Source organism: Salmo trutta, chromosome 19, assembly GCF_901001165.1.
Source record: "Salmo trutta chromosome 19, fSalTru1.1, whole genome shotgun sequence".
Taxonomy (NCBI): Eukaryota; Metazoa; Chordata; class Actinopteri; order Salmoniformes; family Salmonidae; genus Salmo; species Salmo trutta.
In genome coordinates, this window is record NC_042975.1 from 43,769,561 (window position 1) to 43,885,176 (window position 115,616).

The 115,616-nt window shown below is 42.0% G+C and overlaps 6 protein-coding genes and 1 pseudogene across 12 annotated transcripts in view; 3 read left to right on the forward strand and 4 right to left on the reverse strand.

Annotated features, from left to right (window-relative positions):
* The window catches only part of LOC115154661 (pyruvate carboxylase, mitochondrial), a 103,286-nt gene extending 93,965 nt beyond the window's left edge, over positions 1-9,321 (forward strand). The window contains exons 19-21 of one of the 2 annotated variants that reach the window (XM_029701111.1): positions 6,859-7,107; positions 7,242-7,382; positions 7,555-7,806. In XM_029701111.1, the coding sequence (XP_029556971.1) occupies positions 6,859-7,107; positions 7,242-7,382; positions 7,555-7,806 (642 nt within the window). Of the gene's footprint in view, positions 1-6,858; positions 7,108-7,241; positions 7,383-7,554 lie in introns of both variants that reach the window. The other variant, XM_029701112.1, reaches the window with a different exon arrangement.
* A 6,884-nt stretch (positions 9,322-16,205) lies between these two features.
* On the forward strand, positions 16,206-21,039 carry fkbp2 (FKBP prolyl isomerase 2). The gene is made up of 6 exons (XM_029701115.1): positions 16,206-16,329; positions 19,306-19,463; positions 19,636-19,748; positions 19,960-20,006; positions 20,216-20,251; positions 20,376-21,039. The coding sequence occupies exons 2-6, from the start codon at positions 19,308-19,310 to the stop codon at positions 20,435-20,437; spliced, it is 414 nt and encodes a 137-aa protein (XP_029556975.1). The 5' UTR covers positions 16,206-16,329; positions 19,306-19,307; the 3' UTR covers positions 20,438-21,039.
* Positions 21,040-21,284: 245 nt separating this feature from the next.
* LOC115154665 (protein phosphatase 1 regulatory subunit 14B-like) lies at positions 21,285-25,434 on the reverse strand. The gene is made up of 4 exons (XM_029701116.1): positions 24,857-25,434; positions 23,386-23,469; positions 23,148-23,180; positions 21,285-22,925 (listed from the first exon to the last, which is right to left on the reverse strand). Exons 1-4 carry the CDS (start codon positions 25,049-25,051, stop codon positions 22,839-22,841), a joined length of 399 nt encoding a protein of 132 aa, XP_029556976.1. The 5' UTR covers positions 25,052-25,434; the 3' UTR covers positions 21,285-22,838.
* Positions 25,435-36,626: 11,192 nt separating this feature from the next.
* On the reverse strand, positions 36,627-87,584 carry slc8a4a (solute carrier family 8 member 4a). Of its 2 annotated transcripts, XM_029701117.1 has the most exons (9): positions 87,024-87,584; positions 86,611-86,716; positions 63,437-64,849; positions 62,699-63,216; positions 41,182-41,288; positions 40,503-40,624; positions 39,654-39,753; positions 39,136-39,408; positions 36,627-38,990 (listed from the first exon to the last, which is right to left on the reverse strand). In XM_029701117.1, exons 3-9 carry the CDS (start codon positions 64,772-64,774, stop codon positions 38,611-38,613), a joined length of 2,838 nt encoding a protein of 945 aa, XP_029556977.1. In that variant the 5' UTR covers positions 64,775-64,849; positions 86,611-86,716; positions 87,024-87,584; the 3' UTR covers positions 36,627-38,610. The 2 variants fall into 2 exon arrangements, with proteins under 2 accessions (XP_029556977.1, XP_029556979.1); XM_029701119.1 differs by lacking the exons at positions 62,699-63,216; positions 63,437-64,849 and having other exon boundaries at positions 87,024-87,577.
* A 4,765-nt stretch (positions 87,585-92,349) lies between these two features.
* LOC115154667 (bcl2-associated agonist of cell death) lies at positions 92,350-98,082 on the forward strand. Of its 3 annotated transcripts, none has more exons than XM_029701121.1 (4): positions 92,350-92,940; positions 93,311-93,461; positions 93,637-93,863; positions 96,868-98,082. In XM_029701121.1, the coding sequence occupies exons 2-4, from the start codon at positions 93,320-93,322 to the stop codon at positions 96,967-96,969; spliced, it is 471 nt and encodes a 156-aa protein (XP_029556981.1). In that variant the 5' UTR covers positions 92,350-92,940; positions 93,311-93,319; the 3' UTR covers positions 96,970-98,082. The 3 variants fall into 3 exon arrangements, with proteins under 3 accessions (XP_029556981.1, XP_029556982.1, XP_029556980.1); XM_029701122.1 differs by having other exon boundaries at positions 92,351-92,940; positions 93,357-93,461; XM_029701120.1 differs by lacking the exon at positions 92,350-92,940 and having other exon boundaries at positions 92,947-93,461.
* A 1,503-nt stretch (positions 98,083-99,585) lies between these two features.
* On the reverse strand, positions 99,586-105,532 carry LOC115153713 (glyoxal reductase-like; annotated as a pseudogene).
* A 3,374-nt stretch (positions 105,533-108,906) lies between these two features.
* zgc:77262 (RRM1_2_CoAA_like domain-containing protein) lies at positions 108,907-112,007 on the reverse strand. Of its 3 annotated transcripts, none has more exons than XM_029701126.1 (2): positions 111,847-112,007; positions 108,907-111,316 (listed from the first exon to the last, which is right to left on the reverse strand). In XM_029701126.1, exon 2 carries the CDS (start codon positions 111,181-111,183, stop codon positions 110,227-110,229), a length of 957 nt encoding a protein of 318 aa, XP_029556986.1. In that variant the 5' UTR covers positions 111,184-111,316; positions 111,847-112,007; the 3' UTR covers positions 108,907-110,226. The 3 variants fall into 3 exon arrangements, with proteins under 3 accessions (XP_029556986.1, XP_029556984.1, XP_029556985.1); XM_029701124.1 differs by having other exon boundaries at positions 111,808-112,004; XM_029701125.1 differs by lacking the exon at positions 111,847-112,007 and adding an exon at positions 111,545-111,791.
* Between the last annotated feature and the right edge of the window lie 3,609 nt (positions 112,008-115,616).

Genomic DNA, 115,616 nt, shown 5'->3' on the forward strand with positions numbered 1-115,616 from the left:
GCCATGCTGGTTAAGTGTGCCTTGAATTCCAAATAAATCACAGTGTCACCAGCAAAGCACCATCACACCTCTTCCATGCTTCACAGTGGGAACCACACATGCGGAGATCATCCGTTCAACTACTCTGCGTCTCACAAAGACACAGAGGTTGGATACCAAAACTCTCCAATTTGGACTCATCAGACCAAAGGACAGATTTCCACCGGTCTAATGTCCATTGCTTGTGTTTCTTGGCCCAAGCAAGTCTCTTCTTATTGGTGTCCTTTTAATAGTTGTTTCTTTGCAGAAATTTGACCATGAAGGTCTGATTCACGCTGTCTCCTCTGAATAGTTGATGTTAAGATGTGTCTGTTACTTGAACTATGTGAAGCATTTATTTGGGCTGCAATTTCGTCAACTCTAATGAACTTATCCTCTGCAGCAGAGGTAACTCTGGGTCTTCCTTTCCTGTGGCAGTCCTCATGAGAGCCAGTTGCATCATTGCGCTTGATGGTTTTTGCAACTGTACTTGAAGAAACTTTCAAAGTTCTTGGTATGTTCTGAATTGACTGACCTTCATATCTTAAAGTAATGATGGACTGTTGTTTCTCTTTGCTTATTTGAGCTGTTCTTGCCGTAATATGGACTTCGTCTTTTACCAAATAGGGCTATCTTCTGTATACCACCCCTACCTTGTCACAACACAACTGATTGGCTCAAACGCATTAAGAAGGAAAGAAATTCCACAAATTCACTTTTAACAAGGCACAGCTGTTTTAATTGGAATGCATTCCAGGTGACTACCCCATGAAGCTGGTTGAGAGAATGCCAAGAGTATGCAAAGCTGTCATCAAGGCAAAGGGTGGCTACTTTAAATAATCTCAATATAAACTTGATTTATTTAAAACTTTTTTGCTTACTACATGATTCCATATGTGTTATTTCATAGTTTTGATGTCTTCACTATTATTCTACAATGTAAAAACAAAGAAAAACACTGGAATGAGTAGGTGTCCAAACTTTTGACTGGTACTGTATGTCGCAAGGATCTGTACAGAAATCCTGGAAGCTGAACATTTTCCATTTCCTCCATGACCTGCATACTCACCAGACATATCACCCGTTGAGCATGTTGGGAATGCTCTGGATCGACGTGTACGACGTGTTCCATTACCGCCAATATCCAGCACCTTCACACAGCCATTGAAGAGGAGTGGGACAACCTTCCACAGTGCTCAATCAACAGCCTGATCAACTCTATTCGAAGGAGATGCATGAGACAAATGGTGGTCACACCAGATACTGACTGGTTTTCTGATCCATGCCCCTACATTTTTTTTATTGAAGCCATCTGTATTCCCAGTCATGTGAAATCCATAGATTAGGGCCTATTTTATTTACTGATTTCCTTATGAACTGTAACTCAATACATTTTTGATTGTTGCATGTTGCGTTTATATTTTTGTTCAGTGTATATCTGCCTTTTCACAGCCAACCATAATGGCAGGATTTGTATTCCCACAGACCGTATTAAAGGATTATTAGGTTTGGTACTCTATGGATTTAACATTTAAGAGTACATTTATTATGTTCCACTTACATTACAGTAGGTATTTTTATAGAGCTCAGAAAATGTTGGTTTTATAACCCACAACGACAGGATCCCGTTAAGTCATAGAAATTCTTTGTTTGAAACGTTTGCCTGTTTTTGTCCCTCTACTGTCCTTGGGGATCTCGCACCATTTTTATCTGTTTGAAATTTGAATAAATATGATTTATTTCCCATCTCTAAGAATCTCCACAATTACCCAGAAACATTTCCCCTGAAGCTCAGTTGTTTTCTACGAACAAATTTGTCCCTCACATCATCAGTGTACAATGCAGTTCCCCCTCTTGTTTTTTTTTCCCCCAATCGAATGCATGGTTGCTCTTGTGTAATTCATTTTGCAGATCAGTTCAAACTTAAAAAGGCCACCTGCTTAGCATACATCATGTATAACAAAGGAATGGAACAGCCATTATGGTGCAGCTATTTCTAATTTCCGACAGATGCCTAGCATTATCTATGTTAATTATTACAAATCAAAAGTATTTTGTCACATGCTCCGAATACACTCAGTTTGTGTGTTTGACATTTCTATTGATTTTACCGTGAAATGCTTACTTACGAGCCCTTAACAATAATGCAGTTCAAGAAGAGGAGTTCAGAAAATATTAACTAAAGTGAAAAGATGAACACAAAAAAATTACATAACAATAACGAGGCTCGATACAGGGGGTACCAAGTCAATGTGTGGGGGTACAGGTTAGTCGAGGTCATTTGTACATGTAGGTAGGGGTAAAGTGACTATGCATAGATAATAAACAGCGAGTAACAGCAGTGTAAATAGTCCGGGTGGCCATTTTATTAATTGTTCAGCAGTCTTAGGGCTTGGGGGTTGAAGCTGTTAAGGAGCCTTTTGGTCCTAGATGCTACGGTACCGCTTGCCGTGTGGTAGCAGAGAGAACATTCTATGACTTGGGTGACTGAAGTCTTTGACAATAGTTTGGGGCCTTCCTCTGACACCGCCTAGTATATACAGTTGAAGTCGGAAGTTTACATACACTTAGGTAGGAGTCATTAAAACTAGTTTTTCAACTACTCCACAAATTTCTTGCTAACAAACTATAGTTTTGGCAAGTCGGTTAGGACATCTACTTTGTGCAAGACACAAGTAATTTTTCCAACAATTGTTTACAGACAGATTTTTTCACTTATAATTCACTGTATCACAATTCCAGTGGGCCAGAAGTTTACGTACACTAAGTTGACTGTGCCTTTAAACAGCTTGGAGAATTCCAGAAAATGATGTCATGACTTTAGAAGCTTCTGATAGGCTAATTTACATAATTTGAGTCAATTGGAGGTGTACCTGTGGATGTATTTCAAGGCCTACCTTCAAACTCAGTGCCTCTTTGCTTGACATCGTGGGAAAATCAAAAGGAATCAAGACCTCAGAAAATAAATTGAAGTCTGGTTCATCCTTGGGAGCAATTTCCAAATGCCTGAAGGTACCACATTCATCTGTACAAACAATAGTACGCAAGTATAAACACCATGGGACCACGCAGCCGTCATACCGCTCAGGAAGGAGATGTGTTTTGTCTCCTAGAGATGAATATACTTTGGTGCGAAAAGTGCAAATCAATCCCAGAACAACAGCAAAGGACCTTGTGAAGATGCTGGAGGAAACAGGTACAAAGTATTTATATCCACAGTAAAACGAGTCCTATATCGACATAACCTGAAAGGCTGCTCAGCAAGGAAGAAGCCACTGCTCCATAACCGCCATAAAAAAGCCAGACTACAGTTTGCAGCTGCACATGGGGACAAAGATCATACTTTTTGGAGAAATGTCCTCTGGTCTGATGAAACAAAAATAGAACCGTTTGGCCATAATGACCATCGTTATGTTAGGAGGAAAAAGGGGGAGGAAGCCAAAGAACACCATCCCAAATGTGAAACACGGGAGTGGCAGCATCATGTTGTGGGGGTGCTTTGCTGCAGGAGGCCTACAAACCTGACTGTTACACCAGCTCTGTCAGGAGGAATGGGCCAAAATTCACCCAACTTACTGTGGGAAGTATGTGGAAGACTACCCAAAACGTTTGACCCAAGTTAAACAATTTAAAAGCAATGCTACCAAATACTAATTGAGTGTATGTAAACTTCTTACCCACTGAGAATGTGATGAAAGAAATAAAAGCTGAAATAAATCTTTCTCTCTACTATTATTCTGACATTTCACATTCTTAAAATAAAGTGGTGATCCTAACTGACCTAAGACAGGGAATTTTTACTGGGATTAAATGTCAGGAATTGTGAAAAACTGAGTTTAAATGTATTTGGCTAAGGTGTATGTAAACTTCCGACTTCAACTGTAGGTCCTGGATGGCAGGAAGCTTGGCCCCAGTGATGTACTGGGCCGTACGCACTACCCTCTGTAGCGCCTTACGGTCAGATGCCGAGCAGTTTCCATACCAGGTGGTGATGCAACCGGTCAGGATGCTCTCGATGGTGCAGCTGTAGAACTTTTTGAGGATCTGGGGACCCATGCCAAATCTGAGGGGGAAAAGGTGTTGTTCACAACTGCCTTGGTGTGTTTGGACCATAATAGTTTGTTGGTGATGTGGACACAAAGGAACTTAACTCTCGACCCGCTCCACTTCAGCCCTGTCGATGTTAATTCGGGGCCTGTTCGGCCCTCCTTTAACTATAGTCCACGATCAGCTCCTTTCTCTTGCTCACACTGAGAGGTTGTTGTCCTGGCACCACACTGCCAGGTCTCTTACCTCTATATAGGCTGTCTCGTCGTTGTCGGTGATCAGGCCTTCCAATGTTGTGTCGTCAGCAAACTTAATGATGGTGTTGGAGTTGTTTGACCACACAGTCGTGGGTGAACGGAGTACTGAAAGGAACTAAGTACACACCCCTGAGGGGCCCCAGTGTTGAGGATCAGCGTGGCAGACGTGTTGTTGCCTACCCTTACCACCTGGGGGCGGCCCGTCTGTAAGTTCAGGATCCAGTTGCCGAGGGAGGTGTTTAGTCTCAGGGTCCTTAGCTTAGTGATGAGCTTTGTGGGCACTATGGTGTTGAACTCTGAGCTGTAGTCAATGAACAGCATAATCACATATGTGTTCCTTTTGTCCAAGTGGGAAAGGGCAGTGTGGAGTGCAGTAGAGATTGCATCATCTGTGGATCTGTTGGGGCGTCTAGGGTTTACGGCATGATGGTTTCGATGTGAGCCTTTCACTGCACTTCATGGCTACAGACATGAGTGCTACGGAGCGGTAATCATTTAAGCACAGGAAAAAAAAAAAAAATGTATGAAATTGTATGAAATGTATGCATTCACTACTGTAAGTCGCTCTGGATAAGAGCGTCTGCTAAATGACTAAATGTAAATGTAATGTAAATGTAAGCAGGTTACCTTCGCTTTCTTGGGCACAGGGACTATGGTGGTCTGTTTGAAACATGTAGGTATTACAGACTCGGTCAGGGAGAGGTTGAAAATGTCAGTGAAGACACAACTGTTGGTCCATGGATGCTTTGAGTACACATCCTGGTAATCCGTCTGGGCCCACGGCTTTGTGAATGTTGACCTGTTTAAAGGTCTTGTTCACATTGGCTACGGAGAGCGTGACCACACAGTCGTCTGGAACAGCTGGTGCTCTCATGCATGCTTCAGTGTTGCTTGCCTCTCAGCGAGCGTAAAAGTCATTTAGCTCATCTGATAGACTCGCATAACTGGGCAGCTCACATCTGGGTTTCCCTTTTGTAGTCTGTAATATTTTTCAAGCTCTGCCACATCGGGCGTGCGTCAGAGCTGGTGTAGAAGGATTCAATCTTCGTCCTGTTTTTATGCTTTACCTGTTTGATGGTTCATCTGAGGACATATAAGAAATTACGCTAAGCGTCCTGATTTAGTGTCCCGCTCCTTGAAAGCGGCAGCTCTAGCCTATAGCGGTTGCCTGTAATTCATGGCTTCTGGTTGGGATATGTACGTATGGTCACTGTGGGTACGACGTCGTCCGTGCACTTTTTGAGTAAGCCGGTGACTGCTGGTGGATGAATCCCATTGGATGAATCCCGGAACATATTCCATATGTGCTAGCAAAACAGTCATGTAGCATCCGCGTCATCTGACCACTTCTGTGTTGAGCGAGTCACTGGTACTTCATGCTTTAGTTTTTGCTTGTAAGCAGGAATCAGGAGGATAGAATTATGGTCCAATTTGCCAAATGGAGGGTGAGGGAGAGCTTTTTTCGCCTCTGTGTGGAGTAAAGGATGTCTCGAGTTTATTTTCCTCTGGTTGCACATGTGACATGCTGGTAGAAATGAGGTAAAACAGATTTAAGTTTCCCTGCATTAAAGTCCACGACCACTAGGAGCGCTGCTTCTGGATGAGCATTTTCTTGTTTGCTCACGGCCTTATTGAGCTCGTTGAGTGCGGTCTTAGTGCCAGCATCGGTTTGTGGTGGCAAATAGACGGCTTCGAATAATATAGATGAGACCTCTCTTGGTAGATAGTGTGGTATACAGCTTATCATGAGGTATTCTACCTCAGGCGAGCAATACATTGAGACTTCTTTAATATTAGACATGGCGCACCAGGAGTTATTGACAAATAGACACACACCTCGCCCCTCGTCAGACGTAGCTGCTCTGTCCTGCCGATGCACGGAGAAGCCAGCCAGCTCTGTTATCCGTGTCGTCGTTCAGCCACATCTCTGTGAAACATAAGATATTTGTTTTTAATGTCCCGTTGGTAGGATAGTCTTAATCGTAGATTGTCCATTTTGTTTTTCAATGATTGCACGTTGGCTAATAATACACAGGGAAGTGGTGGTTTACCTACGCGTCTGCGAATTCTTACAAGGCACCCCACCCTCCTCCCCCTTTTCCTCCACGCTGATGACTGGGATTTGGGCCTTGTCTTGACAAAGCAGTATTCTATATCCTTCGTGTCAGACTCATTAAAGAAAACATCTTCATCCAGTTTGAGGTGAGGATGTCTGTTCTGATGTCCAGAAGCTCTTTTTGGTTATAAGAGACTGTAGCAGCAACATTATGTACAAAATGAGTTACAAACAAAATAACACAGTTGGTTAGGAGCCCGTGAAACGTCAATCCTCCCCTCCGGCGCCATTATATCCACTCATGTTTGCTTGTAATGTTCAAACACTGCTTGTAGCCTGTGTTATATTTTCAAGGGCTTGCTTTGATCTGAAAAAGCTAAACCGGTCTAAACTGTTTCTCATAATTATAATAACTCTGACATCCTGTCATTGTAGCTCCCTTTGGCCTGTTAGTGGCTGACTTCTAACCTCTGCCCCCAGGTGCTGAAGAATATGCCACGGGTGGAGGGCCGCCCTGGTGCCTCTCTGCCCGCCATGGACTTCGAGGCCCTAGAGAAACAGTTGCGAGAGACACACGGAGATGACATTACTCCTGAGGATGTGATGTCAGCAGCCATGTACCCCAAGGTGTTCCAGGAATTCAAGGAGTTCACCCATCAGTTTGGCCCCGTGGACTGCCTCAACACACGCCTGTTCCTCGATGGACCCAAGATTGCTGAGGAGTTCGAGGTCAGTCTCACCATTTGTTTTCATTCATATTCTTCAAGTGTGATTCATTTTAAATGAACTTACTGATTGCAATATATTTGCCACTGTTCTGTTTTCCTCTGATCACACTTTCTGTTTGTCCCTGTGTCTGTCAGGTGGAGTTGGAGCGAGGGAAGACCCTCCACATCAAAGCCCTGGCCCTGGGAGATCTCAACAAGGCTGGCCAGAGGGAGGTGTTCTTTGAGCTGAATGGAGCTCTCAGATCTGTCCTGGTCAAGGATACAGTGGCCATGAAGGTGCAGTACACACATTAGCTTTCAACACAATGTTCCATTCAATTCTTAAGATGCGTAACAAGTTCAAGCTATTCCCGCAAAATAGTTGCATATCATATCCACACCAATACTTATCTCAATAGACACGTGGTGCTCCTGCAAACTCACCAAGTGTACTCTCCCACCCACCCAGGAGATGCACTTCCACCCCAAGGCGCTGAAGGACGTGCGTGGCCAGGTGGGGGCGCCCATGCCCGGGAAGGTGGTGGAGGTGAAGGTGAAGCAGGGCCAGACGGTGGAGAAGGGCCAGCCTCTGTGTGTGCTCAGCGCCATGAAGATGGAGACAGTGGTCAACTCTCCCCTCTCCGGCACCGTGGTCAAGATTTATGTCAATGCCGACAGCAGCCTGGAGGGAGACGACCTCATCCTGGAGATCACCGAGTAGGACAGGAAAGGCCACCAGCAGGAACCATTAACCATAGCACAACCTTAGCACAACCTTTGCGCTTCAAGTCACACATGCTAAAGTACAAGTCCAACTGTAGAAAAGACAGATATATTTTTGAAATTCTGGAAAATATATATAGTATGATTGTATTCAATTAACATTTAGTTTTTCTTGTTGGAGAGCTTCCTATGATGTTTGCACTTGTGTGATATATGCGGTAATCCACTGTCACTTTAGAAACGGAAAAGTACAATCATTAACCATTAATCGTGACTAATCTGTAAGACTTCGTATTAACATATGACTGTTCGTCTATGTACGTCATTCTCGAACGCGTTCCCGAAGAGTGAAATTGCTGAGGCCAGGCCAATGAAAAAAGGATTTCATTAATAAGTAGAAAGCAATTGACAAGCAGTTGACATTCAGGTATTTAGTAGGTATTTAATGTAATGTAAAATCTTGGCCTATCATGTTTTAAATTCCACAGAACACTTTGGACAATCCCTGTACGTGCGTCACCCGCCTTGATTTTGATCATTTGATATGTTGAAATATAAAAATGAAAGTAAATGTAATAATATAGATGTTCAAGCATAATAAGTGTTCTGTTCCTTCCAGCCTCCATCTCACTACATTGACTGAGAAAAGATGTTTTAAGCATCTACTCTCAATACATGTGTAAATTTTTCCCAACCCGTTTTAAAATGAAACAAGCTTTTACAGTAAATGTCCTTATATTCAAAGGTCTTATTGAAGCATAAGTGACTCAGTTGACCAAAACTGTTCCTTTAGATATGGAACCTAGAAGAACATTCTTTTTTTTTGACCGACTGCTTTGCTTTGTAAATGAATGCAAATATTCTTGATATTGAGTTTTTGGCAACTCGCTGTGAATTCTAAACATAGAAATGAATCATACTGAATTGGACATATTTAGTTCTGGTACTCATTGGGACAGACTGGACTCTGGTTAGATTTACAGATTGTAGGGGGTAGTTTAATGTACTCTATCTGTGATAGTAGATTACTAAGGGGTTTGTTTTTTTCCCGTCCATCCGTCCGCCCTCCCCCAATTGTAAACCTGAATAACCTATGACAAAATTATTGGGTCCAATTTTTTTGTAGTTTTTATTTTTGTGTGGAGAGTAAATAAATGGTAGGCTATATTTTAATGTTACTGCTGCGTATGGCATGACCTTACAGTACATGCTGGGTAATGCCTGAGTGCTCTTGACGGATGTTAAACGTTTACAGATTCTCATTCTGTCACAACTGTCATGGTAATCACTTAGTGTGACCGTTTACATCTGTGGTGAGTGTGTTGATGATCATGAGCATTGCTTATGTAATGCAGTATTTGCAGTGCAAGGGGAAATGTGAAATGTTATTGATTTTAAGATTTTTTGACACGTCAAAAAACTGCTTTGTCATGAGTAAAAACAACAACAAAATTACTCACATTTTCTTGTCTCTTAGAATTATTTAATAAAACCGGTGTTGTATCAAACCATTAATCCAATGTTTCTTAGACTCTTATAACGCCTGAATGTGAAACATAAGACTTAAGTCTACTAATACAACAATTTATCCTGGTAACTTACGAGCGACATGGGTACTGTGCATAAAATATTTTCTAAGGCAAATAGGAGCCTATATATAGGAAAAACAAATATTAGTGAGCTTTATCTGTAGATGTACAGGTAACTGACAAAATAAAGGAGACACTAACATAGTGTCTTAATAGGATGTTGGGCCACCATGAGCCAGAACAGCTTTAATGCGCCTCTTTTGGAAGAATGCGACACCATTCTTCCATGGGGAAAATTCCATCATTTGGTGTTTTGTTGATGGTGGTGGAAAACGCTGTCTCAGGCGCTTCTGCAGAATCTCCCATAAGTGTTCAATTGGGTTGAGATCTGGTGACCTGAGACGGCTATAGCATATGGTTTACATCGTTTTCATGCTCATCAAACCATGACCTGCACAGCATTTTTATACATGACCTTAAGCATGATGGGATGTTAATTGCTTAATTAACTCAAGAACCGCACCTCTGTGGAAGCACCTGCTTTTAATATACTTTGTATCCATCAGTTACTCAAGCGTTTTCATTATTTTGGCAGTTACCTGTATTTGGAAGCATTAACGTTGCTACCGTTTATATGGAATAGCAATGTCATTTGTATTCGAGTCTCTTTCTGGGGATGTGGATTTATGTGGCATTTGTTATCTCATCCTTCCATGGCATTTTTGTCTGTTTTGATAACATCAGTTTTAAGATATGCGAATACTAATTCCGTGTAACCATGTTCTTTTCAATGTGACAACTTTGAAAGAAATTGAAAGGGCATACATAACACAGTTGCCTCGCTCTTTGTTATTTTAATGTTTTGATAATCGAGCTTGTGTGTAATGGTGCATCTGAAACCTACAGTGAGGCTCAGTTCAAGTAACTCTATTCTTCTAAAGAAGAGTGGCGTGAAATAATCAACATGGCAGACAAATAATCACCTATGTAAACGATTTAATACTTGTTTTAATACAATTTGTGAGTCGACAGGTATAATTCATTTACAGATTCAATTATAGGGGTGAAAAGATAGTTGATAATGCCCCCACTAATGGAAACGTGCAGGAACAGCCCAAATGTTTAATTTTAACAAGGCAAGTCCGTTAAGAACACATTCTTATTTACAATGACAGCCTAGGAACAGTGGGTTAACTGCCTTGTTCAGAGGCAGAATGACAGATTTTTACCTTGTCAGCTCAGGGATTCGATCTAGCAACTTTTCAGGGTTACTGGCCCAACGCTCTAACCACTAGGCTACCTGCCACCTCAGATGGAGCACATCGATTGATTGCTAATAGAGTAATCCCTTAATGGATCCAAATTGGTGGAAATGAGGACAACTCGTGTGTTTGTCCGTTCCTTAGCATGCCGCAATGTTCCTAATGTTGACATTGAGTCAATAGTTACACCCGGTTCCACTTAATCTTTTTTAAAGCCTGAAATCCACGCGTTTACACACTCTCACAGTTTCAAAACTGAGTAGCGTACTATTATTATATGATATTACTGCAGTGATGGACGATGGGCCTGAGAGCTGCCATATGCTCCTTTGGAGAAGTGGTTGTGTCGTTTGCAGGCGTTGATTGATGGCTCTGTCTGCACCAGGGTACCTGTGGGTGATGAACATGACCATGTGATGGTTTGATGTGGAGGGACTGAGGGAGCTGAGGCGATGTAGGAGGCTGAATGACTAGACAGAAGAGACACGGAGTCCTTACTGCTCACTTAGATGTAGATTGGTTGCAAAGTGCATGATAAATGGCTGTGTTTAAAATGTTATATTTTTGAAGAGGGAGTTAACCCCAGAGATAATTATACCTCATCATGAGAGTTGGTGCTTCTTCGATATTAGAAATATGCCTTTGTTGCAGTCTGTCATAGATGTTTGATTCAGTGCCCCCCCCCCCCCCCCCACCACCTTCCTCCCATTCAGTCCTAATGTATCTGACATCTCATCTTTCAGTCTGCTTCTTCTCCCCCTGGCTCCTCTCTGTTAGCTTGGCTCACTCTGCCGTCCTCCCACAAGTAAATAGTGCAGCAGCCACTTTTGCAGAACATTTCAGCGACAGAATTCGTTTATACGGCTCAGGCTCTCTGTCCTAGTAACAAAGCTACTATGATATAGGTGGTCCTCTCTCCTCTGTTTTGTTTGGTCATTACCTCCTTAGTTTGTGCTGATTAGTAGCGTGTGAGCTTGCTGTGACAAGGGGGTTAACCGTGGGCTAGTGTACACTACCAGTGTGACAGGACTGGTAGTGTCACACTGGGAAGGACACAGTGAAGGGTTGTCTTCCCACAGAATGAGTTCAAGTACTTAACTGGTATCAGTATTTTTCTTTTTTTTATAAATCAATTCATTAGCCTTATACCACCTCAAAGTGTTTAGTCTGTTGTTGTTAATGAAATGAAGCCCAGGTTTCATTAGAGAAGTAAAATGGTACCTTGGTGCTGAGATTTGTCCAGAAGTGGGAGTGTTAGAAGTGTTTATCAAAACAAAGTTTATTAGTCGTGTACACAAATTAGCAGATGTTATAGAAGGGGCAGCGAAATGCATGTTTTTCTAGCTCCAACAGTGCTGTAAATGTCTAACAATACAATACTAATACACACATTTTCCCCCAAAAAATATACACATATATATATATATATATATATATATATATATATATATATATATATATATATATATATATATATATATATATATATATATATATATATATATATATATATATACGTATAAGTCAAACATTTGGACACACCTACTCATTCAAGGGTTTTTATTTTTACTATTTTCTACATTGTAGAAAAGCTATGAAATAACACACGTAATCATGTAGTAACCAAAAAAGTGTTAAACAAATCAATATATTTTAGATTCTTCAAAATAGCCACTACTTTTCCTTCACTTTGCGGTCCAACATGCAACAATTTCAATGATTTTACTAAGTTACAGTTCATATAAGGAAATTAGTCAAATTCAATGTATTAATTAGGCCCTAATCTATGGATTTCACATGACTGGGCAGGGCTTGGCTCCCAAGTGGGTGGGCCTATTCCCTCCCAGGCCCACGACTTGGGAGCTAGGCCCACCCACTGGGGAGCCAGGTCCAGCCAATCAGAATGATTCCTCAGTTTCATCAGCTGTCTGGGTGGCTGGTGTCAGACCATCCCGCAGGTGAAAAAGATGGATGTGGAGGGCTTGGGCTGGTGTGGTTACACGTGGTCTGCGGTTGTGAGGCCGGTTGGACATACTGCCAAATTCTCTAAATGTTAGAGAAATGAACATTAAATTCTCTGGTAATAGCTCTGGATCACATTCCTGCAGTCAGCATGCCAATTGCACGCTCCCTCAAAACTTGAGACATCTATGGTATTGTGTTGTGACAACTGCTCATTTTACAGTGGGCTTGTATTGTCCCCAGCATAAGGTGCACCTGTGTAATGATTATGCTGTTTAATCAGCTTCTTGATATGCCACACCTGTCAGGTGGATGGATTATCTTGGCAAAGGAGAAATGCTCACTAACAGGCATGTAAAAAAATTTGTTCACAAGATTTGAGAAAAATGTGATTTTGTGGATGGAACATTTATTTCAGTTGATGAAACATGGGACCAACACTTCACATGTTGCGTTTGTATTTTTGTTCACTATAAATACGTGGTGTGTATAGACAGTATGTACAATATACAAGTAGGACAAATATATGTACAGCAGTAGTTATATAGGATGAGCTATGTTGAGAATACAGTATGTACATATAAAGTGAGAAATCAATTTGCATAATATCCGAGATCAAATTACATTTCAACAGAATGATGTTGCAGGAATGCTAATTGTACCTGTTTCTAACTACATCAACTATTTCAGAACAATAAACATGATGTAAAAAAAATGTAAGTGACCAGTGTTCAATGTACATAGGGTAGCAGTCTTTAAAGTGCAGGGTAGAGTACCGGATGGAAGCCGGCTTGTGACGGTGACTATGGTGCAAGGCAGAGTACCAGGCAGAGGCCGGCTAGTGATGACTGTTTAACAGTCTGATGACCTGGAGATAGAAGCTGTTTTTCAGTCTCTCGGTCCAAGCTTTGATGCACTTTCACCATCTCTGCCTGCTAAATGGTAGCAGGGTGAACAGGCCTTGGCTCGGGGGACTGAGGTCCTCGATCTTCTTGGGCTTCCTGTGACACCGACATGCTGTAGACGTCCTGTGCTCATGGAATGGCATGCTTTGAGCTATTTACATGTGAGAAATTAATGCCATATGCTGCATTTGCCTTTGGCCTATTGTTTACCTTTTTGTTGGTGACACTTTGATATCTTGATAATATGCAGCTGTTTAAAGGGTACTCCACAGATTAAACAATAACAAACGGGTGCCCTGCCTCTGTTTTGGTAAAAAGCTGAGGGATGGGCCTGGAGAAATGTAACCACTCTCAGATTAATAGACAGAGCTATGGATGCAAGGACCGACCATCCACGATATCAAAAGTATTGTTTTGACCATGTTATGAGGCTATACAGTGTTTGTTTATATTTATAATGTTTACAAACATTGGAGAAAAACAAGCTTATATTTTGGGTTCTCATAGATTGTGACAGTTGGACTAAGCTCATGAGGTATTTATAAATTATATTCTTCAAGAATCAATGGATACATATATATATATATACAACCGTTGAAAAGTTTGGGGTCACTTATAAATGTCCTTGTTTTTTAAAGAAAAGCAAAAATATTTTGTCCATTAAAATAACATCAAATTGATCAGAAATACAGTGTAGACATTGTTAATGTTGTAAATGACTATTGTAGCTGGAAACGGCAGATTTCTTTAATGGAATATCTACATAGGCGTACAGAGGTACATTATCAGCAACCATCACTCCTGTGTTCCAGTGGCATGTTGTGTTGGCTAATCCAAGTTTATAATTTTAAAAGGCTAATTGATCATTAGAAAACCCTTTTGCAATTATGTTAGCACAGCTGAAAACTGTTGTGCTGATTAAAGAAGCAATAAAACTGGCCTTCTTTAGACTAGTTGAGTATCTGGAGCAGAAACAAAGTACTTTCTTCTGAAACTCGTCAGTTTATTCTTGTGTTGAGAAATTAAGGCTATTCCATGCAAGAAATTGCCAATGTAACCGTGTAGGTTTCGTCCCTCTCTTCGCCCCAACCCGGGCTCGAACCAGGGACCCTTGCACACATCAACAACTGACACCCACCGAAGCATCGTTACCCATCGCACCACAAGAGCCACGGCCCTTGCGACGCAAGGGGAAACCCTACTTCAAGTCTCAGAGCGAGTGACGTCACTGATTGAAATGCTATTAGCGCGCACCACCACTAACTAACTAGCCATTTCACATCGGTTACACCAAGAAACTGAAGATCTCGTACAACGTTGTGTACTACTCCCTTCACAGAACAGCGCAAACTGGCTCTAACCAGAATAGAAAGAGGAGTGGGAGGCCCCGGTGCACAACTGAGCAAGAGGACAAGTACATTAGAGTGTCTAGTTTGAGAAACAGATGCCTCACAAGTCCTCAACTGGCAGCTTCATTAAATAGTCGCCACAAAACACCAGTCTCAACATCAATAGTGAAGAGGCGACTCCGGGATGCTAAGTCAAGGGGTCTGAATACTTTACAAGTGCACTGTAATCCGTGGTCTGTGGGATACTTGCAGCTGTCATATTGACCTGTTTTGATGGGATTTGTCTTGCCACTGTGCCGTACAATTCTCTGTGACAGCATTAAACATAGTTCAATAAGTCTGGGTTTACAACAGAGGTAAGTCTGTTTCCTGGATATTACCCCTTTCATCCCTCTGATTTAAAAATTAAGACATTACTTAATGGATTCCCACGGGGGAAGCCTGAAGACAAGTCTATTAAATGCTCATCTCTCATGTCAGTTCTCTGCTCTCATGCAAAAAAGGAGGCCACATACACAACAATATGAATAATGCTAATAGCCCAACAGTCAAACATGGATTTTCTGATTATATCTTAGGCTTGAGGAGGACTGTATTTGTTTTGGTGGTGGAGAGGGCTCATTTTATTTAAAGTATCGGTGAGGCTATCCACAAACTGTCTTTTCTTAATGAAAGCAATCTGCTGCACATTAAGAATGGCAGTGTGGACATGCATATACAGTATATCAAATATGTTTAATCAGTCAGTTCTTTTTCAGTGTTCATTTAGGAAGCCTAATGTTTTTATTTACTAATAAGTAATCATAGACATAAGAAATCATTGAGAAGCGAGAGGGGGAGACCAATGCAAAGACAGTACATTGGTAACAAGAGGAGGAATGGAGTCAGAATGTAGAAAGAGAGAATGAGGCAGGCTGTATATCTTTGGTATGCATGGCAACGACAACCTTTTATAATGGTTTCTTCACCTCTCTGTCCCTTTCATCTCTCGCTCTCTTCAGTCTCTCGTTCTCTCACGCACATCTGAGTCATACGAACCCTAATGGAAAACCTTATTGGAAACGAATACAGTAATTACAGTGTAACTGAGGGCTCGTCTCTAAGGGGAAAAGTGTGCAGGAGGACTTTCAATCAATATGCTGCTTTAGATCATAAACATTCCTGCATAGCTACATAGCCTGTGTTTGTGTTTGCGTGTGCGTGTGTGAGAGAAGTGTGTGTGTGAAATGATAATTACAAAGTTTGGGTTCCTGTTTTTATTAATACACTGTAGATACAATATACGTAGCAGTCTGCTTTCCATTCCAACTTTAACGCCACTTTGGCACCACCTGGGGGAACGTTCAAAATCGACTATTTTCTCTGCCAGCAGGCTCTATGAGAACGAACCAATAGCAGGAGAGAAAATCAATGCTTAGACATATCGCGACATTCCATTCAATGGTTCCATTTCCTCTTCCGAAAATTTTGAAGCACATCGACTATCTTCTGTGTGTAATTCAGTTAAAACGCTGGTAAGCTTCTTGGAGACATTACTGATACGTAACTAGCTTTTTGATCTGAAATTGGTTACGAATATTTATGAGCGAAACGCATGGCTAAATACATGTATTAGGGTAGTTAAAGCAATTGCCACAACCGATAACGTTAGCTTGCTAACTTATATGTTAACTAAGCTAATTCATCTATACGCTCGGCACAATTGTGGGCCATCGTTAGCTGTATTAAACATGTTTGTGTTTTGATAATGACAAGTAACACAACTTGCCCAACTTGTTGGAGCTATAGGCCTATCAAAAAGCTTCCATTTTATTATTGCTATAAGCATGTGCCCATTGATGATGAAGTGTAACAATCCTATGGTACTTTTAAGACAACAGGGGTATAGAGAGAAAAAAACTGTCAAATCATGACGCGATCTTCTCGTAAAGTTGGAGGTCTAGAAACACCTGCCAGATCTTACAACGGCTGGATATGTATGTATTAACGAACCACATATTATAGAAATCTGTCAGTCCATGACACTGTCGATTGGGTGTTAGGCACCCATTGGTCTACGCATACAACGTCTGAGCAGGGAACGTGACTATGGAACGCCGTTTGGGTCTTTGCGTGTCAAAAAAATATACATGTCAAATCACACTGTGTCGTGTCAAACCACATTACGTGTCGTGTCAAATCACACTGTGTCGTGTCAAATCACACTATGTGACGTGTTAGCACCAGAATATGACTGCATGTCACATAATAATTTAACCTGTTCATACATTTTTTACATAGTTATTACACCATCACTCGTATTTCATATGTCACAACGATTCATCGATGCGTAAGCTACGATGCTGGTGAAGTTGTCTCGCGCATCTACAATGCTGGTCATTACAAAAAAGCTAGCTAGCTCATGGATGCAAACAATGTTCTTCCCCCAAAACATAGAAAAACGACCTTAATCTGTATGCGTAGCTATAGTTAACTAGCTAACTATATAGCTAGGTGTCATGCTCGAAAATAACTCAAATTTATAAGACAGTTCTTATTTGTTTAATGGTGGTCGGACCCATCTAAAATAGCCACAAGTTTTAGCTTGGTACCTTAGCCACACTAGTGGACTTTGCGGGTAGCCTTCAAAATAAAAGTAAAAGGACATTGACAGTGATGCAAATGAATACAAATAGTAGAATTAGGCCATAATTGAATAGATCATGCTAAACGAGGTTGGAATGTTATATAAAATCAACAAAAGACAATTTGTTAATTTGACAAAAATATGCTGAAATCACACTGGATATATTATACTTTAGAATTGCATTGGGGGCATACTTATTTCACTGTCCATCCTTACCTATGGATTGTGGATCAATGACATAGGGTATCAGTCTACTCTGTGACACCCAGAGAACATTAGCATTGCAGCTCTTATTGTGGGACTCTGAAACAACCGTGAATTGAGCCACATTTATTGTCAACCTATGTGTATTGAACACTATTCCTGAGGAAAAACAATACTGCATGGATGTTTTGGAGTCTGATAACTCTGAGGAGGACGTTGGGAAAAAAATATCTTGGCTATTGAGTAGACTGATACCCCATTTTATTGATCCCCAATACTTAGGTAAAGCTGTACAGTGCAATATGAATGTCAACACACACAATAGGCTGACTGGGGAGGTGATTTCACACAGTCACGTGATAAGAGCTACAAAGCTTAGATTTGCGTAAACTCTTCACAGTTGTGTTCTCTGGGTGTCACCAAGTAGACTGATACCCCATTTCATTGCTTCACATTCCAACCTTGTTTAACATTATCTAGTCTAAATATGGCATGATTCCACCAATTGTAACCTTCTGCATCACTTTCAAAGAGGTACTTTTATTTTGAAGGCAAACCGCAAATTCCACTCTTGTGCCTAATCCATATTGCGGCTAGCTTCACAATACATAAACCGGTCCTGTAGAGCCTCACTAGCCAGATGAACCGAGCTGGCTGCTTATAACGTTAGCTTTGGGCGACAGGGTTAAGTAGCTTGCTAGCTATTTATTTTCATGAACTGAAGTTCAGTTTCAATAGGCGAACAACAAGTGGCTACCTAGTTAATACTTACAAGGATTCCTAAATCATTGCTAAGAATAATGAAAATTACTGCAGGTTTTACTGGTCATTGTTTTCATGCTGGTTGTATTGGTGCTAGCTAGGTACCAAGCTAAAACTAGCTACCCCAGAAGTTGCGGTCGAACAAATAAAGCTTTATTACCAACGCGGTATTGTAAACACATTGTTCGTGGCCGGTGTTTGCAGACGTTTTTGTACGGCTTTGACTATGCTACTAATAATAGTGGTAGCGCTTGGCTTACACGTGCAAATTCAGACCACACGTTATATAATAGAACAGTGTTTGATGTGTCAAATTAAAAGCTTATTTAACGCATCAAATAGTGTTATTTGACGTGCATATTTTTTGACAAGCAAAGACCCACACGGCGTTCCATAAGTGACCCACATGTTACGCCTCGCTCAAAATAACTAGGAAATTGGAAATCTCCGACTTCCGTGCAACTGGTAACTCGAGAAAAACGAGCTCTGACTGGGAAAAAATCGTTTTGAACTCGGAATTCCATGACGGAAACTCTGGCATCTTTATAGAGCTCTGACTTTCTGACCAGAAGATCACTGGCTCATGATTTGACCTAGTTTTATTCTTTTCTCCAAGTTCCCAGTCTTGAAAGCACCATTATAGCAGTCTGGTGTCCGAAGTCACACTCTGACGTGGCACGCAACCATTGGTTGATGCAGGGAAGATCTGAGCAGGGGAACGCTAGCCTCGTATGAACCATCCTGATATCGCAAGCTTACATTTTGTTTCGCTACACGGATACAGCGAAACAGAATGGAAGCTCACGAGATCAGGATGGTCTGAACAAGGCTAGGGGAACGCGACCTATGAGATGTGTGCATACTTTGTCGTTCATTAAGTCTTTCACGTGTTCCCCAGATATGAGGCTGTGTCTGCTGTTTGTGGTCACTCTGCTGTCCTTGACCCCGGCAGTTCGTAGTGGAGACAAAAAGAAGCTCCAAATTGGCATCAAGAAAAGAGTAGACAACTGCCCCATCAAGTCCCGTAAAGGGGATGTGCTGAACATGCACTACACTGTGAGTAATAAGGAGGATGCTTCACCTTTTGGACATTGAATGGAAAGCAATATATCTATTTCCATCTAATGCTCATTCAATGAATGTCATCCCAATATAATGGATATCCAGAAATTGACACATTTGAACAAATGACAGTGTGTTTAGTCAATAACTGTGTGTTTGTCTGCAGGGAAAGCTGGAGGATGGAACAGAGTTTGACAGCAGCATTCCCAGGAACCAGCCCTTCACCTTTACTCTGGGAACCGGACAAGTCATCAAAGGCTGGGACCAGGGCCTGCTCGGGTTGGTGCCTGTTTTTATTTAAACGTTTTCTTTGCCCCTATGGACTTGTGTGCTCATGCATGTGACTGGATGACTTGTGAAGGTATTACATTTGCAGACGGTGTAAAAACTATAGAATGATGTGATTTTGGATATAAGGTGTAAAAACAAATTGACCTTTGACTCTTGCATGTGAAGTTCTTAATCCACCAATCCCACTTTCTGTCATTAGAATGTGTGAGGGAGAGAAGAGGAAACTGGTCATCCCCTCGGAGCTTGGTGAGGTTGCACACTGATACTTCACACTGTTCCAATGGTCACTTATATCTTTCCTATGTTCTACTGATGACTACATCTAGCATGCATTATCCACATAGATTATGTAAACCCAATCAGTTATCATGCAAGATAAAAAAGTCCAATAAGCCTTGGGGTCCATTTTGCCAGCCTCTGTTCTGGCCTCTCCATTTATATTACTTCTTTTGTAGGATATGGAGACAGAGGAGCGCCTCCTAAGATCCCAGGTATTTCAGATATTTCTCTACATCTCCCACTGGCTTTCTCTACAAGTCAGTCTCTGAGGTAACCATGTCTTTATTGTGAAGCGCTTTCTACTCTGTGTTCGTAACTACCCCGTCTCTCCAACAGGTGGTGCCACTCTCATTTTTGAAGTTGAGCTGCTCAGCATCGAGAGGAGGTCTGATTTATAGTGAACATTAACTTCAAGCAAAATAAGCGGCCTGTTAGTGCTGGTTTTAAGTCAGTGTGCTCTACCATAACTCCTAGACTAACGCACAGGTTGACCGTTTCTCTTTACCATTAGTCATTGTACTGAGGACTGTATAGTGCTATAAGCCATTGAAGACCCTGCATAATATACATACTATTGAACTATAACTAAGATCATATGTAACTGTGGTACTCCCTGGTGAATTTGAACTCCCAATGCCTTAAAAACGTCATCATTTTTAGTTCAGCATTCAAAGTTGCCCCTTACCTCATTCCTGTGTTACGTTTTCCTGAACGTTATGCCATGACCGGCTCTTGCTCTTTGACTTAAATGTATCATTCTCATTTTGGAGTAATTTACCAGCCTGATAAGAGTAACTTACAGGGTACGTATCATGCTGAGACAACAGACAACACACTTACTATATGGTAGCACAAGATAAGCAATGGGGCACTATTCAGTAGGGTTTTGGGCTCTATTGAAAGGATTATTTGTAACAGATTTCCAATTTCACTACATTGGTATACAAGACTTGACCAATGGTCTTGTTTCAGTAAAAGATTAAAGATTTGGATTTTTAAAGTGTGACTTTTTTTCCCCGGAAGATATTTAGCTACAGTACTTTTACATTTAGCAGACTCTCTTATCCAGAGCGACTTACAGGAGCAATCAGGGTTAAGTGCCTTTTACGTTGACAGATTTTTCACTTAGTCGGCTCACGGATTCGAAACAACAACCTTTCGGTTACTGGCCCAACGCTCTTAACCGCTCGGCTACCTGCCGCCCCCCTCTTACAGTAATATCTGAAGTGCACGCAAAAGTCTGAGTAGGTAAAACATTGAATTTTAATAAAAATGTAACAAATTGGCCAACAGCACCAGTAAGTATTGCTACATTACATGACTACAGTCTTGCAATCACATCTTGAACACACACACCACAGATAATACAGTCCCTACCTCCAGCAGATATACTCAATGGTTTGATTCAGTCTTCAAGGTGGTACACTGAATATGGTAGTTAAAAGTCTGCCCAAAATAACATCACAATGGGTCCCAAAAGAATAAGGAATGATGTTTGTCAGGTATACAGATGGTTATGATAGGTCAATCAACCTTGTATACCATATGACTATCATGGAACCTTCTCGTATACAATGGAAACCAGAATGTTGTACATGGCTTCGCTCCAGGGCCAACTGTCATACATCTCGAAAGACATCGCTTCAGCCACAATAGTCAATACAATCATCACTTTTGTCTTCTAAGGCCTTTCCAATCCCTTTTGCAGTGGTTAATGATATAGGTATATTTGGTTTGAGAAACAAATTTAAAAGCTATGCAAAGCAAAGGCCTTTCTACACTCTCAGATCAGGTCTGAGAGAAACAGACCCCCCCCCCCCCAGTCTCAGGCACCAGGCTGGTGGATATGGAGGTGGAAACAGTTGAACCATATGTTATGGTAGAACTCAAAAGCATTTACTGTTGTGATAGTGCATGTAATGAATTTCAATGGAGCCTAACCATTATTTTCCAATGTTTTCCTGTGTTTTATAGAGTCAGTCATGCACTACTCTCTAAATGAAATAACAGTATTTGCGCCATGAAAACCCGTAGGCTACTGATGTCATTACAGGAACTAATGTGTGGCATGCTGGTGTTTGTATTTGAGTACTGTCCACACTTGCTCATGTCAAACGTATAACACAAAGTATAATGATCACTCCAATTAGTCCAGTGTAAAATGTTAAAAAGCCCTTCATGCTACCTCTCAAAAAAATGATTTGACAGATGAGTGCTCGGCTTGACATCATTACACAGACTTAACTACCGTATCCCACACAAACCATTCTCGGTAACACTTTGCTTGATCTATAAATCTCATAGTTAAAATGGCATCGTAAAAATGACATGGCTCTCGCTAATATCAACCAGTGACAGTTCACTATTTCAAGCTGTCATTATACATACAGTAATGTAAGTTGACCAATCAACAAGTTAGATTTGTTAGACTGTGTAATGTTGCCTCTTGTTATGATTCACTATAAGCTATCATTAGGTTTGTGTACTTGTCATGCTCTGCTTCTGACTTGTATAGCTCAAGTTAAACGTTAGCATGTTCTTCCTCCGTGTCAACAAATCAGTTTATCAATGCTATACTTTATTATTATGTTGTAACACTCATCACTTACTACTGTTTATGTATAACATGATTATATATCGACAAGAAGTTGTTTAAACAAAGAAAGAGACAGAAAGTGATTGGTCGATCCTCTTCCCTCTATCAATCCTGCCGACTCCGAGGGATTCTAGGTGCTGAGGGATTCTAGCTGGGTGTCCCTGTGTAGAACTGAGTTGTAATAGGTTGGAGTCATTCTGAGGCTAAGGGGGAGATTTTTCATTCTTTTTGGGCGGAGTGCTGAGTTTCTGCAGACCTTTAACCTTCTCTAGGAGAGCCGTGACAAAGGCCTGCAGTAAATGAACAATGGAACATTTTGTGAGACGCTGAACAATTGTTATTATGCATGTTACTGTATTACAATGTTTTTCTGGAAACTTGGTCAAAACAACATATGGGAAGTTGGTTTCAGACAGTTATTGCTTTGTTTCAGTGGATCAGTTGACCCAATGCTGGGCTTAAATAAAAGCTTAACAGTAGCAGAGAATAATCTGATAGAATTTCGAACTTACATCTGTAGGTTTGTAACAGTCAACCAGCAAAACCTGCAAAACAATAGGAAGTGAAAGAGGAAATGAACCTCATTCAAGGCCAGATCCTAACTTCAGATCCACATGGGTAACTTCTGCGTAAATCATGTAACGATATCAATGGGAGAATTGCGATCAGCCTGAAGTTAGGATTCAATCCCTCAATACAAAAGGACAATAAGAGATGTGTAGTCAACAATGATTAAGGTTTAATGGTCACCTTGACCCTGGAGGCCCGGTCTCCATCAGTGGGCATATCCAACAGCTCATCCACGTCAATCTCCAACTCTGGAATCTCCTCCTCCTGCGAGAGGCAAAGGAAGAGAGTGATGGTGATAGACAGAAAAGCAGAGAAAATTGAGAAAACAACAGAGAGGGAGGGGACAGGAGGAAAAAACAGTGGTGAATAGATCAGACAGGCTTAGGATCAAACTAAATATTTCTGCACCACAGTCTCTCCCCCTGAACATCCTCCACAGGTCCCCAATGTCCCTGGCTTCCCCCCTCTGCTTAACACAACAGGATGGGCTGAACCCCCCTATGTGGTATGCACTGATAACAATGCAGTGACTTCCTGACCACTGCCTTGCTGTCTACTCAATTGAACATGACAGTAGGAGAAGCCATCACTATAGAAATACAATCTGGTTTCCAGTTCATTGTATTGATGTTTAACTAACTATAGTCTACAGCCCAGGAGCCTATTCACGAGGTCATACTCTGGCACAAGCCTGAGGCCCAGAGTCTGTTGCCTAAATCAAAGGCTGATAAATTACAATATCTCCCACCATATGCCACCCTCTGCTCCTGCCAGGGTCATGATTAGTCCAATTAGCTCTTTACTTGCCCAGATGGTCTCTTTGAGGACCATTTGACATAGGTAATGGTCAATTTCATTACAAGAGCAATAATGTGTCATGTGCAGGTGCTCCATGTTACTACTCAGTCTATAATGTTGACCACTTTGTTCCCACTAACTTATCTGATGCATAGGTGCTACTGCGACCCTTTTATGTGAATAGTTCACATGTTAACCATGTCAAGACACCTATATCTCTCCAGTGGTCTGAAGGGTGTTGCCAAAAAAAACTGTTGTTTACAGGAGTCTTTAAATGAAACTGGTTACGTCATACTGGCTGAGGTTGAATACATCACAAACATGTCATGCAGGATGTGCCTCCTGCATTTCCATGGAGCAGCAGAGGGAGTGGGGTGGGATATCTATCCATAGTCATGTATATTTCCTTTGTTAGAGACAACCAGCCATTACCATTATGTAACATTAAAGTGGTCATATATCATAATCCTACAGAGCAGGGCTGTACTGTAGTTGCTTTGCAGGTGCGGTGGCCATAGTGCTCTGTGCCAAGGCCTACTTATCAATGAATGATGCACACCTTTTATTGGAACAGCACATTCTGTCCATCACTAATTGGGCAGATACCGAATTTCTTCAATTGTTTAGTACAGTATTTCAATGATGTGGCCACACCCTACATGTCTGTAATTCCTACTCATATTTGTTATATTACTGAATTATTGTATTGCCCTAGGTTTTAATATTACTGCAATTCTATAGCATACATAAACTCCAATCAAAGTAGAGATCATTGAATATTGTACAAAAAAAAAATCTGTCATGGGGAATAGTCTGTGGTACACAATGAATCATAGAATGTGTCATTGCTTACCTCACAGTCATATAAATCCGTTAACTGCTCAATTATCCACTCCTCCAAATTGAGTCGCTTCCTCAGCTCTTTTCTATCGTATTTCACGGTTACCCGCCCTTGCTTCTGGACGACTTCTGTGTCCTCGGTACCGGGAGGCGTTTGGAAATAAACCCGCGCTTGAGCGGTTGAGTCCTGGCTTGTTAATGTTGCCATAGTCCTCCTATGTCCGTCTAGATAAGACTGGTTCGATTTTAGATGGGGTTAGTTAGTCTTTCTTATCAGCAGTTTAAATACCGGGTGACGCTATTGTTCTCTCTGACCGAATTTGCATTGTATTTCACCAATTACTGAACTACTCATTAAAATAACGTAAGCTAGAATATTCACGCAAATGCTTCACACTAATTTGCAATTATCGATGACAAAAGATTACAGGCTGGTGAAAAATAAGTAAGCATTTTGAGGATACAGAGCATTCTCCCTCGTTCAGATGTACAGTCCTATACCCGTGTAGGCAAGGTAGTTGCACCGTCCAAATCCGGTATTAGGCCTTGTCACTTGGTACATTCTAACACGCCGTTACATACCAAGTTAAATACTTTGTGCATTTCATTGTACAATGTATCCTACAAAATTCGTATAGATAAAACACATGTTAATAACTGTTATATAATTCATTGTTGCAGACTCCCATACCCCATATTTCTATTTTGGACTATCCCAAGTACCAAATGTCATTGACTATGCACCTTTACCCCACCTTTTTATGGATAGTCCACGCAATATGAATGACATATAGGCCTGTAACTGAACAGTGTTTTGTAATTCCCTCCTGAAATTAAGACATAATAATTGCAACATTCAGACTGGGTGGAGTTTAAAGGGCTATAGCCGACAAATCCAAATGTAATGCATTGGATATACCTTGATACTTGCATATAAAAACAAAATACAGGATAATTAACACATTTCCAGTGTCAAATTTATAAAGAAGGCAATACATTGTAAGTGAGAACGCTAACTGTGGAAAAAGCAGATTTACCACCAGAGGGCAGACTGCAACCATTAATCCTATCTTCCTGGGAAGCAAAACCTTATCCGCATAGGCTTTGGTCAGCTGTGTAGTGTTGGATAAGATTTAAACACTTCTTTGGAAATATGGTCCCAAGCCATGTCCTCTATCATCATGCCATATCAATAAAACATGGTCGAAAGGTTACTGAGATACAGTTTGGCCAAGGCACACCTGCTGTGTTGAGCCTTAAGATTTCATCTCTTCTCTCCAGCCAGGCTCATGCTTGACAGTGGAGCCTACAGACAGTATCCTAGCTGAGAATGTGCCTGAGCAGAACCTGTAAATTCTGTCTGTTTATTGCAGTCTGGGGGGGTTCAGAGTTTGAGTGTGCCTCATCCCTTCATCCCTCCTCTTAATGCAGCATGTCATTGGCTCAGTGGCCTTTTGTATCAGTGATCCCAGAGCTGCATGGTTCTCTAGGGCTGGGTCCCCCCCACCCCCCACGTGCACCCAGTGCAGTTTGGGAAACCCTCCTCTAGGGCACAGCTTCCTCCTCCCTACCCATTTTATGTGAATATTCTTTGTAAAGTGAAGATTGCACTGTCCTATGAAAAGCCTATACAAAATACATGAGGTGTTCACAGGAGTGGCTCAGTTGTTTAAAAGTTAATCAGCAAAATGTAGCAAAGTGTAAAAATAAAAAATTTACTTCTTTGACTCTATTAACTCTTCCTTAAGTGGGTGGAAGGGGATTGAGAGTACATCTACCAGGACAGAAAGGCTTTTAGCTTTTCTCTTTTCTCTCAAGTCCCAAAAAGCCAGACAAACATTTACTCTCTAAGCAGAATATACATTTCGTTCCCAACAATCTGACAAGCGTAAGGAGCTGTGGTGACTTACTGTTCAAGGGCTGCTACTGCGACACTACATGACCTAAATATGTGGACACCTGCTCATCAAACATCTCATTCCAAAATCATGGGCATTAATATGGAGCTGGTCCCCCCTTTGCTGCTATAACAGCCTCCACTCTTATGGGAAAGGCTTTCCACTAGATGTTGCAATCTTGCTGCGGGGACTTGCTTCCAATCAGCCACAAGAGCATTAGTGAGGTTGGCCTCGCAGTTGGCGTTACAATTCATCCCAAAAGTCTTTGATGGGGTTGATTTCAGGGCTCTAAGCAGGCCAGTCAAGTTTTTCCACACCGATCTTGACAAACCATTTCTGTATGGAGCTCGCTTTGTGCACGGGGGTATTGTCATGCTGAAACAGGAAAGGGCCTTCCCCAAACTGTTGCCACAAAGTTGGAAGCACAGAATCGTCTAGAATGTCATTGTATGCTGTAGCGTTAAGATTTCCCTTCACTGGAACTAAGGGGCCTAGCCCAAATGATGAAAAACAGCCCCAGACCATTATTCCTCCTCCTCCAAACTTTACAGTTGGCACTATGTATTGGGGCAGATAGCGTTCTCCTGGCATCCGCCAAACCCAGATTCGTCCGTCGGACTGCCAGATGGTGAAGCGTGATTCATCACTCCAGAGAAGGTGTTTCCACTGCTCCAGAGTCCAATGACGGTGCCACGTTGAAAGTCACTGAGTTCTTCAGTAAGGCCATTCTACTTCCAGTGTTCTCTATGGAGATTGCATGGCTTTGTGCACAATTTTAATACACCTGTCAGCAACGGGTGTGGTTGAAATAGCCACATCCACAAATTTAAAGGGGTGTCCACATACTCTTGTATATATAGTGTTTGATGATCATAAAGTATGTGGGATCTCTAGCAGGGCGTTTCCACTTGTTTTAGGCACCAGACGTTTGGGAGAACTAGACATTGATTCTCATCTTAGCTGAATGATGTGTGCTCTATGGCAACCAACTCACCAATATTCAAATGATTACTGAAATGGAAAACATTGGCTCAAGTGGTGAAACATAGTATAGCTGTGTATCATGGTTAACTAAGTGGGATTACTTTAGCCATGTATTTGGGTTGGTTTTCTCTGTGTCTGATTCATCCTCACTCTTGGAGGTGGCACTATGATGATGACTAACAAAATTCACCATGTGACTCATTGCACAAAACAACCAAGTTAGTTCTGATAAATTCTAATATATTTATATCTATACCCTCTGAAACTCTGCCATGTTCTCTCTGTGGGATGTTAGAGAGAATAAATCACACTTTTGCTCATATGGAAATTATAATGTATTTGTCATGGTTCTGAAGATCATTCAAAAGCTCTGCATCTACTTTTGAGAAAGAATAATCTGTGTTGATGAGGAACAGACAGATATTACTGTACTCTTGATTTAGATATTACTGTATATTACTGTACTCTTGATTTTGATATTACAGTATATTACTGTACTCTTGATTTTGATATTACTGTATATTACTGTACTCTTGATTTTGATATTACTGCATATTACTCTATTCCTGATTTTGATATTACTGTATTACTGTATATTACTCTACTCTTGATTTTGATATTACTGTATTACTGTCTATTACTCTACTCTTGATTTTGATATTACTGTATATGTAGCAGGTACATGCTATTTTTACTAAACAAAACAGACACATGTCCCCACTGCAATATCCATGTTCCAATTACATAAGTAATTATATGAAATTGTTTTAATTCGTGACACTGAACAAAACGTGTGCCCTTCGTGTGTCAGATGGCTAACACCTACAGTTTAGATATATGGAACATGACAAGCGTAGTTGTACAGAATGGAATCAATTTCCAATAACCACTATGTGCAAGTGATCCGCTGACCCTTGAGTTGCTCATGAATTGCTGCCGTGGCAACTGTGATGGATGACAGTGAATTTACAGTGGATGTGGTTGTCACTGCGGTGCAGGTGAAAATACAGCTGGCAATAACAGAGCTTAGCTCAGGTCACCGTATCATAATGTTTTCATCATATTTAGCTCCCGCTGTTAGCTTCTGTTCATTTGTTGGGTATTTTATTAGGATCCCCATTAGCTGTTGCAAAAGCAGCAGCTACTCTTCCTGGGGTCCACATGAAACATGACACATAATATAGAATGACATAATACAGAACATTAATAGACAAGAACAGCTCAAGGACAGAACTACATACATTTTTTTAAAAAGGCACACGTAGCCTACATATCAATGCATACACACAAACTATCTTGGTCAAATAGGGGAGAGGCATTATGCTGTGAGGTGTTGCTATATCTGTTATTTGAAACCAGGTTTGCTGTTTATTTGAGCAATATGAGATGGTAGTAAGTTCCATGCAATAAGGGCTTTATATAAAACGGTACGCTTTCTTGAATTTGTACTGGATTTGGGGACTGTGAAAAGACCCCTGGTGGCCTGTCTGGTGGGATAAGTGTGTGTGTGTGTCAGAGCTGTGTGTAAGTTGACTATGCAAACAATTTGGGATTTTCAACAGATTCATGTTTCTTATAAAAATAAGTGATTGCAGTCAGTCTCTCCTCAACTCTTAGCCAAGAGAGACTGGCATGCATAGTGTTTATATCAGCCCTCTGATTACAATGAAGAGAAAGACGTACCGCTCTGTTCTGGGCCAGCTGCAGCTTAACTAGGTCTTTCCTTGAAACACTGGACCACACAACTGGACAATAATCAAGATTAGACAAAACTAAAGCCTGCAGGACTTGCTTTTTGGAGTGTGGTGTCAAAAAAGCAGAGCATCTCTTTATTACAGACAGACCTCTCCCCATCTTTACAACCATGGAGTCTTTGCTTTGACCATGACAGTTTACAATCTAAGGTAACACCAAGTAATGTAGTCTCCTCAACTTGTTCAACAGCCACACCATTTATTACCTGGTTCAGCTGAGGTCTAGAACTTAGGGAATGATTTGTACCAAATACAATGCTCTTAGTTTTAGAGATGTTCAGGACCAGTTTATTACTGGACACCCATTCCAAAACAGACTGCAACTCCTTGTTAAGGGTTTCAGTGACTTCATTAGCTGTGGTTGCTGATGCATGTATGGTTGAATCATCAGCATATATGGACAATGTAACTGAAGGAGCTCAACAAAGAATAAACATACTGTACATTAAACACAAGTAAAAGCAGATTTTGGTAGCTAATCCTTACAGAATCCACTCAAACTACAGGTAAAAACCAGGAAGTTTCATTTGAGGCAGAATCCTTTTCTCAGGATGAAATACTTGTTGCTGGTGTTGATGAGGGGGCTTTTCCAAACTTCTTTCAAAGGCTAAAAGAAACAGTGTTGCATAACAATACTAATCCTAAACACAAATGCTGGGAGACATGAATCCACTTGGGTGGTGAGGATCTATGTGGATTGGATACGCCAGTGTTGGGGATGGGTACACTGCACGCTCAGAGAGGGAGAGAGAGAGGGAGGGAGGGAGGATGGGGGATCTCCCATGCAAAGGCAGCCGTGAGAAGGCTCACTTGACAGTCCAAAGGCGCTTAGCCATCACTGAGAAAAAGCTGCTTTTCCTATGGGTGAAGCCGCACATTAATATGCAGAGAATTTATTAACTAGCAGCCATACGTCTGAGTTCAGCTCTTGTCCAGCTCTGGTAGTTGATGTGCCAGAGCTCTCCATCATCGCAGCAATATGAATATATCTTTGAGTCTGGGACTGACACACAAACAGTTTCCACACAAAAATAGATGAATAGACCAGAAAAGATCCAGATAGACAAGAGATGCAATACTCCCACTGAACTGGTGGTTGTGGCAGTATTGTCAGTGGGCCACAAATAGGCTGGCCACAAACAGGCAAATAACGGTGCAGCACAACAGTGGTGTGCAGAACGACATCCCGGAATGCACAACTAGTCGGTTTGTTGTCACTGATGGGCTATTGCAGCAGACGACCACACCGGGTTCCACTCCTATCAGCTAAAAACAAGAGGAAGAGGCTCCAGTGGGCACGCAATCACCACCACAGGACAACTGAGGAGTGGAAAAACATTGCCTGGTCTGACGAGTCCCAGTTCCTGTAGCGTCATGCTGATGGCAGAGTCAGGATTTAGTGTAACCAGCATGAGTCCATGGACCCATCCTGCCTGGTGTCAATGGTAGAGGCTGGTGGCAGTGGTGTACTGGTGTGGGGAATGATTTCCTGGCACACATTAGGTCTCTTGATACCAATTTAGCAACATTTCTATGCCCAGAAGAATTCAGGCTGTTCTGGAGTTAAAGGGGGGTCCTACCCGGGGGGTCCTGTACCTCAGTCACTATTAGAGTTGTTACAGTATCTCCACTAATATCATCTACAATTATTTTGCTACTATTCCCCTATCACCCTGGCCTAGTCGTATCTCTCTATAGTCATGTTTTGACAAGTTTCTGCTGCAGTGTTCTGAAGTAATTGAATTAATAGGGGTATTTACGGCCCTGGGAGGATTCCATCCTCTGTTTTCATTTCTTTCTGCAATTCAGACATTTCTCTCTTCTTCCTTTCCCTTTCCCTCCCTTTCTCTCTCTAATGACTGTTTTGCACTGCTGTGCACTTCTCCTGTCTTTGGGGGAATAAGTCTGGGTCGGAAACCATCTGTCAGACATTCTGGTAACACCGGATCTTAGAAAGCAATATCATGTCTCTCCCCATTCATGCATGCATTTTCTTTTCATTAAAACGTAGTTTCTGCTTTTTTGGACCTTTTTATATCGCATCTAGAGTCAGGACTAAATCCCTTCTTTTTTTGTATTCATTTAGCTAACCCTCCGTAAATGTGTTTTATTGGGTCCAATTAGCAGGACTGAGATAAATGTTAGTAATAAATATTCATGAATATTGGAGTTGCATAACACACACTAACTCGCTCATCACTCACTCTTTGTTGGGAAGTATATGCACCCAGAGCCCGATTCAGACTTAAGATAAGTAGACTTAACATGGACTTAAGTCAATAAAACATAGACTTAGGGCAGTATCGGGGAAGATCCACGTTATAGGCTATGTATCACTGCCTGGTACGGCAACTGCACCTCCCGCAACCGCAGGGCTCTCCAGAGGGTGTTGCGGTCTGCCCAACGCATCACCGAGGGCACACTGCCCGCCCTCCAGGACACCTACAGCACACAATGTCACAGGAAGGCCAAAAAGATAATTAAGGACATCAACCAACTGAGTCATGGCCTGTTCAGCCCGCTACCATCCAGAAGGCGAGGTCAGTACAGGCGCATCAAAGTTGGGACCGAGAGATTGAAAAACAGCTTCTATCTCAAGGCCATCAGACTGTTAAATAGCCAACAATAGCCGGCTACCACCTGGTTACTCAACTCTGCACCTTAGAGGCTGCTGCCCTATATACATAGACATGGAATTACTGGTCACTTTAATAATGGAACACTAAATCAAATCAAATCAAGATGTTTTGGTCACATACACATGATTAACAGATGTTAATGCGAGTGTAGCGAAATGCTTGTGCTTCTAGTTCCGACACTGCAGTAATATCTAACAAGTAATCTAACAATTCCACAACAACTACCTTATACACACAAATATAAAGGGATGGAATAAGAATATGTACATATAAATATTTGTCACTTTAATAATGTGCACATACTGCTTTACTAATTTCATATGTATATTCTATTGTATTTTAGTCAATGCCACGCCGACATTGCTCGTCCTAATATTTATATATTTATTAATTACATTATTTTACTTTTAGATTTGTGTGTATTGTTGTGTATCGTTAGATATTACTGCACTGTCGGAGCTAGGAACACAAGCATTTCGCTACACCCGCAATAACATCAGCTAAATATGTGTATGTGACCAATCAAATGTGATTTGATTTATAGCTCATTAGAAATGTAAAGGCAACGTTCCTGCGTTCGCGGACACGTTAAACGCTGCATATGTCGGCTCAATCGGGTTACCTTGAAATCTTTACGCGGCTCTTCCGCCATACTGATTGAATCCAGACGTTAGTTAATAGGCCCTCATAGACCAGAATACAGAATACAGCACTATGGGGGGCTGCTGGTATCAAAACACCCCCCAGGGGGAAAGGAGTTCCAATGACGGACCTTAAGGTTTTTATAGCTGGGGGTGGTGGGGAGGTGGACGGTTGTCAAAAACATTTGCTGAAAAACAGTTAGTGAGAGAACAAGGGTAAATTGACATATAAATACATCCCAAGATTTATGCCCATTGGTTGAGCGAGAGGAAGGTGATAATTGCAAGAGTGAGCCCATATGTTAAACAGCAAGCGTGCGGAATGTGCATAATTGTGCCGTGCTTATAGGCTATAGGGTAAATAGGTGAATGACATTCCGCACATGGCTAATAGGAAGGAGGAGAATAAACAAGATGATAATTTGTATGCCTTCCCACTAAGCCTGTAGAATAGGAAACAAAGTGAATTATGTTATGTTTACTGGATGATGTTAAACGAGCATTCAGACCAGCCTTCCTGATTGAACTTCCGCAAACTACATGACAATTACTGAATGTTTTAGTTGAGTCTACCACTTGGTGTTGAATAGGTATTTCTGTCAAATAGTATTTAATAAAACCAAGGCCAGATTATCGCAGCATTGCTGAAAAGACAATCTGGCCAGCCAAATACAGCAATATCAACTGAGAGAGTTCAAAGCATAGCGCCACACTAATATAATACAGAGCACAACACAAACAGTGCATCTCTCAAAAGACTCTTTACATAGGAAGTTGCACTTCATCATATAAATAAATATGCCATTATATCATACAGTTGTTGTGCTGCTAAACTTTCCTCATGGGGGCTCTATCCTAGGGCATCCGCCCCTGGGTTCAGTCTCTCCTACTCTATTCCTGAGTTCTTGCTCTCTCTCTGGGTTCAGACTCTCCAAGTCTATTCTTGAGCTCCCTCTTTCTGGGTTCAGGCTCTCCCAGTCTATCCCTGAGCTCTCTCTCTCTCATGCTCTCTCTCTCTCTCTCTCGCTCTCTCTCTGTGTTCAGGCTCTCCGAGTCTATCCCTGAGCTCTCTCTCTCTCATGCTCTCTCTCTCTCTCTCGCTCTCTCTCTGTGTTCAGGCTCTCCGAGTCTATTCCTGAGCTCTCTCTCTCGCTCCCTTGCTCTCTCTCTCTGCGTTCAGGCTCTCCGAGTCTATTCCTGAGCTTGCTCTCTCACTCGCTCTCTCGCTCTCTCGCTCTCTCTCGCTCTCTCGCTCTCTCTCGTTCTCTCTCTGTGTTCAGGCTCTCCGAGTCTATTCCTGAGCTCTCTCTCTCTCGTTCCCTCGCTCTCTCGCTGCGTTCAGGCTCTCCGAGTCTATTCCTGAGCTCTTTCTCTCTCACCCTCTCGCTCTTTCGCTCTCTCGTTCTCTCTCTGTGTTCAGGCTCTCCGAGTCTATTTCTGAGCTCTCTCTCGCTCACCCTCTCGCTCTCTCGCTCTCTCTCGCTCTCTCTCTGCGTTCAGGCTCTCCGAGTCTATTCCTGGGGTCCCTCTCTCTGCATTCCAACAATATGACATTCCTAATCAAAAATCAAGAGATAGCTATTTCGGTTTGAATACGAACTGCTTCACAATAGCTAATTTACTCTATATGCTGTGAGTCAGAGTGAGAGAGAGACGAGGAGAATGACCTTAAATGGAAATTACAACCAACACGCCCACCTCACTGCACTGACACCAGACAACGCAATGACAGAAAGACAATGACTCTTTGAGAGGTTGCCTAGCAACAAGAAGTACTAAAAATACATGCAGAGGTGCGCACTTTATATTGCCTGTATTTGCTACAAGTATATGAATAAATGTATTATACACACTCTGAAATATAAGCACATAAACTTTTGTTGTTGCCTAGTGACCAGAGAAATCCTTTTGAAGCTACAGAGCAGGAAACCTCCCTCCCAGGGGTGCCCCATACCTGAGGGAACCAACAGGCTACTGATGTCTCTGTATGACAAATGTTCCTTTCCTACAGTATTTCTGGTGATGTCCCAAAACAAATCTGACTAAGGACAATATCAACAACATAAATATGAAGGATGCACTGTGACGTTGTGTTTTTCTGTGATTTATGTGTCGTATCCAATAGACCATAATGAATAATACATGCGTTGCTGTGCTAGCTAGTAGTATTTTGAATGTTCATATTGACTATACATTCTCTTGAAATTGAATTGTGATTTTTACCCTCCTGTGCTGTGCTTGGTGTCAAACCAACTCTTGATACTGAAAACCGTCTGGAATAACAATTGAGCTGTGACATTTGACATCTGGCTGCAGCAGGCCCAGCATCTAAATGACTGAAATGCATTGCTACTCTCATAGATAAGAGAGAGATCATTAAATAGCATTCCACTGATGAGACACCATAGTAACCAGCGTCGACTGGGTAATAGGGGAAGAGACCAACTGATAAAGAGGGGATTGGAGGGAAGAGGGAATCGTGCCAGGTGCTGCAGGGTACGCAGGTGCCATGGTTTCACTCCAACAGAGTCACAGTTGCCCAAATTGAGGCGTTCTGTGGCTTAATTTGCATAACTTTGACTTTGGTCGTGGCCTCCAGGATCTTATTTGAGAGACACAGACATTCAGTCGAGGCAGATTTACTATCCCCACAGTTTTCAGTTACACGCTACCAGAGTTGGGGACTTGCGTCTCAGACTTGAGTTACACCAAAGGCGCAAAAATACAAATTTGTGACTTGAGTCGGACTATGACTTCAGAGCTGACTCAGATTTGTGCTTGATAACTCTGAGACTGAATTAAAATGTGTTCTAATACTGTTCAGTGAATTAAATCCAAAGACCAGCTAAGGTTAACTAACTACATGTAACTAATCAACTACAGGAATTCTTGTAGATTATTCCCTGCAGGATTCCTGTAAGATTTCTGTAGGATTCCTGTAAGATTTCTGTAGGATTCCTGTAGAATGCTCACTCTACTTGAAGCTGCTGTCGCAGCACAAGGATCTACATCAAAGAAAAGTGGTTAACGTCAGAGACATCCCTCCTTGTTACAGACCTGGAAAATGTCTTGTCTGTGGGGAAACGGGGACTCCACTGAGATGGTTAGAGTAAAAGGTTATCAATTCCCTGCTTGTGGTGTGTAATCCATTGGGATGCCTAACCACAACAAGCAACATGAAAACTTCCTGGAGCATATGCTCCAGGTTGATCAGAGCAGATGGAGGAGGGTGAGGAAATGAGGACGCAGAGACTATGCTTAATGATTATGTAATGTAAGAAAAGTTATTTATGGACACTCTTACGGTGAATAAAAATCGAACAGTGAGAGAGCAATGAATGGGTCAGGTGTGGCATACTCTTAGAAAAAAAGGGGCTATCTAGAACCTTAAAGGGTTCTTGGGCTGTCCCATAGGAGAACCCTTTGAAGAACCCTTTTTGGTTGCAGGTAGAACCCGTTTGGGTTCCATATGTAACCTTTTTACAGAGGGTTCGACATGGAACCTAAAGGGTTTTTTACCTGGAACCAAAAAGGGATCCACCTGGAACCAAAAAGCTTTCTCCTATGGGGACAGCCAAAGAACCCTTTTGGAATCTTTTTTTCTAAGAGTGCAGTAACTGGGTTAATGAACCTACTCAGTCATACAGTGGTACCCAGTCAAGCACATTCTTTTACACTGCCAAATGTAGTTCAAATTTACCAAAACAATGTTTACCGATGTGAATCAATAAGAACCGTAGCAGCTTACTGATTCAAACACGCTTTCTCTCTGCAGGGGACTGCATTTCTGACGTATCCTGTAAGCTCAGCCACCAGTTATGATTGAAAAGGGATCCGAGTCCCGATTAAGGAATAAACCAAACTCAATTTTGAGAAATGATAAATAAACAACTTTTATTTCCATTGATCATACATTTAGCGTGCATATTAATCCAAATAAAAGCAGCAATGATCATGTAACTATGAATACATCTAGAAATGATAAGAATGGATCGGAGGATCCTAGATTTCAAACATAAGGTCTACACACTGTCCTTATGCAAATTATAGGAAGGTTTGGCAATCATTTGTTTGTGGTCTTTTTTTTATAACAGTACAGTATTGTCATAGTTCTTCTGTTACCATTTTCAAACCTGTATATTGGAATGTATGTGCTATGTTCAGGAAATAAACGAATGCTTAGGCTTTCAAAACGTTGTTTCTACTACGATGCAGTGCTTTGACATGTAGCAGAAATATGTTCAAAGCCTGAACGTGACGGTGACTAAAAATTATTTTTTTGAGAGGATTCCTTGGAACATAACTCAGAAGTGTAGACATTTCATCATTGAAATCCATACCCCCTTGGGTAAACATTTTTTGATGGTATAAAGGCATGCCTTCCATCAAACTCTGAAGACAAGAAGTACAAATACCTTGAATTATCCACAACAATGCGCTCGCACACTCATACAAAACCTTAGGAAAAAATTAGCTTCAACATGGTCCCAAATGTATATTTCAAAGCACACTTTTCAAAAAGCAGGAAAACTCTGGCAGGTCTTGTCTCACATTGATTAGTGTCCTGTAAAAAAAAAAAAGGCTATTGGAAGAAGTCCTTACAAGACTAAGAGGTTGTCCCCAGACAGAGTCTGGGTCAGGGAACCAGGCAGTGTTATTCATATGTTGCTGTGCTTAGCTTGGAATCACATCGAGACTTTCACTCATGATGATAGCCGTATTAAAATGTTACATACAATACTTCAAAATGTTTCTATCATTCAATTCTTCACTCGATACATGCAAAACAACACACTCATGATCTCACTCTCCCACATGTACACAACTAGCAGGAGTATTAGGAGTATTATCTTTTACATGATATACAATAAATAGTTTGAGATAATAAATATGAACATTAATCTTATTAACAAACACCAACAGCTTTGTTCAACTGATCTCCATTTCCTGAATAGCATCTGACATTATTTTTTTGCTCTCAGTGGCTGCTAATTCTAATGCAGTACCATGCAAACTGTAGTTCTTCCACTTCACAACCCCCATCACTAGTTCGCTTTTCAAACCGTGTTCCAAGATAATATATGGCAATGTTTTATCTACAAACACTTAGATTTTTCAAACATCTTTACTATCTTGGCATCATTTTCCCCCAAAAAAATCCACAAGACAACCACATGACGTTGTTGAGAAATAAGAGAGAGGGTTAGGATGGGGGTGGAGGAGGAAGTAGTCAATGTTCAGGGCAGAGGCTGAGAATCTTCATGGGAATGATTGTGCTTGGTGGGCATCAGGGGTTAGAGAGTTGGTCAACCAGGAACCAACGTTAAGACATGGGGAGAGGGAAGATCTGATCCGGCTCTGATCTCTGAGTCAGTGTGCGTCATCTCCAAGACATTCAGACTGATTAACTAGGGCCGTACTCTATCTGAATGCAGAGATGCAGGAGAGAGGCAGTGGGGCTAAAATAGCTAAGGGTTCAGGATAGGCTATAAACAAAACGGGAGCATTCTCAGAAAAGTCAAGGGTCATTTTATTTCCCTCGTTTGTGCAGACAGCCTGGTTAGATAAAGCTATGCCTCAAGGCATGAGTCCTCCCAAGATATACATCAAGTCATTAGCTGGTCCCAGTATGCTTCCAACAGAATGACTAAGGCTGCCATCCACATCATTGTAAATGGGATAGAAGTCTTCAGAGTCAAGTAACCACTGTAGCAATAATAATAACAATAGAAATACTTCATAACACTCAGAAAAGTACACAGAAATGAGCGGGATAGACATGTAAACAATTGGAGACAAGCTTTCTCCTTCAACCTCTCTCTCTCTCTCTCTTTCTCTCTCTCTCTGTCTCTCAGAAGCCTGGCACGTGGCAGTAGGCCTCCAGGGAGGCCAGCATGATGTAGAGGAGCCAGAGGGAGAAGAAGAAGAGGGAGGTGAGGAGTTTCGCGGTCCGCGGGCCCCCCAGTTCACCCCCTGCCACCCCGGCCCGGCGGCGGTACATCAGCACCAGGACGCACACGAACGCCATGATGGTGAACAGGGTGACGGAGAATGCCAGCGAGCCTGGCTGCACAAGGAACTTCTTGCCCTTGGTCTTCCAGTAGACGGCCGCGATGGTCCACGCCACACCGATGCCCAGGAACACATTCACTGCATTACTGCCTGTCACATTGCCGATGGAGGCGTCAGCGTACTGGTCTTGGATGGCCGCCACTTTACTGGCAAAGGTGTCTGAGAGAACATGCAGGAAGCAGAAATAGCTGGTTAGAAAACAATTAGTGATTCTGGCCCGGTTTAAAATTGGGACAACAGAGACAGATACAGCCCAGAGAAAGACTGACAGAGAGAGACTACACAGAGATAGACAGGCGCCCACCTGGAACGGAAGTACCCAGGGCCACAAATACGACGGCAGTGACAGAGTCCTTGAGCCCCACTGTGCAGCCAAAATGAGAGGCCAGGTCCCCGGTCACAGCCGTCAGAACACCAATCAGGGAGATGGACACAAAGAAGCAGGCCCAGCCGTTCCAGTACTCTGTGGGCGGGACAAAGGCGAACAGAACCTTCCAGAACACTGTGAGGAAGTGCATGATGTAGTCGAAACAGGACGGCAGGCGCTCCTCCCCACTCTCCTCCTCATCATCATCACCTGGGAGAGAGAACGAGAGAGGTGTTTACACCGTTTCAAAATTCATGATCCTTTTGTTGCTTCAACTTGTATCTATAAATTCTCAAACAGCAACTTGCATGTCTGTGACTTCATTACCGCTCCTAAAGTAGTGTGACTTCTCTGCCCTGAACAACACACCTCTGACTCTCCGTTAATGCAAGAGCATGCAGCTTTAACGAGTCTGCCCCAGAGATGGTAGGAGTGAAGGAGAGAGAGGCACTCACCTGCACTGACAGTGACAGCATTGACAAACTGCTCTCTCCAGCTACTGCTGCCCACCACCAGAGCAAGGTTAGTCTTCTTGATCAGTTTATCCACTGTGTTCTACACACACACACATGAACAAACACACAAACACACACACACACAAACAAACACACACACACACACACACACGAACAAACACACACACACACACACACAAACAAACACACACACACACGAACAAACACACAAACACACACACACAAACAAACACACACACACACACACAAACAAACACACACACACACATGAACAAACACACAAACACACACACACACACACACGAACAAACACACAAACACACACACACACACACACACACACACAAACAAACACACAAACACACACACACGAACACACGCACAAACAAACAAAAAAGCAAGAAAATAACAACAATCTGATTTCAGCTATCGTAAAATAGAGTTATCAATTGATAGAATGGACAGAGAAGCGTTGTATGGGGTGGATGAGGTCAGGGTTGGTCTAATGTTTATGCGGTGTGCAATGTCATCTTGCCCTGTTTGTTTACTACATTTGTTTGTTTAGGAATCTTTAACAGAGGGCAAAGACACATCTGTTGGTTTCAGTGCAGATGATCTGACTGGCCTTTCTGTCCACACTGTCTCCTCTCGGGAGGTGGGAGGGGGGCTCAACAGGAGTAATGAGACAGTGATCTCTAACTGGCAGAAGACATGCTTTTAATAAATATTATGCTGCAGAGACTGGATTAGACTGGGGGGCAGATGAGGACAGAAGGGAACAGAGTAGAAAGGACTGTGCGTATGTGGGGGTTTGTTTTTGTGGGTTACCTTGAACTCGTAGGACTCCTCAATTACCACCTCCAGCTTGGTGTGTTCTCCTAGGCTGGGACAGCCCATCTTGGACACCTCCTCCTCATCAGTTCCTGCTGGCTTGTTGTCATTGGAGTCTCCTGTGAAGCAGAGGAACAATTCAATATCAACCTATCCTTACCTACTGCTATATAGCATGTACCGGTATACAAAAATGCTATGTAATTGACTTATCAAATGACTGCTCTGAGAATAAACAGTATACCAATGCATCGATACACAGAGTTCTGTGAGGGGGGGAGTAAAAATGTTTTTCTCGTGGGTATCACGTTGCAGGACAAAGGCACTGAGAATATTAAATCAGTGTGTGTATATATATCTTTTTGTGTGTTACTGAGGCTTTCATCTGTATAGAAAACGTTAAATATAATGTTTGAAAGTAAGAAAGCAACATAACTATATTTGGAATAAAATCAATTACTGGTTAAGGATGTCATGTGTTGTGATTCTATGTGCCACAACCTTATTACTTACAACATGGAACCGCTGAGGTCAAATAAAACCTACAGCACTTCCACAACTACCATTCTATCCTTTATATGCAGCCGTTGTGTTTTTCCAGTGACTGATCGTGTGAAACAGAACATTTGTGACTGACAGAGATAACGTGGGGCTGCTCCTTTTGCTCTGCACAGACCGTGTTTCCGTCCAATCTCCAGCAGCACAGGTTCCCCCAGCTTGATGATGAAGGTCTTGTTCTTCTCATACTCCTCATCATCAATGACCTTCACCTCCAACAGCTTCCTGCAGACGGGGGACAGACAGAGAAAAGCATGTTGGGTAAGAACCAGATAGCTCTTTCGAAGGAGAGAAAGATGGGGACAGAGAAGTGGGGAGGGGCAGAGGTGAGGAAGGGCAGAGAAATAGATAAGGGCTGGTGAAATGCAGCGTGGAGCGATGAGAGAAAACAGCTTGCCATCCTGTTTTTTTCCTTCCTTTGACTGGAGGAGAAAGTGAGAGTGATAGAAAGAGGAGAGCAGGGTGGGCTGCACAGATGTCCAGGATGCTAGTAATTAGGGTTCATTAATAATGAAGAAAGCCACTAAGGCAGACAGGGACAGAGACACTGCTGGGAACAAACAATTAAGCAGTTAAGCCATTCACATTATGGCCACGATGCACAAACACACACACACACACCACCCTAATTTTCCTCCAACCTTACCACTAGCTACCTTTTAAATTCATGTGTCTGAGCCTTATCACGTAAATGTAATTCACTTATCGTCCTTTCTATCTCGCCCTCTAACCCAGACTCGTTGCTTAAGCCCTCACAGAGGTCACTTTAACTACATTTAATAAGAAATCGTCTGTATTGGTTGGCACGGTATTTATCTCATGATTTCCCCCCACCCCTCACTGCTCTCTCTCCCTATCTCTCTGTTTCCTTGATTAGATTCCAGTGACCCAAAAAGCCTGTCGGTGTGGTGACTCATATCAGTGTAAATGTGTCTAATGCAGCCTTGTCGCTCACTGGACTATTCCCATGGGTGGCTGAGCTCTGAGCTCCACTCCCTCCGCATGCCAGCCAAACACTTCAGAGCCAAGCTGATAGTGGTGGATAGCTATCAGAGAGGCCTATCAGCCCATGTTAAGACTACAGGGCTGGCTCCAGCAGATGGGCCAAGCCACACAGCGTAGAGATAAGAATAGACCTGGATCCATTGTGATCCTATGCCCAGCAGAACTCTGGTACACACAGATGAGAGCAGAGGTCCCAGGTGACAACTCCCCCTGTCGACACGCTCCACACACAGACTGACGGGCCTCCCAGAAACCAGGCAGAGGTGCACACAGCCTGATGGAGACGGATGATGAAAACAGGAGGAATGAGAGCGAGCAGGAAAACTGCATTTGTGCAGTCAATGTATTAAGCACGAGGCCCTGGTCCGACACTATGGCCTTCAGGTGTTGAATGGCACTGTTATTCACTGGAGCATAAACTCTAACAAACACGTGCGCAAAGACACACACACTGTAAATAGGTAAATAAACAGGTAAATATAAATATATATAGGTAATTAACCACTCCACAGACGTGCAAATTGACTTACTCGACCTGAGTACATCGCAACAGAACGCTCGCATTGAGCAGAGCAGTGAACCAAATAGCGAGCACGAGATTTTGCATAGTGTCTAACGAACCTACTGATATTTGACACGTTTTGAATGTTGATAGATACAAAATGTTATTATGGAGTGTGAAATAACTGTTTTTGGTGAATTCTAATGTGCACGCAGATAGTAGCCTAAGGTAGACTGTGTGAAAAAGTACAGCTACAGATTGAATTCCGTTAGTTTTTTTTTCATCAGAGCCACTGTTTGTTTTTATAAAACTTAAATTACATTTGTGGTGATTTAGAGTTTGGCCTCTTTCCGGGTACGCCTGCGATAAATCAACCAATTAGAGAACAAACTCTCCCGTTGCATTTGATTGCAGCCATCACGACTGAAGTAGTTACAAGATCATGTTCTGAATAAATACAATTGCACCACTCAGAATATTAAATGGCAATTCCACGGTAACGGAATTAGGCTTTGACTCAGCGTCTTCATGTTAAAATGTATGCCAAACAAAAACCACTGACTTAAATGTTTAACAAAACATACAAATCTATGCACAAGGCATACTTTTAACAACTTCCACTGAAAAAATGTACAAAAATGAATTTAACTGAGCAGATACAAACTTTGGTAACGTAATAACGGTAAAATCTCACACGTTTTTAATGCAAAATCCCGTAAAAACTGGGGTGTCAGCTATGACATGGCACCTTGAGTTTGAATTACATCATTGGTCCCTGATCTGTACTACACAGAAATGAATAACTATGGTAATGAATGTCATTGTCCTCATGTTTCACAAGTTTGGACATCCCAGCACAGCACAGCACAGCACAGCAGAGAACAGCAGAGTAGAGAACAGTAGAGTAGAGTATACTCTACTCTATTGTACTATACTCTACCTTTCTGTACTATACTCTATTGTACTGTATTGTGTTGTACTGTGCTATCCAAATGTGAAACATACGTCTATGATAGGTTCAGATTTGGTCCAGTCCGGCCCTTCAGTGGGCCTTAACAACAAGGCCAGGGTGGACTGAGCAAATTTCAACTACTTTTCAACGTCCATGGACGTCCCGTGTTGGTCGGTGCTCAGTGGGTGAGGATGCTGGTTAAATTAAATGGAAAGAGAGGGGGCTCATGGGTAGGTGTCAGTAAGAGCTGGGAGAGGTGACATTAACTGGAAGGAGAGAGAAGAGAGAGAGGGGTTGTCCAGACTCAGACTGTTTTAACACTTGGTTTGACCTCCAGACAACAGAAAGAGAAAGAAAACACCTATGAGCTGAACATAACAGTATGTCAGTGGAAGAGAGGACAGTAACAGGAGACACTATGAGATGAACATAACAGAATGTCAGTGGAAGAGAGGACAGTAACAGGAGACACTATGAGCTGAACATAACAGTATATCAGTGGAAGAGAGGACAGTAACAGGAGACACTATGAGCTGAACATAACAGTATGACAGTGGAAGAGAGGACAGTAACAGGAGACACTATGAGCTGAACATAACAGTATGTCAGTGGAAGAGAGGACAGTAACAGGAGACACTATGAGCTGAACATAACAGTATGTCAGTGGAAGAGAGGACAGTAACAGGAGACACTATGAGCTGAACATAACAGTATGTCAGTGGAAGAGAGGACAGTAACAGGAGACACTATGAGCTGAACATAACAGTATGACAGTGGAAGAGAGGACAGTAACAGGAGACACTATGAGCTGAACATAACAGTATGTCAGTGGAAGAGAGGACAGTAACAGGAGACACTATGAGCTGAACATAACAGTATGTCAGTGGAAGAGAGGACAGTAACAGGAGACACTATGAGCTGAACATAACAGTATGTCAGTAGAAGAGAGGACAGTAACAGGAGACACTATGAGCTGAACATAACAGTATGTCAGTAGAAGAGAGGACAGTAACAGGAGACTATGAGCTGAACATAACAGTATGTCAGTGGAAGAGAGGACAGTAACAGGAGACACTATGAGCTGAACATAACAGTATGTCAGTGGAAGAGAGGACAGTAACAGGAGACACTATGAGCTGAACATAACAGTATGTCAGTAGAAGAGAGGACAGTAACAGGAGACACTATGAGCTGAACATAACAGTATGTCAGTAGAAGAGAGGACAGTAACAGGAGACACTATGAGCTGAACATAACAGTATGTCAGTGGAAGAGAGGACAGTAACAGGAGACACTATGAGCTGAACATAACAGTATGTCAGTGGAAGAGAGGACAGTAACAGGAGACACTATGAGCTGAACATAACAGTATGTCAGTGGAAGGGAGGACAGTAACAGGAGACACTATGAGCTGAACATAACAGTATGTCAGTGGAAGGGAGGACAGTAACAGGAGACACTATGAGCTGAACATAACAGTATGTCAGTGGAAGAGAGGACAGTACCAGGAGACACTATGAGCTGAACATAACAGTATGTCAGTGGAAGAGAGGACAGTAACAGGAGACACTATGAGCTGAACATAACAGTATGTCAGTGGAAGAGAGGACAGTAACAGGAGACACTATGAGCTGAACATAACAGTATGTCAGTAGAAGAGAGGACAGTAACAGGAGACACAATGAGCTGAACATAACAGCCAGTGGAAGAGAGTACAGTAACAGGAGACACTATGAGCTGAACATAACAGTATGTCAGTGGAAGAGAGGACAGTAACAGGAGACACTATGAGCTGAACATAACAGTATGTCAGTGGAAGAGAGGACAGTAACAGGAGACACTATGAGCTGAACATAACAGTATGTCAGTGGAAGGGAGGACAGTAACAGGAGACACTATGAGCTGAACATAACAGTATGTCAGTGGAAGGGAGGACAGTAACAGGAGACACTATGAGCTGAACATAACAGTATGTCAGTAGAAGAGAGGACAGTAACAGGAGACACTATGAGCTGAACATAACAGTATGTCAGTGGAAGAGAGGACAGTAACAGGAGACTATGAGCTGAACATAACAGTATGTCAGTGGAAGAGAGGACAGTAACAGGAGACACTATGAGCTGAACATAACAGTATGTCAGTGGAAGGGAGGACAGTAACAGGAGACACTATGAGCTGAACATAACAGTATGTCAGTGGAAGAGAGGACAGTAACAGGAGACACTATGAGCTGAACATAACAGTATGACAGTGGAAGAGAGGACAGTAACAGGAGACACTATGAGCTGAACATAACAGTATGTCAGTGGAAGAGAGGACAGTAACAGGAGACACTATGAGCTGAACATAACAGTATGTCAGTGGAAGAGAGGACAGTAACAGGAGACACTATGAGCTGAACATAACAGTATGTCAGTGGAAGAGAGGACAGTAACAGGAGACTATGAGCTGAACATAACAGTATGTCAGTGGAAGAGAGGACAGTAACAGGAGACACTATGAGCTGAACATAACAGTATGTCAGTGGAAGAGAGGACAGGAACAGCAGACACTATGAGCTGTCCATAACAGTATGCCAGTGGAAGAGAGGACAGTAACAGGAGACACTATGAGCTGAACATAACAGTATGTCAGTGGAAGAGAGGACAGTAACAGGAGACACTGTGAGCTGAACATAACAGTATGTCAGTGGAAGAGAGGACAGTAACAGGAGACACTATGAGCTGAACATAACAGCCAGTGGAAGAGAGGACAGTAACAGGAGACACTATGAGCTGAACATAACAGTATGTCAGTGGAAGAGAGGACAGTAACAGGAGACACTATGAGCTGAACATAACAGTATGTCAGTGGAAGAGAGGACAGTAACAGGAGACTATGAGCTGAACATAACAGTATGTCAGTGGAAGAGAGGACAGTAACAGGAGACACTATGAGCTGAACATAACAGTATGTCAGTGGAAGGGAGGACAGTAACAGGAGACACTATGAGCTGAACATAACAGTATGTCAGTGGAAGAGAGGACAGTAACAGGAGACTATGAGCTGAACATAACAGTATGTCAGTGGAAGAGAGGACAGTAACAGGAGACACTATGAGCTGAACATAACAGTATGTCAGTGGAAGGGAGGACAGTAACAGGAGACCCTATGAGCTGAACATAACAGTATGTCAGTGGAAGAGAGGACAGTAACAGGAGACCCTATGAGCTGAACATAACAGTATGTCAGTGGAAGAGAGGACAGTAACAGGAGACACTATGAGCTGAACATAACAGTATGTCAGTGGAAGAGAGGACAGTAACAGGAGACACTATGAGCTGAACATAACAGTATGTCAGTGGAAGAGAGGACAGTAACAGGAGACTATGAGCTGAACATAACAGTATGTCAGTGGAAGAGAGGACAGTAACAGGAGACACTATGAGCTGAACATAACAGCCAGTGGAAGAGAGGACAGTAACAGGAGACACTATGAGCTGAACATAACAGTATGTCAGTGGAAGAGAGGACAGTAACAGGAGACACTATGAGCTGAACATAACAGTATGTCAGTGGAAGAGAGGACAGTAACAGGAGACTATGAGCTGAACATAACAGTATGTCAGTGGAAGAGAGGACAGTAACAGGAGACACTATGAGCTGAACATAACAGTATGTCAGTGGAAGGGAGGACAGTAACAGGAGACACTATGAGCTGAACATAACAGTATGTCAGTGGAAGAGAGGACAGTAACAGGAGACTATGAGCTGAACATAACAGTATGTCAGTGGAAGAGAGGACAGTAACAGGAGACACTATGAGCTGAACATAACAGTATGTCAGTGGAAGGGAGGACAGTAACAGGAGACCCTATGAGCTGAACATAACAGTATGTCAGTGGAAGAGAGGACAGTAACAGGAGACCCTATGAGCTGAACATAACAGTATGTCAGTGGAAGAGAGGACAGTAACAGGAGACACTATGAGCTGAACATAACAGTATGTCAGTGGAAGAGAGGACAGTAACAGGAGACACTATGAGCTGAACATAACAGTATGTCAGTGGAAGAGAGGACAGTAACAGGAGACTATGAGCTGAACATAACAGTATGTCAGTGGAAGAGAGGACAGTAACAGGAGACACTATGAGCTGAACATAACAGCCAGTGGAAGAGAGGACAGTAACAGGAGACACTATGAGCTGAACATAACAGTATGTCAGTGGAAGAGAGGACAGTAACAGGAGACACTATGAGCTGAACATAACAGTATGTCAGTGGAAGAGAGGACAGTAGCAGGAGACACTATGAGCTGAACATAACAGTATGTCAGTGGAAGAGAGGACAGTAACAGGAGACACTATGAGCTGAACATAACAGTATGTAAGTGGAAGAGAGGACAGTAATAGGAGACACTATGAGCTGAACATAACAGTATGTCAGTAGAAGAGAGGACAGTACCAGGAGACACTATGAGATGAACATAACAGTATGTCAGTGGAAGAGAGGACAGTAACAGGAGACACTATGAGCTGAACATAACAGTATGTCAGTAGAAGAGAGGACAGTAACAGGAGACACTATGAGCTGAACATAACAGTATGTCAGTGGAAGAGAGGACAGTAACAGGAGACACTATGAGCTGAACATAACAGTATGTCAGTAGAAGAGAGGACAGTAACAGGAGACACTATGAGATGAACATAACAGAATGTCAGTAGAAGAGAGGACAGTAACAGGAGACACTATGAGCTGAACATAACAGTATGTCAGTGGAAGAGAGGACAGTAACAGGAGACACTATGAGCTGAACATAACAGTATGTCAGTGGAAGAGAGGACAGTAACAGGAGACACTATGAGCTGAACATAACAGTATGTCAGTGGAAGAGAGGACAGTAACAGGAGACACTATGAGCTGAACATAACAGTATGTCAGTGGAAGAGAGGACAGTAACAGGAGACACTATGAGCTGAACATAACAGTATGTCAGTGGAAGAGAGGAGAGTACCAGGAGACACTATGAGATGAACATAACAGTATGTCAGTGGAAGGGAGGACAGTAACAGGAGACACTATGAGCTGAACATAACAGTATGTCAGTGGAAGAGAGGACAGTAACAGGAGACACTATGAGCTGAACATAACAGTATGTCAGTGGAAGAGAGGACAGTAGCAGGAGACACTATGAGCTGAACATAACAGTATGTCAGTGGAAGAGAGGACAGTAACAGGAGACACTATGAGCTGAAAATAACAGTATGTCAGTGGAAGAGAGGACAGTAACAGGAGACACTATGAGCTGAACATAACAGTATGTCAGTAGAAGAGAGGACAGTACCAGGAGACACTATGAGATGAACATAACAGTATGTCAGTGGAAGAGAGGACAGTAACAGGAGACACTATGAGCTGAACATAACAGTATGTCAGTGGAAGAGAGGACAGTAACAGGAGACACTATGAGCTGAACATAACAGTATGTCAGTAGAAGAGAGGACAGTAACAGGAGACACTATGAGATGAACATAACAGAATGTCAGTAGAAGAGAGGACAGTAACAGGAGACACTATGAGATGAACATAACAGAATGTCAGTAGAAGAGAGGACAGTAACAGGAGACTATGAGCTGAACATAACAGAATGTCAGTGGAAGGGAGGACAGTAACAGGAGACACTATGAGATGAACATAACAGAATGTCAGTAGAAGAGAGGACAGTAACAGGAGACACTATGAGCTGAACATAACAGTATGTCAGTGGAAGGGAGGACAGTAACAGGAGACCCTATGAGCTGAACATAACAGTATGTCAGTGGAAGAGAGGACAGTAACAGGAGACACTATGAGCTGAACATAACAGTATGTCAGTGGAAGAGAGGACAGTAACAGGAGACACTATGAGCTGAACATAACAGTATATCAGTGGAAGAGAGGACAGTAACAGGAGACACTATGAGCTGAACATAACAGTATGTCAGTGGAAGAGAGGACAGTAACAGGAGACTATGAGCTGAACATAACAGTATGTCAGTGGAAGAGAGGACAGTAACAGGAGACACTATGAGCTGAACATAACAGCCAGTGGAAGAGAGGACAGTAACAGGAGACACTATGAGCTGAACATAACAGTATGTCAGTGGAAGAGAGGACAGTAACAGGAGACACTATGAGCTGAACATAACAGTATGTCAGTGGAAGAGAGGACAGTAGCAGGAGACACTATGAGCTGAACATAACAGTATGTCAGTGGAAGAGAGGACAGTAACAGGAGACACTATGAGCTGAACATAACAGTATGTAAGTGGAAGAGAGGACAGTAACAGGAGACACTATGGGCTGAACATAACAGTATGTCAGTGGAAGGGAGGACAGTAACAGGAGACACTATGAGCTGAACATAACAGTATGTCAGTGGAAGAGAGGACAGTAACAGGAGACACTATGAGCTGAACATAACAGTATGTCAGTAGAAGAGAGGACAGTACCAGGAGACACTATGAGATGAACATAACAGTATGTCAGTGGAAGGGAGGACAGTAACAGGAGACACTATGAGCTGAACATAACAGTATGTCAGTGGAAGAGAGGACAGTAACAGGAGACACTATGAGCTGAACATAACAGTATGTCAGTGGAAGAGAGGACAGTAACAGGAGACACTATGAGCTGAACATAACAGTATGTCAGTGGAAGAGAGGACAGTAACAGGAGACACTATGAGCTGAACATAACAGTATGTCAGTAGAAGAGAGGACAGTAACAGGAGACACTATGAGATGAACATAACAGAATGTCAGTAGAAGAGAGGACAGTAACAGGAGACACTATGAGCTGAACATAACAGTATGTCAGTGGAAGAGAGGACAGTAACAGGAGACACTATGAGCTGAACATAACAGTATGTCAGTAGAAGAGAGGACAGTAACAGGAGACACTATGAGCTGAACATAACAGTATGTCAGTGGAAGAGAGGACAGTAACAGGAGACACTATGAGCTGAACATAACAGTATGTCAGTGGAAGAGAGGACAGTAACAGGAGACACTATGAGCTGAACATAACAGTATGTCAGTGGAAGAGAGGACAGTACCAGGAGACACTATGAGATGAACATAACAGTATGTCAGTGGAAGGGAGGACAGTAACAGGAGACACTATGAGCTGAACATAACAGTATGTCAGTGGAAGAGAGGACAGTAACAGGAGACACTATGAGCTGAACATAACAGTCTGTCAGTAGAAGAGAGGACAGTAACAGGAGACTATGAGCTGAACATAACAGTATGTCAGTAGAAGAGAGGACAGTAACAGGAGACTATGAGCTGAACATAACAGTCTGTCAGTAGAAGAGAGGACAGTAACAGGAGACTATGAGCTGAACATAACAGAATGTCAAACTGTGGTTTGTCACTATCATGATTTCCCATTGTAGCCAATTCAGTTGCAGTAATTCTGTTACAGATGTTTTGAATAATGCCATTACCAAATAGGTAACGAAAGTATGAGTTTTGATCACGTAAGACTTCATAAACCAAATTGAAATCAGTAAAATCACTATGCCATTATGTCTTACTTCTGTGAACTGTCATTATCCTCCTCCTCATGAGTGAAAGAAATTAGATTTTTTTTTAAAGATATGTGGGTTTTTGGTAACGGAATTACAAGGCACACGGCAATATGTCTTAAAGTTACAGAAGGTAAACAATTTCTCCAAAACTAAATATAAAAGTGTTGATGTGTTTTTTATCCCTTTTACGACTTTTTCTGGTAGATGTTTTCTCTGACCCCTTTTCAATCTGTTTATCCAGAAATCAAAGCCTTTAATTATTCCTCATTTTTAAGATGGAACATATAGACCCTTAGCTTTCATCTGACACCCAATTTGATATGCTCCTACTTACTTCACGTTATCTATAGAAATGCCCCAAAACACCAGAGCAAGGATTGGGCGGGATCACAACATTTGTTGAATAGACATTTCCAAATGTTCAATACATTATAGTTGAGTGTGTGAGTGGGGGGGCCTAAATAACTTGGGGCCCTCCAGCTTCGCGGGGGTTGCAGGTGGCCTCCAGTACGTCAGTCATTGGGAGGGGAATTCCCCGAAAATGATTTATAAACTGACCAGTATGCCTTTCTCTCTGGTGGGAGAACATGGAGAGATAAAATATCAGGCAAACATAAATGTGTTAAGTAAAATTGCCTGCAGTGCCAAAGGTGAGCCTGTACAAGCACCGTCAAATTATGGTGTTTCATGCGCTACTGTGAGTGAAGTGTATGAAACACAAATTAATGGGGTTGGCATGGCAACAGGTAGCAATAATGTATGTTCTGTTAAAAAGTCATGGCCTTTGGTAAGCTAGCTCTAGTCTGAGCGTGGAAGAGGTAGAGGCTCTTCATGTTTCTGTTGTAACCCATCTCATATCTATTAATGGTATTGAAATTATATGAGTGCTTTGAAAGACACCATGCCAAAGACTGATGACAAACAACAAGCATTTTGGTGCGAGACCGATCAAAACTGAGCTTGTTTTTTCCACCTTCACATTTATGTTGGATGAATCCTTGTCTCATTGTGTCTGTGGATTTGTTTCCCTGAGGGGTTGCTAGTGACGAGCTGCAGTATGGGTTCACCTGCAGCTCTGGTTCATCGTTCTACCACGGCATTTATGTTCCTGACTCAACGTGCTTCTGGATGACTGATGAAAAGGAGCTGGCGAATCCCTGAGGACTGACGATTAGAGAGAATGAAAGAAAAGCTGGCCCTCTTTATGTCTACTGTCTTGTTCCCCCTCTTCTTCTTTACCTCATTCTTCTGCAATACCCTGCATGTCTATTAACAATTGTTCTTTGTTCCCCACTCATCAACTATTGATTCCAGCTGCTTCCCTCTTCCCAGATTAGAGCCTTTTCTCTGGCTCATGCTGCTTGCGCTTGTTGTTGTTGCACAAGCACTGGATGGCTTCTCTAAAGAAGCCCAACGGACTTGTGATGCGTCTCTGTGAAATATTCCTCTTTGTTATTTTTCTTCTATTGCATTAAAGTAGAGTTAGTGACGCCTCACATCTGGGTTTATACGGGAGCAATGCGGCTTGAGACAGTGGTGAGGTCATTCTACTGCTCTGTGGGCCTGAGGCTAATGCATTGTAGGGGCAGGGCTGAAAAACGTTATACCTCTCCCAGGAGGAGGCTGCTCTGGCACTGGGAGGGAGACTCGGGAGAAAGTGTATATTAGGCAATATATTACTTTTTTTTATCTCTGTACTTCTCCATTACTCAAATTAATTTAGTATTCTTGCATAGCCCAGTACGAACGGCGCTTGTTCCCAATAGGCCGGCAATTTTGTCTGTGTCAGCCATTCTCAATGGCCAATGTAACGTGTGTGCTGGGAGTCGGGAAGCAAGTTCAGGGAGTGCATATTTTAATAAACAAATGAACAAAACAAGAAAAACGAACAACGCACAGAAAGGAAACTGAAACAGAAACAATGACACCTAGGGAAGGAACCAAAGGGAGTGACATACAGTTGAAGTCGGAAGTTTACATACACCTTAGCCAAATACATTTAAACTCAGTTTTTCACAATTCCTGACATTTAATCAAAGTAAAAATTCCCTGTCTTAGGTCAGTTAGGATCACCACTTTATTTTAAGAATGTGAAATGTCAGAATAATAGCAGAGAGAATTATTTATTTCAGCTTTTATTTCTTTCATCACATTCCCAGTGGGTCAGAAGTTTACATACACTCAATTAGTATGTAGTAGCATTGCCTTTAAATTGTTTAACTTGGGTCAAACGTTTCAGGTAGCCTTCCACAAGCTTCCCACAATAAGTTGGGTGAATTTTGGCCCATTCCTCCTGACAGAGCTAGTGTAACTGAGTCAGGTTTGTAGGCCTCCTTGCTAGCTCATGCTTTTTCAATTCTGACCACAAATGTTCTATAGGATGGAGGTCAGGGCTTTGTGATGGCCACTCCAATACCTTGACTTTGTTGTCCTTAACCTCTACGGGCCACGGGGGCAGTATTGAGAATTTTGAAAGAAATATGTGCCCATTTTTAACTGCCTCCTACACCAACTCAGAAGCTAGGATATGCATATTATTAACACATTCGGATAGAAAACACTCTGAATTTTCTAAAACAGTTTGAATGGTGTCTGTAAGTATAACAAAACTCATATTGCAGGCAAAAACCTGTGAAAAATAGATTAAAAAAAAGAGAATTTTGTGACTGTACTATTTAGTGTCATTGTTTTAAAGATACCACAGTGAGAAAGGATTCAGTTCGCAACTCCTACTGCTTCCACTAGATGTCAACGATCTTTAGAAAGTTGTTTGAAGCATCTGTGATAAATACACACCGAATTAGAAAGCTTACAAGTTGACACGTCATCACTTCATTTTTTGCGCCTGCGCATGAATCTGAGAAGAGTGCCTTTGTCATTATCGTTTATTCTAGACACTTGATAGGTTGTGTGAAAATATTACTGATGTTTACTGATGTTTCACGTTAAAAATGGAACAAAAGATTAGTGCTAAACAACGTTTGACATGTTTAAACAAACGTAAATAGATTATTTACTAGGTTTTCTTTAGTTTTTCGACGTGACTTTACACTGCCCACCTCATTTTGTGGGAGCCTACTGAACGCTAACTATTTGGACATAAATTATGAACTTTGTCAAAAGAAACCACATTTGTTCTGGACCTGGGATCTCTGGCAGCGCCTTCTGATGGAGATAATCAAAGGTAAGGGGATATTTAGAATGTTATTATCGATATTAGATGATGCTAATGCTAACGGTATAGCTTAGCTTAGCTTAGCATATAGCTTATTGTTGTTAGCATAGTACCCAGTTTATACAAAATGTGATTTCCCAGTAAAGTTATTTTGAGATCTGGCCCTTCGGTAGCAATTACGAGATGATAATATATTATTCTTTGAATGACAATATTATAATTTACCAATGTTTTCGAATAGTAATTCCGTGATTTGTAATGCTGGATTCACTGGGTGCATTAGAGCTGAAAAAAATTCTGAATTTCACCGCGACTGTAAATGCTGTTTTTGGATATAAATATGAACTTGATGGAACTAAAAATGCATGTATTGTATAACATAATGTCCTATGAGTGTCATCTGATGCAGATTGTCAAAGGTAAGTGCATAATTCTAGCTAGTTTTCTGTCTGTTGATGCCCTTCTTTGAATTGGCTAAACATTACACGCAGCTATTGTCAATGTACTCTCCTCACATAACCTAACTTTATGCATTCTCCGTAATGCCTCTGAAAATCGGACAGCGTGGTTAGATTTAGGAGATATATCTTTCAAATGGAGGAAAATAGTTGATTATTTGATTTTTTGAAATGATTACTCTTGCAGTTTTGAATTCCCCGCCATGGTCACATGACAATGAATCCCAATACCGGGATAAGATCGGGATAAGATCCTCAACAGGTTGCCATTTTGCCACAACTTTGGAAGTATGCTTGGGGTCATTGTCCATTTGGAAGACCCATTTGCGACCAAGCTTTAACTTCCTGACTGATGTCTTGAGATGTTGCTTCAATATATCCACATAATGTTCCTTTCTCATGATGCCATCTATTTTGTGAAGTGCACCAGTCCCTCCTGCAGCAAAGCACCCCCACAACATGATGCTGCCACCCCCGTGCTTCACGGTTGGGATGTTGTTCTTCAGCTTGCAAGCCTCCCCCTTTTTCCTCCAAACATAACGATGGTCATTAATGCCAAACAGTTCTATTTTTTGTTTCATCAGACCAGAGGACATTTCTCCAAAAAGTATGATCTTTGTCCCCATGTGCAGTTGCAAACCGTAGTCTGGCTTTTTTATGGCGGTTTTGGAGCAGTGGCTTCTTCCTTGCTGAGCGGCCTTTCAGGTTATGTTGATATAGGACTCGTTTTACTGTGGATATAGACACTTTTGTACCGGTTTCCTCCAGCATCTTCACAAGGTCCTTGGCTGTTGTTCTGGGATTGATTTGCACTTTTCGCACCAATGTACGTTCGTCTCTAGGAGACAGAACGTGTCTCCTTCCTGAGCGGTATGACGGCTGTGTGGTCCCATGGTGTTTAAACTTGCGTACTATTGTTTGTACAGATGAACGTAGTACCTTCAGGCATTTGGAAATTGCGCCCAAGGATGAAGCCGACTTGTGGAGGTCTACAACTTTTGGCTGATTTCTGGAGGTCTTGGCTGATTTCTTTTGATTTTCCCATGATGTCAAGCAAAGAGGCACTGAGTTTGAAAGTAGGCTTCAAATACATCTACAGGTACACCTCCAATTGACTCAGATGATGTCAATTAGCCTATCAGAAGCTTCTAGAGCCATGACATCATTTTCTGGAATTTTCCAAGCTGTTTAAAGGCACAGTCAACAGTGTATGTAAACTTCTGACCCACTGGAATTGTGATACAGTGAATTATAAGTGAAATAATCTGTCTGTAAACAATTGTTGGAAAAATGACTTGTGTTATGCACAAAGTAGATGTCCTAACCAACTTGCCAAAACTATAGTTTGGTAAGAAGACATTTGTGGAGTGGTTGAAAAATGAGTTTTAATGACTCCAACCTAAGTGTATGTAAACTTCTGACTTCTACTGTCTACAGGGCAGGTAATCAAGGAGGTGATGGAGTCCAGGTGAATCTGATGACGCGCAGGTGTGCGTAATGATGGTGACAGGTGTGCGCCATAACGAGCAGCCTGGTGACCTAGAGCGCCGGAGAGAGAGCATACGTGACGGTACTCCCTCCCTGGCGCGTTCAGCTCCAGCCGCAGGACGTCAACCAAAGGGACGATCCTGGATCTGTTCATCTGTTGAGTTAGAGTAAGCTCAGTGAAAGTGATGTTGAGTTAGAGTAAGCTCAGTGAAAGTGATGTTGAGATAGAGTAAGCTCAGTGAAAGTGATGTTGAGATAGAGTAAGCTCAGTGAAAGTGATGTTGAGTTAAAGTAAGCTCAGTGAAAGTTATGTTGAGTTAGAGTAAGCTCAGTAAAAATGATGTTGAGTTAAAGTAAGCTCAGCAAGAGGCCTCCCAGGTAGCTCCGGTTCGGACACCCGGACCCGACATCACCTCCAACACAAAAAACTACAAATAAAAAACATCCCCTGGTGTGTCCCTTTGGTGAGGCGTCATTCTGTAATGTGTGTGCTGAGTCAGGAAGCAAGTTCAGGGAGTGAAACATTTAATAAACAAAACAATAAAAACGCACAGACAGGAAATTAAAACAGAAACAATGACACCTGGGGAAGGAACCAAAGGGAGTGACACATATAGGGCAGGTAATCAAGGAGGTGATGGAGTCCAGGTGAGTCTGATGACGCGCAGGTGTGCGTAACGATGGTGGTAGGCATGCGCCATAACGAGCAGCCTGGTGACCTAGAGGCCGGAGAGGGCGCACACGTGACAGCCAACATGAATGACATCTCTCTACGGTCTCTTCTTTCTCTGGAAACATCTTTCCATCTATTCTCTCCCACATTGTCTGTCTGGTTTGTCTGACGCGAATGGAGTAAATACAAATGCTTTTCTTCCAAAAAATTACTATTTATATACACCTAAACCACTCTAAAATGTTAAAGTCATACATCATAAGCCATGTTTTATCGATACTTTTTTATTTTTCATAGAGTAAGCCAGAAGGATAAAGCAAGCAAGAAGGAGCTGCTGAGGTGGAGAGAAAGCACCTCACGGAAGAGATGAGAAGAGGGCTTTGGGGAACAACTCTGAAACAGAGCCTCCTCATAATTACTGAGAGAGAGAGAGAGAGAGAGAGAGAGAGAGAGAGAGAGAGAGAGAGAGAGAGAGAGAGAGACAAAGAGAAAGAGAAAGTGAAAGAGAAAGAGAAAGAGAGAAGAAAGAGAGAGAGAGAGAGCGAGATCTGAGGTATGATATAAGATTATGAATGTAATGCATTTTTCCAAATGTTCACAGTTCTCTTCCCTGGCATAGGAATCATACACCTCTGTAGTCCCTAATTGTTTAACTTACACTGTGGGGGTGAGTGGCTGGGGGAGACTGAGCGGGAGACGAGTAGCGAGCGAGGGAGAGAAAGAGATAGAAAGGCTAAACAAAAGGTGATAGTGTTAATGGCTAATCCAGCACGCAGGGCGCTATCTCTCCATATATCATCAGCCTGTCTTCTCTCTTCCCGCAGTGAAATACTTCTCTAATCACATACATCTGATGCTAAACTATAAATGCTCTACTCAGTGAATCTGAGGGGGTGATAAAGACAGAAGTATATATATAGAGAGAGACAGGTAGAAAGATATGTAATCTGTTGAGATAGAGTAAGCTCAGTGAAAGTGATGTTGAGTTAGAGTAAGCTCAGTGAAAGTGATGTTGAGATAGAGTAAGCTCAGTGAAAGTGATGTTGAGATAGAGTAAGCTCAGTGAAAGTGATGTTGAGTTAGAGTAAGCTCAGTGAAAGTGATGTTGAGAGAGTAAGCTCAGTGAAAGTTATGTTGAGATAGAGTAAGCTCAGTGAAAGTGATGTTGAGATAGAGTAAGCTCAGTGAAAGTGATGTTGAGATAGAGTAAGCTCAGTGAAAGTGATGTTGAGATAGAGTAAGCTCAGTGAAAGTGATGTTGAGATAGAGTAAGCTCAGTGAAAGTGATGTTGAGACAGAGTAAGCTCAGTGAAGATTATCTGTGTGATTTCCCCTGATTTAGTGACAACAACACACCGTTGAAAGACCTACAGTACATAGTTCTGTAAATGCAATTGTGTTCATGAGTCCTAACAGCAGACAGCAGATACGGCTGATAGTATTGTGGTAGCAGCATAGCCATGGTACATTAGCAGCAATCACCATGGCACAGTAGCATGGTGACGGTAGCTTTGGCAGCACGATCCTGTGACAGAGATGAAGTCCCTAGTCCCTACTTACAAGCTCCCATGAACTGCGACAGAGCATCCAGCGTTGTGTTTTGATTTCCACGCCACATGTTTGTGTACGCAGTGTTAACGGCCACAGGGGGGAACGTAAATAAACCAGGAAGAAATAACTGCAGTGGGGTTCGAAATGTGCTGTATACAGGGGGCTGTTCAGTTTCATGCAGCAAAACATAGTCGCAGGGTGGAACACTTCCACCACCTTACCGCTGCACTAGCAATATTTGCACTGGTGTGTGTGGTAACAGAGTTTTTGTGTGTAAATGTGTGTTGTTTAAGTGATACCTGGCTGTGTTGTTTCATATTACGTTCAGTGGCGTACGGAAGGCATGGAAGCACCCAGACACACGGTAAATGGGTCTGAATCTAGAAATGTGTTTCTGCTGTGCTGTACTCTATTGTAGGTCTCAGTGGGAGCCCATGTGTTTGCATCAGCCGTCCACACTCCCCTGTACTCTCACATTAAGTCTGTTTCTCTCTCTTCCTCCATCTTCCTAACGATATGTGGGCTGGCTGTCTATTTGTGTCCACACACAAAGAACACAAGCTTGGACACACACAGGCAGTGGTTTGGCGAGCGAGAAAAAAAAGAGGCTTTTACCGAAGAGTCAGCGAGACACCACACACACCCTCTGTGTAATGACTGAGTAGAGCATGCCAATAAGAGAACACTGAACTGCACTGAGGAGGGGGAAGAAGAGAGAAGCTACAGACTGTACTGTACACAGACATTATTTAAATGTTATCCTCAAATAAATGCGCGAGAAAAAAAAGAGCAGGACAAAGAGAGGCAGAGGTACAGTCTACAGACCCACATCAGATTTCTCCACACGGCCCTGAAGGCTGAAGTGATTGAGTGAGGCATGGAGCAGCTGCTACGGTGTGTCATAGAGGACCTTGGAGGGCTGGGGGGTAGTGGGTGAGGAAGTGGGGGCGCAGGTCACCCAACACTGCCTGCTAAGTCTAGCCAGGTCCAGTCCTCATTAACCACAGAGACACAGGGGTGCAGGGAGACGGAGACTTGGGAGCATGACCAAGTTTTTGACAGATAGTCCATGGTAACTCAGAGACTGTATATTTATTGTTATGCGTTTGTTTCCTGCTCTACTTACACAGGAGGCTGTGAAATTGGACACACCCTTTTAACATCTCACCATAAGCCCAAAACATTCACAATGTAAATACAATGAAAATAAAACAGATGGATCCATCAAAATGATCTGACACCTCTCCTGATTTGCGACATCCGATACATCTCCAGTGTAATGACACGTTTGGTTTTGGCAGAAGTATTGAGTTGCTCATCACTGCAGCTGCACCTGATGGCGTAGGGATTAGAGGCGATTAGGTTTCAGTGCTTTGGCAAAAGACAGCGTGTGATCTGAGCCGCCGTTTGATCTAGGCTGTGAGAGTGAGCAAACGGATGAAAACAAAATCAAACAGACTGCAAATACTAATCAAAGCTGTCACTATCATGGGGGGGGGGGAATTCCCCAGTCAATCTGTAATTCCCTTCATTAAGAAAAGTAATACAAGTATCGTTATTGGAGGTGGCAGAATAATACCTGTTTCTTTTCAGATATCCCCTCCCTCTGGTGAGATAATATCATCCGTCCACTTAACACATTAAGGTGTGTACGAGTGTGTGTACTTGCGGTACTGAATTTGTATATTCATGTGTGAGAGTGTATACAGTATCAGTCTTTTGGCTGAATCCAGGGTAGAGGATTTGGTTAACACATCAAAAAGACCAGCTAAAATGAGGGAATATGATTATGTGGATTAGGATTTGAATGTATTAAACATTATAGCTGCAGTATCTGTGTTTTTCCCCATACTGTGAGTGTCCTAACTCATTTACGTAGCTAGGTAACAGAGTGTAATTGCTATTCCAAATGACTGCCAGACGAGAAGCATGGGGAGATACGAGGCAGTACAGAATAAGAAATAAGGACAGGGAACAGAGGAACAGAGAGAGATGAGAAGAGAGAAAGAAACCTTTGACATCTACTGTGAATACTCTATGCTTTTCACCTCTCCTAAAGATCTGTATTACTTAAATAGAACAAAACCGGGGTGTTCTTTCAATATCTCCAAAGTGTGCCCATAAGTTCAGAGCTTCTGGTTGACTCTGGTGAATTTCAAACACACTCATTTGCATTCAAAGCACTACTAACCCCTGACCCTGCCACTGTGGAGAGAGAGAGTGTGGGTGTGTGTGTGTGTGTGTGTGTGTGTGTGTGTGTGTGTGTGTGTGTGTGTGTGTGTGTGTGTGTGTGAGTGTGTGTGTGTGTGTGTGTGTGTGTGTGTGTGTGTGTGTGTGTGTGTGTGTGTGTGTGTGTGTGTGTGAGTGTGTGTGTGTGTGTGTGTGTGCGTGTGTGTGCGTGTGTGTGCGTGTGTGTATCAGAATGCTCAGGTGGTTATCGATCCAGTAGTTAGTGTAGCCGTAGAGCCAGAGTAGTGAGGAATATGGCTATATTGATCCCCCATGTAGAATCTGTCTCTCTCTCTCCCAGCCGTTAGATCTCTGCTTATATAACTGGCCCCTTTCCCCGTTTCCTTTCCTTTTTCATCGGATTGTTTTATGCTTGTTTTCCCTCTCCAACCTCCAATAGGAGAAGAGCAGACACACACTAATCCACAAAACTAGGGAATGTGACATCTCTCTGTATTTGTTTTTTAGGATCGGAGGTTTGTCTGTATAAATCCCAGTGCATCGATTGGAGCTCAGAACTGCAGGGCAAACGCACAGTATACTTCATGCTTCAATTTTAAACTCATTCATCCTGGCTCCTTGTTAGTTTGCCTGTTAAAGTTGGCCTCCTCCTTTCCTACTCTCTCTCTCTCTCTCTCTCTCTCTCTCTCTCACACCCACATACATACACACACACACACACACACACACACACACACACACACACACACACACACACACACACACACACACAAAGCCCCCTGGACTCGTGCTGGCTAGTGCCAGGCCACTTGAGTTGTGACTGTCCAGGGAGAGCCCGTTAGAGTCTGTTACGCTGTTTAGAAGAGAGGGTTCATCTGTCTGGTCAGCAGAAAACACTGACAGATAGATGTGCTAGCACACACAAACACATACACACAATAATGTCAATTCTCACTTACTGTACTACACAAAATCTGCATTCGAATGCAGAAACATATACTCCTGCCCACTCAGCTACTCAACCAACCAACCCACACGCACGTGCGCGCGTTAATGTTCACACACACACACACACACACACACACACACACACACACACACACACACACACACACACACATCTCAGAAGAATAGACAACACATGCACCTGTCCCTCCACCCACCCATCTAACACACGTATACGCACTGCACTTTTTTCCAGCCATGATTACCATCGCTTTTCTCGTCACACATTCCATGAAGCACCCGCCCACACACCACTCTCTGAGCTCTCTTCCTCATCAGTCAGCCAACCCTGCCTACAGTGAGAGATGAATGCTAAAACACACTGCTTTGCACTCTCATCCCCTCTCTAACTCTCCTTCCGCCCTCTTACCTGCCTCTCTACCTCGAAATCTATCTCATTTTTCTCTAGTCTAAATTATCACTCAAATCATTACCATCACACAAACCCTTTTCATTTTCTAAAGCCACTGCTCTTCCTTCAATCAGTCCCCTATTCTTTATTTTACATCATTTACATATTTGACTACACCCTTTTCAGCAATATTCATTTAGTTTATTTTTATGGTCTCTCTTTCATTTCACTATATTGCCTTCTCTCTATGAAAATGGCGAAATCCCAAATGCCATACATTGTCTATCCATTACAATGAATGAACTCCCATAGAAACAACAGTGTTCTAATATAGCTACATGTATTCTTCCCTTTCATCACTACCCATTCCTCTCGCTCTCTGTCCCCCACACCGCAGCCCCACTGTTAGATCTCCTGCTGTTTATCCCCTCTCTACGGCTCGCTCCTCTTCCTCTCCAATTCTGCTAAAAACGCTATACCCCTCAAAACTCAACTCAGGACCTAGAAGCCAGTTTCACTCATTTTTTCATTGTTCCCCTCCAATCAGGGACTGATTTAGACCTGGGACACCAGGTGGGAGCAATTAATGATCAGGTAGAACAGAAAACCAGCAAGAGTGGAATACCCCATATTCTATACCATACCAATGGGCCATATAATATCATACTGTAATGCAACACACAAGTCATCAGCAGCAGAGCAGCGTACACGACAGGAAGTGGTGTTACTCACATGGTCTCGTCGTTCTGGAACTCCAGTTTCCCAGCCACCTCCTCGTAGTCCTCCCCAGCCTTGGCGGTGCCCTCCAGGGTGTGGTAGGGGATGGCCACTTTACCCCTGGCCCCGGACATCCGGTGCACCTTCACCTGCATGGTGCCCACGCTCTCGCTCACCCTCATAGACTCTACTTCAAACGTGAAGATGCCTGCGTGGTCGTCGTCATAAATGGTTACCGTGGCAGTGTGGGCGTTGCCCAGGGCGGCCTTGGGGGATACGTGGGGGGAGAGGTTCCTCATACTGCTGGTGGTGGTGATGGTGCTAGGCTCCAGGATGGCCACCTCGGCACGGTGGACGATGCGAGGGTTGCTGAGGTGCACGTAGAAGTGCTCGTCCTCTTCAAAGATGTCGTCATCAATAACCCCCACGGTCAGCTCCTTCAGTGTCTCACCAGGTTTGAAGACCAGCGTGCCCTCAGCAAATTCATAGTCTGAGCCAGCGTTGGCCGTGCCGTCCTCTGTCCGGTAGTCCACCTGAGGTGACCCAGGAACAAAATCAACTCAATGACGATTCAATTAATTCACTAGACAGGAGTAATTACTGGAGAAAATGGCCCCCTGGCTCGACCCTTATCTCATCTAAAAACCTTTCCCATTATTACATTTAGCTTGAGTGATTTTCAACATAATAATCTTTCCATTATACAGTACAATAAATCACAAAGACAAATATGAGTAGCTTGTCCCCACTGACCTTGACTGTGCAGCCGCTTTCGCCACCATGGCGCCCAACAGACAGCTTGAGCGAGCTACAGTTCTCAAAGCACTGGTAGTGGGAGGGTTCAAACTGCAGGTAGATGGTGTGAGGGTCCTCCTCCTGTCCGCTGGCCTCATGGCAGCTCACCACCTTCCTGGCCTGGTCGGCAGCATGCTTCTTCAGGATGTTCCCAGCACCGATCATCATGCGTGTGGCCTGGATGCGGTAGAAGGCCCTGCTCTTCTGCTGCTGGACCAGAACCTGGTAGTTGGCCATCTCAATCAACTGCTCTGTGTCCTTCTCTGGGTGCCTCTGTTTCAGCTCCTTCAGGGTGCGGGCCATGTCCCTCCGAGCCTCATCCTCTTCTGAGTTCAGTCCACCACCCTCCTCCACCCCCTCCAGCATGCTGTCCAGCACATCCTTGGGGTGGGGGTGGGAGTTGCCCCCCTGGCCGTCCATCTCCACATCCATCTTGGTGAACATGCTGTCCCCCTCTGTCTCGATGATGATGCCGCGGGCCTTGTCGACACGGTAACGCTTGTGGATGTACTTGTAGAAGAGCAGGCGTCGGTCCGCGACCCAGGCCTGAACCACACAGATGGGGAAGAACATGAAGGTAAGCACGGCCTCCCACACCTCCACCTCCCCCGGGGAGATGACAGCCAGGATCAGGTAGAGCCAGATGTAGGCGAAGATGCTCCAGGTTGCCGTGACGAAGAACACCCTCAGGTGCTTGATCCTGCGTGTCTCGTTCTCTGGCACCACGTGCACACAGAGGGCGATGATGACGAACATGTTGAATGCTGCGCTGCCCACAATGGTGCTGGGGCCCAGGGAGCCTGCCTCAAACGAGTGGCCACACACCTCGATGACAGACAGCAGGATCTCTGGGGCAGACGAGCCTAGGGCCATCAGGGTCAGGTTGGATACGGTCTCGTTCCAGATGCGTACGGTGGCTGTGGTGGTCTCTCCGTTGGGCTTCTTGATGGTGATCTCTTTCTCCTGAGAGGTGATGACCTCAATAGAAGACATGAAGCGGTCGGCAATGATGGACATGCCCAGGAACATGTAGATGAGGGCCACGAAGTAGACGATGGCCCGTGCCACCTTGTCACCCACCGACGGGTTCTGAGGGTTCCACATGGGCAGGACCACGCCCTCAGAGCAGGGGTCTCCATCGGAGCAGTTGCTGGGCGGGCTGCTGGGTGCTGCATGGTCTGAGCCAGCCTGAGAGAGGTGGGTAAGCCCCAGGAGGAAGAGGAGGAAGAGGGAGGTGGAGAGGCTGGAGGAGGAGGAGGAGGGGTGGGCAAGGCTCAGAATGTGGGTGTGTAACATGCCGGCGTCCGGACATTCGAGTCAGCTGGCTCCAGAGATCAATCCACTTCACGTCTAACGTCTCAACAGACACCTCTGGAAGACACATGGGAAGAGGTGTAGTGACTTACAGACAACACTAGCTCAAACACAATATTGATCATTAGTATTACATGGATTACGAACAGAAAAACAGCCCCGTCGCAAAAATCGGCATCTTACTTCCAGACAAACTAAACACCTTCTTTGCCCGCTTTGAGGATAATACAATGCCACCGACGCGGCCCGCTACCAAAGACTGTGGGCTCTCCTTCTCCGTGGCCGACGTGAGTAAAACATTTAAATGTGTTAACCCTCGCAAGGCTGCCGGCCCAGACGGCATCCCTAGCCATGTCCTCAGAGCATGCGCAGACCAGTTGGCTGGTGTGTTTACGGACATATTCAATCAATCCCTATCCCAGTCTGCTGTCTGCTGTCCCCACATGCTTCAAGATGACCACCGTTGTTCCTATTTCCAAGAAGGCAAAGATAACTGAACTAAATGACTATCGCCCCGTAGCAGTCACTTCTGTCATCATGAAGTGCTTTGAGAGACTAGTCAAGGATCATATCACCTCTACCCTACCTGTCATCCTAGACTCACTTCAGTTTGCTTACCGCCCCAATAGGTCCACCGACGATGCAATAGCCATCACACTGCCCTATCCCATCTGGACAAGAGGAATGTAAGAATGCTGTTCATTGACTACAGCTCAGCATTCAACACCATAGTACCCTCCAAACTCATCAATAAGCTTGAGACCCTGGGTCTCCACCCCGGCCTGTGCAACTGGGTCCTGGACTTCCTGACGGGACGCCCCCAGGTGGTGAAGGTAGGAAACAACATCTCCACTCCGCTGATCCTCAACACTGGGGCCCCACAATGGTGCGTGCTCAGCCCCTCCTGTACTCCCTGTTCACCCACGACTGTGTGGCCACGCACGCCTCCAACTCAATCATCAAGTTTGCAGACGACACAACAGTGGTAGGCTTGATTACCAACAATGACGAGACAGCCTACAGGGAGGAGGTGAGGGCTCTCAGAGTGTGCTGTCAGGAAAATAACCTATCACTCAATGTCAGCAAAACAAAAGAGATGATTGTGGACTTCAGGAAACAGCAAAGGGAGCACCCCCCTATCCACAACGATGGGACAGCAGTGGAGAAGATGGAATGTTTTAAGTTCCTCTGTGTACAAATCACAGACAAACTGAAATGGTCCACCCACACAGACAGTGTGGTGAAGAAGGCGCAACAGCGCCTCTTCAACCTCAGGAGTCTGAAATAAATGTGGCTTGTCATCGAAAACCCTCACTAACTTTTACAGGTGCACAATTGAGAGCATCCTGTTGGGCTGTATCACCGCCTGTTACGGCAACTGCACCGCCCACAACCGCAGGGCTCTCCAGGACACCTACAACACCCGATGTCACAGGAAGGCCAAAAAGATCATCAAGGACAATAACCACCCAAGCCACTGCCTGTTCACCCCACTTCCATCCAGAAGGCGAGGGCAGTGCAGATGCATCAAAGCTGGGACCGAGAGATTGAAAAACAACTTCTATCTCATGGCCATCAGACTGTTAAATAGCCATCACTAGCACAGAGAGGCTGCTACCTACTTACAGACTTGATATCATTGGCCACTTTAATATATGGAACACTAGTCACTTCAATAACGCCACTTTAAGAATGTTTACATATCTCACATTACTCATCTCATATGTATATACTGTATACCGTATCCTACACTATCTATTCTATACTATCTATTGCATCTTAGCCGCTCTGTCACTGCTCATCTATATATTTATATATTCTTATCCCATTCCTTTACTACATTGTGTGTATTAGGTTTTGTTGTGGAATTGTTAGATACTACCTGTTAGATACTGCTGCACTGTCAGATCTAGAAGCATAAGCATTTCACTACACTCGCAATAACAGCTGCTAACCACATGTATATGACCAATACAATTTGATTTGATTTTGATTTAGTAGCTGCGGATCAGTGAAGGGTCTGCAATGCATCCCTGGTCCTGGAGCCACGGAGTAGTCCTTGTCTTTCCCTAAGGCTAGGTGTTCCAGTGGTCAATCAGAATGTGATGTGGGGGAGTTACAGTGATAGAGTTCATTACAACCCACATATCTGGTTAATCAATTAAAGCCCGGACGACAATTAAAACCAGCAGACCACGTAAGTAGCTCTCCAGAAGCTGATCTATCGATTTTTACAGATGAGCACCACCGTTGTTTACCCACCTGAGTAATCTCCTATTTGCACTTACTGTAACCCTGTTTCTGGTATTATTGGTGGTATAAAAGCTATTGCAGCTGCTGTTACAATAGCTGATGCTGTCAACTAGCACTTTATTCTCTGAATATCCCATCCAACAGCTCCTGGTTCACCCCTTCTCTGTTGTGTGACTGACTACCCATTGTGCTGTATTGTCAATGTTAACTCTGTAATATACCGAGCACGGTGTTCACTTTGAAATACACTTTTTGAAAACACTAACCCTTGTTCTTTTTAATGTCTCGGTCTATGGTGCTTAACAAATGTGTTAAACCATGGCCCAGAGTCAGTGGTAACAATAACAGCGTAATGAGTAATGTTCACAGAAAGAGAAAGTGTTTTTTCTTTCTCATCCCTGAAAAGTCCTAGCTGAGGCGTGTTTTATATAAGAGCCTGTATCACGCATGGATGACCAATGACGCCTCTGCTTCCTTAGCCTCTCTCTCTCTCTCTCTCACTCTCTCTCTCTCTCTCCACAAACAGTACAGTACACTCACATCAGCAGCTCCTGTCCCTCCAAGCCGTACAGTGGTCCACAGCCATTCACCTCCTAGTGCCAGTCTCCCCCATTCCCCACCTCTCCACGTGCACTCCCTCCTAACCAGTCGCCCACCTCTTTCGATGATCACCCTAACCCTAACCCTATCCCTATCCCTATCCCTATCCCTATCCCTAACCCTATCAGCAGCACTACAGGGCTGCTTTGTTTCCAAACAATGAGACCACCGACAGCTATTGTACCACCAATAACAACAGAAACAGCCTCTCTGGGTAAGTGGGCGTTTGGCCAAGGCGGTTTACTCACTAAAGAGGAGATAACTCAAAGGTGGGTGAACAGACCAGCATCGCTGATCTGTGGAAAGGATCTGGCCCTGTATTCACAGAGCACTGATGTTTTCATCAGCCTTCCTGTGCACTCCAATGGCTCTCCCTGGTACTTCCAACTACTTGGATGGGAATTATAGTGTTTACCATGCAACATAGCCCACGTAGTGTGAGACTGGAGACTAGCTGGAGTTCCCTAATGATTGACAGGTGAAAACATTCTGTGGACATGGCACACGCCATGACTGACTCCCATTTAAGGAGACAGGACGATAGGAAACAGTGATCTGAATAACAGTGAGCATCCCTGTCCACAGTCACTGGCAGTCAAATGGTCAGGTAGGGACAAGATCTCGGCGTAACATCGAAAGGACATCTAAGCATCTGTGCCCCTTTCCATTGGTTTGGTTTATTGATTTGCACCCTTAACAAGGAAAGCGTCTTCAAGCATGTAAACCTTTAGCAAATGGGGCACACTGTCGAGGGGGTCAAAGATGAAATTGTTGCATCTCAAAAACATTCAGACATTCAGAGCAAAGAGGAAAGAATTGTATAACATTACAAGATGCCAAGAAGAAGATGACTGCATGAATATTAGGTTAAGAGACTCAGAGCAGACGCAGAACTGGACATCAGCTGTGTGTGGTAGAGGTTTAATCAGTAGTCCAGCCAGCCATCGTCTCTCTCTGCCTCCACTCAGAATTCGCCATCAGTAACCACGGTGACAGGCCAGAAACAACAAATTGAGTTTGAAACAACATGAGCACACCACACAAACCATAAATGTTGTGGTGCCATTTCTGATTTTTCTTGAGCAGAATATGCTCGTACAAATTGATTCAATTTCACTCCATGTTAAACTGTGTCTAGACCGGGGTACCTCATTCCTTCAACTCAATTACTATCTGACATTTTTAGGATAACTGTGCAAAAGCAGTTTTATTGTTTTCACATAGACTTGCTGGCATACCCACAGATTTCAGTTAGCATTGATGCAAAGAGCTGTCGAAATAGCACAAAGGTAATTCAAACCCAATATATTTCTTTATCATTGTTGTTTTGTATGAGTCTATGGAACACTGCAAAACCATACCAAACCACCTACATTAACAGACGTGTGATAGGGGGTTTAGGTTTGGGCACCAAAAGCAGTCAATACTGTATTGACACTGTATCCTCCCTCTGCCTCTTCAGTCCATTCAAGTCAATATTTAGCACACCTCCCCTCTGTCATCATTTACCTCCTGACAGCTATCCCCAGCAATGCTACACAGATCATGTAAATCATACAACACAGTAACTGATCGTTGATATACTCTTATGTTTGCAGTTTTCATAATGGCCCCCAGACCGGAAAATCGATTCAGTGCCAACATTCTAATACTGAGACTTACCATGAAGACGATCTCTTTAAGGTCAAGTAATGTAGCTGTCTCATTGATGTCAGCTAACAATGCAATATAATAGCATTGTTATTTGTCCAGGTTAGATCGTGGGGCTGCTCACCGCCAGCAGATAGCAGGGGGAATGAGAGCGGAGCAGCATACTAATGAAGGGAGCATTAGAGAGAAGTTACAAAACACCTGCAGATCACCCCTGAGGTTCTTACACTAGAGAATCCCACTGAGCACAAAGTGGTTGAATCAACGTTGTTCCAACTTAATTTTAGTCAACGTATTGTGACGTGGAATCTACGTGGAAAATACATTGGATTTGAAAAAAAGTAATACATTTAAACTGTTGTTTTGAGGGTGAATTTTCAACCACGGGATTATGTCATCATGGTAACAACATTTTAACATAGACAAACCTTAAAATATGTGAATTTGTACCTTTAAAACAACGTCCGATCGTCAACATTAAATCCACAATCAGACAAAAAGCAATGGGCTGGGCAGCACCTCCTACTGGAGAATTGATCTACCTACAGCTACCCTTTGGTCTCCCATCCAGGGTTTTAAGCAAGCCAAGCTTAGCTATAATATTTGTCACTGACTATCACCAATGTGCTGTCGTGAGAATGATTGTTGAGAGATCTCCAATTAAAAATGAGATATATTCACTGTTGCTATCAAAGCCATTCCAAAGGGTAGGTTTAACAGAGCAAATTATATGTGACCATACTTCATCACTCATATAACATGATTATATTTAGGCCTTCAACAATCAACAGCTATTGTTTCAATTCAACCCAGAATTCAACTAATAATAGACAAAACAATAGCCTAGGGTTTCAAGCTTTGGTTGATTAAAAAAGTAATGACATTTAGTGATATTGAATTGTGTTTGGTTGTCAACACAACCAAATATCAACATTTGAAGGAGATGTATCTTCTGCTTGGATAGTTCCATCTGTGCCACTGACTTAGTCTGGCTTTAATCCCAGTTTAGTGTTTTTAATTCCAGTTTAGTGTCAAATTAATTGATATGTTGGATTCAAGTCTCCATCTCAACCAAACATCAAAGTTAAAGAATAGGATAAAATCAAATCAAACTTTATCCACATTTAAAGTTTGATTTGATTTAACTTTGATGTTTGGTTGAGATGGAGACATGAATCCAGCATATCAATGATTAATATGTTGACATCAGATGGAATTAAAGTCAGTGACACAGATGGAACTATCGAAGCAGAAGATACAGTAAATATTTTAAATAGAAAACATAGCCTCTATTAACTTATCGACAAGTTAACAGATTATATGTTGGATTCAAATCTCCAATTTAAGCAAATATAAAAGTTCAAGAATGGGATTAGTGGCTCAGATGAAACTATCCCAGCATTAGACACATCTCCTTTATTGGTTGATATTTGGTTGCATTGTCAACCAAACACAGTTCAATATTACTTCTGCAATACAGTAAATAGCCTGAAGCTTTCTTACAAAATAATATAACATTCAACCTTAAAATGACTAACACATCCATGGCCACATTCCTAGTGTACTGTAACTATACTGAACATCACAGGTCTGTGGAGATCTTTACATTTGCTGTAATAATCTGTGCAGAATATCAAACGGCATTGATCACTTGTATCATGTATTTTTAATGTAATCTCAACTACAATCCAGACCATTTGGTTCTGCTATTACATGTCGCACAGTGATAACACATTAATCTGATATATAAATAAACAAAATATCTGACATTGTATTCCCATTTGAACTTTGCTGTGCTTTTAAAATGGTTGAAAGCACAGTGATAGACAGGTGGGTGAAAATACAGTTGATGTTAGAAGTTTACATACACTTAGGTTGGAGTCATTAAAACTCTTTTTTTCAACCACTCCACAAATATCTTGTTAAGAAACTATAGTTTTGGCAAGTCGGTTAGGACATCTACTTTGTGCATGACACAAGTGATTTTTCCAACAATTGTTTACAGACAGATTATTTCACTTATAATTCACTGTATCACAATTCCAGTGGGTCAGAAGTTTACATACACTAAGTTGACTGTGCCTTTAAATAACTTGGAAGTTTACAGAAAATTACTCATTGCTTTAGAAGATTCTGATAGGCTAATTTACATAATTTGAGTCAATTGGAGGTGTACCTGTGGATGTATTTCAAGGCCTACCTTCAAACTCAGTGCCTCTTTGCTTGACATAATGGGAAAATTCACTGAAATCAGCCAAGACTTCAGAAAAAAATTGTGGACCTCCACAAGTCTGTTTCATCCTTGGGAGCAATTTCCAAACGCCTGAAGGTACCACGTTCATCTGTACAAACAATAGTATGCAAGTATAAACACCATGAGACCACGCAGCAGTCGTACCGCTCAGGAAGGAGACGCGTTCTGTCTCCTAGAGATGAACGTACTTTGGTGCGAAAAGTGCAAATCAATCCCAGAACAACAGCAAAGGACCTTGTGAAGATGCTGGAGGAAACAGGAACAAAAGTATCTATATCCACAGTAAAACGACTCCTATATCGACATAACCTGAAAGGCCGCTGAGCAAGGAAGTAGCCACTGCTCCAAAACTGCCATAAAAAAGCCAGACTACGGTTTGCAACTGCACATGGGGACAAAGATCGTACTTTTTGGAGAAATGACTTATGGTCTGATGAAACAAAAATAGAACTGTTTGGCCATAATGACCATTGTTATGTTTGGAGGAAAAAGGGGGAGGCTTGCAAGCCTAAGAACACCATCCCAACCGTGAAGCACAGGGGTGACAGCATCATGTTGTGGGGGTGCTTTGCTGCAGGAGGGACTGGTGCACTTCACAAAATAGATGGCATCATGAGGGAGGAAAATTATGTGGCTATATTGAAGCAACATCTCAAGACATCAGTCAGGAAGTTAAAGCTTGGTCGCAAATGGGTCTTCCAAATGGACAAGCATACTTCCAAAGTTGTGGGAAAATGGCTTAAGGACAACAAAGTCAAGGTATTGGAGTGGCCGTCACAAAGCCCTGACCTCAATCCTATAGAGAATTTGTGGGCAGAACTGAAAAAGCGTGTGCGAGCAAGGAGGCCTACAAACCTGATTCAGTTACACCAGCTCTGTCAGGAGGAATGGGCCAAAATTCACCCAACTTATTGTGGGAAGCTTGTGGAAGGCTACCTGAAACATTTGACCCAAGTTAAACAATTTAAAGGCAATGCTACCAAATACTAATTGAGTGTATGTAAACTTCTGACCCAGTGGGAATGTGATTAAAGAAATAAAAGCTGAAATAAATCATTCTCGCTACTATTATTCTGCCATTTCACATTCTTAAAATAAAGTGGTAATCCTAACTGATTTAAAACAAGGAATTCTTACTAGGATTAAATGTCAGGAATTGTGAAAAACTGAGTTTAAATGTATTTGGGTAAGGTGTATGTAAATTTCCGACTTCAACTGTAGATAATAAACAAAAGTGAAATACACAAAAAATTTACCGTAAACATTACACTCAAAAAAGTTTCAAAAGAATAAAAACATTTCAAATGTCATATTATGTATGTTTACAGATGATGTGAAAAATAGTACAAAAGGGAAAATAAAAAAACATAAATATGGGTTGTATTTACAATGGTGTTTGTTCTTCACCGGTTTCCCTTTTCTTGTGGCAACAGGTCACAAATCTTGCTGCTGTGATTGCACTCTGTGGTATTTCACCCAATAGATATGGGAGTTTATCAAAATTGGATTTGTTTTAAAATTCTTTGTGGGTCTGTGTAATCTGAGGGAAATATGTCTCTAATATGGTCATACATTTAGTAGGAGCTTAGGAAGTGTAGCTTAGTTTCCACCTCATTTTATGGGTAGTGTGCACATAAGCTATCTTCTCTTGAAAGCCAGGTCTGCCTTTGGCAGCCTTTCTCAATAAAAAGGCTATGCTCACTGAGTCTCTACATAGTCAAATATTTCCTTAAATTTGGGTCAGTCAGGTATTCTGCCACTGTGTACTCTCTGTTTAGGGCCAAATAGCATTCTAGTTTGTTCTGTTTTTTTGTAAATTCTTTCCAATGTGTCAAGTAATTGTGTTTTTGTTTTCTCGTGATTTGGTTGGGTCTAATTGTGTTGCTGTCCTGGGACTCTGTGGGGTCTGTTTGTGTTTGTGAACAGAGCCCCAGGACCAGCTTGCTTAGGGGACTCTTCTCCAGGTTCATTTCTCTGTAGGTGATGACTTTGTTATGGAAGGTTTGGGAAACGCTTCCTTTTAGGTGGTTGTAGAATTTAACGGCTCTTTTCTGGATTTTGATAATTAGCGGGTATTGGCCTTCTGCTCTGCATACATTATTTGGTGTTTTACGTTGTACACTGAGGATCTTTTTGCAGAATTCTGCATGCAGAGTCTCAATTTGGAGTTTGTCCCATTTTGTGAATTCTTGGTTGGTGAGCTGACTCCAGACCTCACAACCATAAAGGGCAATGGGTTCTATATCTAATTCAAGTATTTTGAATTGGGCCAAGTGACGCAGCAATCTAAGGCACGGCACCTCAGTGCTAGAGGCGTCACTACAGACCCTGGTTCAATTCCAGACGGAATCACAACCCGCTGTGATTGGGAGTCTGATAAGGTGGCGCACATTTGGCCCAGCGTCGTTAGGGTTTTGTCGGGGTAGGCCGTCATTGTAAATAACAATTTGTTCTTAACTGATTTGCCTAGTCTCTCTCTATATATATAATTTCAAATTATCACTATTATTCCAAGATACTTCTTCAGCCAGAAGTGCTTTTTGAGGTTGGTTAGGTTTTGGTTTGATTATAAAAAAATAATCACGGATTTTCGTTTTTGTTTTTTAAATAATTGTTTTCATTAAACGCACTATGTATTATGTGTTGAATGCTGTAACAACGCAGAATAAAACAATTAATAAAGGTCCCATGATGGTAGCTGCTGCCCATTACTGTTATTAATTATTAACCATAATTTTTTCACTTTACTTTTTACCTTAATAAATTATTTATTTCATTTCAAAAATCACTATTTTGTAGTTCTTCAAAGTAAATAAGGCATTTTTTTATGACTGCTGAATACCAAATATCAATCCCTTACATGCTGACCACACTGCTCATACATGTTATTCAATTATTGCACCCACAGTGCTCGCGCTCGTCAATGAGCGTCTGTGTTGCCAAGTGCTAAAATAGAAGTCAGTTCTATTTGTGACGCTGAACGCGGTGCAAGTCCTGCCTCTCCCATCTCCTCCTTGGTTAATAGAAGCAGATATCCACATGCCATCTCCTCATTGGTTATACCCACATGGGTGATTGAAAGATGACTAGAAATGATTTGGTTGACCGTTTTATGTGTGGATTAATTGTCAGAGTAGAGAACCTTGTGCATTTCAGGTAAAATAACAACTCAAAGTTTATATCCCAGGACAAATTAGCTAGCAACAGCATGCTAGCTAAATAGGACAAAATAGCTAGCAACTGGAAGCTAGCTAGCTAAAATGCCATAAATGTTTAATGATTTTCGACCTGTCCACAAATAAATATAATTGGTTCAGAGTTTGTTTTGATATTTCAACCTGCGTGTCATGATCTCGTTTGGTGTGTGGTGACAACATCAATTTGCGCACGCGCGCAGCCGGTTTGGGTAAGGTGTTATATCATGTATTTTCAGGTGGAGAACACGAGATCACGAAGCAGACCGGACAAGTAGACACGCAATTGTGTTCATTGTAGTTAATTACCACGTTTTATGCACTAAACTATGTAGATATATTGGCCTTTTTAAAACTACAACTCCCTACTACATCGCACAGTTCAAGAAGGATCGGATTTATCTTTAAAGAAACTGTGCGATGTGCGCATTGAGCTCACAGAAAAAACGGAACGAAATGGAATTCAAATAATTTAACTGACATAAGTCAATTTAGTTGTTTAAAAAAATAAAAATAAAAGACATTTCGGTTAATCGCTCAGCACTAGCCAGTGATTCATGTTTCCTTTCACTGTTTGGCATAATTTCTATAAATACAAAACACTGAGATAACCAAGGCAGGCAAGACTGTTTATTTCAAATATATGAGGCTTTGCTTCATGGAAGTGACAGAGCTGAGGTTTAAATCTTCCCTTCTTCATTCAGCTAATTTAAAATGGTTTCCTATTATCTACAACATGCACATTCGGATAACACAGAGGGAGGGACAAAAGAAGAAAGAGAGAACAGTGAAATGGCAGAGAGTGAGATAATATTTTTTAAACCCCTTCCTGAGGGAAGTGGGGGATTGAAGACTTGACTTTGAAGTCGTGGATGGGGAAAGGGAGGGTGCAGGGAACCGACATCACATGCATGGCAGCAGTAATGTGGAGAATTACACTGAAAAAAATATATAAACATAGCATGCAACAATTTCAAAGATTTTACTGGGTTACAGTTCATAAAAGGAAACCAGTCAATTGAAATAAATTCATTAGGGCCTTAACTATGGATTTCACATGACTGTGAATACAGATATGCATCTGTTGGTCACAGATACCTTAAAGAAAAGGTAGGGCGTAGATCAGAAAACCAGTCACATATCTGATATGACCACCATTTGCCTCATGCTGCGTGACACATCTCCTTTGCATAGAGTTGATCAGACGGTTGATTGTGGCCTGTGGAATGTTGTCCTCTTCAATGGCTGTGAGAAGTTGCTGGATATTGGCGGGAACTGGAACACGCTGTCGTACACGTCGATCCAGAGCATCCAAAACATGCTTAATGAGGTGACATGCCTGGTGAGTATGCAAGCAATAGAAGAACTGGGACTTTTTCAGCTTCCAGGAATTGTGTACAGATCTTTGCGACATGGGGCCGTGCATTATCCTGCTTAAACATGAGGTGATGGCGGCTGATGAATGGAAAGATAATGGGCCTCAGGATCTTGTCACGGTATCTCTGTGCATTAATTGCCATCGATAAAATGCAATTGTGTTCATTTTCCGTAGCTTATGCCTGCCCATATCATAACCCCAACGCTACCATGGGGCACTCTGTTCACAACGTTGACATCAGCAAACCGCTCACCCACACGATGCCCGGTACAGTTGAAACCAGGATTCATCCGTGAAGAGCACATTTCTCCAGCGTGCCAGTGGTCATCGAAGTGAGCATTTGCCCACTGAAGTTGTTTACGATGCTGAAATGCAGTCAGGTCAAGACCCTGGTGAGGACGACGAGCACGCAGATGAGCTTCCCTTAGACGGTTTCTGACAGTTTGTGCAGAAATACTTTGGTTGTGCAAACCCACAGTTTCATCAGCTGTCCGGGTGGCTGGACTCAGACGATCCTGCTGGTGAAGAACCCGGATGTGGAGGTCCTGGGCTGGCGTGGTTACACGTAGCATTTTATTGTCCCGAGCACAAGGTGAACCTATGTAATGATCATGCTGTTTAATCAGCCTCTTGATATTCCACACCTGTCAGGTGGATGGATTATCTTGGCAAATGAGAAATTATCAATGACAGGGATGTAAACAAATCTGTGCACAAAATCTGAGAGAAATTAACTTTTTGTACGAATGGAACATTTCTGCGATCTTTTATTTCAGCTCGTGAAACATGGGACCAACATTTTACATGTTGCGCTTATATTTTTGTTCAGTGTACATACCGTTGAAGTCAGAAGTTTACATACACCTTAGCAAAATACATTTAAACTCAGTTTTTCACAATTCCTGACATTTAATCCTAGTAAAAATTCCCTGTCTTAGGTCAGTTAGGATCACCACTTTATTTTAAGAATGTGAAATGTCAGAATAATAGTAGAGAGAATGATTTATTTCAGCTTTTATTTCTTTCATCACATTCCCACTGGGTCAGAAGTTTACATACACTCAATTAGTATTTGGTAGCATTGCCTTTAAATTGTTTAACTTGGGTCAAACTTTTCAGGTAGCCTTACACAAAATTTCCACAATAAGTTGGGTGAATTTTGGCCCATTCTTCCTGACAGAGCTGGTGTAACTGAGTCAGGTTTGTAGGCCTCCTTGCTCGCACACGCGTTTTCAGTTCTGCCCACAGATTTTCTATAGGATTGAGGTCAGGGCTTTGTGATGCTTGGGGTCATGCTTGGGGTCATTGTCCATTTGGAAGACCCATTTGCGACCAAACTTTCATTTCCTGACTGATGTCTTGAGATGTTGCTTCAATATAGCCACATAATTGTACTTAGATGATGCCATCTATTTTGTGAAGTGCATCAGTCCCTCCTGCAGCAAAGCACCCCCACAACTGTTCTTCGGCTTGCAAGCCTCCCCCTTTTTCCTCCCAACATAACAATGGTCATTATGGCCAAACAGTTCTATTTTTGTTTCATCAGACCAGAGGACATTTCTCCAAAATGCACGATCTTTGTCCCCATGTGCAGTTGCAAACCGTAGTCTGGCTTTTTTTATGGCAGTTTTGGAGCAGTGACTTCCTTGCTCAGCGGCCTTTCAGGCTATGTCGATATAGGACTCGTTTTACTGTGGATATAGATACTTTTGCACCTGTTTTCTCCAGCATCTTCACAAGGTCCTTTGCTGTTGTTCTGGGATTGTTTTGCACTTTTCGCACCAAAGTACGTTCATCTCTAGGAGACAGAACGCATCTCCTTCCTGAGCGATGTGATGGCTGCGTGGTCCCATGGTGTTTATACATGCGTACTATTGTTTGTACAGATAAACGTGGTACATTCAGGCGTTTGGAAATTGCTCCCAAGGATGAACCAGGATGAACCAGTCTACAATTTTTTTTACGAGGTCTTGGCTGATTTCTTTTGATTTTCCATGATGTCAAGCAAAGAGGCACTGAGTTTGAAGGTAGGCCTTGAAATACATCCACAGGTACACCTCCAATTGACTCAAATCATGTAAATTAGCCTATCAGAAGCTTCTAAAGCCGTGACATAATTTTCTGGAATTTTCCATGCTGCTTAAAGACACAGTCAACTTAGTGTATGTAAACTTCTGACCCACTGGAATTGTGATACAGTGAATTATAAGTTAAATAATCTGTCTGTAAACAATTGTTGGAAAAATTACTTGTGTCATGCACAAAGTAGATGTCCAAACCGACTTGCCAAGACTACAGTTTGTTAACAAGAAATTTGTGGAGTGGTTGAAAAACTAGTTTTAATGACTCCAACCTAAGTGTATGTAAACTTCCGACTTCAACTGTACATGCCTAAACACACACATGTTGCACACCCACGCAAAATGAAGAAAAAAAATACATATTTTTGCATACCAGGACACAAACTGACAGACAGACACCGAGATGATAACTCATAAATAAATCCTGCTGGATTGGGATCTTATTCTCAACACTGCGATACAATATTCAAGGTGTTCCAATTTTAAGACTGCCATGACAGTTACATTACACAATCACATAGGCATAAGGTTCTAACCGTAACCCTATTTAATTGAGTTGATACAAACACTACAGTACCATCATTTGTAAGGCATCAAACGTGATAGAAAATGACATTTTAAATAGGTCAACGGCATTCCCCTTGAGTTGTGAAACATGAAGGCTATCCTAGCTCAGCTCCTTGCATATTCAGTGCTGTCAGGTTCCTCTGTTTCAATATGCTGCACACTCGTCCGCACACAGATTCATATTCACAGCACATGCGACACATTACCATTCAGACCATCCTAAATAATCCCAAACAGGACTTGAGGAACAGAATGAAATGGTTCCACACTAATTTCTGAGGTGAATGTGCTTTTCATTTCATCGCCTGCTCCACTCAATAGTCTGAACAAACACAATCCAACAATTACTTAACCTATTTATCCTCAGAGAGATGTTCAGGTAAGTAAATGTGTAACAAGCAATGGAACTATGCTTGTCTACAAACCTCCATCCTCTTATCTAAAACCCTGTTCAATCAACCGCTTATCAGGTTTCTGTGATAATGAATCCAAAGCACATGTTTTTGCAGCAAGAAGAAAAATAATATTTTTGACCCCGACCTCAACAGGATCAGCAATCAAATCAACATTTATTTGTTGAGTAAACAGATTAGCAGATGTTAAAGCAGGTGCAGCAAAATGCTTGTGACCCCACACTGGCGGTGACAGCACTCTCCGAGGGTGTCTCAGGGGGAGTTGGGATATGCAAAAAACACATTTCCATTTCACACATGCCTATAAAACACACTATAGTACATATATAAGCACCCACCAAATTACAACAGCAGTTGTTAATGAAGCAAGCCAGTAAGATGAGTTCAAATTCACAACTGTTGATGTTTACCTGTCAGTGCTGCATGTCTGTTGTTGCAACATAACCCCATGTGCTCTTCTGCCTCTGATGAATGATGAATATAAGGTCAAGTGAGGCCACCCAGCAAAAGGCCACAGGTAGTTGCCTGGGAGAGACCACAATTTAAAAGGCCACAGGTAGTAGTTGCCTGGGAGACAGCATCTGCAGCATTTGGCATTTACCAGCCAAAAATATCACTACTCTTTTTTAAACTTTCAATTGGTGACATTTGCCTAGGGGCAGACACAGCAAGATTCTCCATTCCTCTGCTCTCTATGTCTCAAGTAGCAGCTGGCAGTCTTGTTGCCCCCGTTCCCCATGTCCGCTTCAAGTTTTCTGTTCCACTAGTTGTGTTGCCAAATAACCCCCATATGTTCTCTTCTTGGTCTTAAAACTTCTCTGTACTTTGCCAATCTATATCCACACGCCTTGCACAGCCCTTCTCCTTTACTCTTCACTGCTACCCCCTCCTCCTCCTCCTCCTCTCCCCCTTCTGTTGGCAGTCAAATTTCCATTCAAGAGTCATTGACATTCACTCAGCTTTCCAGGCCCATTTCATTTCTTGAATCAGTAATTATATAATTGCATAATTACATAGAGATGAAGCCGGTGTGGGCACATCCCCAAATAGCTGAACAAAACCAGATACCACAGAAAAGCATTTATATGAAGGGAAGTATTAACATTGGTACTATGCCTTCTTACTATGGCTACAGCATCTTCTCCTTTCAATTACCATTAAGCAAAAACACCAGACATTTCTAACAGCAGAAACAACTTTCCTTATAATCAGTGTCATGCACAGCTGGCTGAAAAAGGTGTATATCCGCTGGGTGTCTTCAGGTGTGACTTTGTGTTTTTACTTTGTCTGGTGAGAAGTGTGTAGCCTGGCATTATGCTGGGCAGAGACATTCACACTGCCCACTCATGTTGAGAGAGAGAGAAAGGGAAAGAGAAGAGAGAGAGCGTGATATAGACAGCAGTGGAGGCTGCTGAGGGGAGAACGGCTCATAATAATGGCTGGAATGGAGTGCAATCCGGTTCCAAATGATTGGCACCTTTGATAAAGATGACAAAAAAGACTGTATAAAATAAATAATACATATACTGAGCTACAGGTAACTGCCAAAAGAAAGGAAACAGCAACATAAAGTGTCTTAATAGGGCGTTGGGCCACCACGAGCCACCGGAAGAGCTTCATGGTAGCCAAAATAATGGTCAACTGGGCGTGACCCTAAACTTGATGGGATGTTAATTGCTTAAGGAATTTATGAACCACACCTGTGTGGATTGTGGAAGCACATCCTTTCAATATACTTTGTATCCCTCATTTACTCAAGTGTTTCCTTTATTTTTGGCAGTTACCTGTATATTGTATGCCCCAAATAATTGGGGAATTGTATTATTCTATACTAATGCAATTGCTCAGAGAAAGAGATTTTGTTTATCAAAAAGATAGGGGTCATAATTATTACCACCACTGTTTTCAGTACTCTAGCACCCTCCCCTTGCGAGGATAACGACACACAAATATTTTATGAGATTGGAGAACACGTTGGGAGCAATTTCAGACCATTCCTCCATACAGAATATTTCCTTTATCTGCTCTTATGGACTGCCCTCTTCAATTCAAACTGCAGAGACAGATGGCAATTGCAAAATGTTGATTTTGTGGTCAATTAACCATTTCTTTGTGGATTTTGATTAATGCTTGGGATTATTGTCTTGCTGGAAGATTCACTTCCACCCCCTGGCAGAGGCAACTAGGCTTTTGGCTAAAATGTCCTAGTACTTCATAAAGTTTATGATGCCGTTGACCTTAACAAGGGCCCCAGGACCATTGGAAGCAAAATAGCCTCATAACATTAAATATACACCACCATAATATTTGACCCTAGTTATTTGGTTATCTTCTGCATTTGCTTCTGTTTTTCAACACCAAATCCACCGCTGGTGTACCTGGCCTAACAGCTCTATTTTCATGTCATCTGACCAATGCACCGGTTCCATTCCATGTGCCAGTGCCGTTTAGAAAACTCCAGGCATTTACATTTGTTGGATGACATGAAAATAGCACTGTTTGGCCACGCACACCAGTGGTGGGTTTCTACTTTTTTGCTCATCTTTATAAAGAGTGCCAATAATTATGGACCTAACTGTATGTATGCATCATGAGCATTTCATAATTAAAATGTCATGTCCAATTCAAAATAGAATTCACTCTACATACAAAACATTCTTTTCCATGCAGGGAGGAGATAAAAAAGTTGAGCTTTCCATCCTAACCTTTAACACATCTCCAGAGAGCGGGAGGTAGAGTCCCGGCTGGCACATAACGTTCTAAGAACAATATGTTTCTAAGCGCTTGGTGAGAGTGTGGTTTTCCTATGGTTCTTTTGCATATAACCTCCCCACAACATTCTGAGAATGGTGCAGGATACCCAGCGAACACATAATGTTCTGAGAACCATATGCTTCCTAGGTGGGAATCATTTCAGTACTTCAGCAGAATGTTTTCTGCAGGTTTCCTCATGGTTCTGTACACTATCTTGTTAAGTGTGTTCAGGTGTGTTGGCCGCGCCAACTAATTGGCCACCCCTGATCTTAATGACTGCTTGTTTCTTTTGAAATGGGGCCTGTTTGAATACACTAAAATGAACAGCTTTGTATGAGTAAAAAATGAAACATGGCATGCTACAGTAGCTCAATCCTGTTGGCGCTGCAGACTAATTCCATGGATAGAGAACAGAAGATCATAGGTTTCGAAACTCACTGACGCCGTGCCACAGTAAAAAATAAATGTGTTTGCATGATTAATGCTTAAGCAAATTAATTTCCTTGTGTCCTATCAGTACTTGGAGTTCAAAACAATTAACCCAAATTAAGCTAGCAGTGTTATTAAAAATCTTATTGCAACATCAAAACATTATTTATTTACCTTCAAATAACCAATCATTTTCTTTCTCAGAACATTAATAAAACCTCCCAGGAAAACGTTCAGGGAACCATAGTAAAACGTTCTCAGAACCTCCCTGCAACTTAAAAATACACGTTCCCAGAACAAGAAAAATGTTCACTTCCGTTCTTAGAACGTTTAAAGAAAGTTCATTTTTACGAGGGAGGGAGAGAGAGTGAGAGAAAGAGGGGGAGAGAGAGTATGGGATTTAACATTCTCCATATGGATTCTCTTCACCGGGGTGGAGCCCAGGGACATACAACATAGTGTGCTTTTAATTTCAGGAAAATAATCGGTAGCACTTCCGAGCTCTCCTACTCCTCCTGTCTTCAGTGGTTTGTGTTAATCAGCAAGATTTCATCAAACTGGTGTAGCTGTTTCTAACATGCAGGATCAGAACCATGGACAGCATCTGGAAACACCAGAACAGTTATGTTGCTCTACAATGATCTATAACAGTACTGTGAAAGTACTTTGCAGTACATGTTTGAGTGGATAGGCAATGTATGCCAGATTTAATTTGTCAAGCGCCCTCATATTTTAAGAGGGAATGAGACCCTAATGTGCCATTCTATCATAACAATATAACAGGTTGGTAGCTTGGTTCCAATTAGTCACTTCAAGATGTTTAGTGGTAAGGGTCTGTGTCAACATAAAAAAACGATTGCATAAACATTGCAAAAGACATTTGATTTTCTCAGTCATTGTGACACATGCCCTGTTATTGCATCTCATTAGATGGAAGATGCGCGTTAATGTTCACACACACACACACACACACACACACACACACACACACACACACACACACACACACACACACACACACACACACACACACACAAACAGTCAACAAAATGTGAATAATTAACCAAGACCCTGAGGACCGTTCATCAGTTTCTGTTGAGAGATTACAACGCCTCTGCAACTTCATTTAGTGCGTCACAAAGCCAAACACTAAACAGGAAACAGACATTAAATCTGAAATGAACATTCCTTCAGGACTAAAGAAGAAAGGATCCATAACCATGTTTGTGCATTCAGTAAAGCATCCCAGGATTCACTGTGCACAGTGGATAAGTTTGCCATGTTAAATTGTAATGGTCTAGGGACTGGGGCACATGTTCTTCTATTCAATCGCCTGATTGGGGTCCTGGAAAGCTCAACACAGTAGAGAATAACTTTGGGATTTGATGAACACAGAGGTCTCTGTGCACACAAAACAGAACACGTTGACCTATTCCTTTTAGCAATTTGTAAGACTGGAATGACATTTGGGAGACATTTAACAAAATGCCTCACTGAAGCCCACAAAAAGCTTCTTCCACTTAGCACATGTGTTTAACCCTCTCTAGAACCCCAGGTTCTGGCTGGAGCTGGGAAATCCATAATCATGATAAGAATGTGTATGTGTTTTCTTTTGGCTTCCCAATATCCAGAGCATGGATCACATGAATTGTATCTATCCACAACCTGCATTAAGATGAACTCAAACTTTAAGGGAGTTCATCAGCAGTAGTAGGGGATGAACATACAACTTCTGTCACCAAGACCCCTTGCTTGAAAAAGTACACAGGGTTCGACAACACAACACTGACAACAGACCTGACCTAAGTACATGAGAATACAAGACCCCTGGGTTTACACAGGCAGCCCAGTTCTAATCTTTTTTTCACTAATTAGTATTTTGACCAATCAGATCAGCTCTGAAAAAGAGCTGATGTGAAAATATCTGGTGTGATTCGTCAAAAGACCAATAAGTGAGAAAATAAATCTGAATTGGGCTGCCTTGGAAACGCAGCCGACATGACCTAACACACCAGCACATGGTACATTTCCAGATTTCAGAGGAGATATATCCACTGTTTTCAAATAATCCACGTGCAGGATCATTGTTGTGATATTGATCTTTTTAAAAAAGTGTGACAAACCGATCTATTTTAGACCCAACATGTGATCTTTCTTTCAATGCACATTTTTCTCTGAGAGGCATCCCTGAACCCTGGCAGTACTATTACCCACCCACATCCTGGTGAGTCGAACAGGAAAGTTATCTCTGTGGTTGTGACTTATGAACTGAGAAAGACAGTGAATCCACTACTCACAACCAATCAGATTGCAGGATTGCAGAAGCAGAACAAATATTGGTGGAATGCGCCAGCAGTCAAAGTTCATGTCTCTAACCAAACCTCAAAAAACAGCAAAGAATGGTACTAGAGCCAATCCAGCTCAATGAGGATGTTGGCCATGGACAGAATGTCTCAACTTGACAAAATAACCCTACTGTACATGTAAAAACAGACGTGTTGATACTTGTATCTTAAGAGAGGAAACTATTTTAAATCTGATATAACATAAAGGATAATAAAATCCTGATACATTTAATAAATAAACTAAATAGGCACTAAAATGACAAAGATGAAGTAATTATGTCATTTTAAAAGATTCATGTTTGCGTCATGTTTCTGAACATAATTGAAATTGTATTTCTAACACTATATAACACTGAACGTACTTGTTCTTACAGACCTTTATGACCAAGTCCAACAGTAGCTACTGAACTCATAGGAGCACAGAGCTTAAATTACTATGGATTTGTTCAATGAGTTGCTGTCTGCCATTGTTCTTTTTCACACCAGCTCCTTAATAATAATAATAATAATAATAATAATAATAATGTCACGTCCTGACCAGTAAAAGGGGTTATTTGTTATTGTAGTTTGGTCAGGGCGTGGCAGGGGGTGTTTGTTTTGTGTGTTTCGGTTTTTTGGGGTTTTGTTATATGTTATTCTATTTCTATGTGTTTATCTAGTTTTTCTATTTCTATGTTGGGGTTTTGGAACCAGCTCCAATTAGAGGCAGCTGGTTGTCATTGCCTCTAATTGGAGGCCAAATTTAAGTGGGTTAGTTTTCTCTTGTGTTTGTGGGTGGTTGTTCTTTGTATAGTCTGAGCACCTTACGGGCCTGTTTTCGTCGTTTGTTTTGTGTACGTGTTTTGTTGTTTTTCCTTCAAATAAAGAAGATGATAAATATACCCGCTGCAGTTTGGTCCACTCCATACGACGACTGTTACAAATAATAACTGAAACCTCTAGGATGGGTAATTAATGTATCGCACTAAAACACAACTAATCACATTTACCATCCTCTAACCTAGAAAATGAGATCAGAAATATTCAAAATGCAAAAATACAAACGGCTGTGCATCAAAGAAAGCTCAAAACCCCCTTTCTCTCAGCATTCAACGTTTGTCCAGAGCCAAGCCCTACGAGAGCAGATAAAACAGGAACTGGATTCCCCTAACATGTGGTAAATAAAAATAGAACCACTAACTCAACATTAGATTATTCAGGTGAAGAGCGAAGGCATCCACAGGATTATGTAATATATGGTCTAAACATCTCAGGTCTCCATCCTCTTTTTCTCATCCTTCATACGTATCATTAAGGGAATCTACATCACCTATGCAGCACAACACGCACACTGATGCCTTGCACTAATGAAAAAAACACAAATACAGAGGTTCTCTTCTCACACCAATGCATATGTTTCATCCAGGAAACAACACGGTCATACTACCAGCAATTCACCTTGTCATTTAATGTCATTTGTCTGGTGGAAAAACACTACTTTGGATGTGCAATTTGTAGTTACAGTGTTGCTGCGGTACAATAACACTCTGGACTCAGGTATAACCTAATCTCAATGTGTTATGTAAACCATATTGACACATCTTAATAAGACAAGTATTTGTAGCATTACCATGACAACACTATCATGAAGAGGATTTAGAACATTACACTAACACACAGGTTGACAATAAACATGTGTGTTATAGACAGCATCAACAATTGGACACAATACTGTAGCTGAGGTACTACAAACGTTAACAAGTAAACTTGTAGGGTACAGACAAAAGCGATTGACTGAGGTTATGACAAATGAGTTATTTGCCAACATTATTACTTCCATAGTTTTAATAAAAACACACAGTATTCCATAGTCTCTTGAATAGGTCAAACTCTCTGTAGAAAGAACATTATTATCACTCACCTGAACAGCGCTCTGCCAGCAGGAACTAAAAAACTTGTTTTAACAGATCATCATCCTTAGCTCTTCGGAATGGCAGGGGACAAGCAGGTTTTCTTCCTATCTGGTACTGTTGCAAGACAGGAAAATAACATCAATTCTTAAAACTTGGTCGATAAGAGATACACAAAATGACACTAGCGTTCAGAATTCATATATTTTTTAACGGTGCACACAATATCCTATATGAAGTTGCCTGTATCCAATCCAACGCACCTCCTCCCAATGAGACAACGTGTTGGTTAGCTTATTGTTAAACAACCTTGTTTATCATTAAAGTGGTAGCTTACTTGCGGAATGAATATGTGCAAGGTAAAGTAATGATTAATCCATTTGGTTCGGTGTTGGTCAATGCATTGTATAGCAGTAATACTCACTTGCTGCTGCCCAATATAGCTGCCTCCTGTCCTTCGACTCCTTCTCCGTATACAATGTGGCACAGCAAAACTCACTGTATGTTGCCTCCAAAGAACACTAGCCTATCAATGGTGCTCCTTTTTTGATGCGCTGGATCTTGGAGACGTCGTTCAGCTTGCCTAGGCGCTTCTTCACGAATAGGCTTCACAGGCAGGTTTCCTTGCGAACATGGATTGAATTGATATGCTATTCTCGGTCATTTTATTCTTTATAAATAAGGTCTTGTATTCAGAATATTTTGTTTATGTTTGATTTATTTTTAAATCTAATTTGGCACTAGTCTCTGTTAACCAGGCAATGAGCGGGTGTTGATGCTGAATTATTGAGTTTAATGATTGACACAGTGCTGGATCGTTTAAAGACCCTCGCTCCTTTTGGATCGACCATTTATTCTCCACAGCAACCAGAATACCAAACTACTGTTTGTCTGCACTAAATTAACCAAATAATAAACAGGTTTAGCAGAATGTTTCACAATTAACCTAAAATGAATTGGAAAATGCTGTTTCTCAGAGTCCATTCGAAGAATAGCCTACGATAGAGAGATGCACATGGGTGTAGGCGCGAATGAGTGATGGAAACGGACCCAACACTCACATCAGCATCAGTAGAGCATAGAAGCAAAGGCAATGGAAATGGGGGAGAACGGGAAGGATAGGCAGACACGGGGATATCTGCAAATGCAGCCCTCTCTTATTTCGCTATCAGTGGACAGGGTTAGCAGTGGCGGTTCTAGACTATTTCAACTGGGGGGGCCAAGCTGAGGCCAGTTGTACTGTTAGAGGGGCCAGTTACATTAGACGTTATTGTTGTCATATCGTTTTCTTCACTGCATTGCAGGCATTAGCAGGCAAAAGACCATGTTCATAATCACTCACCGCTAGTGAGGGTTAGGCACCATGCAGAAACAGTGCACGAGAGGGTACAACAGTTTATAGCAGCGTGTCTATTGAAACATTGTAATCTCCTTAAATCTTACTGTTATAAGGTTACATTGGGGTAAGTAAAGAATGGCGCTCCACGGCATACTGTAGAATGTGAAATTTAATAGATGTATTTAGGTTTAAATAAATTATAAAGGTAAAGCAACTAATTTGGGGAATAATTTACCGCCTTCAAAAACTAAGTGTAATTAAATAACCTTTGGATGGAACCCATGGTTGTAACTCCCTATGAGAGCAATGTTTCAGACATTTTGAAGAGGGTTATGGTCTTCCTGGACAGGGGAACTGATAAACAAATGAAATGGTTGTCACTCTGCTGGTTTTGGAGTAATGGACTGCCCACAGACTGGCATTGTGTCCATGGTTGCATAATCGAAAGCCACTTATAATCACATCATTCTTGATGAGCTCCAGCCCAGTGAGCGACAGCAGACCTGGCCTCCACGAGTTTCCCCTGACAGCAGGGCCTCCCTGCACAACCTTAGGCTACTAAACAATGGATATATATTCATGTAATATCAAGTAATCATGTTTTCTTTGTTTTGCCTATCACTGAAAGCAACATTAGCCTACTTGCTCACAGTTACAGATTTGAGCCACCAAGGCATCTACAGTAGCAAAGCCATTCAGGTTAGTTGCTCAGGGCCAGGGCAGGTGAGTAATCCAATTCCCCAAGCCCCTGTGGACATCGACTCAGTTTAAACCAGGGATGGGCAACTTTGATAGGGTGGGGGCCACAAAAAATCAGAACTCATCATGAGGGACCGCAGTCTGTGTACCCACATGTGCATAACCCCCCCTCAATTTTGTGCAATTCAACCCATTTTGCCATGGGGTGTAGAGAAAATGTTGCCGTTTTAAAGCAAGTTTGCTGCAATTCTACACATTTTGCCAATGGGCGGAGAGTACATTTAGCAATTTATAACTAATTTCATGCGATTCTACACATTTTTCCATAGGGTGGAAAGAAATGTTTGCGGGTTTTAATATGATATCTGAGTGAGACTGACTAACAAAATCAATGGGGGCCCCCCAGCCGGTAATTTGACTATGATGATTAAGTTTAGATAGCTGGCTGCTAGACTAACTTATCAATCAAAAAAAAAAAAATTGCTGACATGGGTTAATTGAGTGACTATCATTGACTGACATAGCAAGACAAAAACTGCTGATGCACAACCAAATTTCTAAATTGCACCTTGTATATTCTACTATTCTAACTTAGAACAAACAGTATGTTGAGACCTCAACTGCGTGGTTCTGGTACCAGTTCCAACCGACATTTTCACTTAAAAATTGATATGTGGACAGCATAGATCGAGATGGCTTGCAGTGAGTAATAACACTGATTCTGACAGACACAGGAGTATGTATCTTCTACCTGTGTGAAGCAGGATGTGAAATCTGACACCACTTGAAACTGGGATGTCTGTCCTAACATTTAATTAGCTCTTTCGACTTTCCATCAACTCCTGGCTGAACTCTATGTCACAGCCACTAACAATGCATATGTCTGAAATCCTTACATTGTAATGCAACAGGAGAGAGTGGTTTTGTTGCTGTAGCACATTCAGAGCTCATTTATAGCCAGTAATCTAAAATAATTAATAGATTTTAAACAAAAAACACTTTCTGTTTGTCATAAACAGTCAATATTAATATGAGATTAAATGTTAGCTCCTAACAAGTCCAGGAGGCTAAGCTAGAGCTCTGTGAGATGTTCACAGCGATGGGGGCAGATGTTTTGATGAAGAGAGACCTTTAGAAAATATGCACACTAAATATGCAAATATGTATTTTACAGTTATAAGGAAGGTGAAATCTTATAGTAATTTTATTAATTGATGATACTATATTTAGAAACTAATATAAGTCATTTCAAGCCTTAGTCATACAGTTTTGCTGAATAGGATATACATAATGTAAAATATTTCATATTTTCATCACATTTGTACTGTGTACTTGAGCTTGTGTCCTCAAAAGTGACTACACCTCAGCAATTTCTAACTATTTTTACTAGAAAGGTGAGATTTTAACCCTTCTTGGAGTATGCAGCATTGCTAGTTATTGTTTGTGGCCCTGTCATGATAGATAATTACTTTATCTATCACTCAGACCAGATTACATAGACTACATCTTCGATTAAATGTAGTTACAAATGATCACCCCATACTAACGTGCACAAAGGGTCCAGTAATCTGGTCTGAGTTCATAAACTAAAACAGTAATCCCGGATGAGAAACAGCAGCAGTAAGATTTACTGTACAATAAAATACTTAAACAAACCATCCAAGCTCTAAAATGATAAATAGAAAACAAGCCCTGAAGGATTTAGGTTGATACCATCAGAAATATTGACTATGGGCAGCCTTGACACTGCTCATTTTCTAAGACACTAGAAAACAGAAAATATCTCCCAAACAGTGTGTGTGTGTGTGTGTGTGTGTGTGTGTGTGTGTGTGTGTGTGTGTGTGTGTGTGTATTCATCCCTTTGACTACTGGTAATGGTGAGACTTTCAGTGAGTACACAGGAACTCTAATAAGGAATATTTAATTTATTCCCTATCATTGCATGTTGCCTTGACATGTTGAGTTGTCTCTGGTAGAGACTGTGATCTAAACTTAGACCCATGAAGTGCTAGATAAAGTAAAACACTACAAACTACGAACAATTCCAGCAAGCCTACCACCTTGCTTTCCAAAAATGTTAGCAGGAATGACCCTCCCTTATCATGAATTAATGTAAATGCACTTGTAGTGGTTGATATGGACTCAACATACTAAATTACAATCATGGATTTTGATTGGATGATTTTATAGCACGCTACAATCAAGTAATTTACAGCACAGCTTTGATGTATACAAGTTTCCCGCTATCTAGTGGCCATAAAACGAAACTACAACTAGATAACTATAGTAAATAAAACACCATATAGTAAATAAAACAAAATATAGTAAATAAAACAACATATAGGCAAGATAGAGGCTGTATCTCAATGTTTTTTTATGGCTTCCTTTCCTCGTCGCCTTTCTGGCCACCTTCTCATCTCAGAGGACTTGATATAGTGTTGCACATTTTCTAAGTTTACCAGTAAATTGCCAGAATTTTGGCGACTTTACATTTTTGGGGGGGAATTTTAACACATTTCTTTTTTTTGGTACTTCAGATAATTACAGGGGTCTGTATCTGGCCCTCTGTATGTCCTTATCAAGTGTAAAAATATATAAAAGAATCAAATAAGATGATCTTAAAACAGAACTAGAATGACATTATCCTAAATATAAACCATCAACTTAGTGAATGCCATTTGTTGTTTAATATGAGGGTTTCAGCATGAAATATCCTTTATTTATTTTTTACACACTTTTATTTAACCATGTCAATATTTGTTGTAAATGTTCTGGTGCCCAACTGGTGGCAGTTTTTTGGTTCACCTTTATTTAGGCAGGTAAGCTCATTTACAACTGCGACCTGGCCAAGATAAAGCAAAGCAATGCGACAAAAACAACAACACAGAGTTACACATAAACAAACGTACTGTCAATAACACAATAGAAAAATCTATGTACAGTGTGTGCAAATGTAGAAGAGTAGGGAGGTAAGGCAACAAATAGGCCATAGAGGCGAAATAATTACAATTTAGCATTAACACTGGAGTGATAGACCTGCAGATGATGCTGTGCAAGTGCAGTTGTGAAAAACGGCAATAGTTGGAAGAGTTACAGAGTTAATTGAAAATAATGCCATTGTTGATTAGATGCTTTTTTCAGCTATTTTCTCTTGAACCATATGGTATATCCACTAAAAACTCATATAGACAAATGAATACTATATACGAGTACATTTTTTAAAAAGGTATTCAAGTACAAATTACACAAGTTACCCTAGATTGCCATTGATTACCTGTTTATTACAAAAATGACTGAACGTTCCAGAAACGTTGGTAAATTACCAGTAGTTTTCCAACCTTAACTTAATGAATGAAATCATTGGATTGGAGACATAAACAGTGGTTTTATGTACTGGTGCTTTTGAGGGAAGGGGTCTGGGGAACAAAAGCAGACATATGTTGACGTGATGCCCATCATTACAGGTCCATCATCATGGCCAGAATACTGTTCTGCTTCAAACAAATGAAAAATAATTAGGGGTGATATCTCAGATAAATCCACCTTCTCAAATTCGGAAATGTGTCTACCTAATGTAAAAGTGTGTTAATTCATGTGCTAATCTAAATCTCCACGACAACACATCTATGATTCACTACAGCAGGGATGAGCGAAGTGGTAAACAAGTCATGAGACCGCACGAATCGTTTGGCTTTCCATAACCCTTTCGCAACAGTGACGTCTCGACAAGACAGTCACTCAAAAAACCCTAGCAGCGTGCGCTCATTGGCTCTCTGAATGCCAGTGGCAGTCGATTGGGTAAAGAGGTACTACTACAGTGGCTTACAAGACGACGGAAGACAACAAAAACATCGGGTGCGTCGCCCGTGATAGCGTAGACTGTAAAAGTAGGTAATCACGTGAAGACATTTCGATAAGAATTTGAGAAACTCGTCCACTGAAATAGAATTTTGCGAAGACAATCGTGAAGAAAATAACATGTCAGGTAGCTAGTTATACAAGTTGATTTTGAACATTTGATCCGGCTCCCCGTGGCACACAAAACAATTCAACGACTAACGTTAATCAGCTAACGTTAGCTGAAGGTAGCTAGCCCGTTACTATATTTTTGTATTTGGGTGTGCCACATGCAATGCGAGGGAATCATCACCGACTGGTTCGTGGAAAATGTCACATTGAAAGGAGAAAAGACAGATATATCATATCACCTCCAGTTTAACATTGACAGAAGAAGAGGATAACCAACATATAATCAACCAATCAACCCTTTTGCAAGTCATCAGGACTCAAGACAGGTCATTGGGTAAGTTCTAGCTAGCTAACTGGTTACTTGACAAAAATATGTTGCAGATATTTTCTAAAAAGTTCAATTAATATTTGTGACAATAAAATACATTTATAGGGATTTTACCAACACCCTGTGGTGATAGTATGTCCTTACAGTAGATATACACTGAGTATACCAAACATTAGGAACACCTTCCTAATATTGAGTTGCAGTTCTTGACACAAACCGGTGAACCTGGCACCTATAAGGGATCATAGCTTTCACCTGAATTCACCTGGTCAGTCTATGTAATGGAAAGAGCAGCTGTTTTTAATGCTTTGTATACTCGGGGTACATGGCTATAATCAACACTATCATTCACTGTGGATGTCCATTTTCTCTTCGGATATTTACAATGGACCACACACATGATTGTGTGGATGACAACCCAGAAACCATGAATGAACAAGATGAGTCTGACCACTCAGGAACCACACACTACCCAGAATTTCAGCTCCATTATGTCTCCACTAGGACGAGCATCAGACCACGACCAGGTCAGAATCAAACTAGAATTTACCCTCAAACTAATCAAGCTTGGAAATGTAATATAATATGAAAATGCATTAATACTCAGTTTGGATACATGTGTGAACCTCTTAAGTTATGGTTAGATATATTTAAATATATCTCAATTTCCCCTCCCCCATCCCTTTCCACTCACTGACACAGGTGAGCGAGTCCGGCTCTACTCCGAGTCCCAGGTGTGCTCCCAGGTTGGCAGAAGGGAAGACACAGAGTTTCAGGATGTGATGACTCCTACTGAGGAGGGCGGTGGCGATGGGGCTCCTTTCCGAAGCCGATCACAGTCTGCTCCTCCGACACTGTGGGCTGCAAAGAAATATGGCCGCCAGCTGAGGAGGATGAGTGATGAATTTGACACCTGGCTCGACAAAGGGGTAAGATATGAGGTCTGACAGAGGAGTGTACAATTGAAAGAGTGGTGACAGAGCAGACACTCTAGTTCCCATATACTATACATTACTATACAGTAAATGTGTAATCAATTTGACTTCATCCTTCGCTACATGAATGGACTCCAAAAGTCTAGGCGTAGTGGATATATGTACTGTAGGGAGCTAATTTACCAGAGTATCACTACTTGACAGTGATTGCAGTAAAGACTGCTTTATAGGAACGTAATGATTCACCATCAGTCCCCGATTCAAATGTTTAAAATATGACTAGATCGGTCCGCAGGCCCCAAAGGATCCAAATGTAGCATGCATCGGTCAGAAAATCGATTCAAACATTAAGAATTGCCGATTCACCAACATGTTTTGCTCATATTACTTTCTTTCTACCTTTCAAAAATATCTCTATAGTGACAACTGATGCGTCCTCTCCTTCCGTGTTGAACTAAGTACGTAACTGTGTTGACAGTCACTGATCCACAAGTCATTTTGCATGCCGAACAACCCTAGCCACGTGTGCACATTTGTTCATATCCTTTGCTGGTTAGTGAGTTATTAGCCTAGTTATAGCTAATTTGCAGTCAGCAATAGGGGAGTGGTTGCTTCCTACAAGAGCACAAAACATGTGCATTTCTGGACATCTTTGAAAAGCGAGTCTGGTAAAGAATCTTGTATTTTGAGACGGGCTTGAATAAACTAAGTAGCCAATAGGCAGAAGGTAGCATCATTTGTCTGATTCTCTGTAATAATGGTATGGTGATGTATTTTTTATTCTGGAAAGTGGTTTCTTGCATCAAACAACACCATTTTCAGTCACCTCCTTGTCTGAAGGACAAATGGATAAACAGGTTAATGTCAAGCCCTGCATGTTTTTTCAAAAGTCTAATGGAATGTAAGCCTACATTGAACACCACACATTGGCTGCTACTGTAGGCTGAACGATAGAACAGCTATTTCCATGTAAAAATGTTATGGGATGCATTTTCTCCATTGTTTATGATGTTAGGCCACTCTGTTAGGCCTACATTATTATCAAATAGCCACAATAGCCTACTTGACCACTGTTAAAACTAACTTAAAGCTGGTAGAGCCTCAGAGTTCACAGTAAATGTTCAAGTTTGCGCTCAGCAGACCTGAAATTAGAGGCAACATTGGTGACAACCTATGTAATTTGCTAGGTCATTGTTATCTATGCGCTGTTGAAAATTGTGTTTTTAACGGTAGTAAGCTATCGGAGACCACTGTCTTCTGGCTATACCTGCTGAACGGGCCTTACAAGAGATTCACCATCAGCAATGCGTTTTGGTAGTTTTGCTTTAAACAATCAGTGTATATGGCCATTTTTAGATATACAGGGTAATGAGCAATCACTTTTGCTTGGTGCACTGCATGGCCAAAGCTGGAGGAGAAAATAAGCTCACTATAAACTTCCAAACGGTCCAAACTCTTCGATTTTGAGATGTGGGTGAAATACAAAGTTGTGCTATATAATCATTGGCTATGTCATATCTAATTTGTGAACTATAAATATTGATACATTACTAGCTCAAACACTTAATCTGCAAAAATGACAGGAAGCCAGGCCCAGCCGATCAGAATTGCTTTATTACAGACAGAAATGCTCTTCAATAAACTCTCACAGGTGAAGAAGCCGGATTTGGAGGTCCTGGGCTGGCGTGGTTACACATGGTCTGTGGTTGTGAGGCCAGTTGGACGTACTGCCAAATTCTCTAAAATGATGGAGGCGGCTCATGGTAGAGAAATGTACTTTAAATTCTATGGCAACAGCTTTGGTGGACATTCCTGCAGTCAGCATGCCAATTACATGCTCCCTCAAAACTTGACAAAACTATACATTTTAGAGTGGCCTTTTATGGTCCCCAGCACAAGGTGCATCTGTGTAATGATCATGCTGTTTAATCAGCTTCTTGATATGCCACACCTGTCAGGTGGATGGATTGTCTTGGTAAAGCAGAAATGCTCACAAACAGAGATATAAACACATTTGTGCTCAAAATGTGAGAGAAATAAGCTTATTTTGCATATGGAAAATTTTTGGGATCTTTTATTTCAGCTCATGAAACATGGGACCAACAGTTTACATGTTGCGTTTATATTTTTGTTCAGTATAGAATGGAAAATGAGTATGTTTATGCAACAAATGTTAGTGCATCTTATCGCATCGAACCAAACTGCATCGATTCGTTCTCAAATCAAACTGAATCGCACAAATCTTTTCAAACTAAAACGTATTGTTTCTGTATTGGAGCCCTTGTATCCAGTAGTGCTGGAGGTCGGTTTGGTTTTTCGGTTTCGATAAAAATGTAAAAAAATATGAAATTCGGGTTGAATGCTGTAACACAGAATAAAACAATAAAAGTCCAATGATGGTAGTGGCGTCCCGTTACTGCAATCACTTACTATCATTTATTCACTTTACTTTAAGAAAATATTTCTGTTTTGTACATTGAGTATACAAAACATTATGAACACCTTCCTAATATTGAGTTTCACCCCCCCTTTTACCCTCAGAACAGCCTCAATTCGTCGAAAGCATTCCACAGGGATGCTGGCCCATGTTGACTCCCATGCTTCCCACAGTTGTGTCAAGTTGGCTGGATGTCCTTTGGTTGGTGGACATTCTTGATACACACGGGAAACTGTTGATTATGAAAACCCCAGCAGCTTTGCAGTTCTTGACACACTCAAACTCCTGCGCCTGGCACCTCAATGTGTGCTTTGAGCTCATAAAAAAAAATATTATGAAATGGAATTCAAATAATCGATGTCGGTCAATTAGTAGTTTAAAAACGGGGGGAAAAAAATACATTTTGGTTAATCGCTCTCTGATTCAGAGGGGTTGGGTTAAATGCGGAAGATACATTCCCCCTTTCCCAATACCGAATCATTTTGAGAGGAAAGACGCACATCCATACTGCTTTACATAAAAACGTATAGAGTTGACCTTTCTATCCATTTCCCTCCCTAGGAACCCAAGAGAGGGATAAGCCCAGGAGGGGTCAAGCAGGAGGTCTCCCGAGGATGGTTCTCTTTCCTCTGGAGTCCAAAAAAGGCTGAAGGCAGGGAGTGAAAAATCAATACAGTTTGCACCTCTTTCAGAGACCCAGCCAAGGCAAGAAGGAGCTCATACTCATTTCCATAACGACTGGACCGCAGCTGAAATATTCACGTCCCATGTGCATACTTTTGCGGAAATTACAGTATTTTTATGGAAAATATCACCAGTTCAAATGTGACCTTTTTGTACAATCAAATCAAACGTTATGCAAAAATTAATTGCATAATTGAAAATATGTTGCAATAATTAACAATAAGTTATTCATTGCATAATAGATGCATTTTCTAAGCGACAATCTCTTGTGCTACTGATATATTTATAACATATATTTGCAGAGAAATTTCATAAATTGTTCTATTGAAAATGTTCTACATTTGTAGGTATGAATTTCAAGATCTAATAATCAATGGTTTTAAAGTCACAAAATGTAAATATACTTTCGAGATGCTTAAAATATGAAACCTGTGAAAGAACAACTGATCTGTGATGACAATAATTATTAGACAGATATGTTGTATGTTGAACACAATTTTCTATTATACATATTTTTTTCCCGATTTCAATCGTTAGCAAGGCTAGTCTGCAAACACATAACGAATTCTGACTTCACATAAGCTCTTATAACTCTTCAAGTCTGGGTTTTGCCAAAAATGTAATGTCTTGACATTCTACAATTATCCTCATACATACTTTGACTGGTACACTGTTTATTTTGGTATTTATCTTAAACTTAGAGAATGTACATTTCATAATGTTCTTTCATTTGCATTCATCTTTAATTTATTCTGTATATTTTTTCAATTGTATATTGTGCATATGGATATTTAAAACAAAAATGAAGACATATTTATAATCCAGGCCATATACGCCCTTCACAACTGCCTTATATGCAAATATTCTGAATACTGTTAAGTCTTCGGTTGAAGAAATATGAGTGTATAGGGCAGTCTGGTGTAGAACAACTATGGTCACTGCCTTCAGTTATAACTGATATTCTACTTGAAACTTTGTGTGTCTTAACATTTTGATATTTCTCCTTTTCATTAATAACTGTTTTTACATCTTTTTTATTTTATGTAACATTAAATGATTGAAAATTGCTTATTAAAACTAGTGATGCACCGATATGCCATTTTTGGCCAATACCAATATCCAATATTTTCCTTACCAAAAGACCCGATACCGATATTTAACATTTTAGAGTCCTTTTAAGCATTCTAGTACAGTTAAATAGTTAACACACACATGGACGCAGCGGTCTAAGGCACTGCATCTCAGTGCAAGAGGCGTCACTACAGTCCCTGGTTTGAATCCAGGCTGTATCACATCTGGCTGTGATTGGGAGTCCCATAGGGCGGTGCACAATTGGCCCAGCGTTGTCTGGGTTTGGCCGGGGTAGGCCGTCATTTTGAATAAGAATTTGTTCTTAACTGACTTGCCTAGTTAAATTAATGGTGGTCAGACCAATCTATGTGTAGCTAGCCACAATAAGGATTAGCCACACCAGTGGACTTTGTGGTTTGCCTTCAGAATAAAGGTATGGCATAATTCTACTATTTGTAATCATTTGCATTACTGTCAATGACAAACTTTTATTTTGAAGGGCAAACCGCAAATTTCACTCTTTGTGCCTAATCCTTATTGCGGCTAGCTTCACAATACATAATCCGGTCCGGTAGAGCCTCACTAGCCAGATGAACCAAGCTGGCTGCTTATAACGTTAGCTTTTGGCGACAGGGTTAAGTAGCTTGCTAGCTATTTATTTTCATGAACTGAAGTTACATTTCAATAGGCGAACAACAAGTGACTACCTAGTTAATACTTACAAGGATTCCTAAATCATTGCTAAGAATAATGAAAATGACTGCAGGTTTTACTGGTCATTGTTTTCATGCTGGTTGTATTGGTGCTAGCTAGGTACCAAGCTAAAACTAGCTACCCCAGAAGTTGCGGTCGAACAAATTATGCTTTATTACCAACGCGGTATTGTAAACACATCGTTCGTGGCCGGTGTTTGCTTGTTTGCAGACTTTTTTTGTGCAGCTTTGACAGTGCTACTGTATCTTTTTTGACATGCAAAGACCCAAACGACGTTCCATAGTATGTATGTCGTGAAGTTAATAGCAGTGATGCTATTACTGTGTAACTCTGGTAGGGCAACGTCTGTAAAATAGCGCACTTGGTAGTGTGTACCGGAGCTCGACCAGTCGGCGAAAGCCAACATCACCCACGACAGAGAACGATTGATTGTCAAGGGCAAATAATTCCATTATCTTGGCTTTAATGGATTTTGCTTGCTGAAATGTTGCTACTCTTTCAAATGACTGCTTGATCCACACAGCAGATATTGTGGGCTAGTTCAGGAACGCTCTGTTGCACGTCTAGCGCAACATTTTACGTGTCGTCATTACGTCATGTACGTACGTTAAATGGATACGCAGTCAGCTTTGACATCCGGTTTAGCACGTTGGGGCTTTAAAGTAGACATCGGCCTATACCGATGTTGGCATTTTTAGCTAATTATGGTCCGATTCCTATATGTTCACCGATATATCGTGTATCCCTAATTAAAACGCAACAATTGTTATTTGCACATCTTTGTTGAACATGATAAGCATTTTAACATGTAATAGGATACAACTATGTTAACTAACCTATTGGCCCAACATTTGTTCAAGAATCAATGAACTATGTCCTAAACATAATATGGTAAATGAAACATTTCATTATATGTCGTTTGTAGTTCAGAATTACACTTCAAACAATGTTCAATGACCAATCAAATATATTGTTGTGGGGCTCTCTCCTCTAGACCACACTAGTGGGATCTCTATTGCAGAAGCTTGTTCCACTGTCCATGTCAGACAGTCTCTCCATCCAGGTCAAAGTCAAACACTTGTCCATTTTCTCTCACCCTCTCGAGCCGTAAAGACCTGGATAACATAGACACACCCTACTGAGTGGCCCACCGCAAGAGCACCTGGGAGGCAGTTCTGCCATGCCCCTCCGCCATAGCCACAACTTATGGTTCGACAACAGGGTACATTTCCCCAGGGAGGTATACGCCTGGAAGCAGACCACTGAGTGCCTGCAAATCGTCCTCCGCTCCCTCTGTGCCAGTCTGGGATGGAACTCCACCAGCAGAATGGCAACAAAGAAATAGAAGGCAATCAGAGTTCAAATCCCAGGCCAGTTAAATCAACGCATTAAGAAGGAAAGAAATTCCACAAATAAACTTTTCACAAGGCACACCTGTTAATTGAAATGCATTCCAGATGACTACCTCATGAAGCTGGTTGAGAGAATGCCAAGAGTGCAAAGCTGTCATCAAGACAAACGGTGGCTACTTTGAAGAATCTCAAATATTACATGTATTTTGATTTTTTTAACACTTTTTTGGTTACTACATTATTCCATACGTGTTATTTCATAGTTTTGATGTCTTCACTATTATTCTACAATGTAGAGAATAGTAAAAAAATAAAGAAAAACCTTTGAATGAGTAGGTGTATCCAAACTTTTTACTGGTACTGTATATATAAATAATGGTGTGTAAAGACAGTATATGAATAGAAGTGACCAGTGTTCAATGACTATGTACAGTCGTGGCGAAACGTTTTGAGAATGACAAAAATATAAATTTTCACAAAGTCTGCGGCCTCAGTTTGTGTGATGGCAATTTGCATATACTCCAGAATGTTATGAAGAGTGATCAGATGAATTGCAATTAATTTCAAAGTCCCTCTTTGCCATGCAAATGAACTGAATCCCCAAAAACCATTTCCACTGCATTTCAGCCCTGCCACAAAAGGACCAGCTGACATCATGTCAGTGATTCTCTCGTTAACACAGGTGTGAGTGTTGACGAGGACAAGGCTGGAGATCACTCTGTCATGCTGGTTGAGATCGAATAACAGACTGGAAGCTTCAAAAGGAGGGTGGTGCTTGGAATCATTGTTCTTCCTCTGTCAACCATGGTTACCTGCAAGGAAACACGTACCGTCATCATTGATTTGCACAAAAAGGGCTTCACAGGCAAGGATATTGCTGCCAGTAAGATTGCACCTAAATCAACCATTTATCGGATCATAAAGAACTTCAAGGAGAGCAGTTCAATTGTTGTGAAGAAGGCTTCAGGGCGCCCAAGAAAGTCCAGCAAACGTCTCCTAAAGTTAATTCAGCTGCGGGATCAGGGCACCACCAGTACAGAGCTTGCTCAGGAATGGCAGCAGGCAGGTGTAAGTGCATCTGCCTGGTGTCAAGAAGGGCAGCAAAGAAGCCACTTCTCTCCAGGAAAAACATCAGGGACAGACTGATATTCTGCGAAAGGTACAGGGATTGGACTGCTGAGGATGTGGTAAAGTCATTTTCTCTGATGAATCCCCTTTCCGATTGTTTGGGGCATCTGGAAAAAAGCTTGTCCGGAGAAGACAAGGTGAGCGCTACCATCAGTCCTGTGTCATGCCAACAGTAAAGCATCCTGAGACCATTCATGTGTGGGGTTGCTTCTCAGCCAAGGGAGTGGGCTCACTCACAATTTTGCCTAAGACCACAGACATGAATAAAGAATGGTACCAACACATCCTCTGAGAGCAACTTCTCCCAACCATCCAGGAACAGTTTGGTGACAAACAATGCCTTTTCCAGCATGATGGAGCACCTTGCCATAAGGCAAAAGTGATAACTAAGTGGCTCGGGGAACAAAACGTCGATATTTTGGGTCCATGGCCAGGAAACTGCCCAGACCTTAATCCCATTGATAACTTGTGGTCAATACTCAAGAGGCGGGTGGACAAACAAATTCTGACAAATTCCAAGCATTGATTATGCAAGAATGGGCTGCCATCAGTCAGGATGTGGCCCAGAAGTTCATTTTACAGCATGCCAGGGTGGATTGCATAGGTCTTGAAAAAGAAGGGTCAACACTGCAAATATTGACTCTTTGCATCAACTTCATGTAATTGTCAATAAAAGCCTTTGACACTTATGAAATGCTTGTAATTATACTTCAGTATTTCATAGTAACATCTGACAAAAATATCTAAAGACACTGAAACAGCAAACTTTGTGGAAATTAATATTTTTGTCATTCTCAAACTTTTGGCCACCACTGTACATGTGGCAGCAGTCTTTAAGGTCCAGGGTAGAGTAGAGGGTAGAACAGTGACTCAGGCTAGTGGTGTTTAACAGTCTGATGGCCTGGAGATAGAAGCTGTTTCTCAGTCTCTCGGTCCCAGCTTTGAAGCACCTGTACTGTCTCCGCCTTTTAGATGGTAGCGGGGTTAACAGGCTGTGGCTCGGGTGGCAGAGGTCCTTGATGATCTTCTTGGCCTTCCTGTGACACCGGGTGCTGTAGATGTCCTGGAGGGGAAGCAGTGTGCACCCGGTGATGTGTTGGGCTGACCGCACCACCCTCTGGATCAAAAATCAAAATCAAATCAAATTTATTTATATAGCCCTTCGTACATCAGCTGAAATCTCAAAGTGCTGTACAGAAACCCAGCCTAAAACCCCAAACAGCAAGCAATGCATGTGAAAGAAGCACGGTGGCTGGGAAAAACTCCCTAGGAAAAACTCCTGAGAAAGGCCAAAAACCTAGGAAGAAACCTAGAGAGGAACCAGGCTATGAGGGGTGGCCAGTCCTCTTCTGGCTGTGCCGGGTGGATATTATAACAGAACATGGTCAAGATGTTAAAATGTTCGTAAATGACCAGCATGGTCAAATAATAATAATCATAGTAATTGTCGAGGGTGCAACAAGCACGTCCGGTGAAACAGGTCAGGGTTCCGTAGCCGCAGGCAGAACAGTTGAAACTGGAGCAGCAGCATGGCCAGGTGGACTGGGGACAGCAAGGAGTCATCATGCCACGTAGTCCTGAGGCATGGTCCTAGGGCTCAGGTCCTCCGAGAGAAAGAAAGAAAGAGAGAAGAGAGAATTAGAGAGAGCATATTTACATTCACACAGGACACCGGATAAGACAAGAGAATACTCCAGATGTAACAGACTGACCCTAGCCCCCCGACACATAAACTACTGCAGCATAAATACTGGAGGCTGAGACAGGAGGGATCAGAAGACACTGTGGCCCCATCCGATGATACCCCCGGACAGGGCCAAACAGGCAGGATATAACCCCACCCACTTTGCCAAAGCACAGCCCCCACACCACTAGAGGGATATCTACAACCACCAACTTACCGTCCGAAGACAAGGCCGAGTATAGCCCACAAAGATCTCCGCCACGGCACAACCCAAGGGGGGGGCGCCAACCCAGACAGGAAGACCACGTCAGTGGCTCAACCTACTCAAGTGACGCACCCCTCCCATGGACGGCATGGAAGAACACCAGTAAGTCAGTGACTCAGCCCCTGTAAAAGGGTTAGAGGCAGAGAATCCCAGTGGGAAGAGGGGAACCGACAAGGCAGAGACAGCAAGGGCGGTTCGTTGCTCCAGCCTTTCCGTTCACCTTCACACTCCTGGGCCAGACTATACTTAATCATAGGACCTACTGAAGAGATAAGTCTTCAGTAAAGACTTAAAGGTTGAGACTGAGTCTGCGTCTCTCACATGGGTAGGCAGACCATTCCATAAAAATGGAGCTCTATAGGAGAAAGCCCTACCTCCAGCCGTTTGCTTAGAAATTCTAGGGACAATTAGGAGGCCTGCGTCTTGTGACCGTAGCGTACATGTAGGTATGTACGGCAGGACCAAATCGGAAAGATAGGTAGGAGCAAGCCCATGTAATGCTTTGTAGGTTAGCAGTAAAACCTTGAAATCAGCCCTTGCCTTAACAGGAAGCCAGTGTAGGGAGGCTAGCACTGGAGTAATATGATCAAATTTTTTGGTTCTAGTCAGGATTCTAGCAGCCGTATTTAGCACTAACTGAAGTTTGTTTAGTGCTTTATCCGGGTAGCCGGAAAGTAGAGCATTGCAGTAGTCGAGCCTAGAAGTAACAAAAGCATGGATTAATTTTTCTGCGTCATTTTTGGACAGAAAGTTTCTGATTTTTGCAATGTTACGTAGATGGAAAAAAGCTGTCCTTGAAGCAGTCTTGATATGTTCTTCAAAAGAGAGATCAGGGTCCAGAGTAACGCCGAGGTCCTTCACAGTTTTATTTGAGACGACTGTACAACCATCCAGATTAATTGTCAGATTCAACAGAAGATCTCTTTGTTTCTTGGGACCTAGGACAAGCATCTCTGTTTTGTCCGAGTGTAAAAGAGAGTCCTGCAGTTGTATACTGTGCAATTGCCATACCAGGCATTGATACGGCCCGGCAGGATGCTTTCAATGGTGCATCTGTAGAAGTTTGTGAGGGTCTTGATGGCAAAACCACATTTCTTCAGCATCCTGAGGTTGAAAGGCGCTGTTGTGCATTCTTCACCACGTTGTCAGTGATGTGCACACAGCGGAACTTGAAGCTTTTGACCCTCTTCACTGCGGCCCAGTCTGCTGTCTCCCGATGTCCACGATCAGCTCATTTTATTTGTTGATGTTGAGGGAGAGGTTATTTTCCTGGCACTACTCGGTTAGGGCTCTCATCTCCCTGTAGGCTGTCTCATCATTGTTGGTACATTTACATTTACGTCATTTAGCAGACGCTCTTATCCAGAGCGACTTACAAATTGGTGCATTCACCTTATGATATCCAGTGGAACAACCACTTTACAATAGTACATCTATATTTTTTTTGGGGGGGGGGGGGGGTTAGAAGGATTACTTTATCCTATCCCAGGTAATCAGGCCTACCACTGTTGTGCCAGCAAACTTGATGATTGAGTTGGAGACGTGCATGGCCACGCAGTCATGGGTGAACAGGGAGTATAGGCTGGGGCTGTGGGGCCCCCGTGTTGAGGATCAGTGTGGCGTAGGTGTTGCTGCCTACCTTCTCCACTTGGAGTCGGCCTGTCAGGAAGTCCAGGACCCAGTTGCACAGGGAGGGGTTCAGACCCAGGGCCCTGAACTTAGTAATGCGCTTGGAGGGCACTATGGTGTTGAAGGCTGAGCTGTAGTCAATGAACAGCTGTGACATAACTTAAAAACTGTGCCCTTGCTGTACCCAACAAATCTTGAGGGTATTAATGTACCTGTAGCACAGCAGGGTTCACCCTGCAGGTCTCCAGCAGCTCTGTCAGGTGTCTTAGAGAGTAGTTTGAGACCCCAATTGCTCTGAGCATCTCATTGGCATGCAGCTCCTCCATGACAGTGCAGCTGTGGGCTCGATGCTATTTATTCCTCTAGTCCTCAGTCTCAGGTCTGTGGATCAGGTACAGGTCCCCCCTAGTCAGTTTGTGCTTGGGCATCAGGTCCAACAAGGCACGGCCCAAGTATGCTTCATTGCCGTACACTGTAGGAGTGTCAAAGGCATGATTTCCAGCCCCAATCGCAGCTTCAACAGGTGCATTTGCTTACCCTGCAGCTTGTATGTTACTAGGCCCAGGAGGGGCATCTGAGCCCGCGTTCAGTCTAAAAGAAGGCAGTGAAGAAGACATCACTGCCAAATGGAGGGGCTGGGGAGGACTGTGCTTTAAGATTTTTGGGGGGGACATTGTGGATATAAGCCGTACCAGAGAGGAAAAGGCGAAGCGAGAGATTTTCTTTATTCGGCCCAAAATCTGTCCACGAAAATAAGCCAACGAAGTGAGGAATTTTTGTTTGGAGGTCAATGAGTGTCGAATTTGGTCAACAAAAAATGTAATTGCTAAATTGCTACGGGAGGCTTATTTGATCTAATAAAAGTTTCGTAATGGTTAGGTTGTTACAAATGCACTGATGTAAGTGGACACATGACATTTCGGCAACTTGCCCAAAAACAACTTTTTTTTACCTTTATTTACAGTTAAGAACAAATTCTTATTTTCAATGATGGCCTAGGAACAGTTAACTGCCTTGTTCAGGGGCAGAATGACAGATTTTTACCTTGTCAGCTCGGGGATTCGATCTTGCAACTTTTCGGTTACTAGTGCAAAGTTCTAACCACTAAGCTACCTGCCTAACTTACCCTGTTGACATAAAGAAAGATAGAGGACTCATCATTGATATAAGCTGTTTTAGCATGGACATTGCCATTGAGGGCTTCCACCATTTTAAAGTTGTCAACTGGGTGGGGATTCCTATGAGTTGGGAGCAATCAGCCAATAGGTAGGTTTCCATTGACCCAGGTTCATTCGAAAAAAGCAATGTTGCAACAACAAAACATTGTGACATGTGTAATGGAAATGGCAGGTGTAGGATAACTTTTCTAAAGATCTATTACATTTTTATCCATTTGACTGGTGGATTTAGATTTTAGATTTTTTTTTGTAATTTACTCTTTTTCCCCCAATTTCGATCTTGTCTCATCGCAACTTCCCAACGGGCTCGGGAGGCGAAGGCCGAGTCATCCGTCCCCCGCGCTTCTCAACACCTGCCCGCTTAACCTGGAAGCCAGCCGCATCAATGTGTCGGAGGAAACACCGTTCAACTGACGACCGGGGTCAGCCTGCAGGCGCCCGGCCCACCACAAGGACTTGCTAGAGCGCGATGAGCCAAGTAAAGCCCCCCCAGCCAAACCCTCCCCTAACCTGGACGACGCTGGGCCAATTGTGGGCCGCCCTATGGGAGTCCCGATCACGGCCGGTTGTGATACAGTCCGGGTCTGTAGTGACGAATCTACCACTGCGATGCAGCGCCTTACACCACTGTGCCACTTGGGAGGCCCATGTGGACTTTCTTTTTTCAAAGTTTCTTTATTCCGACAAATTATGAAAACTGTACCTTTCGAATAAATGATGGTTGCCGAACAGACTAATTTTGAAGGTACGCTGGGTATGTGATGTTATCACGAAGCCTAACTATAAAGTTCCATTCCCAATTTAATTCTAAATGCCTACTGCTTGCAAAATCCATGTGTTTAACTATAAAAATAATGTTTCTTTCCATGACAAGGATTGTCTTGTCTTTCAAGAATGCCTGAATTGCTTTACATTAGACTGTGGCAATAAATACATGATAATTATTAGAATATGGCAAATGGTATAGAACATTTGTGGGCAGAACAGAAAAAGTGTGTGCGAGCAAGGAGGCCTACAAACCTGACTCAGTTACACCAGCTCTGTCAGGAGGAATAGGCCAAAATTCACCCAACTTATTGTGGGAAGCTTGTGGAAGGCTACCCGAAACGTTTGACCCAAGTTAAACAATTTAAAGGCAATGCTACCAATACTAATTGAGTGTATGTAAACTTCTGACCCAGTGGGAATGTGATGAAAGAAATAAAAGCTGAAATAAATCATTCTCTCTACTATTATTCTGGCATTTCACATTCTTAAAATAAAGTGGTAATCCTAACTGATTTAAGACAGGGAATTTGTACTAGAATTAAATGTCAGGAATTGTGAAAACTTGAGTTTAAATGTATTTGGCTAAGGTGTATGTAAACTTCCGACTTTAACTGTATATGTTTAACACAGGGTACACAAACATGTTGTAGCATCTGAGCGAGGTTGGCTACATTCCAAAAATATTTCATGTTTTCCAGTCATTTGCTTCACGCACTTCATCAGAGGCACCGGGTCACGCATTTCAGTAGTCAACAGTTCCTTCAAGTACTTCTGATCTAAAAATCTAGACAGGTATAAAAATAACAAACACAGGCTAAGATCAAATGAATGAATGAGTTATTTCACTTAACTGCAGATGATCGAGTGGCCATATTTTAGGATTGAATTGTCTCCTTTGCTCATCTCCTGGATAGGCTTTTACTTTTACTACCCAGATCCTTCCATCAGATATCAGAAGTTCAAAACTGTCCTTTAAATATTCAGGTAATGCAGCATACTATTTTAAATAACAGAATTAGGTGTTTCCTCTTAACACACAGACACACGCGATGAAGAACACAAGTCATGCCCAGCATTGGAAATCAATATAATTTATTGCACAGCAGATGATAGTAAAATAAGTCTTAAAAATGACGGCTGTTAAAATTCACTTAATTATAAATGAATGACTAATCGTTATGCTTAAATACTTACCAATCCTTAAATATACCATAAGGAACCGTACACAGTGACGTGCTTTAGACAGAATGGAAGAGGAAAGAGGGTCGAAAGAGGACAGTATCCGAATCTAATCCATGTGCTTGAAAAGGGATCACATGGGCCAAATCCTAATTACTTTCCAGAGTTCTTTGTCCTCATTCTCACGTGTCAATCAAGTTCTTCAAGACCAGATCAGCAAGGAGAGAAATAGGACATTTCAGATTAGATGTTTTGGACATAACTGAAAATGTGCACCATTGTGGGACCATGGATTAGACTGGGGAAGTGCACCATGGAGGTTGCAATGTTGCACACCATCAAAAGAAATACATACTAAAACATTATCAGAGACCATGCTGGAGGCTCTGTGCATCCTTACATTCAATTTCAGTACTTTCAGTTTTCCTGTCAAGCTCATTACACAACTTGTCACTTACCTTTTTCAGATGGATGAAAGCTTCCATAGAATAGCTTATGTACAAGATTAATTAAATAGCAGCAGGTAAGGGTTACATTATACCGGTCCTACTCCTCTATTTGGAGAAAGGAAGTGACTAAACAAAAGGGAAAAGCCATGTGTAAGGTCTTCCACAAAAGTGAGTTTAGTGACAGTTTATCCCCCTGTGGGGGGTTGTTTGTGGAGGTAGGTTATATCAAAGTTCCTGTATACACCCGACACCTTAACTCCAACAGATGTTTGACCTCCAAACACCTCAACACCATTGACATTGTTCTAAGCTACACGCTTGATCACCGGTAAGAATGCTTTTTTCCCCCTTCAATTCATATTTGGTTGTAAAAGGACACAAACCATTTCAATTAAACAATGTGTAACTGTCAATCATGTATTTGAGCAAGAATTATTCCACTATCAATTCGTAAAGATATAGTCAACTAAAAAATAAATGAAATGAAAAATCGACGGGATCAGAGGTCGAACATTTATTTAAGCGGCCAAATGACAACAGCGGCTGATCAAGACATTTGTTCATGTATTTCTTCTAATAAAAACAGATCAGATTTGTCCTTATAGGCGTAGATTTCTGAATTATTTTATCTTGGATTACATCCATTTTATACAAAAACAAAACGGACAGCGAGTGATTCATATGCATAATGTCAAATAGATATACAGGCTGACTCCGGAGGTGCAACAATTTTTAGGTGGTTATCTTTTTATTTAGTCGTCAAGTCGATGAATCGGTCATATCGGGTTTCATTTCGGAGACAATGCTTTATCCTATGATGCTGCACCGAACGTGGCAAGGCCTTCAGATGAGATGAGCTTGGTCAGCTGATGCAGTGTGCTTGGTTAGTCAGTCAGCTAGTTTGCACACAACAAACACCCCAACCTTTGAATTGGGGTGAATGACAAAAACCTGAGTGAGAGGGATTTTAGGGGACTAAAATCCTCAGGAGGAAAATAAAAAAGAATGTCTTCGAGAAAAGTGTATCAGGACTTGACAACAAAATAAATGTGATAGACAAGTATGATATAAATAACTTACCACTGATAATTACATATCAATTTCCCTTCAAACTGTCTCCAAAAAAGCAGAAATAGTTTGTCAGTGTCAATGTAGGGCGGGATTCCCCAATAGGTGGCCCGTAGTGATTTTATTTACCGATTTAGGAAATTTGTTCAGAAGTTTTACTACGCATAAAGAGGTATATGTGATCATATTCCAATGTAATCAAGGTTTGAAATTATTCTGTTTTTGTCAAATATGATCAGTTTTGGATACTTGCGGTCAATTTTCAGTGTCCAAATTATTTATAACTATGTTCTGGCATTCCAACCATCCGCTGAAAGAAAAATCTGCCCACGGCTCAATGTAATTGAGGACCCCTGATGTAGGGCCTACTACACAAAACATCATTCCTATACTACATAAAAAAAACTTAAACTCCTTCAAAAATTCAAAATATGACATTAATATTAACAAACATTCAAAGACACAAGCCTACCACCTCAAGTCTAAAAATCTGGCAACAATGAAACACTAATATAAAATGCATTCATAGACTGCTGATATGGCTGGTGATTATTCATGATCAACAAAAACTAGTCAAAATCAATTAAGTGTGCTGTTTGACTTGACAAGTAAGCTTTATGAATGAACAGTATTGTTCCTATTACCCGTTTTTCTATATAATATACAATTGCACCCAGCTTAAAACTGCGCACTCATTGCTAACACACTCATACACAGCATCTTCCCCTAAATTCAATTTCAAAAAGTGCCCTTAGTAGCCCCTACCAAAACCATTGGAGTACTTCTCCTCAAAGTAATCATCCTTATCAAAGCCTGAGCCCAGAGCATAGCACATAGAGGAAGGAGGGGGCACAGAGCTGCCACCAACAAAATCTCGCTCGGCACCCCTTCGGGCATAGCTGGCAGAGGAAGGTGGGGGTGGAGACCAGCTAGCCAGGGGGCTGCGCTCCCGGTAATAACAGGAAGTAAGGGGGGGAGAAAGTGGCCGCTGAGGGAGTGAGGGAAGCCGTCGCTCATAAGGATCCTGCTCATAGTAACGTGAGGAGGAAGAGTATGGGTCATGGCGGACATGCCTCTCATATAGGTCACACTCGTAGTAGGCCCTAGGAGGGGGTGGGGGAAGGGGAGGAGGAGGGGGATAGCGACCACGAGGTGGGTAGTAGTCACCGTGTGGAGCTCGAGAGGGGAGGTAGTGAGGAGCGTGAGGTGGATAGTGGTGAGGTGGGGGAGGGTAGTCATCCACTCTGCCATTCCTGGCTTGATTGTTGCGGGAGATGGATACAAAGATCTTTTGGCCCTCCATTTTAGAGTGGTTTAACTTGGAAATGGCCTCATAGGCCTCATTTTCTCTCTGCATGTGCACAAAGGCAAAGTTCTTCACAATGTCACACTCTACCACCTTACCAAATGGTTGGAAGAGCTCTCTTATCTTAGCAGCTGTGGTCCCTTCAGGGACATTCCCTACGTAGATCTTGGTGGCATTGCGGACCTTCGTAGTGGCAAACTCCACAGTGATGCGCGCCCCATTCAGCTCATGCTTATGGAGTTCTGCCACTGCCTTCTGGGCTTCCTCCTCCTCATTCATGTGCACGAAGCCATAGTTTTTCAGAATGTCACAGTCTGACACCTGACCGTATTTCTCAAATAGAGTACGCAGTTCTGATTCTGTGGTTGAGGAATTCACGTTTCCAACAAATATCTTCACCATTTTAGTATGGTAGCTAACAAGACACAGTCTTGACTTAGCTGTTGCAGAGAAAGGTGGGTATCAAGTGTAAATGAGGATTCCTGGAGGACTCTTCTTCAGCACTCAAACGGTGACAGAGCAGCTTCTTCAGTCTCTAAAACCAAAATTAAGAGGAGTTAGATAGCTATTAAGATCTCATTAGAAACGTTATAGTAAATTGGAGTCCTGGGGGTTTTCTCTGGCACACTCTTGGCTCTTAGGGGTTAACATTAGCTAGCTTGTTAGCTAGAAGCTTGTTGCAGCCAGGCTAGGGTCAGAGCTGACTAGTATATTTGCTAGTACATTAGCTAGCTGACTGATAGCGAGTTACAAAAGGACTTACCAAATACCTTAGTAGATGTAGACTACTGTAGATAGAAAAATAATTTTGCTAGTGTATGTAAGGTTAGCGAGCGAGCTAGCTAGCCAACTAGCTAACAGAAATGCTGCCAGCAGCAGGCTAGCTAGCAAGCTAACAATGTTAGATATGTTTAACCGTTAGTAACTAACTACATCAAGCTAACGTTACCTAGCTACCTTTTGAGGTTGTACGAACCAAGTCACTTTTGTTTAGTCTATTTCTGTACAAATTAACTTTAATCTCACCTTGCCAGTTAGGTTACGTAGCTAGCTATGTAACGTTACCTTCCTTGTACTTTGATGGCTTCTCAACAGCCCCACATCGGTTTCCACTAGATACCACAGCCACAAAGTCACAATTGTCTATATAGAAAACGTTTATGAAAATACAAACATGATTTTTGGAATTTAATTTAAGGTTAGGCATAAGGTTAGCAGTGGGGTAAGGCTTTAGGTTTCCAATAAGATTTTAATAAAATCAATTGTAGAAATAGGCGGGGTTTATGACATTGTGGCTGTGGTAACTAGTGACTACACCTTCTCACTGACAGCAAATGGCGTGAGCCAGGCAGTAAGCCAGCTGGCTAACTGAAGAAGGAAGAGGAGTTTGTCGTGCAGCTGCGTACCAATACCAAATATATTCTAATATAATCTATCTGTGCCAATACAGTCTATAGTGGCTTCCTTCCCGTAGGAGATTCTCCTCGTCTTTCTTCTTTGGTGGGGTTTATCGGCGGTTGGCATCCAACGTTATGGTGCCTTACCGCCAGCTACTGCACTGGAGTGTGGGCCATAGACATGGAGAAAGTCAATCCTACCTGCCAGCCTTGTTGCTCTCAAAAAATATAAAATATTTGAGACTATATCTAAATGCGTTCTACTCAATATCCTCTTTAAACGAATTTCCTCTATCCCTTCTCCCTCATACTATATCTCATCCTCTCTCTTTCCCTCTGATGCTGCCTACACTGTAGCAATACATGCTCCATGGTCTCTGTTTCCTGGCAATAATCACACTTTCCTGTTGGATGCTTTCCTATCACATTTATTCAACTGGCTGTGTCCCACCCTTAATCTTATAAAAAATAGCCTCCTCTTCTGTCCCTTGCTGTCCCTTCCAGGCTGTATCACAACCGGCCGTGATTGGGAGTCCCATAGGGCGGCGCACAATTGGCCCAGCATCGTCCGGGTTTGGCCGGTGTAGGTCGTCATTGTAAATAAGAATTTGTTCTTAACTGACTTGCCTAGTTAAATAAAGGTTCAATAAAATAAATGTTTTGCCATCCTCCCCGACTTTCCTCTGTACTTGAAATAAATGCCTGCCCTTAGTATCACTATTCCACTGCTCCTGCCATCTCTGCACCATCACTGTCCATATCAGGCTTTTTGCCTCTGCCTTGCTCATTGAAACTACAACATCAACACCCCCACTACTAAGTGCTTGTTTAGCCAGTACATCAACTGCCTCATTCCCCTCCACCCCCACATGGGCTGGGACCAAAGTAAATCCTTTCTGTATACACATTTGTCTAATCGTGCTATGGGTATGTAGCACCTCATAAAGCAGGTCTTGTCTGCTATGTGAGCTTAAGGACTGGAGACTCATTAACACTGCACATGAATTAGAGCAAATAACTACTCTGTTTGGCTTGACTTCCTCCACCCACTGAAAGGCCAACACTATCTCCTCCGTCCTCCTTGACACAGAAACCAATGAGTGGTATTCTTCTTCTTTGGTATCATGGCGTTTGCACATTTTGCTTGTGCAGGCCACCACCTACTGTAATGGGAGTGTGTGGTCAATCAAGTTACATTTTGTGATACCCCCAAAATAATTTCACCACCAACTAACCCTACACTTATATACCACTATTTCATCTTCTTTTTACACCACATTCCACCACTTTGAGCCAAACTAATCCTACACCAGGCTAACGGCCTGGGAGGATGGGACTCTTTTGTTAAACACACCTTGTAAGTCTTTTGCAGTAAAACCTCATACACACAAGTACTTCTCTGCAGCTGCCACCACAACATCTACAGTGCATACTGAAAGTATTCAGACCCCTTGACTTTTTACACATTTTGTTACATTACAGCCTTATTCTAAAATGGATTAAATAAAAAATAAATCCTCAATCTACACACAACACCCCATAATGACAAAGCAAAAACTTTTTTTTAGAAATTTTGCAAATGTGTAAAAAATAAATTAAACATATTTACATAAGTATTCAGACCTTTTGCTATGAGACTCAAAATTGAGCTCAGGTGCATCCTGTTTCCGTTGATCATCCTTGAGATGTTTCTACAACTTGATTGGAGTCCACCTGTGGAAAAATTCTATTGACTGGACATGATTTGGAAAGGCACACACACCTGTCCTTATAAGGTCCCACAGTTGACAGTGCATGTCAGAGCAAAAACCAAGCCATGAGGTTGAAGGAATTGTCCGTAGAGCTCAGAGACAGGATTGTGTCGATTCACTGATCTGGGGAAGGGTACCAAAACATTTCTGCACTGAAGGTCCCCAAGAACACAGTGGCCTCCATAATTTTTAAATGGAAGAAGTTTGGAACCAACAAGACTCTTCCTAGAGCTGGCCGCCCGGTCAAACAGAGCAATCGTGGGAGAAGGGCCTTGGTCAGGGAGGTGACCAAGAACTCGATGGTCACTATGACAGAGTTCCAGAAGGACAACCATCTCTGCAGCACCACCCATCAGGCCTTTATGGTAGAGTGGCCAGACGGAAGCCACTCCTCAGTAAAAGGCACATGACAGTCTGCTTGGAGTTTGCCAAAAGGCACCTGAAGTACTCAGACCATGAGAAACGAGATTCTCTGGTCTGATGAAACCAAGATTGAACTATTTGGCCTGAATGCCAAGCGTCACGTCTGGAGGAAATCTGGCACCATCTCTACTGTAAAGTATGGTGGTGGCAGCATCATGCTGTGGGGATATTTTTCAGCGGCAGGGACTGGGAGACTAGTCAGGATCAAGGGAAAGATGAACAGAGCAAAGTACAGAGATGAAAACCTGCTCCAGAGTGCTCAGGACCTCAGACTTGGTCGAAGGTTCCCCTTCCAACAGGACAACAACCCTAAGCACACAGCCAAGACAAAGCAGGAGTGGCTTCGGAACAAGTCTCTGAATGTCCTTGAGAGCCCGGACTTGAACCCGATCAAACATCTCTGGAGAGACTTAAAATAGCTGTGCAGTGATACTCCCCATCCAACCTGACAGAGCTTGAGAGGATCTGCAGAGAAGAATGGGAGAAACTCCCCAAATACAGATGTGCCAAGCTTGTAGCTTCATACCCAAGAAGACACTAGGCTGTAATCGCTGTATGTTTTTGCTTTGTCATTATGGGGTATTGTGTGTAGATTGATGTGAAAAAAAAGATGTAATCAATTTTAGAACAAGGCTGTAACATAACAAAATGTGGAAAAAGTCAAGTGGTCTGAATACTTTCCGAATGCATTTGTATGTTTTTCTATGATTTACATTCAATTTCTGCCGTACATTTTTCATTTTACCTTTATTTCACTAGGCAAGTCAGTTAAGTTATTCTTATTTTCAATGACAGCCTAGGAACAGTGGGTTAACTGCCTTGTTCAGGGGCAGAACGACAGATCTTTACCTTCGATCTAGCAACCTTTTGGTTACTGACCCAACGCTCTAACCACTAGGCTACCTGCCGCCCTCAGTTGCTAAGAAACCAACCTTACTGAAGCACAAATTCGTATCACTCTGTATCGCCCTATGTCTGCTCACTCTTGACGCATCATCCTCTACTCTCTTCACTGCCTCAGCATACAGCACCTTCTGTTCTACTCGGACCCAGGAAACCTCAACCAGTCTCTTGCAGTCAGCAACATGGGCAACCCCAGAATTGACCGTTTTTTCCACCGATACTACACATTCCTTTGTCCCATGCCCTCCTGCACACTTCTCACATCTCAGAATCTCCCTCCTACACACTGCTGCAACATGACCATAAGCTTGGCATCTAAATCACCAGTGGGTTCGGCACAAAAGCACTCACAGGGTAACTG

Bases quoted from the DNA above. Each gene is read 5' to 3' on its own strand.
- fkbp2 (XM_029701115.1), top strand. From the start codon at position 19,308: ATGAGGCTGTGTCTGCTGTTTGTGGTCACTCTGCTGTCCTTGACCCCG. The intron at 19,749-19,959 runs GTTGGTGCCTGT...TTCTGTCATTAG, and splicing joins TGGGACCAGGGCCTGCTCGG to AATGTGTGAGGGAGAGAAGA. The intron at 20,007-20,215 runs GTGAGGTTGCAC...CTTCTTTTGTAG, and splicing joins GGTCATCCCCTCGGAGCTTG to GATATGGAGACAGAGGAGCG.
- LOC115154665 (XM_029701116.1), bottom strand. From the start codon at position 25,051: ATGGCAACATTAACAAGCCAGGACTCAACCGCTCAAGCGCGGGTTTAT. The intron at 23,181-23,385 runs GTGACCATTAAA...ATTGTTTTGCAG, and splicing joins ACCGGGCCTCCAGGGTCAAG to GTTTTGCTGGTTGACTGTTA. The intron at 22,926-23,147 runs GTAAGTTCGAAA...CATTTACTGCAG, and splicing joins ACTGTTACAAACCTACAGAT to GCCTTTGTCACGGCTCTCCT.
- slc8a4a (XM_029701117.1), bottom strand. From the start codon at position 64,774: ATGTTACACACCCACATTCTGAGCCTTGCCCACCCCTCCTCCTCCTCC. The intron at 41,289-62,698 runs GTGAGTAACACC...CCCCGTCTGCAG, and splicing joins TTCCAGAACGACGAGACCAT to GAAGCTGTTGGAGGTGAAGG. The intron at 38,991-39,135 runs GTGGGCGCCTGT...ATGTTCTCTCAG, and splicing joins CCTGGGTACTTCCGTTCCAG to ACACCTTTGCCAGTAAAGTG.
- LOC115154667 (XM_029701120.1), top strand. From the start codon at position 93,260: ATGGCTATAATCAACACTATCATTCACTGTGGATGTCCATTTTCTCTT. The intron at 93,462-93,636 runs GTCAGAATCAAA...TCACTGACACAG, and splicing joins GAGCATCAGACCACGACCAG to GTGAGCGAGTCCGGCTCTAC. The intron at 93,864-96,867 runs GTAAGATATGAG...TTCCCTCCCTAG, and splicing joins ACACCTGGCTCGACAAAGGG to GAACCCAAGAGAGGGATAAG.
- zgc:77262 (XM_029701126.1), bottom strand. From the start codon at position 111,183: ATGGTGAAGATATTTGTTGGAAACGTGAATTCCTCAACCACAGAATCA.